This window comes from Homalodisca vitripennis, chromosome 1, assembly GCF_021130785.1.
Source record: "Homalodisca vitripennis isolate AUS2020 chromosome 1, UT_GWSS_2.1, whole genome shotgun sequence".
NCBI lineage: Eukaryota > Metazoa > Arthropoda > Insecta > Hemiptera > Cicadellidae > Homalodisca > Homalodisca vitripennis.
The window spans coordinates 221,379,575-221,523,753 of NC_060207.1; the positions used below are offsets into that span (position 1 = coordinate 221,379,575).

At 34.8% G+C, this 144,179-nt stretch overlaps 1 protein-coding gene across 1 annotated transcript; it reads right to left on the reverse strand.

Annotated features, from left to right (window-relative positions):
- Positions 1–29,828: 29,828 nt before the first annotated feature.
- On the reverse strand, positions 29,829–103,907 carry LOC124353080 (homeobox protein six1a-like). Its single transcript, XM_046802893.1, has 3 exons — positions 102,908–103,907; positions 34,813–34,966; positions 29,829–31,301 (listed from the first exon to the last, which is right to left on the reverse strand). The coding sequence occupies exons 1-3, from the start codon at positions 103,576–103,578 to the stop codon at positions 31,095–31,097; spliced, it is 1,032 nt and encodes a 343-aa protein (XP_046658849.1). The 5' UTR covers positions 103,579–103,907; the 3' UTR covers positions 29,829–31,094.
- Positions 103,908–144,179: the final 40,272 nt, after the last annotated feature.

The window sequence follows — 144,179 nt, forward strand, 5'->3', positions numbered from 1 at the left end:
GATAGTCATAAAATCTGAATATTCACTTGTTCTTCAAATGAAACCAACCAAGTGTTGTAATATTTTGACCTAGCCTTTACTTGGCCTATTAATTTTTGTCAGGAGTTTAATTTTGAAAGAGATAGTCGGATATGGGATTGTTCCCAAGTTTCTTTTAGTGGTCACTAACTTCTACTCGAGCATCATCAATCAGTCAGATGATTAGCCATACTGTATTGGATGAAGTAGACTTGTTCTTCTGTACTTGAAGATGATATTAGATTGTAAGACATATTAGAACGATATTGACGAAATAAACTAAGAAGCTGCAAACTGATTTGCTCAAACTAAGGTACAGGCTACAAAAACACAACATTGGTGGTCATTTTGATTGACACCTCATGTATTTTTCGTCCTTATTTGCAGTCGTAGAATTATGGGATGTGTCTCATGTATTTTTAACTTCCAAAGGTAAAGTTAAAATTTACAGATAATAATTACAGCAACATAACATAATTAACAATACATTAGTATCCATGCAGCAGATTTAATGTAGTTCATGTAGAAAGAGAGTTCAATAAAGAAGAAGAATAGGTATCAAACAAATACTCAACAGCTCAATAGTTATTCGGTACTAATATGTAATAACAATAAACAGAATAATCTCATTAATAAACCAATTAAACAGATATATAACAATTATGCATGTATCAACAATAGCATAACAATAACTTGACAAGGAAGAATAACAAGTTATTAATCTTACATTATAATAAAAGAAGAAGACTCAAAAATCATAATCAATAAATGATGACAAATGTATATTTTTTATGTTAAAAGAGGTATACCACAACGTTTCGAGGCTTGGAATCTATCCCCTTCATCAGGTGGAAGGGTATTAAAATATACAAAAATTAAGAACAGACTGATGAAAATTCTTCTGTTTACGTTCTGTTCTTTATTTTTGTATATATTTATAATTTTCCCACCTGACGAAGAGGATAGATCCTACTCTCCGAAACGTTGTTAGCCTATATCTTTCGTAAATATAATGATGAAAAATGTCCGAAATTGTGTTATACTTTCAGCCTTCCATCGTCAATAACAAACTTTAAACAAATATGCTTCCATCTAAAATATATAATTAAAAAGCACCCAAACACGGTTTATAGTTATATATATATATATATATATATATATATATAAATAACTTTATATATATATAGTTATATATATATAAATAACTTAATATATATATATATATATATTTATATTTATATTTATAATTCATTCTAAAATAATCTCAAACCTTTTTTACATCTCCCATAATGCTACGATAAAAAATAAGATCGTAAAAGTGCATGAGGTTTAACATTGTCTTATGGGGATAAAACAGGTAATTTTTGTTAAATCTTCTCTTAAGGAGACGACAGGTTCTTCTACAAATCTTATCATTGTCTATGCGATAACTCAAGATAAGAAGTTCCTGGAGACTTGAAATTAGGTCGACCGAGATATTCCTCTATATCCAAGGAAGACCTCAGTTGATTTTGGGGTTTAAAAGGTGAAAGGTCAGCTAAGCCACAATCCGAGAAGGTCATTAGTGTCGGTACGTAATGTTGGGTTCTTTCATATTGCGTTGAATCGGTTTATTTTACCTTCAACTATATCAAATTTGCTCATAACGAGTCTAACGACAAACTGTATCAAATTATACCATTACTCACTACACTTTCACTACAAGTCTAGAATTAGAACCTAAAACCACAGCCGGTTGAAAGAGGCTGTTAACCGCTTTAAAAATATGAACGCTGCCATATGTTTGTTAAATACTCCCCGGGGAGATAAATCTTGTGATGAGTTATAGGGCGCTATCTATGGGCGCACCTGGACCCTCAGTGGATGGTGTGGCCGAGAGGGGGTAGGGTGGGTTGGGGCACTCCCCCCCCCCCAACTGTGAGGGGGTAAGTGACAAAACGTCCCTATCCGGTTTCACTTTACGGGCCTCCAGCTAAGCTACCTCTAATAGTGCTAAATAAGTTGTCGGGTGATTTGCCTCCAAACATATCCGGTTTCGATAAATCTGCCTTTATATGGAGTCTAGTCTACTCAATCATTAAAATGTTATTGTCGATAAAATCATAATTGGAACAGGGGTTTTAGTAGACTAAGGCGATTTTGAATGAACAGAATTACTACTAGTGCGGTCGTTTTAAAACATGAAGTATTAATGCACCATTGGAAATTGTTTGTACTTTGTATCTTATGTTTTGTGCATGGTCAACAGAAAGGAATGTGATGGCTCCAAATAGAAATTTGTTCTGATGAGCAATACTTCTTCAAAAACCCATCCTCTAGGTCAAAATTTTGTTACATGTAAATGTCCACCCGTACCTAAACTGATGCGCGGTTTTAAATTTAATACTAACTAAATGTCCTTTTGTTAAAACGTTGTAGACATTATGAAACACTGATTTTTTTAAAATCATAAACCATTAATGGAAAATTTGTTGAAATTATAAATATTATTGCAATTGACAGCAATATAATTAATTTATATAATTGATAATACTTTTAAACTAGTTTATTACAAAACAGTATACGGCGAATATTAAAATTGACGGAGCGATTGCATTTATATGTGTTTTAGTACGTAGAAATAAATACGAGACTAGTGTTGGCAAACATTACTTTGAAAAGAACATAAACAAAGTATTTTATATTATTTTATTATGTCATTGCAAAAAATGCTAGTAAGATTAGTGTCAAATTCAAGTGGTACACAAACAATAGTATAATTAGTATAGAAAAAGCCTAAAAAGTCTATTGCGGGGCTTCGTAACATTTTCAACGATCGGCTTCGCCTCGTTCGTAAATTCAATCCTACTCCGCAATAAGTAACTTTCAAGACTAGTGATGAAATGTACTATTTCATTCTGGGAAGAGGAGGGGGGGGGGTGATTGTAAGCTCTTCCCCTGTTGTAATATTTACAAAGAGTACGCCACACCGCGTGTTGCATAACAAGCCCCGACTGTAAAAATCCTTATAATTTTACTCCGTTTGTTAACAAATTTATTTACTCAGATTTTTTCGTTGCCATTACGGTTACCCAATTTAAAAACAGTTAGTGACTTTCAGCCAAATCCCATGGGAGTGAAGTGGACCTCATTAGATGTTGCTTACATAGAAATGAAGATCAATACCAAATTGTAAGCCTATATGTTAGTTCGTTCTCGAGAAATCGTGTGGGGAGACACACATGGGAAAACAAAAATTATATTTTTCCCATCCCTCGAGTAAAAGGCTTCGCTAACGCTTAGCCAATAAAATAAGCATTTAGTAAAAGGCTTCACTGACGCTCAGCCAATAAAATAAGCGTTTAGAAAAGGCTTCGCTCACGCTCAGCAAATAAAATAAGCATTTTTTGCCGATTCAACTACAGAACACGCTATCGATTCTTGGTGCCTAAATTTCCCCAAAAATATCCAAGACCTTTCAGTCCCTTCTGAAGGTCTCTCTCAAGGTCCAGATCTTATCCGGTCTACCGGCTGTGTGCTAATGTGCGCAAAACACAACAAAAACATTTTCGTTGCTAATTATCTTGTTTGTAGGCCGAGTCCGGCACGGGCCCGTCTGTTCTGGTCGAGCGGGCCCCAATACGGGCGGTAGCGGCACGGCGTCGCCCTCATGTCCGTTTACTTAGGGCACATCTCCCCTCATTGTCCCCCGGCCCCTATCTCTCGCAAACATGGCGCAGAGCTGCCACAGTAGGGCCGGCCGGCGCTCTCTCGGTCTGGGCCGGGCCCGTCAAGTGTCTCTCGAGATCCAGAAGCTCTCCGAGTCAATAATCGACTCTAACTCGGAAATAGAAACTGAGATTCTCTCAATGACCAACTTGGTAGCAGCTTGCAAGATTTGAGAAATAACATAGTATGGTGTTACACTTTCTCAATGGCCAACTTGGTGTCCTCTTAAAAGACTTGAATAAAACATAGTATGGTGTTACATTCTTTCAATGACCAACTTGGAGGCCGCTTCCACAATTTGATCGATAACATAGTATGATGTTACATTTTCTCAATGACACTAACTTGGAGGCTGATTGCACGATATGAAAGATAACATAGTATGGTGTTACGTTGTCTCAATGACACCAACTTGGAGGCCTGATTGCACGATATGATCGATAACATAGTATGGTGTTACGTTGTCTCAATGACATTAACTTGGAGGCTGCTTGCACGATATGAACGATAACATAGTATGGTGTTACATTTGTCTCAATGACACAACTTGGAGGCTGATTGCAAGATTTGAACGATAACATAGTATGGTGTTACGTTGTCTCAATGACACGAACTTGGAGGCTGATTGCACGATTTGAACGATAACATAGTATGGTGTTACGTTGTCTCAATGACACGAACTTGGAGGCTGCTTGCACGATTTGAACGATAACATAGTATGGTGTTACGTTGTCTCAATGACACTAACTTGGAGGCTGATTGCACGATATGAACGATAACATAGTATGGTGTTACGTTGTCTCAATGACACGAACTTGGAGGCTGATTGCACGATATGAACGATAACATAGTATGGTGTTACGTTGTCTCAATGACACGAACTTGGAGGCTGATTGCACGATATGAACGATAACATAGTATGGTGTTACGTTGTCTCAATGACACTAACTTGGAGGCTGATTGCACGATATGAACGATAACATAGTATGGTGTTACGTTGTCTCAATGACACTAACTTGGAGGCTGCTTGCACGATATGAACGATAACATAGTATGGTGTTACGTTGTCTCAATGACACTAACTTGGAGGCTGATTGCACGATATGAACGATAACATAGTATGGTGTTACGTTGTCTCAATGACACTAACTTGGAGGCTGATTGCACGATATGAACGATAACATAGTATGGTGTTACGTTGTCTCAATGACACTAACTTGGAGGCTGATTGCACGATATGAACGATAACATAGTATGGTGTTACGTTGTCTCAATGACACTAACTTGGAGGCTGCTTGCACGATATGAACGATAACATAGTATGGTGTTACGTTGTCTCAATGACACTAACTTGGAGGCTGATTGCACGATATGAACGATAACATAGTATGGTGTTACGTTGTCTCAATGACACTAACTTGGAGGCTGATTGCACGATATGAACGATAAACATAGTATGGTGTTACATTGTCTCAATGACACGAACTTGGAGGCTGATTGCACGATATGAACGATAACATAGTATGAAGTTACATTGATAAGTAGGCTACAGCCTGCCGTTCATAGGATGATCAGATCTGGGGAAATTGGATTGTGAGAGTTGGCTAAGGACCTCATTCGGACCTCAGACTATGGGAAAAGGCATTTCACTGTCAATTAGCCAATGGAAGACTAATTGCCAAGTGGTATGGTATTAATTTAAAACTGTGCCCCTTAATTATCCTTAATTAACCACTGGACTCGAGTCTTCAAATTAGTCTTTAAAATAATTTGTTGTCACCTTAAATTAATGTTGTTAGCTTTGGCGGAAGTTGACAAGATGATTATATTCATATATAAGTGCAAAAGAATCAAAACTACCATTTTCCATTTTTTGTCTTTACTATTAAAAACAAAACACTCGATTTGTTTTATTTGTGTTCTATAAAACGTTTATTATTATAATCATAATGATGATAATAGAACGTATTAGATAACATAACATAATATAATATGGTTAGAACATAATTAAAACCATAAGTGTTGTTTTACATAGATTACAAACAGTTCTAGAGGGTTAATTAAAATCCCACTCCTGTGGGGAATAATCTACCTCAGATACAGACAACACTACACAGGACGCTCTATCTAACTCATTCAATCTTGAGGAAATTGGGGGAATTTCATTCTGAAAATTCTAAATCCTGTATTGCACCCTGGGGTTTTATTTTTTGTTTGTAAAAGGCATTTACAACAAAACTGGGGAGAAATATGGTGTCTAGGAAATCATACTTCGCTCTAAAACCAATGGTTGTGTACACTCAGAGCATAATTTTCATCTTTCTTCATTTCCAGCCGACATTTGCGTCCCTGATTTTTTGTGACAGTGCGAAGCTGGAACGGAGGTTTTTGAACCTACTGTGAGACACAGTACTATGATATAAAACAGTATGTCCCAGTTAAAAATTATAGAACTACTGTTATTACACAGTCATTGTTCATCTATAAAGATACGATTAAAAAGCCCTTCTGGAACATTTTAAAATAAAGGAAAACGAATAAAAATTATTCACGGCACAAAAGTTGTAATTGGAAATTATCTCTTTGCACTAAAACAAATTAAAAAGAAAAATTACTGTCGGTTGTATTAGTTTCTACAATTTGATCAGTATCATTTTCCAGCAATCTTGTATTTCCGAAACAATTACCTACTTCATTTTTATTGTCATTATATTCTAAAAATAAAATTATGGGTTACGATAACTGAAATAAGAAATGAAAATTCTTGAATAAAACCTTGCTAAATATCTTATAAACTCAGTATATTGTTGTTCCATATCTCTTTTTACTCATGTTTTTATAATTTGACATTGTTAAATTTAATAAGTCAATTAATGGTTTTGATGTTTTTGATGAAAAGTTTGTATTAAAAACTACGTTTATGTAATTTATTTTTTAAGTGAATATAAGGTAAGTCCCAATGTAATTGAGTAAAGGTTATAATTAAAATCAACATAAAAATGTTTAACCTCAGTTTAGAAGGAATCTATAGATAGATGGATTAGATGAACTAATGCCAACACTGCTGTGCTGACCGTATATTCCTTGACCTTTTCTTGTAAGCTAGACGTATACAGTGATTAGCTATAAATGGCAATAAGAAGTCGGCCTGTACCAATCCATTTGATATTTCTATAAACGGTAGCAGCGGTACATTCAAGCTATTTCAGCACTGGACGATACAAGCGATTCCCCGGCATCTCCTGATCTTAATAAAAGCCAGCATAAACAAGGTGTAACCTGTTGGAAGTATTTATTAAACCGAAGCATCTCACAGGTTGGCAAGCCTGGCTGTTGTCCGTGTAGTGGTAAACCTGCCAGGACAGGCTCATAAAGTGACCTGCCACAGCTGTAACTGCGTTAATTATTCTATTGCAGCGACACATTTTATTCGACTCCGGATAGCCGAGAGTTTCCTGGCGACCCTTCACTATTTGCGGCCGTATTGCCGGCTAAATTTAGCCTGTCTAGGCCTATTGTGACACCGCTCTAGCCGCGTTCCGGTCCGGGATATCTCCTAGGCGTCCGCGTCCGTTTACTTTACTCATGTTCTCCGAGCTCTTCATCATCACACTGTGGCCATTCGTTCCGCTCTTGGCAAAATATAGCAATTGCAATGTTTTAGCCATTTCTCTGTACCATTTATCTCAATTTTATATAATTATGTTATTCAAACTATGCAAGTTGTGATGTTACCGAGCGGTTTATTAAAAATGAGATTACGTAAATGTGAAGGATTATATAAATGTTTTTACAGCGTCCGTGAATTCCTGACTATCTTAAGAGTTCAAGTCGTTTTAGTTATTTTATTGACGATTTTAATCTGTTTTAAGAAGTTATCTGACATGACCAATGCATGTAATTGTGTTACTTTGGTTGAATAAACGAGTTATTGAGTTATTTATGGACTCCATTCTTTGTTTGAAGTTTGCGATGGAAGGATTGTGAAGGAAATAGGATTTTCCGGACAATTGCCATCGTTCAGTGGCACAAAAAATCAGTTACACTACGTATCGAGATCTGCAATCTGATCTCTTCTTCAGGTAAATAACTAACCTAACCCATAATTACAAACAGGTAAAAATAAAACAAATCATAGGCCTACCAGGGCGTAAATGATACCTGACTTATGCGTGTCACAACGCTCTGGTATGATTTGTTTATCTAGCTTTACCGAACCTGCAATTTGTGGAACTAGGGAATGTTGACTGAGAAAGGGGACGAAGGAACGATAAACAAGGAAGGAACACATATTTATTAAATATTTAGCTAGGTTGAGTATTTTTAGTTTTGTAAACACAGAGTTTGTTCTCGTGTTCGTTTTGATGGTTAACAAGTACGCTTTGTCCCCTCATAATTTTGCCATTAATTAATGAATCTTGGACTACACTTCAAACCGTATTAAGCATAATGCTATATTTTACTATGCTTTTTAATTAATTTTCTTAAATTAAAATTATCTACAATTATTTTCATTGATTTTATAGCTATTTAATGAAATTGTAGCGCCTCAAACGTAAAAAAGTTTTTACATTAAATTTTTGTTTTTAAATCAAGTTGGGTTATAAACTATGTTCTGGGACCTAGGTTACTCAATTCATCTTTGGAGTGGAAATCTGGACAAAATCTTTTGCTAGCCTTATCTAACGAGCATTTCCACATATGTTTGTATGAACATTTTGTCTTGTTTATAGGTCTACAATTACCCTTCCCCACTGCTCCCCTCCAAGGATATATACAGGGTGTTCACAAAATGGTGTCACAAACTTCTGTGGGGGATAGTATACATCATTTAAAGTAAACAAAGTTCTGTAAATATATGTTGAGAAATATGTCGTTTAGCCGCTAACCGCAATTTTGTATAAATCATTAATATCTCTAAAACTATATAAGGTAAGAAAACCAATGTTGGCACATAGGTTTGAATAGGTAAGAGAAAAATGTAAAATGATAATTGTGTTATTTTCATTAATATTAACAAAATGGCGTCTGTTGAAAATATTTAAAGTCAAATAACAAAAATACCCGTATAGGTATAAAAAATTGTACTAGAAACCAACTATTCTTCAATTTTTTAACAAATTCCAACGGTACTTGTTTCAAGGAAATCCGTCAGTACATAAGCGAACAAGGCCACTTCAAACGTACGCTTGCACAAGCCAGGATCAACAAACAACTGATACCTGTCAACTGTGACATGTTTGGCGCTCTCGGCTTTGGGAGTTATTTTGCAAAAAAATTGTTGGGATCAACAGGACGAAGCGGGTTCAAATTTTATCTGTAACTGCAACACATATTATCATTACGTACTGTACAGACTCTTTCCGTGTCAGTGTTATAAGAGGGTCTTACAGTCGAGGGGTTCATGGGGATGTGTAGAATAAGGCCCATTGTAAACCACTATTCAAAACCATTGTTCTCTGAATGTGCAATCGATGATTATCTCAGTGGCTGCAACTCCGAAAACCATTTTTGAATCATGAATGAACATGGTTAAATATTGACAACAAAAATGTGTACTTGTTGGTCGTTCAGAATTTTGGGATATATGAGGTAACTTGAGATACATAAGATGTACCTTTGTGCTTGTTTCATTAGAGGTACACAATATGATAGCCTGTGGAATGTTAAGCATGGATCTTAAGATAACTGTTGCATCTTGAGAATTTTTGAACAAATATTATGTGCTGATAGACTTTTGTAAAACTCTGATTCTAAATGGCGTGTGTTTGATGAGGAGGACAGCTTGGAAAAAGGTAAAACTAATAGTGTACGAAGGGATAACAGAAATTCGGACATTTGCCATCGTTGTAGGTTATAAAAGGTATAACACAACGTTTCTGTTTCGTACATTCTTGTTAGTATCCCACTGTAGCCTGTGCTAGTGTGATGTGTGATTGTGAACCTCTACTTGTGATTTGTGCTCGGGACTTGCATTCTCTGTAGTGACAACGCCTAGACTGGACTTCAAGCAGCTTTTGGGTATGTTTGAACTCTTTTCTTTCCCTTCTTTACTTCTGTCTGTTCTTTATTTTTGTATGTATTAACTCCTCCGTTACTGACGAAGAGGATAGATTCCAATCCTCGAAACGTTGTGGTATACCTTGTATAACCTATAACGATGGCAAATGTCCGATATCCTGTTATCCATTCAAACCTTCCATCGTCAATAACAAACTTTAAACAAAGAATTTATTCTCGGTACGGATCCCGAATCAGTTAACAAATTAGTATATCAAAACAGTGGGAAAGTTAATAACTGAGACTCTAAATTATGTGATAAACCTTGTGAAACTCCTTTATCCACCCGCTTAACTCATTAGTTGAAAATAATTTCTTAGAATAACTCATATAGAAGTACATTCACGTAAATGATTATCTAGTATTTGATAGGCCTCTCAGGATTTCTGATCATACCCTTTAGAATTGTACTCTGTCACGAGCCAAGCGCTTATCTCGACGGATGTATTTAATTCATTGTCTTCAATGCGAGCGCGGCCCTAAGGGAGCTTTAGTGTTAGACCATTCGTAACTAGATATACTTTAAAATCTTGCTCAAACAGCTATAAAGACAGTTTTCCTTGATTTGCATTACTATTAAGTGTTTAAGGTAACATAGAAAATGCTTAAGTTGCGCAGGTAACTAACGGAATGTACCCAAGGAATGTTTTAAACAATACAGTAAAAACAATAATATATTTTTGAAATTATTAAAATTTTGTATGTTTTATATTAAGGCTGTTTTAAATTAAATTTAGTATTGACGTATTGATGAGTGAGAGTAACTTATACCAATGCCGCATGCTTCTTCTTCTTATCTTGTTTTAAGATCCACGTATATAATTACAATCTGCTGGTATTTGCTAAATGCAGGTACAAAATTAACTGATTTACAAAATGAATTTAGGTTTTACACGTATAGATTTAATTTGTTATGTGTGTACGTGTTTCTTCAATCTTGAGCATTTATCACAATATATTGTTCTATAAAGCTGCTATCGTTCACTTGAGAGGACATGGAAGTAATCACAATAAGCTACTTACGGACGCTGGCTATAAGTTCAACCACTTGTCTAACTTTCAGCCGTTGGCGTTATTATCCATTTAAATGTAACATTTATGAGCAGTTAGACGAAATTGCTATCTGTATGTTAAATAACATTTGCGAAAGTGATATGGGCACATTGCGGGTGAGAAATATTTTAATCATGATCACTGAAGCGGCCACAAAGCGGGCCGCAGTCAAACTGGACTACTTAACCAGAGATTCGGTAATGGTCCACTTTGCAGGACAGGTCATCGTGGAACATGTTCATATCGATACCATTCTCTGAACTTGAATTCAGACAAAATTTTTATTTTTTTGTTATATATGTTTAAGATGGTCCAGTTTGTTGGTGGTCCACTTTGTCAAGATCCTTTAAAAATATGTTACAATCACAATTCTGCGAAGCTAAAGAAGACATAGCATACCGAGGATAGAAATCAAGAAACCAAGATAATATATTTCAACCATGATCACTGAACCGGCCATAAGGCGAGCTGCTGTCTAACTGGACCACTTAACCAGAAATTATTGTAATGGTTCACTGAAAGACAAGAAAACCGTGAAACTGGGAAGTATCGATATTAGACTAAAATGTTAGTCATTCTCTTAACTGAGATTCTGAAAAAAAAAATATTTTTTTCATGACATGTATGTTTAAGGTGGACCAGTTTGTTGGTGGTCCACTTTGCCAAGATCCATTTACCATGTGTTTCAGTCGCACTTCTTCAGAGCCAAATAAGGCATCAGTATACCAAGGATAGAAACCAAAGTAATGATTTGTTAGCTAACAAAATTGTGGAATCGTAAAAGAGAACAATTATACTTCGGCATTCCCGGCGTCTGTTCCTTCTAACAGCTGCTGAACATCAAAAAGATGAACGACTACCAGCCTGTGTCGTTAAATGAAGTCCCTAACAACGAGCGGGAATCGTTGAGCGTCCCTCGGGACCAATGAATACCGGAGGGCTGCTACACGGGTGTTGCCTGTGAGCCCACCATTATTAGATTGATAGTCACTAAGAAGCACCCAATAGGGGTCGGATTAGAACACAATTAAAGATCGCTAGTTATGAGCTATTTCATACATGTAATAGAATATGTAATTGTATATTACATAAAATAGAATAGATACAGGAAAGGATATTACAAATGAGAGAACAAGAGATGGACCGTAAAGTTCAAAAGATCATGGAAAGATTTTGGATAGCTTAATTCAAGAGTTTGGATAAGATGAACATAACCACGTTTGAAATGCCACTAGCTTACTTCTTGAGTTAAACCAAGGATGGTAAATTTTGTAGGTGGCACACTTTTTTTTTTTACAATAAATATCGAAAGAAAAGAATTTAAAAAATGTGGATTGTTTAGCTTGGATTGAAATCGAACCTTGAGAGCAGTGTGAACTGGATATCCATCTTGGTTTTAGACGTTTTTGTGCTTTCTTTATATTTTACAAAATGTATAACACAAATTTTGTAACATATAACGATGGAGAATGTCCAAAGTCCTATTCTCCTTTCAAACCTTCCAACGTCAATAACAAACTTTAAACAAAGAAGCTTTTATTCTGTTAATTTTAATCTTAGGATTATGATGAATGTGTGGTTTTAATGATAAGATTGTATCCAAATGCTTTTTATATATTTTAAATGGTTATTAAGAAAATAATCAAAACTTTTGTACTTAACCTATAAATATTCAAATGTATACACATTTCAAGGAAATCTAAGAAGTTTTAATGCTACTAACTAATCATACCTTTAAAATAGAATATCTCCCAACATTTCTACTATAAAAGTTAAAGGCATAACGTGTTTGAAGTGAAGTTTTACCCCATATTTTTTATGGTACACCCCAAGGTTGTTTCATTACAGTTGGCTTCTAGTGGAGGTAGTATATACTAAAACTATAAATCTTTCGTTAGTAATTTGAATACTTTTAGTACTTATTAATTCTGTATTATTTTTCGTATAGTATAATGTCGATTTTATTTGTCGAAGTCAGTGGTTTCAAATTTAATTTTTGCTTCTTTTAACAAAACTGACCAACTCAATAAAATCATTATGCCGCCAAGCTGGACAAGGTCAACAAGTTGGTTCTGGTGGAGGATAAGTCATTCAGCAAGATTCTGTCTCGTTTTCCATTCATTCATTGCACTTCACGTGATTGATGATCTTAGTGAATCTGTTATATTACTCTGTTACGGTATTACAGTTCGTGTAACACGGACTCTAGGATGTCCATTCCTCAGATTCCCGCTACCGGTTACTACAGATCCGAACAGCCGGTGGACTCAGCTCGGGAAATCGCCGTCATCTCGTATTACTTGAGGATGGGCCGGATAAAAAAACAGGTGATTGTTTAGTTTTACCCGAATGATGAACTATTAGAGACACCTGATCCAGATCCGGAGTGGCGGATGGCGCAGGGCAAGGCAGGGTCGGCCAGAAGAACGAGATAAGGAAGGCGTACTCAAGAGACAAAGGCAGACCCGTTCACGGGCCAGAGAGTCTCAATGCCCGGCCGCCACCGTCACCTTAATCCGATCTGAAACCTAAAAACTGGCAACGTTTTTTGCCGTCAGCTCGAGTTTGGTAGCGAGCGCAGCGAGCCCACAGCACGCGGCGCACAATGGCCCTTTGTGGCTTAATGGAGGGCCCTTGACCCCAGAGTCTGCTACAGATTTATGGCTCTCAGGGAATCTCAGCCCTTTACCGATTTTGGCACAGTCAAGCGTCTTGAGCCCTTTTGGAATCTATTGAAGGTTAACCTTTATAAGGCCTACTTGTGTGAAGATTTGGTTCCTGAATTTGTTTTCGAAAGGTTGCTCGTAATTGTAATCACGATAAAAATTATGTTATTATTTATTTATCGTATTTCCAAATTCATAAGTTATCCACAATGATCTGAGATCACGCTTGATAATTACGGTTGGCTAGTTGTAATCAAATAAAACAAACTACTGCATTTTAGCCTTTATTTATATCCACTGTGATATTTTACAATTCTTTCACATTTTTGTTTCAAGTGTTGCAATAATTATCAATACATCAGTTAATTAATATATGGAGTTCCTAGCATGGAGACAAACACCCTGCACTTATTAATTAACTCGTGCTCACTGATTAAAAACATAGCAAAAATCAAACAAATTTTATAGTCGTTAATCCATAATTTGTCAACGCATTTTGCATTTAAACCCTATCAAATACCGAACAAATTGTAAAATTATTATTCCATGGTTTGACTAAGCGTTTTGGATTAAAAACGTAGCGAACACCAAACCAATTTTATAATCATTAATCCATAGTTTGACTAAGCATTTTGGATTTAAAACATACCAAACACCGAGCAAGTTGATCAAATGTTATAATAATTAATGCTTAGTTTGACCGAGCAATGTGGATTTAAAACGTAGCAAACACCAAACAAATTTTATAATCATTAATCCATAGTTTGACTAAGCATTTTGGATTTAAAACATACCAAACACCGAGCAAGTTGATCAGTAATCCATAGTTTGTCTGAGCGTTTTGGATTTAAAACATAGCAAACTCCAAACAAAATTTATAATCATTAATCCACAGTTTGACTAAGCTTCATGAGTTTAAAACATAGCAAACATCAATTAAATGTTATAATAATTAATGCTTAGTTTGACCGAGCAATGTGGATTTAAAACGTAGCAAACACCAAACAAATTTTATAATCATTAATCCATAGTTTGACTAAGCATGTTGGATTTAAAACATACGAAACGCCAAGCAAGTTAATCATTAATCCATAGTTTTGTCTGAGCGTTTTGGATTTAAAACATAGCAAACTCCAAACTAAATTTATAATTATTAATCCACAGTTTGACTAAGCGTTATGGGTTTAAAACATAGCAAACACTAAGCAAATTTAATAATCATTAGTGCATAGTTTGTCTGAGCATTTTGGAGTTAAAACGTAGCAAACACCAAACAAATTTTATAATCATTAATCCATAGTTCGACTAAGGATTTTGGATTTAAAACATACCAAACACCAAGCAAGTTAATTATTAACCCATGGTTTGTCTGAGCATTTTGGATTTAAAATGTAGCAAACACCTAACAAATTTTATAATAATTATTAATCCATAGTTTGACTAAGCGTTTTGGGTTTAAAACATAGCAAACACCAAACAAAATGTTATAATCATTAATCCATAGTTTGTCTGAGCGTTTTGGATTTAAAACATAGCAAACTCCAAACTAAATTTATAATTATTAATCCATAGTTTGACTAAGCGTATTGGATTTAAAACGTTGCAAACCACCAAACAAATTTTACAATCATTAATCCATAGTTTTGTCTGAGCGTTTTGTAGATTTAAAACGTAGCAACCACCAAACTGAGACAATCATTAATCCATAGTTTGACTAAGCATTTTGGCGGGTGGCGGGGCAAACTCCAGAAAATGTGTAATCATCAATTTCTTGGAATATTTTGTTAGTAAGTTTTAGTTAGATAAACCTTGTTTTGTATTATTCATGTTGTTTTTTGTTGAAGTGGTTAAATGTAAGAAAGGACCACATGGTCCTAATTTTGCCTCAATAAAGAAGTATTTCTATTCTATTCTATTCTATTTACTTTTAGTTGTCAAACATTGTGGTGATATAACGCCGCGCCGTTAAGAATTTGGCATATTTTAATGATAGTTTAGGATAATGTAGTTTAATAATGATACATTAGGATAAGTTAAATTTGATTGATACCTTAAAACGATACCTTACTTGTTTTAACTAGTAGAAAATTAAAAGATTTTTTCTAGTTTAGTATTTTATTGATATTAAAGTAAGATAATTTAGTTTCCCTTGCTTATAAAGTGGACCTTAAACAGTTTTACCCTAAAGAAAGATTGCTAAACTCTAGTTCCCAAATACAACACTCATATGAATACGACAACGTTTAAACTATGCAACCTTTGTAAAAACATTTTCAAATGATACATTTTGTTCAGCAGTTTTAATGGGGAGCTTCTGATAACGTCAATAATGTTTTAAATAAAAATTTAGAAACGGTATTTCAGAGGTTGGTGTCACATTTTACATGCCTTCAGGGTACTTCATTATTATATTTATTTTGATTACCTTTCATTTGCTTTCTTTTTATACATTTTAATCATTATTGACTGTTATCTTTAGTATAATTCCACTTTCATAGATATGTTTTTGTTAACCAAAGAGTAAATAATTGATGTGAAAAATTTCAGTTGACTTTTCAAAAGAAATCAAACCATAGACGTCGAGTTAAACTCAGTACTACCCAAGTTGAAGACAAATAGTTCATGACTGGAATATATCAGTCAACCCTTGTCAACAATATTCTCCAGATCTGGACTATTGCTAGAATGTTGCAACGTAAAATTTAATCTGCAATCGGTGCCCAAGAAATTCTGCAAGGGTCTACAACAGCAGAAAACGCTCGCTAAGGTTGTAAGCAAAGTTTAGAACCCATGGCTGATCATTAGGCTACATGTACTATTATGTCATATAATAAAAAATGTGATTCTACTCAGTTTGTTCACTTGTTTATTCTGTTTTTTGTTTCTTTCTTTGTTTTTTGTGTGTTTTTTTGCCATTATGGTTTCTCATAATACCATTGTAATCAGAGTCACTTTTTTGACAGAGTGGAACTCCCAATTTTCAATATTGACGTAAAGTTATTTTCACACCAAATTTTAAAACCCTCTAGGTCAACTCGTTCGGCAGTTATCGTGGGTGCAAGTTGAACTTCGTTCGTCAGTAATTAACGGTAGAAGCTTTGCTAAACGCCCAGCCAATAATTAGTAATACTTAGTGTAAAAATTATTGGTAAACAATTTGCCGATCATATATTGCCGCGTATAGACACGCTGAAGTGAACGAACTTACACACAGAAAATATGCAGTTTTATTCAAGTATTCATTTAAAACATAATATTTCCTAACTATGTTTGGGTGTATACAATTTTTCGATTGAAATATGTAATAAAATAAATGTTACAGTACAATCAGCTACTACTACAACTATTGGCAATAATTATAAACGAAAGGATTAGCATAAAAAAGTAAGTATTTTGAAGAATATTAAGATCAAGTAAACTGTTCAATGATATGGCCGACAAGCGATCATTGCCATTACAAGCTTGAAGCGCGGGAACAGTGGCAGTGTTTACCAACCCTCTACAGCTTGCAAAAAAATCTACTTATCGTGAAAAGTTAGTGCACATTTTCAGTTTAAAATAAGTATAAATAAAACGTAAATAAAGTTACAACCCTCAAACCCTAACCTCTCCCCAGGATACGCCTAAGCTCTTAATGACTTATAACTAAACAAAACAAATTTAAATCTATTCCGCGTTGAACAGAGTGTGCCAACGTAAGAAGATTGGTGTGCCATGTAAACGATAACATGACTTGTTTATCACCGATATCCAGGAGATAAGAGAAGTGCCTGCAGCTGAAGTGCTCACGCTCTTACTTTTCGACTCAGATATCTAGCTTATGGTTTAAGAATGGTATCTGCAAAACAGCAATGTTTGGCGAGCGTCGTCTTTTTATCGCAAGCTATCACTTGCAAAGCTCTATCAAAATTACAAATCTTTACCGTATGACAATTTTTAAATATCATAACATAATCTACTACAAATATACGATTTGTATACATATTGTTTGAAGAAATACAACATACTTCTACAATATTTTACACGTCCCCAATTTTACACTTTTATCAATTTAATACTTTTATTAAACCAGAAATTGTAAAGAACACGTCAGTGCACATGATTCGGTACTTATGTTGCATAAACAAATATAATTTTGTCTTGTAATTAAAAATAATTCTTTTATATACTTCAATCAAAAACACGTTTAGAAATGATTTTTTTTTAAATTGGCGCTCAGTGATTTTTGTCATTACTCAAAACTGAAGAAATGCGTGATAATTTACAAAGTGATAAAGTAACTACTTACCGTACTTCAGTAAGTAGACAGTCCGGACCCACTTGATAGGAGCTTGTTGCGTTGTCAAACTGCCGAAACACTAAGGAAGAACGCACTGAAGTAGTTGTCATGCTGCAGAATTGGCTAAAGTTTGTTCTGGGTGAAAAGTCCAATATCTGGTCAGTAACATCATCATAACTTAGCGTTACGGAGCGAGATCTGCTCCACCCATGGTAGCAATTCTTGGAAATATCACCACGGCTAGCACTTTCCGAGACAGCTATATGGATGAACTTTATTAGGCGGAACAAGATGACTTAGAATTACCGCAGGCAATTCGTGACTTGATAATCGTAGTTCATCCACCTACATGTGTGGCTGTTCCATTCCTGTCTCTTATGTGTATGTTACCATCGTTTTAATTCATGCCATTGGCAATGTGTAAATAGTAGTTTATGTAGCTGTCACTTGATAATGGTGTTAACCCGCAAGGATGGTGTAAATAACTCATTAAAGCGAGCGCCGTAAAGTTTAACGAGCCATTTTATGACGTATCGTATGGCTATGTACAGTACTCAACTATATCCACAACTTGACTATAAAGGAGAGTATTTTATAAACCATATTTATAAAAATATCAATGGGCCTTATAATTTCAATTATTTTACAAATACTATTGCTATTGGATAAATACAGAAGGCAGTTTATTCAGTTGTTCTTTTGTGTGGATGGATATCACTCTAGTCCAGAATATTTTGTCACGTTATTTCTAGATTGGCTCAGATGATTATTTGTTAGCGTGCAAAAATGCCACTCATAAACCGGGATTCGAACCCGGATCCCTAGGATAAGAAGTTCAGACGCTAACCACGTAGCCACCAGCGACGGCTTTTAGTTTAATAGCCCATTACAAATTATCTGTACAAAGGTACAATCGATAGGAATATATCCTATCCTATCCAACTATTAATGATCATGAAATTGATTTGAAAACAAATCAGTCTAAATCTAACATCAAAAATGTCTGTCTTCGTTAGCATGATCGTTCCATGCGACCGGCTGTGTTTGTGGATGGTGTCTGTAGGAGAACGATCCTGGAGAGGAGGTTTTCCTGGAATGAGAATATTGATATGGTTTGTGCTAAAGTCACCTCAGTCTCTATCCCCTGCGGAATTTAGCAATGTTCTGTTCTCCCAGGAGTTTAAAAAAATGGTCTATTATGGCTTAATCCATTGCGTAAATTGAGTAAGAATTTGGGGAGTCTGTGCTAAAAACAAAATGGGGCCAGTCTTCAGACTCCAATAAAGGCTGTTAGAATACTTGGCAAAATGAATTATAGACAGTCGTGTAGGGAAGCTTTCGGAGAGTTGGGGTTGATGACTTTGCCTTACATATATATTCTTGAGGTAATCGTGTACTGCAGATTGTTATGAGCTGTAATCGTGGCGATAACGTTCATCAATATGAAAACAGAGCCAAGGACAACTTTAGAACTCACTATCATAATCTAACGTTATCTTAAAACCTACCGTAACAAAGTTGGTTTCTGACTAATCAATAAATTCTCTGAAAGCTTAAAACATCTGATAAAAGTCAATTTAAAACTCGTCTTAAACATCTTTTGGTATGACGATTTTTACTCTGTTGATGAATTTATGAATAGCCGCTGGAATAATTGAATGAAGTCAGTGCGATTGTTTGAATGAATGTGTGTACAATGGTAAGTCTGAATGAGCGTGAATGTCTCGATGAGGAACTACCTATTGATTTGACATATTTGTTGACGATTGCAATACAATTTATAACATAAATAAACAACAAAGGATTATTATTATTATGATAACCACCCTGAAGCATCATGTACTGTACTTTTAGTTCTGGAAGCGAGAGCCAATGTATCTTGTAGAAGCACACAGCTTGTTTTTTCTCTTTAAATCGATAGAGAAATCCACTTTAACGGGAGACCGTACTTTTTCACTTTCCAATGTTAATAAAATGGGAAAACGTGTCTTACTGTAGGTACCATTATCTCAAAACCTATTGGGCCTAGGTAGCTGATTTTTTGTGTGGATATTCACTATGACCTGCACTTACTTTTCTTATCTTATGAAAATATTAAAAACACTTTTATAAATTAGAACACATTTTTAAGTTAATTAATTAATCTCTTGTGTTTATTTGTATATAAATATATTATGTATAATAAAAAACCTCATAACTTAAAAATAGCTGGCGTGCGGGGTTGGTACTAATGTAATGGAGCGGTGTATACAACCTTAAGTCCCTACCTATCATAGTTTCTTAAATATATGTTCCTAAAGATGAAAAAAATTAACACGGGACAGACGATTAAAGTTTGCGCAAAATTTCACTGCTAAAGCCCACCAGGTAAGTAACCTTCACCTTCACTATCTCTTCTGTTCCTTTTCAGTAACCTCTTTTTTCTCTCAGAGTAAAGAAGGTTTCTATTCCTTATTTTTGTACGGATCTAAATAATAATCGTCTATAATTCTGCTAATCTTCCGGATTTCTTCGAAAAAGTAAATAGTGTATTTAAAATGACAATGTAATAAGTAAATATAGGAGTTTGGCATGATAAATGTAAAAATTAGTACACAAACTGATTGAATCTTAAAGACTATACAAATTTAACGATAAATGAAGTGTTCATAGCATTTGTTATACAGTAACAATAATAACAACATCCTACTGCTAAAGTATTTAAAACCCCCTTTCAAATATAGAATAGTACTTTTATCTTCATAGCCACACAATTCATGTTTATTTAGGGGTATAAAGTTTGTAAAGTACGTAGTGACTACATTATCAACTTGAACAAATGTGTAAGGTATGATATTTAGGTTTAGTAAACTAAAGCAGTTCATCCGATAAACTCATTGCCTTAAATTGCAAGATAATACGTATATGTTCCTGTATAGGATACGTAAAAACGTTAAGCATCTGAAAAAAGTATTTAAAAGTAAAGAAAGAGCATAGTTTGATATAAATTCAGATTTTATTTGGTTGATGATTTCTTAGTTTTATTAGCTACTTATGGTATTACTGATTCAAAACAAACGTGAAATTCTATAACACGTGACTCATGTTTCGTCTGTGAGTATTTGATTTCAACTTTAAGACACACGACTCACGCTTCGCTCAGATAACAGAATTGAAATTGTACATATTTCTTTTTCAAAACTAATATTCAGCTAAAAATAAAAACATATCCCTACAAATTTTTATACAGCACGTATTTTAACACTGTCTAAATACCAACAATAATAATTGAGAAACAATGAACATATCAAATAAATAAAAATGCGTAAGATGATTAAATAAGTAAACTATTACTGTAAAAACAAACGTAAACTCTATTCAGATACACTATAAATATGGTTGCACAAGACCTGTAAAAATAGACGTATACAGTCAATTTCATCACAGATTAAGATACCAATAGTTTTTTGTTGTTCTGTAAATTTTCATAAAATTTGCAAACTTTATTAAACTGCCTCCATTTTGAAATAAATAGAAATATATATTGTTAATGCAGCGAAATTAATATTTTAGTAAGAGAATGGCCGTTCAAATATAAAATGCTTTAACACAAACAACGTGTCAATATATTATATAAACCATTCACAATATAAAAAAGAGAGTCTAATAAGTACTTCATGGTACCGGCCGAAACCACTGGTGGATCTTTCTTTGAAAGATACCGTATAGGAAAAGGAAACTTGGTGAATATTTCTTGTGCAATGAGACTTAAATTTTTCTATAATTGGAAATGTAAGAGGATATTCTCCGAAACATGGGCGAGAATATTTAAGTAGGATTTAAGGGCCAGCACAAAAGATCCTAGCTTGCCTATTCAAAACTCAGATCACGCGACTGCGCAGCGCTTTGCGCTGCTTGCTCTTTTAGAAAAAAATTAACTCGAGCTTGCAAAGTCCAAGCCCATATCAACTCACGACTACTTATCAGACAGAACTAACGCAGGTTTCATTACAGGCAAAAGATAAGCGGCGCGCGTTTATCACTGATAAGATAAGACGTTAGAAGTAGTATATCTGTTGTTAACTGTCAGTCTAAGGTGCTTTTTTTTGCAACCGGGATAAACAATTTTTGCGCAAACTAGGGTCTTATATCGTTTGTTAATGACTATGAATTCTTTGTTTACCAGTCACTTTGATTTGCACATCGGTTTGTATTTTTAATCTCTTGTTTACAATTTGCATTTCATTTCGTCCATAAAGTGCTGTATATATATATATATATATATATATATATTGTATGCGAATGAGTGTTTATGCCAAGTGTAGCATTTTCGACATATCAGATCGACTCTTTCGAAAAAGAAAATCACTCATTAATGACTCACACACAAACAACGGTGCTTGAACTTTCATTTTTGTGCTATGTAGTGAAACTAGGGAATCTCGGAGCACGGGGTGCCTCGTAAATTTGAGTCAACATTATATTATGAGAATCACGAGTACGATTTCTGATGCAGCCATATAACCTACAGAAGGTGGAAAAGGTTATTTACAGAACTTGAGGTACCGCGCGGACAGGCTACCAATGAACCTGTCTTTAAGTGTGGCAGCAGGATGATGAAATAGGGGTAAACATGATTAATGGGGGATCTACACTTATTCTTTGTTTTAACAATCCACATTCCAAGTTTATATAGATAAACTTGTCTATATAAACTTTTGTCACTTTTGCTGCTGGAAACGTTAAACATGGGTTCCGAACCGCTTAGTTATCGATCTGATTATACTGACAGTACCAATTAAATGTTCACATTGTTACATTTCATATTCATTACTTTTTCCAAGGGTTCTTTCTATGCCAACAGTATTTTATCCTATTGTATTAAACTTTTTGAAGAGAAAGCAGTCCAAACTCATGTGTAAAATTTTCTTGACCTCCCCGGGAATCGAACCCGTGATCTCTCGAGAGCAGCAGCGTTCTTCTTCTTCTATGGGACGGCCTATTGCCATTCACTTAAGCCTCAAGGACCTTTTGCGCACCCCGGAAGCACACCATTAAGGCCTACCAGTCTATGATTTCAGCAGATCCACAAACCGCAGAAAACAATCTATCAGGTCCTCCTAGGGAAATTCACCACCCTTGTCCAAACTACTAAAGATGGCATACCGCTCACTTGCTATTGTAGAACAATCAAAGAGCAGGTGTTCAACAGTTTCCTCGTACTCATCACACATTCTACAGAGCGGATCCTCCCGAAGGATGGCTGTAATCAACCGTTCTGAGGTTTTTTTAATAAACAGGAGAAACCGATCCTCTTCTATACCCTGCTCGTCTTCATGAGTCACTGGCCTGTGCGAGGATCTTATCAAACAGAATAAGGGGGAGAGTCGATACAGTACAAGGTAGATAGATGGTACTGATAAAAAGTGCAAGGGTCACAGACAGGATACAGGATATCTCTGCACTATCTCTAACTCAGACTCAAAGTCCAACGTCTTAAACGGCTCGGCCATCGGCACCCCCATAAGGTATTTCAAGGTGTGAATCCTTTGGGGCTGTCTCTAAATGGGTTCGCGCTGAACATGAGAGAAGGTGGAGGTTGAGAATGAACAGAATGGTACTACAGTCGCCTTCCTCTAGGGTGGCATCTGACCTCTCACCACCTTACCACTAAGCTACGACGAAAGTCTTCGGTGGTAATTTTCACACTGATTAAGAATGGTACCAGTGGGTACACGACTTGTGAGTAACAGAATCTTGAACCTCGTTGCTTAAAATTCACTGTTGGGCAATTATTGGTCCCCTAACTTCGCTTTTCCCTTTCTCACTGACTGGTGGTACCGCTCCACTTGTACCGGAGGCCGGTGGTATGTCCGGTGAAGGGAGTTAAGGAGGACAGTACACGGGTGAAGTAAGGTGAGGGGGAGGGGGTGACCGCATATCTAGCCTACAGTACAGTAACTGGATATCGAGGTATCGATGTCTGACGTCTGTGTGTGACTGCGGTCAGACTTCACAACACACCTTACCTTGGCTAATCCGCATCACCTCACACCTAGGACTGCTGTGGTCCAGGAGGCGATTCGGAGGATAAATTAGAGGGAAGAAACCTCCCCACCCTCTTGTGGTCCAGGGAGGCAATTCGGAGGATATAGTAGGGGTCAAAAACATCCTTACCCTTTCAAATTGCATTCGGGACAAGTTAGATTCCTTTACTTTTAAACTGCTTCGAAGTGCTAAATTTTCTGCATTTTCCTTGTTGTGGTCCAAATTTGGTGAGTTTCTCACGTACTTTCAATCTAGACTCCCAGACACCGCTCCTATCAGTGGCAAGCAATTAAAATGTTACAACGTCCCCCTGACGTACCTAAACGAGATAATTTGACGAAACAAAAAGTATTTTGAAGGTAATGTATGTACCAAGTGAATCCAGTAATCAAAATTTAGATTTTTAAATTACGTAATTATGAAAAGAAATTAATTAAAACACAATGACAATATTTCATAAATTTTCAGTGTTGCTTTTTTGGAAATAATCACTGGATCTCCTAGACAGTGTTTTAACGAGTAAAATTATACAAAATTCGTACGAATCCGATTAAAAATAAGGTCAGGATGACGTTTTGAAGTTAACATTGGACATATGGGACTAAACTTAGGATCGCCAAGGGGCTCTGCGCCCTCTTAATATAGTTTTCAAGCAAATAAAAATTGCCACTGAAGGGCCAGGTGTCTTCTCGCACACACGCACCCCCACACTCACGAACACAAATGGTTGGGGCCAGCCTGCCGTTTTCCGTCCCGGGTCATTCAATAAGGTCTTAGACTCATGAGTTAGCAATATTCTGTGAAATTTAAATGTTTTAATTGTTTTTGGTATCATTTTTCTTGTTATGAGTTTTATAATCTCTGAAAATCCGCAAGTTCCACAAAATCTCTTTACATACTTATTTTTAAATTTAACTGCACTTATTTTCCCAGTTTAAATACTAATTAATTACACACACGCGCGCGCGCGCGCGTGGAGAATACTTTTACGAATTACTTTAAAAATGGTTTATTAATAAACTTCAAATTAAATCGGAATTCAGGAAAATACCTTTTCATAATTTAAATATTTTGATTTAATACCCAAATGCTTACACGACCACATGTCTTGCAAAGGTTTCCTCAGGAAAGGTTTTCTTGTTTTTAATAAAATAAATTTATTTTAATTTAATTTAATTTTTTGTTTCAAAACTAAAATGAAATGAAAAAATTTACCTTTCTTATCAATTTCAAATAAAATAAAAATTTGTAATTTAATTAAACATTAAATGTATTTTTCTTTATTATGAGCGAAGCTAAATAGGGCTGAACTAAAAACTCATTGAGAAATTCTTCGTACCACATATGTCACTCACTACCTGTTATTGTTGGTACAGATTCAAAGTTAATACTGTAACAAACACTGGCAACTGTAACAACAGCTGTACAATCAATCAGTACCACCAACACAACTGATTGTACTGGTAACTGTTTGTACATAGTTCAAACTGACAATTAAATGAGTTCTGTAATGGATTGTGTGTATATATTAATCACGTTAGTATAAAATTACAAATAATATACATCTAGGTTTGATTGGGGAGATGCACTAGGGAACTATTATGGTGGAAATGTGGCCAGTTCCAATCCTTGAGTCCATGTGTTTATTGGTGTAAAAGTATATGTGAACCAACTGCAGTCACTATTTGATAATACTATAGCCACCAAAATATTACAGTCAATTGGAAAGTTTAGTCAAAAGCTGGTTTAGCATACAACTATTGAATAATACTTCATTGGTGCATCTTCTTCCGTGAGATATGCATTTCCAAATGTATTTCTAATCTTTTAGTTCAATTTTTTGGAGGGGTAGAATTTGAATTGTTAAATTTCACGGTGTCGTGTACTGATATCAGATGCTGATGCTATTTTCTAGACTGTCCTTTCAAGGAAAGGGGGGATACATAGGGGACTATGTAGAAGTCTTAGGTTAAGGACCATTCAATGGAAAATCCAGAAAAAATGTGATCACCACTAGAGATTTTTGGAAACACATTTTTGTCTCAAATCCAAATTCAATGGCATTGATTATTTAGATAGGTGAATTTGAAAGAACTTTTCAGAAAATAGCTGCCTCTGGGCGACGATCTTTACAGTTTATCTACAGAATTCAGTTCTGACTAATGTAGGAATAAGTATTCAGATAGACTTCAGAATGTACGGGTTACTCCCACTTTCGAAAAATTGAATAAAATATATAAAACTACCAATAGCTTGCGAGTAAGATTTTTTGCCGGATCTTATACTTTTCTATAACTTTGTCATATAGTCAGCTGGTGTTTAAAAATTACAAATGTGAAAATGCAATAATTTTAGTTTGAGATAAAAAAAGCCTGATTGTAAACTTTAAAAACTTGGAAACTTGGTAAGATAATTTCATCTTTAGAACATCTCTGGACGAACAATAATTCAGAATAAGACCTAAAAACTAAAAATTTAATTGGAAAAGTAGTAATGATAATAATAATACACAAATGAAGAACATAAAACAAATTTTCCATGGGTGTCATGTACAATATTTTAAAATTTGACAGAGACATAAAATTGAAGATTATAAATTATCTTCTGGCAACCGTCTGGTTGTCTATAATTTAATTATATTTGGACTAGATTGATCTTGACTCGAAATGATAATATTAATTTTACGTAGAAGCAATTTGCAAAATGGTTTTAATAATTATGTTGAATTGCTAATGCAGATAACGTAAGGTTTAGGAATTTTAGTAAACAACTTACACCAGATAATTAATTAGTCATTTTCACTCTTAAAGGAGCTATCGTTTTGCCTATATAATGTAAGTTAATATATTAGATTTTGTTGCAAAGTTCAATGTTACCTTTAATAGGTATTCTTTTTCCGTTGTAATACCCTTAAAAGACCTATACTTTGTAACATATTAAACAAAAACGTTTAGGTAGCATTGAAAGCGCATGCTACATTTTATGTTATATACAGGCTTCCATTGTTCAATTTTGGCCTACAAAGGATGTATCGTATAATGGAAGGTTTCAAAAGATTACTTTAGGGAATGTAGGAAGTCAATTTCTAGTTTCAGTGCATAGTAATAAAAGACACATCTAAAGTTTTGTTGATTTTTTTGTAAGTCAAGGAAAATGTACAGTTATAAATTAAGGTTTATTAATATTGAAATTTTTATATGGTTTATTTTTTTTAATAAAAAGGAGAAGCCGATCTCCTTTTTGCCTTATTCTGCCCGTCCTCATGAGCCACTAGCCTGTGCGAGGATCTTATCAAACAGAATAAGGGGGAGAGTCGATACAGTACAAGGTCGATGGTACTGATAAAAAGTGCAACGGTCACAGACAGGATTCGAACCTGCGCTATCTCTAACTCAGACTCAAAGTCCAGCGTCTTAGACCACGCGGTCATCGGCACTTCCAATTAAATTAAAAAAGTATTTCTAGGATATCACGGTTCAAAATTGACATTAGTAAATTTATTTCTAGTTGTAAAAGTCAAATTGGTTAGTACAAAGAATTTTTGGCCATTTTTGGGTGGCAAATTGCGACATGCATATTTGTTTTCTATTTTAGATTGTTAATAACTACATTATTGTCGCATACAGTTGGTGATTCTATTGAGATCTTGCATGTAATTACAAATTACAAAATTATTAAGATTGAAGAAAAAGTCGTTAAGCTTCTCTACTTACTTCTCTGTACTTTAATAATTTTATTTGTTAAAGGTATTTTTTAAATAGGCATCATTTAAAGCTTGCCCTTCATAGGTTGCACATATTGAAAAATATTTTAAACCTGCTAGCAAAACAACTGGTTAAAAATACCAATTTGTAAATTAAACTAAGTAATAAACATATAAAGAGTTAAAGGGAATAAAATAGCAATGATTAGGTTTTCCGAAATATGCTTTAAATAATGAATCATTCTGTTAGTTCTTTGTAGAAACCTCATTGGTTACACGAGTTAGCTGACGTGGCAGTATAGATAACCTATATCGATAAAAGAAGTATTATAACTCCCTCCCCCTCCCAGCATGACAAGTTTAATTATGTCGCTTTGCGATTGTTTCAAAGGCGCGAGGGCATTTATATCATTCATACCGCTTTTAATAGTAAGCGAATGTATAGGGACGTATGTTTCTGCATTTTTAGAAACAAATTCTGATAATTTTATAATTATATAGCTGATAATTTTAACTGACTATTTGTGGTCATACATTTGTTTTTTATACTTCTATAATTTTAAGTATGAATGTAGACTGAGCTCATTACCTGATATTTATTCAGCTATATTATGTTTGGGCAATAAATAATTCATTAATTATTATTATGCAGATTAACAGTTTTAGAAGTTAAGTTTTTAACCTAAAAATTAAATTTTCATACTTAATTTAAAAGAAAATTACAAGGTTGCAATTAAAATCTGAAATAATGACCAAATGCCAAAACAGATTGTTGCCAATATACCAACAATCTGTATATTTTTTGGTATTTTTATGTCAGTAGGCCTATGTATGTTTTTTTACAGACATATGATTCAGTGTACAAGACTGGCCATACTCTTATCTTTTAACCCCTAATTAACTCCTTCGCTACAACTCTTATAGTCAGTTAGACTAACTTTACTACCGTCAATCCAATTCTGCCGTAAGGCGCTTGACGCAGTCAATGTGTTAAAATGTATCGCAACTAAAACATTTCATTCGATGTCTCTAGGAATCGAAATCTAGACCAAAATTTCGTTGCTACTCTCAGAAACATTGTAGGTACCTACTAATTTAATGATAAAGACTTTAAAAGGAAAATAATATATGAAAATATTATCTTTCGCCAACGTTTTACAATATCGACGAAGTCTCAAAAAAATTTATTTGTTTTTATACTTAATAGGTACAGGGTAAGTTAGTAAAACAAAATTGTAAATAGGAACATTTAAGAAAAAATATCATAAGTATTAACGTGAAATTCCTTTAAATTTACTAAATTTTAGAAATCCCATTAATACTGAAATTGGCCTCAAAAGCTAATAAATTTTAGTAAGTAAAACTGGATTTCAGTATTAAGACGAGTTAATTTTCCATTAAAATCCTTTACAAAATGTAAAAGCTCTATTTAAAAAAATGTTTTGTTAGGATAAATTTTCCATAGAGGAAAATTAAATCAAATAATTAAAAATCCAAATACAGATGTAATGTATTATGACTTTACATTTAAAATATGTTGAGATGTATACTAAATAGGTACAAGGTAAGTAAGTAAAACAAAATAATAAATAGGAATATTTAAGAAAAATATCACGAGAGATAACGTAAAATTCCTTTTAATTTACTATATTTTAGAAATTCCAATAATATTGAAATTGGTCTAAAAACCTAATAAATTGTATAGTAATTAAAACTGGATTTCAGTACTAAGACGGGTTATTTTGTCATTAAAGTCCTTGACAAAATATAAAAGCTCTATATTAAAAAATGTTTTGTTGGAAAAAATTTTAATTTTAAATAAAAATGCCAAAGAAAGAGAACTTAAATCAAATAATTAAAAGTCCAAATACAGATGTAATGTATTACGCATGTACATTTAAAACATGTTGATATGTATACTAAATAGGTACAGTGTAACTATACCAAACAAAATAGTAAATATGAACATTTAAGAGAAGAATATCATGATTATTGACGTGAAATTCCTTTAAATTTACTAAATTTTAGAAATTCCGTTAATATTGAAATTGGTCTCAAAAGGCAAGATTAATTAAAACTGGATTTCAGTATTAAAACGGGTTAATTTGTCATTAAAATCCTTTAAAAATGTAAAAGCTCTATATTTAAAAATGTGTTAAGAGAATAAAAATAAATAAATAAAAAATCAAATAGCCTACTGATGGTTCATTGCCTATGTTGGATGGTGCCACTACCAAATAGTTGTCCACATATGGTTTTTGAATAGTAAACCACATAGAATAGTACACAGTAAAGGTAAAATAAAACAAGGTGATCTAGTAATAATTTAAATAAATTTAATTAAGTACTAAGAGCCGTTAATATATTTTATCTATACATAACTACATACATCGTCCACCGGGAAAGCTCGCCCCAAGCGCCTATGTACAAAACTATAGGAAACACTAAACTATACAATACGGGATAGATCACTAGAAAAGAAATCACAACACAGCTGTCTTTGGTCACAAATTCACTTCCGATGACGTCATGCTAGGTTTGAGCGTGACGTCACTAGATTGTAGTCACTGTCTTGGTCACAAAGTCTTCGAAATTACTCGTGGAACATGTATCTACAGGAAAAATTGGTCTACAGTGTTTCGTACACGAATGGAATCTCAGAGGAGCTTTTAAATTCACATTAAATTAATCACACACAAAAATGAAATACTGGAATACGAAATTAATAATTAACCTCACTTCAGATAAGGAAATCGGAAATACACACTTGAAAACATAAATACAGAGAGTATAGAATAACAACACAATCTAAATATTTCTATCTCAATTCGGTAGTAATAAATCATTTTTTGGACAAAAGTTATATATACTTGAAATTGTGCAAAATGTTTATAAAAATATTAAAACTGTTATAAAATGCTTTATATCGGCGAAAAATAGCGTACAGTCAAAACTATGTATGTTAAAAACACATTTTTATAAAAAAAAACATTCATTCTTTATTATGCGTTAGTTGTATTTGTGTACAAGACTTTGCTAAACAATAATAGTAAAATTATTTATCAAAATTTGTGTTCTGTCCTAAAAATATTTTGTTGGCAACTCAAAAATGGAATACTTTGGCAGACTTTTATTGCTAAATTCTTACTCATTGATTGAAATGCATCATGTAGGATTTTGAACAGCAAAAGAACTCTAGCTTATATTAGATTTGCTTACAAGATTCAAAACAGACCGTCCAAAAGTCACCGGTTTTTCGTGGAAGCGTCATTTCTTTAACCTTTAGTCTACGAGGATAGGAAGTTTCCTCATCACCAATAGGTTAGCCGAGTCCATAATACTTCAAAATTTCTTTATAGTGTGTTCCTTTTATGCGTTTGAGTATTGAATAAATACGCCGGGAGATTCTTTCCAAAAAATCATCGGAGGAAAGAGTATCCACAAGCGCTGGCGAAATCCTCGAAATTCACTTCTCCACACAACTCCACTGATTCCTCACATACTGGAGTCCGTACTGCTTCACTCAGTCCATATCTACGCTGGTCTACTACTGGCCGTACCCGTAGCCAGCGACCCACTGTCACAAGGAGTGATAATCGTGCAGGAGGGCCCCCGTGTCGGAGTGGTGGGGCCCGAGGCCCGAGGGCTGCTGAGGGCCTAGGCCCATGCTCTGGTAGGCTACAGCTGCCGCCGCCGCGTTCGACATGACGGTGGCCTGAAGACTCGCTACGCTAGGCTTCAGCTCTGCTACGCCCCCGGCGAACAGATCATGGTGGCCGAGAGGGTCCTGGAACAAAAATAAATTATGAAAACTTGGCAGTGTTTTGTTCCCCAGAAGTTTTAATAACAGCCTACTATGGCCTAATCCGTCCTAATTTTGCATATGGAATTAGGCTTTTGGGAAGTTGTGCAAAAAACAAAATGGAGCGCGTCCCTAGGCTCCAAAAAAGGCTGTCAGAATCATTGAAAATTTGAATTACAGAGAGTCGTGTAGGGCATCGTTCGGGGAGTTGAGATTGCTGACTTTGCCTTGCCTCTATATTTTTGAGGTGATCATGTACTGCAGATCAAGGTGCGCTCGATTCGTGGCAGACACGTTCATCATTGTAAACTTGAGGCAGAGACAACTTTCGAACTCATCAACGCAGACTGACATCTACCAGCGCAACATCTACCAGTAAGACTTTGGTATCAAATTCTTCTGGCTCCCTGAAGAAATAAAAATTTCCGACAATCGAAATCAATTTACAACGTGTTCCACACTTCTTTTGGTGTCCAAGGCTTTCTACTCTGTTGATGAATTCATGATAAGCCGCTGGGATATTTAAGAGTGGTGGATCTGCCGTCAACGCGATCGTGTCTTGAATGATTGTATGAATTGTGGAGTATGAAGGTGTGTAAATGTGTAGATGAAACCGTGTAAATTGACTTAAACTATTAACGATTGCGATACGATGTAATAATTGTTAAAAGTATGCAATAAAGAGTTATTATTATTAGTGTGACATGTCGCTAGCTAGCCATTGCGGCAACTTAGGATGCCTCGATTGAAAGGTCTCCATAAAGGTCAACAACGCTAAATGTAGGCAAGATGGCATCAATTCATTCTTTTAGATCATTCTCAGATAGCATCCAATATAAAAGTTTCCCAAATTTCTGATTGGACACTTTAATAAATACAAACAAGATGAAAATGCCGTTAACATAGAACCGCGTACCCCTTATGGTGTAATTAAGAGATATTCCGCCACTCATTTGGTACTTCAAAATAGTACACATGAAATTCCAAGCTTCTACTGTTCTTTCCATTTGAAGGCCGCTGATTTAGCCAATCAGTTCATTATATCAACATCAGGAAGTAACTTGGCAGTAGAAAAAATCGTATAAAAGAAGGAATGAATTAAAAGATTCTAATAAGTAATAATATTAATATTTACAGATGAACATAATACTTTTGCATTCATGGTCGTTGATATTATAAATAATTACGAGAATAAAATTGAAAATCAGTTGCAGCTGTTAATATTGTTGTCTTTATCAGCTTCTAGGCAAACACACACAATTGGTCCCAACACTCAGCCTTGTGGACCTGAAGGATTAGTGGCATTATATACGTTTACTTTGATACTGGAAACGTGCACTTTTGTTTTCTATCTATTTAGAATGACTCAAGTAAACTAAAGGCATTTACTACAAAGTCCTTTAGTTTGAAGGGAAATATAATTATAATATCCCCAACGTCAAATCTTTTACTCAATTCAATGTATCTTGCTATTGTAGGCCCAACTTAAATCTAATGCTGAAATGATTCTTCTGGTATTAAATAGCGATTAATTAGTCTTTGCCATTTTTAAAATCTTCGTCTTAATGGAAAAAAACTTATAAAATGTGTAAATAATTGAAACTCAATACTGGTTACAAATGTTGTATAAAAAGTGTTCAATAAACAAATAGGTCTATAATTATTTATATATTATGTATCCATTGATTCATAGGTGTATACTAAACAAACAAGTTTTTAGGAAATACATTTAAAATATGGGTTATAAAAGGTACTAAAGATTGTGCTCGTAAATTACAACCAGTGTTTTGTCTTGTTTACATCTCTGATATAAAGTTTATCGTGTACAGATTAGATAACAGTCTGTCACAACCTGAAACTTAAGATTTGTGAACCTAAAATGGAATCGAGTAGTATTCTGGTCTAATTCTCTTTCAATTACGTTCTTTGAATATCTTAAAAAATCTGAATGACCCTTTGAACTAGAGGGGTAATAAAACAAATCTTGGATGGCTCAGATATTGAAGGAATCCAAAAAAATGTAACAGTTACAAAACAGAAACCAGTTATGAGAGTAAGATTGCGATGAGAACACTCTGTGATGAGAGACAATGACAATGCACTCTCTCGGCAACCTTGCAGCAAATGATTTGTAAAGTTTGAAAAGCTCCCGGTGTAGGAATTGCTTCATGGCGTGTTTGTGTACCTCAGTAGATGGGTGACGAGGGTGGAGGTAATTAATACCGAAACACGATCTGTTATACGGTTGTGGGGAAGCGCTGGCCAGAGGGAAGGAATTCTAAGGTTTCGCCACGTCCGTACCGCCCGCGCCCCCGCCTGCGACAGTGGGGACCTTACCTTGTCTTGGCCTCGGGATTCCAGGTCCGGGCAGTCCCCTCGATACCACACACACACTCTGGAGATCTCATTCTCTCTCTCTCTCTTTCTCCCTCAATCTCACCGGTTCAGCTGGTGTAATCCATTTTTGGCTTTAAGATCACTTCTATGACGACGAAAAATATTTCACGTATGTTCTTGTAACTCCAAAAGGATTATGGGCATTTACAGTAAAATTTTAACAATTCTGTAATCAAACTGAAAAAATAATGTGGATTTTTTTATTTTTACAGTACCTCATATATACGAGTTGTGACTTTGAGAAGTAACAAGTTTTTCAATAATTTATAACTTGAGGAAAGGTTATTGAGGAATTAAACTTGTAATAGATAACTGAATTTTATTAATAAACCTTCAGTAGATTTTTACGAATACAGTAAATATTTTTAAATATTAATCCTCTGTAATGCCTCTGAGAGCCTATTATAAGATGCGTCAAAATAATGTGATAATTTAAATCCTCTTCGTTAAACGGTCAAAACACTTTTAACTATTTACCACCAACACAGAAACTACTGATTTTGTGTGGCCTAATTTAGTGATGCATAGTGGTGTTACTTGAGTATTTTTTAGACGTTTTGTATAAGAAACAAAATCAGATTTCTATAAAGCAAAGGCGAAGGGTATATGGATAAAAAACCTTTTACATCAACTAAAACTAAGAACTAAATTAGCTGTGGATTCTATATTTTGTTTTCATTGCTACATTTTAAAGAGAATTTACTTAGTTTTATATAGAAGTCTTTAGCTAACACTAAATCATAAATAGTTTTATTTTAAAACTACTCTTTATAAAAATTAAATATATTTAGCTTTGATGTCTCGTTAAGTATTGCATTTGTATTGAAATTGTTCTATTTACAATTCATTAATCTTTAATTGTATAACATCACAATCCAGGACTATTAAAACAAAATAAAACAGAGGAAAAACATGTATGTAAATGGCTGTGACAATTTCCTTATTGATCCCAGTTATGTAGCCATATAAGGTGGTAAACTAATAGCCCAGAATCACCGCCTTGTGTTAATTAGTTTTTAACAAACTGTCAGACTTTTTGCAAACGACTTCAGCAGTCACACAAGGAATGCGCTACGATTGGAGGTGACAGCAGACGTACCTGAGGCAGCATGGGATGTGTCATGGAACTCTTGTGGGGCAGGTCAACCCCGTCCACACTCTCGGAGGATGAGGAGTCCAGAGCGGAGCTTGGGCCTGCAGCGATTCCCTTCTCTCCGCCTTCTCCCGCACCCGAGGGACTTCTTCCGGGAGTTCTGGAACATCAGGAACTCGTGTTATGGATAAACTGAAGAACTTAACTACAAATGTTTGCTGATCAATTTCATCTGGTGAAGATTTAGATGGTCGACCAGGTGAAATGTCGACCGCTTGAAATATGAAACGAGATTGGTTTTACAAGTACCATTAAAGTCTGAATAATAAAACCAAGAAAGAATACGGTGTTTATATTCTTTTTATATTAGAATAAAATCATATTACATTACAATTAAAATTGTATTGCTTGAGGAATTAAACTTTTAGTACATAACTGAACTGTATTTAGTAAACCTTAAGTCATTTTTATATGCAGTATATGTTAATACTCTGTAATTGTTCTGAGAGTGTGTTTGTAAGGTACGTCAAAATAATGTGTGTCATGAATTAACTGCAAACGTTCGTTGATCAATTTCCTCTGGTGAAGATGATCAACAGGTGAAATGTCGATCGATTGAAATAGGAATGAGATTGGATGTACAATTACCATTAAGATACGAATCCAAGAAGAGTAGGTTTTTTAGATTCTTTTTACATTAGATAAAAATCAGCAAAACTTATGTAACCCAAACTTAAATTGTTGTTGAATTGAATTGATATAATTCTTTAAGAATTTTGACTGACGAATTTGGGTGTTCTCATAACATTTTTTAATTAAAGCTACTAAAGCAATTTAATCTTAATTTTGTAAAGGTGTATTATTTTTTATCTAGGTATATTTATTCACCTTTTTTACTTTGAATTTCTCTTAGTTCTCAGGTATATGCGGTTTGCTTCATAAACATAAGGCTATGTAAACTGTCTTGGCCACATTGCGGTTAAATGTTCTTAGCACAATTCAATTCTTGCAACGTTTTTGACTCGATGTGGAGAACCATCATCAGTTGACCGATAACAACTGACTACAACAGATTATATAGATAATTCACTAGCCTAACTGACAGGAAAATGTCTACACCAATTAATTATTACAATCAGATACACTATTAACTATTGTCTTCAATGAGCTTGTTACAACAGGGCACTAGTCTACACACACTAATATCGTCAAAAAAGTGACCATATTATTACATAGTGTTATGAGGATGATAAAATCAATGTATTCACTATGAATGTAAAATGTATGTATACAGGGTGTAATAAAAAGGTTAGGCTGGCTATGAATTTTCAGATTTTATGTGTGATTCTAAACTAAAAATGAAGAATGCATAAGCGAGCACAACCACTTTAAAGATACGCTTGCACAAGCCAGAAGCAGTAATAATTTTGTCTTCTGATATGCATCAGCTGTATTACATCAGTTATAAAAAATTAAAAGGTACCAACTATTTGGATAATGTTATTAAAATTCCAACGGTACTTATTTCAATGAAATCCGTGAACGCATAAGCGGCTCGACCACTTTAAAGATTATCTTGTAGAAGTCAGGAGTAACAACAAGTGATAACTCTCAACGCTTCCCGGTTTGCGCAAGTGTATCTTTAATGGTCATGCTCGCTTATGCGTTGATGGATTTCGATTAAAAAAGTACCATCGGAATTGTTATAAAAATTTCAAAATAGTTGGTATATTTTTAAATTGTTATAACCTATGTAAAACAGCTAAAAGACCTATCAAAAGACAAAATGTTTGCTGCTCACAGCTTGTGCAAGCGTACCTTTAAAAAAAGTGGTCGTGCTTGCTTATGCCTTGACGGAATCCGTTGAAACAAGTACCGTTAAAAATTGTCAAAATAGTTGGTGTCAAGTACATTCTTTTATAACGTTTTTTTACGGTAATAAATGTCAACAGACGCCATTTTGTTAATATTAAACAAAACAACACAATTATTTTTTTCTCTTACCTATTCAAATATATGTGTAAAATTTGGTTTCTTTAGATTTTCTAATTTTAAGAGATAATGATTTAAATATTACTAAATGTTAATAAAAGCACTACTTTTTTCCAAATTGTTCATTTTTTGGACGAGGCCTTTCGAAACCAAAGGTTTCATCTTCAGGCAACTCAACAAAAAAAAAAATTAAAAGAATTTTCCAATTGCTCCAAGAGTCTACAAGATACTGTAATGATTTGTTAATAAAAAATAAAAAATAGCGGCTAAAGGAAGTAGAAATTGGAAAAAAATCTTTATTTTTAACTTAGAATCACACACAGAATTTGAAAATACATAGGCCTAATCAGTATTTTTTTACACCCTGTAGGCTATAATACAATTTTATTTTGAAATGCATGAAAACTGAATAACATTTTAGATATGCACGATAACACGAATATTGACAGTTTCCAACATTATAACACAACTAAGTCCACAACACCCTGTAAGCCACCATCTTTACACGCAACTTGATGATGATACCGGTACATAGCTGGTGACACCGTGTAGGCGTAGGCTGTACGTACACACGGCCGTGTGTCCATGTCCGTGTACGTGTACGTGTGTCGGTCACTACAAGTAAATGCCAGTGTTAGAGCGGACAGTCGCCAATAAAACTACCATTACCGGCTGGCATCGACAAATAAATCCCCGCGCCCGTTGGCAATAAAACAAAATGGCGCGGTCGCCACCCGCCGAGACACTCCTTTAATTTGCACTCTCTTATTTAACCTAATGAGCGGACACCGGCTAAATACCCCCAATTACAGACCTCTGTTTAGAAAACACGTCCGATTTATTAATGGGGTGCGGACGAAGGTGTAATTATCAATTTGAGAAGCGGGCTTGAATTGTAGCAATCTTCGTTAACGACCCTGTATTAAGGATGTGGCCGCAGCTTCTCCGCAAGTGTTGGTGTTTTAATGCAACGCGTGTTACACTTATTGCCTGATTGCTGCAATATTTCACTGGCCCCGTCGTTGCCATTTGTCACTAGGTAAATGGCTACAGAATAACTCTTACAAAGATTAGACTGTGCACACAGTTGTTTCTCTTAATGTTTGAACATGTCAGGATTACTCTAATTTTAATTTACTGAATAAGTAGAATTTACTTTAATAGATATCACTCTCAATAACTGTATATCTTAGTTAAGTGCAAGAGATAATACGAAAAGACAGCTGCGCGATATCCAGTGGCTACACCTTCCGATAAGATTATCTTATCTCTGGTATAAGGCTTTGAATCCGAATTAGAGATAGCACAGATTAAAGCCTGTCCTTGGCCGATGCACTATTATCTGCACTGCAATCTACCTTACATTATCTTAGAAAAGACTTCCGTAGAAGTCAATTTTGCACTTTTGAGCGTGCAAAATTGACAAAAATAACAAAAAAGGGAGAATGGACTCACAAAAATATAAGGAACATTTTGGATTTCTTTATTATCTTCAAGAACTAAAGCCAGGAACAAATTGTTGGCAGGGGACAAGACGACATATTTCCCCGTAGTGGACAGAAAGTAAGGCAAGTGCAGTTAACCGTTCATTCCCCATTTTGTTCCTTAAAAAGTTCTTGACCTGTTTCAACGTTGAGAACGATCTTTCAACAGTCCATGTCAGTAATACTGAATAACTGAAATAATACTATTCGTTTGCTAAAAGGTAATTGAACATTTGGTAAGGGTCCGGACCCCCTGGATCTCCTCGCTGGCTACGTCCTTGATTATCCTGTAACATAATTAATTGTGACCGTCAATGTCTACATGACCATCCATCCATCAATGGATGAAAGTCAATGTGGATTTAGAATTTGTATATGCCAACCTTCTTACTTGGCTTAAAACATTAAGCACAAAAACGCTTTTCCTTCTTGAGACGGCCAGCGTTATTTTTCGTAACAAATGTTTCGATAGTCATTCGGATTTTATATTGTAAGGACATTTTATGCATGAAACAGAATTTGCCCTCATTCAGAAATACAAAAATATCAGTACCACCTGTATCACTGAACGATGGTAAATGTCCGGAAAGTCCTGTTTCTTTCACAATCCTTCCATCGTCAAAAACAATCATCGAATAAAGAATTTTCTGCAAGTTTTCAATAAGAATCCGCATCAGCGCATAGATAGAGTCACGTCATAAAGACCGATAAACATTGTAGGCGACATTTTGTCCATGAAAATTTTACTTGAAACATAAGAGTCTTTCTGGAGTAATAGACTTTTGTCCAACCATATAAATATCGAGGATTACAAAAGTTTTTATCATAGGGTTAAAGCAAAACGTGTAGAATATTTTGTACCGAGACATACTTTAAGGTTTCCTTTCGAGAAACCCTTATTAGCAAGAGAAACAAAATGTTGAACATTTATACGAAACAAACTAATCCTACAAAACAGATGTGTTTGTAACTAACTAAAAAAAGTAACAGCCTACTTTTTAAACATAATTTTAGTTACTAATTTGTTAATTCTATGTTTTCTCAATACCAACATGGTTACCCATATATGTAATGTTTAAATTGTACGATTTCATAATTCAGTATTACTCAAAGTAAGAGTTTTCCAACGATAAAAATCCACGTCACTCTATTTTGAGATCCAATAATACTATACTTAAAGTTTAAACAAGATCCCACTGGATCCGTTATGCACTATAATATCGTGTTACTATATATATAATTAATTGTTGAAAAAAATGGAATGCATTTATTCTTATTCATACTTGTTTAATTTTAAATATACGTCTTAAATCTATTTCTATAATTTCTGAATATTTTACTTAAGTAATAAAACATTCTTTGTTATAGATAAATGTATTTCTGGATACTTTACTTAAGTAATAAAACATTCTTTGCTACAGATAAAAGTATTTCTGAATACTTTACTTAAATAGTAAATCATTCTTTGCAACGGAGAGAAATGTACTTCTGAATACTTTAATTAAATAATAAAACATTATTTGCTAAGGATAAAAGTATTTCTGAATACATTACTTAAGTAATAAAACATTCATTGCTACGGATAAAAGTATTTCTGAATATTTTACTTTTAAGTAATAAAACATTCTTTGCTACGGATAAAAGTATTTTCTGAATATTTTACTTACATAATAAAACATTCTTATCTACGGATAAAAGTATTTCTGAATACTTTACTTAAGTAATAAAACATTCTTTGTTATGAATAAATTTATTTCTGAATACTTTACTTAAACAATAAAACATATTTTGCTACGGATAAATGTTCTTCTAAATACTTTACTTAAATAGTAAGACATTCTTTGCTATGGATAAAAGTATTTCGGAATACTGTACTTAGATAATAAAACATTCGTTGCTACGGACAAAAGTATTCTTTGCTACGGATAAAAGTTTTAAAAAACGCAATGCCATAACTAAATCAAGTTACCCTACAAGAAATAAACATTTTAGCATATAGTAAGACTCTTGTTTAATGGTAGTAACAAGGACTACCATTACCCAGATCAAACCCTTGTCTGCAATTTCTGAACACTGAAATTCGAATTTGCTCCGGGACCGAATTAGTTCGACTTAAGTACAATACGAGGGTCAGTTGTGGGGTTCCGGAAGAGGCGTTCATTCAGTAATTGGTGTCAACTTGACCAGATGTTTCTGAATGAACTGACCAGCTTAATGCAATTTGTTCTGATGAGATGACGCAATGGACATTACGTACCCGTTCATAGATCATGAGATGACAGTCGCACGATGGATGGTACACGGGAAACTGTGAGACAGTAACAAATCTCACTTAGTGAGCTAAGCGATGAGCGTAGTGCAGCCATTGCTAATTAATTGGCTGAGCGTTAGCGAAGCCTATTATTTTTGCGACTGGAAAACAAACTATAGACTTCTCATTTTGCATAAAGCTAAATTTGTACACGAGGAAAACTGAGTTCGATGATGGCGCATGTCACTCCATGGCATTTGGCTGAGCGTTAGCGAATATTTTTACATTGATCTTTTGGATAACCATGATGGTAATGAGAAACATCAGAATAAAAAAATGTGTAAACAAAACCAATAAGAGAGATTCAAACATGTGACATATTAAAAATGTAGCCTAACTATTCCAATACGTACATCATTTTATAGTGACAGTACGTAGATTTTTGTTGTCTAGACACTGATATGAATCTATTATCTGGCAAGATATGCTAGAAAGGTTTCGTATGATGACTTTAAATTTTGTATGACACTTTATTTAAACAAGATCTCTTTTTTGTGTGATTGTCTGTCTGTCTAACTGTTCGCAGGACATTCCAAGAATAAAAAGAGTAGAGAATAGAAATTTTGCATGCAATCTCTGTGAACGCTGTGCAATTTCTACCTTGTTGATAAGTAACACTATTTTGAAGTAGTGAAGGTCAATATTTCTCTTAGACTTTGAATTTTTTGTGTACCGATTATAATGCTCTACTTCTTTAGAACATTATCATAATTTATAATCCCTATTTTTTATGTCCCAGAAAAAATAACCTCATTTCTGGTATAAGTGTATAAGTATAAGTTGTGAAGTAAATCATTGTTTCGGCCATACGTATATACCTGGGAGCTTGTGCATAAGTATACATTTTGGCTTCACTGATGTAACGCAAGAAAACTGTTTATTAGTAGTAGTTGTCAAGGTAGAATAATGAATAAAATTGTTTTAGCGTTAAATAATCTTGTGTAAAAATTAAGATTTAGAATTTGACCGCTGATATCATTCAACTACTCGTACATCCTGTACTCCTTACGACAGATACTTATCAGATAGGGTTGCAATATTTGTATCATTTCTATTAGGGCAATAGTAGCTTACAAGTAATAAAGTATTAACTTATTGTTAATAATTTTCCAGTATTTTCATACTCACAATACGTTATTATTATTGTTGTGGGCGTTTGATAATAGGCTACCTGCTATATTAATTGTAACATTACCCTTGACTAAAATCCTATTCAATAAACACTTTGTGAATATTTAAATTTCATACCTAATACAAACCGTAGATATTGATTTGAGAGTGATAACTTTATATTAGCTACTTCCATCGAACCCCAAAAACCGGATAAAATTCCCGATCGGTGATTCTTTAAAAGCTATTTCAGCGTAGTTGAAATTGTTTAAGATTCACACATTTATTTACAAAATTACAACTCTCTTTTATAATAAACAGGTTTATGAATACGATAGAGATGTGTATAATTAAAATTAGATGTAGATTTATATATGTCTTTATCCGTTTTCCGCTTACAACCCGCATCAGTCAAGTTTTAGAAATTTATTACAGGAACCGGTATAAGAGCAGTGAAGGTAAATATGATGGTTAGTGCTCGTTATCTACCGCAGTGCTGTAGGATAAGGATTTAGTTTCATCCACTATGCTTGAAGTACTTATAATAATAGAAGAAATGTGTTTAGTAAAATCATCAATAAATGTTTTGTCCACATGTTATGAGAATCCTACATCTCTAAAATTTAATATTCAAACAAGATATGGGCTCGATGAAATCCATTACTATCCATGAAATATGAATTTAGGTGTTTCGCCCCCCCCCCCCCAAACTGGAATCCTGGCTACATCACTGGCTCATAGCGCCACTTAAGAAAGGACCAACTATTAGAATAGTATCTTACGATAATAAGAACATTAAATTTAAGATTTTCATTGTTGTGTTGTTTCATTCAGCAATCATCTGTAAGTGGACAATTAAATGAATGTGACAGTAGGGTTTTTTTTTAATTGCAGAATGGACCGTGTTAGATAAAAATTGTTAGAGCATAATAACATGTTTTTTTTTAATAAATAAGAATAATAAAACTTCATCACACAAGTTGGGTAATACCATGTCATAGAAACTTGAACATGTGCTATTCTGGTTCGATCATACCGACCAATCAGACCCAGTAGATTCAGTTTTAGGGCAGGTGAATCTCCACAAATCTCCACCCGAAATACCGGCCACGGATGGGTGAGAAGGAGGCCGAATACGGAATGGTCTACAAAGACGGCGCTGTGATCCATCCACCTCGGCTTGTGAGATGGAGATGATGTGGAGGAACTGCCCTGTTTGCTCAGTAGATGAGCCACGGAGGTCCCATCTGGGCGAAGTACTTGGCACAGATGCCGGAAACCAATGTTGCGATGACATCAGGTGCCAGATACTGCATTCAGTTCCCGAAATGGAAATAATGTGCCAAATCTCATTCTAGCTTGCCCTCAAATGCTCAAATTGACCGCGGACATTGACGAAATCCCTCCTTGGACTTTTTAAGCATTAAGCAAATAATCGTGTCTGAAGTATTTTATCTGTTGGTCGTAATGAACCAAAATCAACTGCAGTTTGATAAAACCATAACAGTTCCACGAAATCCCTCCTTGGACTTTTTAAACGGCATTAAGCAAATAATCGTGTCTGAAGTATTTTATCTGTTCGTCATAATGAACCAAAATCAACTGCAGTTTGATAAAACCATAACAGTTCCACGAAATCCCTCCTTGGACTTTTTAAGCATTAAGCAAATAATCGTACCTGAAGTATTTTATCTGTTGGTCGTAATGAACCAAAATCAACTGCAGTTTGATAAAACCATAACAGTTCCACGAAATGCCTCCTTGGACTTTTTAAGCATTAAACAAATAATCGTGTCTGAATTATTTTATCTGTTGGTCATAATGAACCAAAATCAACTGCAGTTTGATAAAACTATAACAGTTCCACGAAACCCCTCCTTGGACTTTTTAAGCATTAAACAAATAATCGTGTCTGAAGTATTTTATCTGTTCGTCATAATGAACCAAAATCAACTGCAGTTTGATAAAACTATAACAGTTCCACGAAACCCCTCCTTGGACTTTTTAAAGCATTAAACAAATAATCGTGTCTGAAGTATTTTATCTGTTCGTCATAATGAACCAAAATCAACTGCAGTTTGATAAAACCATAACAGTTCCACGAAATCCCTCCTTGGACTTTTTAAACGGCATTAAGCAAATAATCGTGTCTGAAGTATTTTATCTGTTGGTCATAATGAACCAAAATCAACTACAGTTTGATAAAACTATAACAGTTCCACGAAATCCCTCCTTGGACTTTTTAAGCATTAAGCAAATAATCGTGTCTGAAGTATTTTATCTGTTCGTCATAATGAACCAAAATCAACTGCAGTTTGATAAAACCATAACAGTTCCACGAAAACCTAGTTGGACTTTTTAAGCATTAAGCAAATAATCGTGTCTGAAGCATTTTATCTGTTGGTCGTAATGAACCAAAATCAACTGCAGTTTGATAAAACCATAACAGTTCCACGAAATCGCTCCTTGGACTTTTTAAGCATTAAGCAAATAATCGTGTCTGAAGCATTTTATCTGTTGGTCGTAATGAACCAAAATCAACTGCAGTTTGATAAAACCATAACAGTTCCACGAAATCCCTCCTTGGACTTTTTAAGCATTAAGCAAATAATCGTGCCTGAAGTATTTTATCTGTTGGCAATAATGAACCAAAATCAACTGCAGTTTGATAAAACTATAACAGTTCCACGAAATCCCTCCTTGGACTTTTTAAGCATTAAGCAAATAATCGTGTCTCATGCATTAAGCAAATAATCGTACCTGAAGAATGAACCAAAATCAACTGCAGTTTGCAGTTTGTAATGAACCAAAATCAACTGCAGTTTGATAAAACCATAACAGTTCCACGAAATCCCTCCTTGGACTTTTTAAGCATTAAGCAAATAATCGTGTCTGAAGTATTTTATCTGTTGGTCATAATGATCCAAAATCAACTGCAGTTTGATAAAACCATAACAGCGTTGCCCGAATGAAAATTTGATTTATACACAACCAGATCTAGAATTTTCTATTCACTGAATGTTACATTTTTAGTAGTTTTGTGAGACCGGTTTCTTCCGGTATCAACCTTACTGGGTTTTCTGAACATTTAATTTACGAAAACCACAAATAATACAAGAACAAGAATATAAAAGAAGACTTGGAAACAATTAAACACGCACACATTAGTAGAAATCTCAATATCTTATTGAAATCTCATATAAGTAGCAATTAAAATAGAGCCCACAAAATATCCCGAAGGAGTGTCAACGTGTAAGCTACATTTGTCGTCCGAACCCCAAACACAGTTTTAATCTGCTTCGTTCGAGGTTGGATGGTTGAGCTTCATTTAACAGCACAAAGTTTTTATTTTATTTATTTATGTCTTAAAGACTTTACATGTTTTGTGTTTATTTTGTATTTATATGACCAGTGATTTTGCATTTTTACATCAACCAACGATCCCAAAACGGATGATGGAAAGAAACAAAAGTTCTAGTTCCTATATGCTGCCATGGCTGAAGATGATATAATTTAAATCGATATCGGTCCCATAAAGAATAAAGAATCGGTCACAAGTAAAGATTTTTAGGGTGAGTAATTTCTTATTTATTAAAAAACAATCCAGAGACTTTCACTGTGAATTATTTAGTTCGAAATAAATACAGAAATGTAGGAATATTTTAAAATTTACTTAGGTGATAACGAATGCCAACTAAACACATTGTGGTATTTTCCTTAGGCCACAAACTAGAAGATACGAACTAGAGAAAATGCAAATTCGGTGAAAACGAAACAAAAAGAAAATGTGGATTTTTTACAAGATTAAGTTGGTTTGTCTTTAATAAGTTAAGGTATGAACAAATTGAAGCTATTATATAGATATTCTTTTAACTATTTCGAAAATGACGTTTATTAATATGTCAAAAACCAACAAAACATCCCCTTAGACGTACAAAATAGTGTGATATTTGTTTGTTTAGAATCTGTATGAAAACAAACGATGAGAATCAATCCTTTCTATTTAAATATATAGATCACAATGAATGACGTCATACATTTAATTGTCAAGGGACAGTCGTTTTAATCGGTTCTAACACACCTGAAAACCAACCCTTGGTGTTTTAGTGGATGTTTCCATGCTTCTTGATGTATTATTGTTATTGAGTAGTATTCGTGATTTTATGCAACAATTTTAAAATTAATTGAATGTTTTTTAATTATACCAAACGTACATTCCTAAAAGGGGGATTTTTGAGAGTGAAAAGGGAGGACACGTTGAAGCAAAAAAGTACAATATTAAATATTCTTATAATCTTTGCGAACAAAATTTACTTATACATTTTTAACGCATATTATAAATTAATACTGTATTGCTTGTAATGCAAATAAAATAAAATTTAAATTGAATGTTTTGTCATGTACATCGGAAAAATAAAAGTAATTCTTATTATTAAAGTGTATAATGATGAGTACAAGTATTATTTGAGGCTATTAATTTTTATGTGACATAAGATTGAATTAATTATTGTTAGAATTTTTATCTCTGGACTAATTTGAACCCAAATTTAAAAATAAATAATTATATTAAAAATAAAATGTGTAAATAATTGGAGTTAATTCAATACATTGATTCATTAAATTATTAGTAAGTTCAGACATACATAAGAGGTTACCATTATACCAGAAAATAGCATTCATAATACACAAACAGAAAATCAAGGGGTAGTAGCGCCAGTGTAGCTCAGTAAAGCGGATAGAAACAACAGTGAGTCAGTGACACTATAGACAACACTCAACATACGAGTACAACTGAATCTAACAGCAGTTGACATGCCATGGCATTACGTGTGCGCTGCAACAACTTTTCATGGTCTATCTTCGGGACTTCGGAAATCGGAAGAAATTTTTAACGTGATGTTACTGTTTTCGAATATTTAAGCGTTTGCCAAAATGCTGGACATTCTATATAATTTCCAAAAGCCGGGAGGACAGGAGAAGAAACATTAAAAAGGAGGCCATGTCCTCCTAAAACCTCACAAAGCTACCCTGATTGCGTGTTATCCTTCTGTTCTGCTTATATACAATTTAAGTGGTAAAACTGAGAAAATTGTGGTTAACCTCATACAGTATATAAAAAGGTCTACATGGGTCGGAAGAACGATATCAATTCAACCCAGACTAACAAGCTTCTTAAAATCAGACGTCCAAATAATTGTTGGATATTACCTTACTGGCAACAAGTTGTGACGCAATAAAGTTGAAGGCAGTTTTACATAAACTCTTTTACAGCATTAATTTTAGAGTGATTCCAGCCAGAAGAAGCGTATCTGACAGTAGGTCTGAAGACACTTCCTAGTGTTTGTACAGCGGGGGAAGCAGGGTGACGGGGTGTGGGGGGAAGGGGAGGGAGGCCAGGGCCCGCATCAACAAAACAAACACAAGTGGTATAGATCAGCCCTTGCCACTTTATGTGGCCGTGCCACTCTCTGTACGGCTTCTTCCATCCAATTTATCTAAGCCTGTTTGGCCGAGTCAAACAATAATTTGGACAGACATTGCCCCCCCCCGTCCCCCCGACCACCACGACTCCAATAGTAACTCATCACGCCGATCTACATACCGAACACCCTCCCCGGATCGGGTTACCTCATCACGGTGGCGGAGTCACTAATAAAATAAACGGGCGACGAGGCGTGGAGTTAGACGTGACTGCCTCGGGCAGTGTCTGCCTCATTGTCGTTGAGTGTTAACTCCTTGTTGTGTGTTGTTATTGAGGATGGAGGCCATAAGAACGGGTGGTGGCTGAGGGTGTACTCCATGAGCATGGTGGTTGAGGAAAATTTAAACTTTAGAATTAAAGTTTTTTATATTTTTGATGGAGATGCCGAACCCCTTTTATTCTGTCCTCAGACCCAAAAACTATTTTCATGTAGATACAAATGTATAAGAATTTTGTTTTACTATCAGCAATCTGTTTATCATATTAATATCGTTAATCAACTATTCACTTAAAGGGAAGGATCTGTCATCCTTACGGAGACCTTCCATAGCTAAGGTGAGCGAGCGAAGGAAGGGAAGGGATATAAAATATAATGAGATCTAACTTTGATGCGTTAGTCAGAATCCAAATGTACATGTTAATTGCTAAAGTTATACACAGGTATATATATTCTTGGATCTTGACATTACTAGAATTTTGATTTTTTTATAACAGGAACAAAATTTCCATTTAACTTTTTTTAAAGGGATCTATCCTTTTTAAGCCTTGTCCTGCCCGTCCACATGGGACCCGTCTGTGCGAGGATCTTATCAAGCAGAATAAGGAGGAGAGATGATACAGGACAAGGTTCATGGTACACCCAGGATTTGATCCTGCGCTATCTCTAACTCGGATCCAAAGTCCAACGTCTTGGACCGATCGGATAACGGCTCTCATCAAAAAGTTGAATTAATTTTGCCATGCCTTTTCACCTTGTAAACCATTTTGTTTTGTACGGTGTGTCTATATGTACGTCGGACAAGAGGCCGAAACACACACGTATCGCGGAGACAACCACGAACTGGGAGGCAAAGAGCGATGGTTTATGAACATTTGCCATTCAATAAACAATTCCTAACACCCAAAGTGTTAAATCAGGTTTGGAACACTTTTTAGTGTAAAGTAAGATTATAGCGAGTTTCTGACATACCGTACGGCTGGGGGATTTTCTGCCCATTACTAAGACCGACTTGGTCGCTTGTAATGAAAGAGTTAAAAGTTAAAATTAATGAAGAATTTGTATTTTTATAATGTTATAAAGACGTGTTGACTATTGTTAACTCTTTTGATTAGATGTAGTGATTTGCATATTTTCGTACGGCCATACTTCAGTAGAATAAGTCCTTTTTAGTAGGTGAAGTAGTGAAATGTCCTGAACGACAAGGATTTTACTAGAGATATCTTAGCGAGAAGTTGGTGAGTCTTTTATAAAAAGATAAAAAATAAAAAATGGGTATTTTATTTACAAACAATTAATTATTGAGGTGAAGTACTTTAAGCAGATGGTAAAGATAAATTACGTAACTGACTGTCTTAATGTTATTTATACAAAATTAAAAATTATCAAAGAACATGTTCATATTTTAAACAAGTTGAAGAACACTCCTTCAACTAAAAAAGTCCTTACATTTGTGCTAGTAAGAAATTGACGACAAAGGTTCCAGTACGATCTTACACTAATTTGTTTTTATTGGTCCATTTTGAGAATTATCACATGTTTCAGTTGTTTCTTTATCACTATTTTCTTCAGTATTTTGGGGTTAAATTTGGCAGAGAAGTTAAATTGAGTCCACAAAGTCGATTCTGCATGTACAGTTCGTAGTAAACGGAAATTTGAATTCTTGATTAACTACCAGACACGTTTCATTCTGTTGGAGAAAATAAAGAAATTGTTTATTTTATTCAAATGAAGATTATAGTCTACGTCTACTCTCAAAAACGTTTCCTGTAGTTGCCGGATATTGTTACCTAATTTGAAAAAGGTTATTATTTTAGAATCTGTGACTATCACGAAATACTAAGGTTAACGAGCAGAAATAAACTACTAAATTATGTAGGCTACTACAAATTGATTATTTGTTCGGGTCAGTGCCAGAGAATGTTATTCGGTGTGCATAATTCCAATACTCCTATAATGTCAGACCTCGTAATAGATGTGGGGATTAAAATGCGAAGTAAATATCACAACTGTTTCTCCACCGTAACACAATATTGGCGAGTCCCCAAACGGCGGTTTTGGCACATTGCAGTAATTTCTAGCTCGGAGCGGTGTAACCTCTGAGTCCGGGGAATGTAAATTATGACTAATCTAGCGAACAGATTACAACAAATCATATGTAAGTGTAGCAGACAATGACACGGTTTTCTGCCAAACATTTATTCATGGACAAGAATTGTGAATACTGTTGATTTTATCAAAAGAAGACAACCATAATTATTGTTACGCTGTGAAAATTTGAATAATGAAACATTTCTAAGTTGAGAAATGTTACTATTTTATCCATGATTACTTTAATAAGAAAACCTGTAAATAGTAATCTTACGGAGCATTCCTGAATATTTTCCTTTTACTTGTGCGAAGCACGTTTAATTAATATAAATCCAATAGTTGTCATCTCCAGGATTTTTGTTAATGGGGTCACACGAGTTGTAAACAAAAATACGCCAATATTTCAGCAATAAATATGGGCTACATATTCATAATAATCGTTAAAAACAATGAAGAGAAACAGGACTCGATGGATGAGCGGTTTTCGACTTCGGACTTTGGATTTAAGTCAGGGTTAACTCAGGTTTCAAATCCTGTCTGTGACTAGCGCTTTTTTATCAGTACCATCGATCTTGTACTGTATCGACTCTCCCATTTATTCTGTTTGATAAGATCCTCGCACAGACCAGTGGCCCACGAGGACGGGCTGAATAAAGCTTAAAAGGGAATAGACCTGACCTACAAAAATAAAAAAAGGATACATAAATCTGTAACTTAAGCACTAATTTAAATTTCCTAATATATACGACTTAACCTTTCCAGTTTGGAACTAACAACTTTCATTAAATTATGTGCTAGACAAAGAACGACGTAAAAACTCACAAGGTGTAATAAAACTCTTTCTCTATCGGTACAAAAATTACATTGCTCCAGGCCGCTTTATGTGAGACTGGTTTACTAATGCCTTTCTTAATGTGTTTTTAATGTTTCAATGTCCACTAAACTGGATGTATAATCGTTCCTTTTAATGATATCAGCAAATTAAACACATGAAGCTCGGTTATGTTTACGACATATCCGTTTGATATTCTAGATTTTCAATCAAATAAGTATTAATTTTGAATGTAAGGTTCTTAAATGTTGATTCATTCCGGCAGTCCATCGAGTAAAAGTTATAAAACATTGGAAAATTCATTAATGATACTAATAAAGCAGTACCTTTAATTAAAACGTAACCTAAATACTCTGAAGTGTCACTAAGCTAAACGCAAATTTTTATTTTTATCATTCAATTATTATGAAACTATTTTTAATTACTATTTGTTTACTCTTATTTAATCAGTAAACATGATTGTTTATAAAGGTTTGTTCTAAAAATGAGTAAATAAGATGTTAGGTGTCAATAATATTCTTCTGTAAAAATGGTGAGATTATCCAAGTAAGTTATACAGGAATAGAATAATTTCCTTTCGTATTTTGAGTTATTACAATTACAAAAATAACATTTAATCAAGATAGCAGAGGTATCTAATAAAGGTGAGATTCTCCAAACTTTTGACCGCGATTCCCGGTAAATTATAGAACGAATATAATTATTTACTTCCGTATTTAGAGTTGATGGAAATAAAATAACGACATTTAAGAAAGATAACACTAAATGCTGGCTGGAATTTTTACAAAATATAGAACAGAAAGAAGATATACACTTTTCCAACATCAAGGAGTTGTTTCAAACCATTTAAAATGAATAAAACAGTGACGTTTGTTATGTAATATTTTTAATTTGGGAACAGACGCTACTTTTTTAACCCCCTAAAAATCCCAGAACAATGAGTGCGGTTGACTATTAAGGCGTATTCACAAAATCTATGTGGGAACAGCGTACTAACTAATTAACTATTTTTAATGGATGTTTTAATTCTCTAACGTGAATTTACGTAGGAAATATTATTATATAATATCAGTTTTAGAAAAGTACCTATTTGAAAAACACAAAACATTTTTATGTCTGAACGATACGCTATACTTAATTTTCTCATTAAGGTTGAGTTATCTATGCATTATCTTGCCGAATAAATAATCTCTAGAGTCATAATCGCTATAATCAAAATTTTGCGATAACGATCACGTTTATAGCCCAGTAGCTGATAGCTAATCTGCATTGGTGAAATCGATGGATAAATTTTCTCAAGATTGATATGATAATAATCGATAAGATCATTATCAGCGGACTTTCGATTACGGTCAGAATGGGATGGTGTTGAAATATTTAAAAATATTAAACGATAAATTAGGTCCTATAACTTAATTCAATGCTTAAAACATTTAAAATCCACCGTCAAACACATAAGTAAATTTTAAATCTGCCAGCTAAACATATAATGACTTTCTATTCGGATGAAAATAGCGACTTTCAGGGTCTTTATGGCTGATAGTGATACAACTGTTATTTACGAGTGCCAAGCTAAAATACTCTTTTCCATTTCGAACCCTACGAAAACGTGTGCGGCTGACAGTTATACAACTATTATTACCTGTCTGACGGTTATTTGTAAGTGTGCCAAGCTAAAATACGTTTTTCCATTTCAAACCCAACCAAAACTTGTGCGGCTGACAGTTATACAACTATTATTAACGTGTCTGACGATTGTGTTTAAGTGTGCCAAGTTAAAATACGTTTTTCCATTTCAAACCCAACCAAAACTTGTGCGGCTGACAGTGATACAACTATTATTAACGTGTGTGACGGTTATTTTTAAGTGTGCCAAGCTAAAATACGTTTTTCCATTTCAAACCCAACCAAAACTTGTGCGGCTGACAGTTATACAACTATTATTACCTGTCTGACGGTTATTTGTAAGTGTGCCAAGCTAAAATACGTTTTTCCATTTCAAACCCAACCAAAACTTGTGCGGCTGACAGTTATACAACTATTATTAACGTGTCTGACGATTGTGTTTAAGTGTGCCAAGTTAAAATACGTTTTTCCATTTCAAACCCAACCAAAACTTGTGCGGCTGACAGTGATACAAACTATTTAACGTGTCTGACGGTTATTTTTAAGTGTGCCAAGGTAAAATACGTTTTTCCATTTCAAACCCAACTAAAACTTGTGCGGCTGACAGTTATACAAATATTATTAACGTGGCTGACATTTTTAAGTGTGCCAAGGTAAAATACGTTTTTCCACAAACCCAACCAAAACTTGTGCGGCTAAAACTGTGCCAAGCTAAAATACGCGGCTGACAGTTATACAACTATTATTACCTGTCTGAAGGTTATTTTTAAGTGTGCCAAGCTAAAATACGTTTTTCCATTTCATTATTATACAAATATTATTAACGTGGCTGACGTGAACTTGTGCGGCTGACAGTAACGTGTCTGAAAACGTTGTTTGAAGGTTATTTTTATGTGCAAGCTAAAATACGTTTTTTCCATTTTCAAAACCCAACTAAAACTTGTGCGGCTGACAGTTATACAAATATTATTAACGTGGCTGACGGTAAGTGTGCCAAGGTAAAAACGTTTTTCCATTTCAAACCCAACCAAAACTTGTGCGGCTGACAGTTATACAACTATTATTAACGTGTCTGAAGGTTATTTTTAAGTGTGCCAAGCTAAAATACGTTTTTCCATTTCAAACCCAACTAAAACTTGTGTGGCTGACAGTTATACAACTATTATTACCTGTCTGACGGTTATTTGTAAGTGTGCCAAGCTAAAATACGTTTTTCCATTTCAAACCCAACCAAAACTTGTGCGGCTGACAGTTATACTACTATTATTAACGTGTGTGACGGTTGTTTTTAAGTGTGCCAAGCTAAAATAAGTTTTTCCATTTCAAACCCAACCAAAACTTGTGTGGCTGATAATCGATTTTCTTATTAGGAGTATTCCTATATAGATTTAACGACAAACTAAGTTGTGTGCTTTACAAAGCAAAATTGCTCTCGCCTCATGGACTACTGTAGAACTTTTGTCTTTGATCGCGATTCAGAATATTACTTTTGAAAGACAAGAAGTAAATACACAAGCGAAGTTCGCACCTCACCTGGCTGTAAGTACATTAATGATAACAGTTCCTATGGCAACAGCAGGGTGAGAGAGAGGGTAGGTGAGATGGTATCGACTGAGAACCCCGCACTACCCGGGTATCCGGTTACAACAAACACGGTCTCGTACTACCCGCTTGGAAAACATGCCCCAGTAATCATCTAAGCACAAGCACATTTTCGTGTCTTTATTCAAATTTTATTTAGAATGGGCGCTGCAGGCGTTAATAAATCAAATTCTTCTGAACCAATTGGGGTACATACAGTAATTGATGGATAACACATTTAAAATTAATATGAACTATTTTTTATCATTATTATTAAACTTTTTAGTCAATATTTCCGACATTGCGAGTATTAATTAAAATATATCTGGCTATATCAAAATCGTCAACAAAATGAATAGGTAAATTATAATTATAATAAGAAAGAATATAATAATTCTTAGTGGTTTTAAGAGTAGACCTCGACATTTAGTAGCTGATTACATAAAATGTTGATAGCTTAGCTACGATAGCTAGGAAACGAAAAATATTGCATATTGCGTACAATTAATTGTATTTGATTACATTTATACGCAATTTGTTGTTATCTCTTAATGAATACGCGGTCTGGGTAGGTTATTTCAGCATTTCAGTTATTCTATTGCATCTTGTTATATTAGCTAGATTACAATACCATTTACATTACATTTTTTAGAATCTGGCTTTTCAAATAATTAATATTTGCCTCTAATAAATCCATTTTATTTAACCTCGAAGTATAAAACGATATAGAAGAAAGGCGACCACAAAAAATCCTAATTTATTTTGAATATATGCGTCCGTTTTTAACATTACAAGTTAATTTGATAATTATACTTCACGAAGTGAAATTGACGTTATAATTCCGCTAGTATACAATTATATTAGTTAATTAGCCTCTTTACGAAAACGTAATGCTCTTTATTCTTTAATTGGTTACTAACCAAGCTACCAAAATCACAAGGCGTGCCCACAAAATCATATTTAATTATTAATATGAGTCTTTCAATAGGTTTGTGCCATCAACTGTATCTTTCAATTGTGCTATCAACTTGTAAATATGTATAGCATATACATACATGATTAAATATTCTTTCAGTTTTAATTCGTTATAATATCGAATATTATCTATACATACCAATGCACTTTTCTTTTAGCATAAACTTATAAATCTAAAACATCTTCGTGATTATAACGTGTAATTAAAAAGCGTAAGTTGATAGGTAACTTTTCAAAAATGTTTATAACGCCAAAATGTGATTACTATTTCCCTGTAGTTCTCATTCACATATTTATGTTATATGACTGCTTATTTTAAAATACATACGAGTATTTAAAATCGTGCATTAATTATGCATTACTAATATACTCAATTTAGGACGAAATCAGAATATCTTACTATATTTATTCATATCGAAAACAAACGGTAATGATGTAATATTACAATTATTACTTTCTGAATAAACAATACCTTCACCCTTTGTTAGACAATAAGATAAGCGGTGTAAACAATTAACAAAATTTAAAAAAAACTATGAGGAAAAAGTTATCTCTTGATGTGTTTAATTATATAATCCTTATGTACTACGGTACCTCGATTATTTGATGTTACAGTTTCTGGAGGCAATATTTCATTGAAATGTATTGTTTTGTTAATTAACGATATTTAAAATAGTTTATAAAAATAAATATATTACAGAAATATAATCTGAATGAATAGTTGAAACATAATAGAATCAAATGTTTTATGTACTTGCGTACCCATAAAAGTTACCTCGTAAGTCTTCTCTGCGGCCCGGACGAGGAAATACAAAATAGCTTAATTATGAAGGAAACAAGATTTTCCAGTTATACAAAAAATTAGTAACACCATTTATGTATCAAGGAACGATTGCAAATGTCCAGAAAAATCCTGTAACCTTCACAAACCTTCCATCGTCAAAAACAAACTTCAAACATTTGTAGTCCACAATAAGCATGAAATGTACGATGGCTTCAATAGTGTTACAATATGTTAAACAGCACATTTATCCATCCATTGACATTATAACGAAGATCAATAATTATCAAACATAGCCAAGTAATATTAAAAAAAAAACTCCAATCGTAATTTGCAGAGATGCTCCCAGAAGAAATGATTCAGTTAAATCAATTTTGTCAACCGATTATTTCAATAATTATCCACCTTCTGTTAAAAACCACCTAGAGAAACTGAAATTTTAAGACTCTTCTTACATAGAATCATTTGCAATAACAGGATTCTCTTGATTACCTAACGACACACTCAGTGTCAAGTGGACGTTATTCAGTTTGATGAAAGGTTACTAAATGGCTACTGTTTCTTGCCTTGATGGCGACGGACTCGATAGCATTCTGTAATAAGACACTTTACACCGGCCGCAGCAAAAATAAAACACGGAGGAGAAACAGGATTAGAGGGAAAAAACAAGGGGTGACCGGGCCTGCCACTTCCTCCACAGCAGACACAGCGTCTAGCCTCACGCTAGCCTATTTGGCTTACTGTGTCATGTTTAACTAAATCAACATTGGATACTAACAAGGTTCTCTATTTCAGTATTGGTTCTCAGTCCTGTTCTATTAGTAAAGACTTTCACACAATGTTTATACTGTATACAGAAAGAGTTTCAACTTATTGAAATCATTTTAGAATTACTAATGCTGCGTTGTTTAACAATCCAATTTACTATGTAACTATTAGAATAAATTCAAAATGTATATGTACACTTTGGAGTGCAGATAGCGTAGTTAAGACTTAGGACTTTCGGTCTAAGTTAGAGATAACGCAGGTTGAAATCCTGTCTGGGTCAGATTCCGTTATATGCCCCCAACACATAAACTTTTTTTTAATTACCTTAGAATGATGTAGTCGAGTAACAGAACTAACATTCCATCAATCAACAAGCATTTCCAGGTTTTGCGGTCGGTATTGTTGTCGCTGTTATCTTATCTTTCTCGAGAATCCCGATTAAGGCAGGCCGCGCGGCATCACATGATTATTTAAGTTTTGTACACGGTACATAATTGCCTTTCCATTACAATTCAAATTATATTTCTGACCAGCCCCTCTAGAATTTGATATTTTACTGATAGGTACTATCTCGAGGGATGTTTTTCTTTCGTTGACATCAGAGTGGGGCAGCACCGATTTTGGGTAGCGGAGTGTGATCAAGAATAGAAACAAGTTTTGTGTGTTTTTTTCAATAAAGAGTTTAGTTTTTGTTTGGTAATGTTTGTTTTTGTTGAATTTTTGTATTTGGAGAAATGTAGGGGTGTGGTCGATGTAATAAGTAAGTATCCATTTTTCTTAGCTAGTAACCAATTGTAATTCATTATAATCATCCATAAATGAAAAAATAGCGTTGGGGGAATAATGTTAGTTCTGTTACTCAACTACATCGTTTTATAACTTTTTAAGTTCATTGAAAAAAGTTTAAGCGTTGAGGGCATATAACGGAATCTGACCCCTGTCTGTGACCGTTGCACTTTTTATCAGTACCATCGACCTTGTACTGTATCGACTCTCCTCCTTTCTGTTTGGTTAAGATCCTCGCACAGGCCAGTGGCCCATGAGGACGGGAAGAATAAGGCTCAAAAGGGGATTGGCCTCTCCTTTTTGTTAAAAATATCAAAAAACTATAAAGTACGAGTACTAATTCCAAAAATGTGATTCAAAGTATCTTAAGGTATGGAGGTGTGAAACAAGATACAACAAATACAGTAAACTGTATTAAAACATTCTAAAAAAAAAAAAAAATCAAGAAAATCAACCGAAATATGATTTTATACATAATGAAAAAGGATTTTTCGAGTATTCTCAAGCTCAAATTACTCATAAATAAATATAGCTAGCTCATTTATTGGAATTGAGCTAAATGGTTTGTGCTCTCTATGGAGAACTGTATTCTAAGAGCACTTTTCTGAACCCCACATTTAAAAATCTTAATGATTCTCTGTGTTACGACTCGAATAATATACGTGTTACGACGGAATATATGATTAACACAACTTGCTACCTTGTTTAAATGACAGTGGGTTTCGTGGACAGTCTTACAATGATAAAAACATTTTAATTCCCTGGATTTTGCACGTAACAAAACACACGCCCAAATACACATAAACACTATTACACATATCTATAGCAATTGTACTATATTTATTTCTTCCTGAGAGTATGAATGATTAATACATCTTGGATTTCGTTTTCTGTTAATTTCTTTTATTCATAAAAAGTTGATTATTGATGTTTTAAATTTGTTTTAATGCCAAAACTGTTTATAGTTAAGCCGGTTATGAATATGAGTGTTATTTTAATTGTGAACATTATTTTTAAATATTTTTTTCTATTATACTTTACTGTCACAAAAATTTACATATTTTTAGTTTAATATATAAAATAGCTTTGTGCTGTTTATTAAAATAAATATATCACCTTCTTGGTTTTTTAATCAAGTATTATAAGCATTACTTGATAAAGAATTATTTTACTTTAAAATACCAAGACAAATTCTCTTTCTGGTTCTCTCTATATGTTTGGGTGTTTTATTTTGTTTCATACAAATAACATTGACTATTGACAAATACAGATAAATAAACAGTAATCATCGATTAAATGTAACATTTATCGTAACAGCACAACATGGTGATTGCGTCTGTCGTGAACAAAAAAACAGATAACATACTATTTAGTACAGATAAGATAAGATTCTAATGTTATCACCGCTTCAGGAGTGTTGTATTGCCAACTTGCGTATTACTTGTTGCTACCGACCTAGTAGCCAACAATATCCTCCTTTCTCCTTTGAATGATGTCAAACAACGGTGTCACTTCCATGTGGTGGAAATAATAAATAATTTTCTGGTTCTACAAATATAGAACCTTACTCTTTTAAAGTCAAAAACGACCCAACCGTAAATATATGATTTATATATCGTGCACATAAACGGTTGAACCAAAATGTGAATACTTCTGCACTTTAATCAGTTGCTGTTAATTTTACTGTATTTGGCGTGAAGTCTGGACTTCTCATAACACTGAATTCCTGGAAGTGGAAATTTACATTAAACTAAAAAAGTGTTTTCGTATACATCCATATACTATAACATTTTGTGTTTGCGTATAGTACTTATATCACCTAAAGCATTGATTTATTAAAGTACAATTTTATGGTAAATAAAGACTTTTTTCAATTCACAATCCTCTGTATTCATCTTTTGGTATACAATTATGTATGGATATTTAGAAAGGTTAAATTACTACCAATTTTTCTATATATTTCATATTGTAAACTCAAACAGTCGGTTTTAAAATTATAATACTTAAAATTGTTACAGTAAAACCATTTGTTTTAACAGGTTTTTTCTGACATATTGTTTTTAAATTTAAACTTTAAATTTAGAAATCTAGAGGAGTGTAGTATTTAATTGTTTTATATTGCTTTGACAAATATTTAGAACGGCTTGTCGGTTTGCCTGAGCATTTGTATTAGCATTGTTTGGACATTTCAACCTGATAACTATTCTAAGGGCAACAAAAACACTACTCTGTGACTTGGTTTAAGCTCAAATCCAAAGTCAAATTTAGGTAACAAAGTTTGGAAAGGGCCCAAAATGAGGAAGGCCTTGACAAATATTTAGAACAGTTTGTCGCTTTGCCTGAGCATTTGTATTAGCATTGTTTGGACATTTCAATGTGATGTCTATTCTAAGGGCCAGAAAAACACTACTCTGTGACTTGGTTTAAGCTCAAATCCAAAGTCAAATATAGGTAATAAAGTTTGGAAAGGGCTCAAAATACCATGTACACCCAAAATTCAAGAATTGGGCTAACTCTTAAACTTCACTAATAGTAATTACGCCAAACTATAAGATGCATATGAAGAAACAAAGTGAAATCCAACCAGGTACACAATTTGTGGACTCCTTCAAGAAGAGAATTACTTTGTTGAAGAAGAAACTTTCTAAAAGAATGAGCTACTGAGGGAATGTGAAAATCCAATTTTGTGGTGGGTGGGCTACAGCAGGTGAGTTATCTGGCGAGGGGACATCTAAATCCGAAGATATCATCTCAACGTACATCAGAGACCGGGACAGTGCAGCATCGGAGGAAGCGTGGGGCAGACACCTCGAGCCGGCCGAGCATTCCAGTCCCCAGCGGTGGTAAATATCACCATTAGTTACTGTGGATGTCCTAAGGACAGGTATGAGAATGATACATCCTTAACTAGTGAAAACTAAACTGTCGATGTTGGTTGGCCACATAGGAGGTGACAAACGTTATATGCAGCAGTTCTTCTGGTTTCAGCGAAACCTTGTTTGCAAGGTTCTATAACAGAAGCGGTGGCTTTCCCGTGCAAAATAATCCTTACAGGAATAAATTGAGAAAAGTTAAACAAACCGCTGTCCCTAAACCTAATAATACCTTATTCACACGAACATTCAATTTCTTAGCGCCTCGAATTTACAATAAACTGCCTGATTATCTCAAATGCAGAAAAAAATGTCCCATCAATAATCTTTAGGGTGTTTAAAAATTGGCTTTTACAAGTTGAAGATTTGGAACAATATGTTGCCATTGAGGCCTAAACTAATATTTACTATCTTTAGTTCAAGCAGAGTATCTCATTTTATATTTATTTTTTATTTATTTTTTTTTTGTTATGCACTTCACATTTTTAAATTAATTTTTATCATTTGATTAATCCTATTACATTATCATATAATGAATAACACCTTTTGTTTAGCTAGAAATGTTAAAGTGGTCTATTAATTATCAACTCTGTATAATAACTTCCATTTTGTGCGCTGATATCTTTTTAAACCTAACGTTCATATACTGGAACCCTCAAATAAGGCTTAGCCTTTGAGGCCCTAAATTTTCTCATCTAACTTTAAAAATATGTGAAATATAGTGATAATCTTTTAGTTTTATATCAAAAATCTTTTAGTTTTTATTATATGCTGTATTCTTCAATTTTAAAGAGATATATTTATGTTAATTTTTTTATAATTAGATGATTTTGGTCATTTAGTCTAGACATTGTTATAGTAATGTACAATGATCCGATGTTTGATATATTAAGACTCTTTATTTTTGTACTGTGTTGGAGTGAGACAATAATTTTCTTCCTTTCCTTTTCACAAAATGTACAACTTTATGTTTGGAAGTTGTGTTCTTCATATAAACCACTATTGTGAAATCCTTTTTGGGCACTGTTGGATGATTATTATAATTTGACTGTGCATATACAAATGCTTTGCTACTATTTACCTATTACTCAGACGTTATTTCCAAATTCCAAACTTCTGGTCTGATTATACATAATCTCACCATTTTACTCTTAGCACATCTAAATGTGATTTTCTTTGGGAGAGCTGGTATATAACGCGTAGGACTTTGAGTCTGCGTTAGAGATAGCGCTTGTTCAAATCCTGTTTGTGTCCGGAATACTCTTATCAGCATTGACCATCTCGTGCTGTACCGACTCTCTCCTTCTCTGTCTATACTGTTTGATAAGATCCTCACATGACCCTGTCTATGAGAATGGGCAGGATAAGGCTGGGAAGATGTTTGGGATTTCCTTAAAAATCTAATGTATAGTTAAAAGAAAGTTAACTAATTTATTGTACGGTTTCGATGCTTCCAAAAGATTACCGATAACGAAGACTGTTAAATAACAATACTAATCATTTATATTTAATTTATCATTTAGGTGAGAAATACCCAGCTATGGCTTAGTAGCTAAAAGTTCCAGTTCATAAAACTAATAGGTTTGCTTAGTTGCAGAATGAGGTCATGGTGATGGCTTTAGATTCGTCATTCTACGTAGCCTATTCATTATCGGGGTGCAAGAACCTTATCTAAACAGATAAGCTGTTGATATTCGTTTCGTCAATTGTCAGCTTGATAGCAACCACAGAGTTCTAAGTATCTTAGTACATCTTTATTCCAAATCCTTACCGTTTCTACTTACAGAATAAGACACTTATCTTCACTACCTTGCATAATAATTCCAGCTTTGGTTAATCCATCTCAACATTTCTTATGATCCAGTTCTACTTCTTTGACTGTCATGAGAAAACTCATAAGACTGATATGCCGATAGCCTCCCTTATCCTCTCGCATCCCTTATTTTCTAAGAACCGAGAATTCCCCTCTAATCATCCCCCCAACCTACTATTCTATCCAACCGGATCCTGGTAGGGGGATCTACTCTATTCGCCCTAACAACCGTTAAATATTATGAGTACTCGTACATGCATTTGCTTCTTCATTTGAACCATTCTTTCATTACTCACTCAATAAGTCATAGTCTTCATTTTTCCCTACTTCCACAGTCATAACATAGTGTAATATACAGAAATCAACACCTTCATCGTCAACTTCCTCTCTCTTGGACTTCTCAAATACATTCAAAAGACCATCTACTTTGTTCTCTTTTTAGAGGGGGAAAAAGAAGTACGTGGCTATAACTTCCAAATTCTTGAACCTTTCTCAAAACCAAAACCACCCCTCCTCACACTTTAACCCTGATGCTTACACTTAACCGATTTTTCTACCACTTCAACAATTAACGTTTCAATCCTAATCTAAACAAATCAAACCATCAATTAATCATTACAGCTACTAGACTTTGTATTGGATCATCCATTTTGGGTTGATCATCACTCTGTTTTTGAACAGTTAGATGAATTGTTTCCAGACAAACAAAAAACTGAAATTTTGTCAAGATTTTCCTACTTTTCAGATCAGTTCATGATTTTTCAACTTTTCGGTTTGGATTCTCGCACACACAATCTAAGAAGTCACCAAAGAAACGTTCTTAACCGAGCAGTGCTACTGTAATAGCGAGCTGTAGATTGACCGCAGGTAGGGATAAAGATCACTCGCTACCTGGATAGAGTTCCATATCCAGTTGCAGCTAACCCGATCGTCTCGATCGATCAGAAGGTTGGTGTAATCACAGTGTTTTTCCTGTTATCCATATTTCCTCTTAATCAAATCGGCTTTTAGCAGACGATTTAGTTTACACACAACGTAGGGCTAGTTAAATAATACAATGTTTTAACGGCAACCGGTTTGGTCTTATTCCTTGATTTCTTTGAGGTGATGAAGAGGCTAAGCCAGAGGGGGATGACGCTTTTTCACGTGTTGACTGACCCCGGTTGACGTCTTCGTTTCTCGTGTTGACTGACCTCGATTGACTACTTCGTTTCACGTGTTGAATTACCTCGGTTGACGACTTCGGCACACGTGCCAACCTGGGCAATGGTTTTACCGATACAATCCTAGGAATGATTTGTTGCAATGAGTACCACTGACAATTCAACTACAATATTTCTTGTACTGTTTCACCACAATAGATCTTTTATCAGATCTTCTTTCGCCACTCGGTAGATCTTCGCCAGGTCGGTAACCCACAACGCATTAAAGCGGCAGCGATTAAAACGTCTGACGATGTTCTTTGTTTGAAAATAAAACACTACTGTTTGTCTGGCAGTCAGCGGAGGGGCGATAATGTGACCGCAGGACAGAAGAGACGGAGCGGAATTGAACGCATTATAATTTGGCAGCGCCGCGACGCGCGTCGGTGTCGTGTAGCGTCGTGCTGTCGGCGCGGTGCGGCGTCGGGACGCTCCCTGCCTGCGGCTCAGCGGATCGGGTTACCGGTTATTTCGGGCTCAGCGTCAGCGCATGTGGCGGGATCCCGTCTACATCAATATCTACATCTAATACCCCGTATCGCGGCTGTGCGTGCGATGCTTTCATTCATCCACTATGGCACTATGACGTCATTCAGCATAAATTGTAGTCAAACTAATATCGAACCGGAAGTGAGAACATTTGCACTCTTCGGTTGAATACTTTCTAACGCAGCCCATTAACAGTCGTATAAAATTGATGCTTTACTTTCTATAAAATTTTGAACAAATCCTTCAAACAGCGATTGGTCGATAATCGCATATCTATTAATAATGTCCTCTAGGTTATTTGCATATAATATTCTTCGGTAGAGTACTTTCTAACTCAGCCCATTAATAGTCGTATAAAATTGATGCTTTGCTTTCTATACAATTTTGAAAATATCCTTCAAACAGCGATTGGTCGATAATCGCATATCTATTAATAATGTCCTTTAGTGTTCCAAATAGCATCGTCAAAGACAGAAAAAGGCAATGAATTTTTGTGACCATTTGATTTTGAAGTCTTTGTAATAACCATTTTTAGACAACATTATCTTCTAATGGACCCCATTTGTGAGTCCTTTGAGTGAAATCAGTGAAACTTCATTGAGGTTTCGCCGAAAGCATTCATTTCAAGAGGATGGTCTTGGACGGTCAATACCTCTAATTTGATGGAAGCTCCAATTAGATTTGGAGTACTTTATGCAAAAGTTGAAAAACTGGCCTTAAACAGCAATTGCTATTCGGAAATGTATGAAAGCATACCGTGAGAAAACCTCTTGCTCTTTAATTACACACTCTATACCTTGGACTTCAGTATCACTAGCAAGGATTCCCTCACCGGCCACCACTAGGCCTTCAGGAGTGAGACCAACGCTCCTTGCACCCATTAGGGGTGTTCACGGATAATGACAGAGAACAATGGCTTCTAGTTGCAGGGTCGGTGTAAGCAAACCCAGGCCACGGCCCAGAGGTGTTCCCAACCGTCACGGTGAGGGCCGCAGGACACGGTCTGTCGCCTCTGGGCCGCCATCTTGTTCCCATCGTCCTCACTACGCTGAATAGCGTCCGGCCTGAGGCGTAATTAGCCAATAAGGACCATTAGGATGAAAAATATTCATCTACCACTCACTCTTCAAGGACGTGGTCTGCAACTGAGAAAACGTTCCGGGAAGGAATCAAATACAAGGAATAGTCTCAGACGGAATTTCCAGGCAGAGGTTGCGGTTGAGTTAGGTAACTTGTCTGCACCATGACTCACGTGTTCCAGCCAGACGCGATGATGGCGACAGCTCAAGCAGATCTCATCTTTTCCATTACCCTAAACTAAATAGACAGCCGACACACACACACACACACCGCTGCACCTTATTTTATTGTTTGTTTAAACAATTTAAGGTTACATTAGATCGTGTTTAGACTTAAGTTTCGATTAATTTAAAATTCATCTCCATAAATAAATCATAGTTTTTACTAAAACAATAATGATCTGTTTCAATAGAAGGTTGTCAGAATGGAATTGACATTGTTTGTTCTCGGGACTATCCTTAGAAATGGCGAAAGAAGTGATACAGTACTTAACAATGCTTCGATGCGGTCATGTTTATGTATTTTGTATAACTTTCATAGACGGTGTCTCATTATGATGATTTGTAAAAAGGAATGGCTCACAATTCTTCAAATAATTACAATACTGTTCCTATTGAAGTTGCATTAATTTCAGGATGCTCTCTAAAATACGCACACTATAATAGCCGGCTGACCTTGAGTTTTTTCCCCATAAGAACAATGTTAAACCTCGTGACCTTTTACGCCCTTATTGTTGATCGTAGCCTTATGGGAGATGTCTCATTATAAAGATACAGTACGTGATATAAGTGTATACTTTTGTAATATTTTAACTATGAATTTCAACAACATTTGGTATTTTTCTGAATAACCGAATAAAAATGTGGGAAAAAATTAAAAAGCGTTAGGACGTTCTCTAAAATAAGATATGTCCTACAATTCAACAACTAAAAATGAGGACGTAAAACTGCTTGAGGTTATATACCGCTCTCAAGCTTTTTATTGCAGCCGGCTCTAGAAAATGATCACTGGATATAGTGTGTTGTGCCGCTTAATAATTGTATGAATAATTTCAAAATTGTAACTGTTTATGAAAGTTATACAAAATACATCAACATGACCACATCAAAGCATTGTTATGGATTGTATTTAACTTCTTTGCCATTTCTAAGTATAGTCCTAAGAACAAAGTCAATTCCATTTTAACAACCTACTATTGAAAAACATCATTATTGTTTCAGTAAGAACTATGATTTATTTATGAGATGCATTTTAAGTTACAAGTTGAAGTTAATGTTCTATATTTGTAGTCTATTAAACACTCAACACCCTCTTTGCACAATTCGTTTAAAAATTAAACTTCTTTTATGATGACCTAAATTTCTCATTAATTTCGGCACTTACATTAATGTGTTCAAACCTTAAAAAACGAACAAGCACAAAATCGTAATTGCAGTATTCTAAAGTTTGTAGTTGTCGAAAAGGTGTTAATTCAGAGATTGTATACACAATGGAAAGTATATGAAGTTTCAAATTTAGTATTAGTACTGATAATAAATAATAACAATACAAATAAATTATATTTAGCTAAGACGATGTTTAATTACAAAATACGCACCAGAAAATGAACTACTTGTAATATTCTTTTACAGTGACATGTCACACAATGAAACATTCATACTTCATATGTAAAATTAAAATAGTATACTTTTCATGCATTACTTTGATTAAATCTGTCATTTTAGTTTTTCACATTCATACTTTCTGTGTAAAATTAAAATAGTATCCTTTTCATGCATTACTTTGATATAATCTGTCATTTTAGTTTTTCATTAATAATTGACCGTTTTGGCTTAATTAATATTAAACGTACTGTCATATTGGGTTCCTTTCTTCAACATTCACAGACTGAATAAACATGTTTAATAAACTATGTGTCCTTTACTATAATATGTTTGATGAACTAATATTTAAAAGGTATTATTTTTATTTTGGCACTGACACTACTATTTTACAATTTTTCTTTTGTGTAATAGTTACTCTACAAATGTAGTGTCTTTACTTAAGACCAAAAATTACATACATATGGACTGATGACGATAGTCTTAAAATGGAACAGTGTTTATGTAATTAAATTATTACAAAATGAACAAAACAATTGTACCGCCATTAAAATTTGGACTATTATGTAATTAACATTTTACTTCCTAATTTTAAACAAGGTAAACAAAAATACAAGAAAATAACACCAGTCGAAACCTGTCAGCATAGAATTGATCCACAATCATATTGTCTTTATTCCAACCATTTTTTTCTGCAATTTCTTACGGTGGAAAAAGCAGTTCCCATAAACGGTTTTGTAGTTTAGTATTGTTTACTAGTAGAAACAGGCAAAATCAAGTATGGAACAAAATCATACTAAGAACACATAAATTACAATGGCTGTAACTATACACTTTTTAAAGTATTTCCTTGATTGTGGCAACAACGCAAACTCAAAATTGCCGTCAGAATATAATTCGCTCGAACCAGCAGAGGATATACGTGCAAAGCCTACTCTTTTTTTTTTTTTTTTTTTTTTTTTAAAAAAAAAGGAGAGACCGATCTCTCTCTGTGATCCCCTTTTAAGCCTTATTCTGTCCGTCCTCATGGGCCACTGGCCTGTGCGAGGATCTTATCAAACAGAATAAGGGGGAGAGTCGATACAGTACGAGGTTGATGGTACTGATAAAAAGTGCAAAGGTCACAGACAGGATTTGAACCTGCGCTATCTCTAACTCAGACCCAAAGTCCAACGACAGACCGCTCTGCCATCGGCACTCCAAAATTGCGTGCAAAGCATCGGGTAACTGATAGCAGTGCATACATAACAGACAATGTATTATAATGTTTACTTTACATTGAAAGACTGTTATGAAACCTAAATTAGTTCTCTTTTGACAAAAGTACGCTACTCAGGACATAGGCCTATTCTTATTTCATAATCCTTCCAGGCTACACCCCGCTGGTCTTTAAAGCGCCAAAAAATCCCATCTTTGTCTCTACAGTTTTGAAATGTGAATTTAAAGACCCAGTTAAAAGTATTCAACGGTTATGTGTAAACATTGTTTCATGTCATTACGACCATATGCTTAACTATTTTAACCAATACTTTCAATATTATATAGGGTGAAAGCACAACAAAAGTAACAACAATTATTATTTCAAAACCTTGGTAACAGGGTACCAATTTAACAAAATAATAGTAACCGATTTAATTATTCTTGGTCACAAAGTAATACACGAGACACTAAATGCAATTTTTATGACAGAAAATCTTCGAGGTGATATCACATTTATTTCCCACTGATAAGATATACGATACTGATTAGGTACACAAATACTGATATAATTCCTAGACTGGACCGAGGAAATAGTGTGAAATAGCAAATATGGATTGGGAAGCAAGAACTTTACTGTATTTCATATATCATTTTTGAATGTGGATGGATACTGTCTAAATGTAAATATTGAAGTTTGTTAGTATTATAGATGTTGATTTTAGTTTTTAATCTTCAATAACAATCTCTATATCCATACAATTTAGAAAACTATACTATTTTTAAAACAACCTAATTACAAAATAATATATGTCTATTAATATTGTTCCTCGGGCAAAATAAAAAACACAAATTTTGCGTGGGAAATATGATTAATTTGAACTAGAGGTGCGATACTTTAAATAAGAATTAGTAGCACTTTTGCTTAACTTCTGATCCTCTTAATCATGAACACTGTAAAATGGGTATCTGATACACGATGTATGACTAATTGCACTTAAAATTTAAAGGGGACAAGTGCTTTCACTGTGAAAACTATGAACTTCGACTTTGCTGTTCCTCTAAATTAATCCAAAACAGTTCAAGTAGTAATCAGAAATCGTGGGAGCTGTTCAAACAAATACACGGAATGTTGCATAGAAATTGCTGGCAAAGTCTCGGGTATGTGCTAGTTGAAATATAATTACTTAGCACTGAAGTTAAATTCAAGATAACAAAGTTAAAAAGCTACGTCTTTAATTTGGGGACACATTTAAAAATTCCTCCCCGGAGTCTTCCAATTTGAGAAGGAGATAAATCTAACTTTATCAACTGAAACACACTAGGTTGTATAAATGTACACCGAAGTTCAAGTCAATCTTGACTCACAATTATTAATGATGGAAATGACGTTGCGAGTACTCGATATAAATAAACACTAAAACTATAAGAACGACCTGTGGGATTAGCAGATGTAGGCTACTGTAATAAAAACAAATAGTTACAAATACACTCAGGAAACGGATGTAATAACTTTTCAAATTCGGCCGAGTGGTCAAACTTGTAAATCTATTTAGCTACGTAATGTTCAATAAACATTGAATCACAAAAAGTACTTGCTCAGCGGGGACTCGAACCTGGGCTCTCACTTGCCTGACGAGCAAGTTACCACAATGCCCTCACCCTTTACATTTTACGATTCAATTATTTTGTATTTGGCCGTTTCTGTCACACATGTGTTTGAATAAACAAACTAACATATGATCGGAAGGCCAACCTGTCAAACGACTTTTAACATTTATCCAATTTGTATGAAGTGACAGACCCGGGTTCGAGTCCCGGCGGAGCAAGTACTTTTTGTGAATTAACTGTCGCTTATACAAATTAGGTAAGTAATTACGTAAACTTGCATCTTATAACTGAATAATCCTGTTGCCTTTGAAAAGTATAAATATTAAATTATTTATTACTTCCAGGATTTATTTCTGTATAAGTTAAATGTAACAAGTGACTGGAAATTCATGACAAAAAGGTTCAGGAATAAGATTTTTATAATCTGTATGAAAAGATGCTTCTACTAGTAAAAAAAACTATGATTTAATTCTTGTCGCAATTCAGGATTTTCAGACCGGTTGTCCAGACTCATTCTGCTACAATCCCAATTGTGAGATACCTAGCACTAGTTTGTAAAAATAAAAACAGCTAACGGTTATTTAATACAGCACAATAGTTATACTAAACTTAAACTTTGAAACGTAATAGTACATTATTTATTACATAAGCTACAATAACTAATTTTTAATATTTCATTCTTGCTCGTTTCCGCTATTTTTTATTTTTTACTCTTTTTTATCCCCAACAAAAACAGGAACAGCCTCTTGGGATACCTAAATTTCCCTTATTGTGTAAATGTATTGGCCTAATTATTAGTATTAAAAAAAGAAAGAAAACCCTAATTTGACCTACGTTTATATTTTATTACTTTAAGTACTAAAATTGGAAATAAAATAATTAGAAAACATTTTTTTGTATTTGTTATTGCTGCTATTGTAAATAAGTTATGTCATAGTATTGTTTATTTTTAAGCACTGGCAATAACATTTGATTGTAATATTCAGTTTATTATTTTGGGAGAATAAATTATTTATTATTATTATTTATTGTTCTTCACTGTTAAGCACCACAGTCTAGGACGACAGTACAAATCTCGGGGCGCGCGCCCACCTCGGCCGCGGTGACAAATGCGGAGGTCCACGGATAAGGAAATTGTCCAGGACAAAGAGATAAAGCCGGGCGAGAGGCTAATGAATTGAGCTGAACAAATTAGAGCCCGCTCGAAACGCTGATGGAATCTCGCGACCATAAGGCGCGTTACAACCGATAGCATGTCAAGATAAGTGAATGGGACTGTCCCAAACCAGTTCTGATACTCTATGGCGAGACAAAAAGGCAAGAAAAGTCGGTTTTATAGACAAAAAATATTTAATAAATATTTTGAGCACGTGGTGAGTATACTGGTTTATCGCCTTGTCCGGCCTGGGCAGGATAAGATCTCAGTTTGGCAGCGGGTTCATACACGTCCGTGGACATTAGAGCCACCTCGGTGAGCGGGTGGGCGGGGGGGGGGTGGTCCGGCCGCGAACATCTAGCTCGTGCTCCTCGCGTGCTACAGCATCACCCGGTGTGGACTGAAAGTCAGCCTTCGGCTGGCACAATCGGTCCTTGTTAGATTTTCAATTTTAAAAATATTTGAAGATGCATTTTATCACTTCACAAGGAATTTAATTGTTTTGGATCCAGCTGGATGGAAGTACCAAACGTTATTTCTAAAGTGATATTAGGCCTATACACCTTGTATATTGGATGTACACGTCATAACCTGAATTTATGACCTGAGTATACGGTATGTAAAAATCATTATTATCTTTAGCAGCTGTTTTAGCCTGATTGCTCAAATTTCTTGCTATAATTGTATACAGGCCTACGGGCATAAATAAAATAGCCGTCGGGTGTCCCGTGGATAAAGGTATACCACGTTAGTTCTCGAGTCAAGACAAGCATAATATGTCCACCATATGGACATGGGTCTTCGATGCTTAGTTTCCCATCTGTCTGTCTGTATGTGTTTTTTTTATAAAAAGATTAATATCTTAAAAACTAATGAATTAAATTCGACCAAATTTGGCTCAAATGTTTATTTTAATCAATTTATTTTTGTTTTGTTTTATTTAATTTATTTGATAATAACAAGGCCAGTTACTGAAAATAATACGATGAAATTATATTTTGTATTATTTTAATATTTTAATATAATTTTGTATTTTTATGACTGCCATAGAAACGTTTAAACATTGAATATCTTAAAAACCAGCATTTTTTCTCAAGAATTGCAAGGATAACAGTTTTTAGAGGATTTTCATCACAAATCTAATTACACTACAATGAATTAAATTGCATAATAAATAACTGATTTAGAGCAAATTTACTGTAACAAGACATGGCCTACGTTGAGAGCTGCCGTTAATTCAGTTTTTGTATGTTGGCTATTCGCTGAGAACCTCAATGTGGACCATATTTTGTCACAGTAAATCTGCTCTAAATAAGTTATTTATAATTTGTTTTAAATAATTTTGGTGTCATTTGATTTGTGATAAAATTCTCTAAAACTGTTACTCTTTTAGTTCTTATAGAGAAAAAATTCTGGTTTTTAAGATATTCAAAGTTTTAAAGTTTTAATAACCGCAATTTTGGAAATACTAAAGATAATTTCATCAAATTCTTTTCAGTAACTGGCCTTGCTGTCATAAACATTTGAGCCAACTTTGGTATAATTTAATTAATTACTTTTTAAGATATTAAGTTTCATATAAAAACACATACAGACAGACAGATGGGAAAGTAAGCAACGAAACCAGAGAGTTACGGGACACCCTAAATATGTACAAATTAAAAATTGTTATAAATTAAAAAACATCAATAATGTGGTATTACACATCAACGAAAATATAAATAGTAAATCTATTTGAAAAGAAACGAAACTGCTCGTCAACGTAAAATACAATAAAAATTTCCTTTCGGTCCGAACATTCGTTAATTTATTTAAAAATATGATATTTTTACTCTTTGGCATTTCCGATGAAACATCAGCTATGGTTCAACATGGTTAATTTTCTTGTTTAAATTTTCTAGTTAATTTTATAATTCTATTTTTGTAAATATTTATACGACGTTACGTCTGAAAAAGTACGCTAAGACGTGAGAAAATGTTCAAAGAGATTACTAATATTTGATTTTTTAAATTTTTGAATACACACACTTCACTATATTAACAATAACAGAATATTTGCATTTGTCCAATATTCTTATATCAACTATTAGAGCACACAAAATAGATCGATAGACAAATGTGTTGGAACAATATGGAATATAGTTTTCAAAGCAGCAAAGTTGTACCAATTGACCTTCAAAACTACAATATGATAAAAAGGCATTCTAGTTTGATTCTTCCAGATGAGAACCACACCAAACAGTCTACTTTTCTTCAGTGTGCCGCGGCATGAGGTTTCACATTATCATTACAACGTATGCGCCTCATACGTCACGACAGCCAGCAGAGCCCGGCACTGTACCGGAGGCCGTGCTCGGGGACAGCGCCGGTATCAGCGGGAACTGGTTTGTCGGTGGCGGGCCCGGGGTGTCCAAGATCGCCGGCAATTAGTTCAACATAATGGCCCCAATAAATCAGACCTCACGGGTCCTGTGTTCTCGTAATAAAACACCTGTACGGCACTTATCAGCGGGTATCTTGTAGGTTAAGACCCGTAGCGAGAAGATGCCTTAGTTAATAAACTTCATGTTCCTCGAGCGTACTACCCTAGTATTCTATAAGCTGGCTAAACTAGTTATAGATTTACACAGGGCTGAATAAAGCTCTCATCGATTTGTTGGGTGTTCTTGAAATATTTGTTTAACTCTTTCTCTCTGGCTGACGCCGGATTTTCATTACTGAATAAATACGCCTCATCTTTTACATTTGTTACAAGCTAGTTATAGTATCGTTGTTTTATCCTTCTTTGGTAATATTACAGCAGAGGTGAACTAGGTACCATTGGAATATCAGACAGCTGGTTATAGTATCGTTGTTTTATCTTTCAATGGTAATATTACAGCAGAGGTGAACTAGATACCATTGGAATATCAGACAGCTGGTTATAGTATCGTTGTTTTATCCTTCTTTGGTAATATTACAGCAGAGGTGAACTAGGTATCATTTGAATAACAGGTATCGATGTTTTATTTTTATCCTTCTTTGGTAATATTTAGTTACCATTGGAATATCAGACAGCTGGTTGTAGTATCGTTTTATCCTTCTTTGGTAATATTGCAACAGAGGTTATTTAGTTACCATTGGAATATCAGACAGCCGGTTATAGTGACGTTGTTGTATCCTTCTTTGGAAATGATGGCCTTGAAGTCAGTTACTGATAAAAATCAGATGTCATGCAGATTTTTTTTCGAAATGCTCAACTTGTTTATTTAGCCAGCAAATAAAAGTGTACTGTAGTAATTCAATCATGCTTTGTTATTATGAAGATTATATGTTTTTGATTAGTTATATGATCTTTACACTGTGTATATACAGTGTAAATATTTCATATCATTGGCAACAACGGTTTTCCCAAAGTACTACCTTGAAGGCATACAATTCCTTGTATAATGACAACAGTTTCTATTTACACGTTTCCTGAGAAGGAAAAATTGATCCATTTGAAAATCGGCTGCTCCTGTTTGAACACAGGAGATTTTGGTCCTAAATTTGTAGTGGTCCGTGAAGCAGGCGAGAAGAGATCCAGCGGTCCTGAGGTTTTGGCGGGCTGGGGGGCCACCCGGGCGAGCGGCTACAACCGTGTTTTGGCTCCGTGGACGACAAGTCTCACAGCTGATGTCCATTATTTATTTAAAACTCAGCTGGCATCCGATGTCCCGACCGCACATCTGTTCTGTTTCATGTACTGGTTGCCGCGGCTGCCGTACCAGCATCGCTCTGGTGTTCTACATGAAGCATCGGTTTGATTTTTGGAGTTAATATTATTTTTAAATTCGTAGTCCCTTGCGGTGACTTCCTTGAAGATAAAAAAAATTGATTATCAATCTACTAGGAATTGAAAGCATTTAGCCATTTTTGTAACGAAGTCAAAATAAAAACGGCCGGGGAAAAATATTTTTTACATTGTTTAGGTATATAAGTTACAGTTCCTGGAAGGGACATGATTTTATTCATTTATGACTTAAGGAAACTACATTTTTTTATTAATTAGAATGTAATAAAACGAAGTGTTGGTACTTTTACTAAAAAAGTACATACAAATAATAAAAATCACCTCACAATGCCTACATTTTTTACTTTAAATTACTGTAGTTTTGCGTAGAAAGACCAAAAAAATGTTGTAGTTTGACCGAGGTCTTTGGACAGTAAAATTTAATCTCTGAATTGTACGTTATAAATATCGTACAATTCTGCAGTTTTCATTAACGACCTTTTATTATTACCGTTTAAAGGAGAAGTAATTGCATTTGCGGATGACATCGTATTTGTTTATTCAGCCGACAGTTGGAATGAAATACGGGCTTTTATAGATCATGATTTACTATTACTTAAATCATGGTGCGATTCAAATTCTATGTTAGTCAATGCAAATAAAACCAAATTACTAAATTTTGATTTAGTTGGATATACTTTTTATGATCAAATCAAGTATCACAACTGTCAAAATACTTTGAACTGTAATTGCGATTTAATTGAACAAGTTAACGAAATTAAATATTTAGGAATATTGTTAGAGAATAAAGTATCGTGGAAAGCTCAAGTCAATGCATTGAATACTGAATTGCGAAAGTCTATTCGATCATTTTATTTTTTAAGAAATGTATGTGACACGCATTTTTTAAGAACGATATATTTTGCACTAATACATTCACGGTTACAATACGGAATTGAATTCTGGGGATCCGCTTTGACAACTTATTGAACAAGTTAAATGTGACTCAAAAATATATTATTCGTATCATTTGCTTCAAACGCAGAAGAGATCATACGGATCAGCTTTTCAAACAACTAAATATTTTAACAATAAAAAATTTGTTCATATTCAAAGTTCTTCGGGCTTTTTATAAGAGGAGTGGCAACCGGGGGACAGAAAATTTATTCTATCAAACTAGAAATGTAGTAAATCGCCATTTTGTAAGACCGAGGGTGAATAAATCATTTTTTTTTCAAAAAACTTTTCTCTACTTAGGCCCAAAAAGTTTCAATCGTTTGCCACAGGAAATTAAAAGTTGTAATACTTTGGTTTCCTTTTCTAATAAACTAAAATATTGGCTATTTGATGCTACAAGTATTGATGTTCTGTTACGGTAAAAATACATTAGAATTAGGTTCATGAGTCCATTCCTATCAGTGTGAATTCCGTCCTTGTGATAAGAACCCTATTGTTATTCGTCACAGGAGCTGCCTGTTACAGTGTTTTGGTTTGAAGACTAGACAGTTAAGACACATCTTTATTTTGGTATTACTTTATTATTAGTTTTAATTTAGTCACCATGTACTGGATAAAGGTGACTGTAATTTTCCACAAATGTTTTGAATTACTATTGTAAATATTGGGAAATAAAATAAATATTATTATTATTATTGAAAAGCTCTGCTTTATTAAGGAATAAATATGATACATTACTTAATTTAAACTGTACCAATAATATAAAAAGTATATAAAAATGTCAGCTTAGACAATTAATTCTCAATTCTGTATGAAGCTTAAAGGATTGATTACATTTATGTGAGAATTATTCTATGTGAGTAATTGAAAACGTTTTTAGGTATAACCAACATTTTTTTAAATCACTTTCCACCATAATTCCAATACAATGTACTACGGCGCGTCCTCCACCGCAGTGAAAGTAATAATTATTGTTTATATTAATTCATTAATATATTAGATACAGTGATGTAACAGTACTGGTTATCACAATTAATTGTGAGCCTAATTCTGATTCTATCTTTCGAACATGATGTCATCATACAAATGTATAAATCACTCAATTTTATAAAGTTAATAAAAAATGACTACATGATTGTTTTGGAACTAACTTCGTCTGAAATTTATACAATATTCACTATAAATTTAAACGCATACCTCTGAGATTTCACCAGTTCCATTGGTATCATTGTCATCTTAGGTGTACAGTTTTAATAGATTAATTTAATATGGACATTAATAACCTTTGTAGTCTGGTATATTATGCTCTACAAAACCAAACAAATTATTTACTTATATATTTTAGCATTGAAAATGTTTTCAGGTTTAAAAAAATAGTTTATAAACTACAGACCTATCGCCAGAAAGACACGATTAGCCAAAAGAGGGTTGTAGAGAATGGCCCAATTATTGAGCCAGACCGCTACTGGTGGCCAGATCCAAGTAGGCTAAACCCGTTATGATCAATAATTAATTGAAAGAGTGGCGAAGGAGGATAGCGGCGGTAACAAGAAAGCCAGGAAAGCATGGGAAGAGTGGAGGAGATGGCGAGGGAGGTAGAAGTGGGGTGAACATACAAGGGCAGCTGCTTTCCGCAAACAGACAACCCAAACACCCGCCCGGTCTCGCTCCCACAACGGGCTTTGACCTCAGACTCCGTGGGATGGATTTTTGTAAAAACCAAAGTTGGGAGAAACACCAAATAGGTCTATTTTCTAGTAAAACTTCATTTGGTGCGAGACGACACTGTAGTTGTAATAACAATCGCGAGTTTGGATTCCTTGAGGTCAAATTTTGATATTACGATGAAAAACTAGTAATTATACTTTAAAGTTATTGTAGTTCAAGCACAATATATGTAGCTGAACCATTGCGAGAAACGTCAAGGATTTACACGTATGTCGAGTTCAGCTCTTTTGCCTACCAACGTTGTGTTTAGAATTTATCCAGGACTCAATACATGACTTTTTATCCTAAACTAGCTTGTTTAAAGTGTACGTTCTCCGAGTTAGAACCCTCGAAGTTTGAATAAATATTATATTTTACTACAGTTAGTTACTCTATTCGATTATACTACCCAGTTAGAAGGTTTTAAATCACTCCAAACTGGAGTTGTCTCAACGTAGACTAAAAAAAACTAAAAAAAATGTGTGAGGCAATTCCAGACCGGAGAGGTTCGTGAAGGCTTATACTTCCAGACTTGAATTAATCAGTAACAGTTAACAATCTAAAAAAGTTAATTATAGAAATCACAAAATTTACGTAATTTCTTTACATACCGTATAAATTAGTGTATATAGTTTTTTATTCATTGTCAGTTTTATCAAAATTACAGTTTTCCGTAAGTGCCAACATTTCACATCTATTACATCATTTTGAAACGCTGATAATTTTGTATGTTTTCTGTATGTTTTTTGTTTTTTGTCAATTACAGTTTTCCGTAAGTGCCAACATTTCACACCTATTACATAATTTTGAAACACCTTTTAATTTTTTTATGTTTTTATGTTTTTTGTCATATGTGAAAATGTAGATTTGAAGTATTTATGTAACTTTATCATTTGGAACCTCACTTTTTATACATATAAAATATTTTTACTGCAGAAGTGTGTGGTTTTGTGTTGCACAAATTTATTTCAGTTTTGTCTGGCTGCAATTAGAATGGCCTTAATCAATTTCAGACAGCTTATACGAATATCGATTTTTACAACTGTTGGTGTATACTAAAAACACAATCATTTGTAAAAATCAGTATATACATTGAGAAACCTTTACGAAAGGCTTCTTTTCAGCACGAACCACGGGGTTTACATTTTGGTTTTTATTGATAGTTATACAAATGTTACTTCACACAGATTTGTTTAACGTGGTGCACAAAAGTTTAGGCTCCCCTATGTGACAGTAAAAGGTCATTTAATAAAAAAAAATATTTGTCAATAACTTCAAATATTCTCGTTGTGTTGATATTCATTACGAAGGGAAGGAGGGCCATTATAGAAGTTTCTTGAGAATACCTGCAACACAGACACTTCCGACCTGTGTTCTACTTACACCCCTCGCGTCTCGAACTTGTACTCCTTGAAGCAATATCCCGTTCGTCAGACCACCTTGACTAGAATTTAAAACACCATTAGCTTCATGAATAGTTATTAAGCAGCAAACGCAAAACAAAAAGGAAGATTGACAGATCAGCTTCAATCAGCGATCGGGTCCGTCGGACAGGCGGCCGAGTCGGTAGCAGGCGCGAGTTAATCATCTGTTTAGCATCAAATATTTGTGAGCCGGAGAGTTGAGAGCGGCGACTGACGAATGATAGATGAAGACGAATCTCGGTCTGCAACAACAGGAAAGCGTCCTGTCGTGGTGGGGAGCGGTTTATTTATTTATAGACAGCCGTGAATGATCTTGCTGTGTTGTGGACGGGACTACTGCCACTGGTTCCTGCCGACCTGACGACAACCAGGGATTTGTCTCGTTCCACAAATGTTTGTGCGGTCAAGGTGATTATTCAATTTGGAACTGAGGGATAAATCCATCCACTTGGTTCAAAACTAGTAGAATCTCAGATTTGCTGAAGAGGACTGGCAAGGTCTACAACGTGGGCAGCATCACACAGGGTGCGGTCAAGATAATTATTCAATTCGGAACTGATTCAGTCTTGGGAAAAATTCATCCACTTAATTCAAAACTAGTAGAATCTAAGATGTAGCCTACTGAAGAGGACTGTTAAAGTCTACAACGTGGGCAGGCAGCATCACACAGGGTGCGGTCAAGAGGATTATTCAATTTGGAACTGAGGGATAAATCCATTCACTTGATTCAAAACTAGTAGAATCTCTGATGTGCTGAAGAGTATTGTCAACGTCTACAACTTGGGCAGTATCATACAAGTACAGAGCAGATGAGGAGAAATTAAATAATTTGGTAGAAAAAAGACCTTAATTAAAATATTTTGATGGAGAAGACTTCCAAATTCCAAGGTGTTGATATGGAATAGGGAATCAAAGTTTCGCTGCATAGCAGCCTCCAAACTTCTACTTACGATCCTCCATTCCACGATCTAAAGATTTTCGATGTTAAAAGACCTTTTGATTTTATTGCAGGTTTCAGTTCCTAGGAAGCAACCACACTCTAATAAGCTACATCGTAGAAACCACATTCGGATAAGATTTTACAGAGGTAAAAAAAAGAAATAAATTTTACAGCAGTAGATTTGTTACTTTTTCAAATTATATAGTAGATCCATAATCAGAAACCGGCCATCCAAGTATTGCTTCGAGCAGAATTGTTGCGAGAAACGAACTTAAAATATTTTTGCTCATAATATTGTTGTGTAACAAAAATCAGTTCTATAATACGAGTAAATACTATAGTTTCATGAAGAAGAGCTACTAAAATTAAGTTTCTAAAACTTCAGTGCATTTAAAAACATTTTCAGGATTTACGCTGCGTTCCATATAGCAGCATCTGCATGAAATCTTCCGCTACGATTAGTCTATAGTATATACAGGTGTACTAAACTAGTTTACAAAATAAAATTTTTAGTGCTCTAAAGAGCAAATGCATGAAACTATTATGATAATTATAAAGATAAGTTTAAAATTTCAGATCTCTTTTGTAATTTATGTTTATTATGTTATGGTGATTTGTGTGATCATCATAGTTTTTTCGGAAAACAAAATTTTCGCATCACCACTTTAAGATTTTAGGTTATTTATTGTTGGACGAGTTGTTTTTATTAGTTATTCTTTATTTATCTACAGAAAAATTAGGCCTCTTATATACAAAAATAAACAAACCACAAAATGAACGGATGCCAGAATCCTGAGGATGACAGATGCGATGAGTACCAGCACGTCAATTGCGTAATTGAGCTTCAGAATGGCGTCCGGTAAAACAAACCAGAGCTGTTTGGGCTAGACTTGCTGGTTTACAACGCGTCTGTTTACACCAACAGACTGTTCCACTCAATCCTATCTCCGAGTGGTGAAAAACACTTCCTTGCAGCTTTCGCTTTCTCGCGAGTTCTTCGCTAATTTTGGCAATTACTGCATCAGTACGGGGATGGCTAGGAAAACTAATCGCAGCTCGTTAATTTAATGAATGGTCAATTTTCAAAATATCCCACTCGATGATATCTCTGAGTGCTGTAACAACAACAGTTCCATGACTAGGGAAATGATTAGTAGCACGTTTATTGAGTAATTTAATACTCAGAGCATTCAACTCAGTATTAAATCTGTTTGGTGAAGAACCATTCCTTGCAGCTTTCACTCTGTGGTGAGTTCCTTGACAATTTCATTAACTACTGCAAACAACAGCAGTTCCATGACTAGGGAAATGATAACAGCATGTTCATTGAGTAATTTAATAGTCAGAGTAATTCAACTCAAGTATTAAATTTTATTTGAGAAGAACCATTTCTTGCAGCTTTCACTTTGTTGTAGGTTCCTTGATCACATTTCATTAACTACTTCAAACAACAGCAGGTCTATGACTAGGGAAATGATTAGTAGCACATTCATTGAGTAATTTAATACTCAGAGTAATCAACTCAGTATTAAATTTGAGTGGCGAAGAACCATTCCTTGCAGCTTTCACTCTGTTGTAGGTTCCTTGATAACTTTATTAACTACTACAAACAACAACAGTTTCATGACTAGGGAAATGATTATTATCACGTTTATTGAGTAATTTAATACTCAGAGTATTCAACTCAGTATTAAATCTGTTTGGTGAAGAACCATTCCTTGCAGCTTTCACTCTGTGGTGAGTTCCTTGACAATTTCATTAACTACTGCAAACAACAGCAGATCCATGTCTAGGGAAATGATTAGTAGCACGTTTATTGAATAATTTAATACTCAAGAGTATTCAAATCAGTATTAAATTTGAGTGGTGAAGAACCATTCCTTGCATCTTTCACTCTGTTGTGTCTTCCTTGATAATATCATTAACTACTGCAAGCAACAACAGATCCATGACTAGGGAAATTATTAGTAGCACATTCATTGATTAATGTAATACTCAGAATATTCAACTCAGTATTAAGTTTTATTTGAGAAGAACCATTCCTTGCAGCTTTCACTCTGTTATGTCTTCCTTGATAATTTCATTAACTACTGCAAACAACAGCAGGTCCTTGACTAGGGAAATTATTAGTAGCACATTCAATGAGTAATTTAATACTCAAGAGTGTTCAAGCTCAGTATAAAATTTGAGTGGTGAAGAACCATTCCTTGTAGCTTTCACTTTGTGTTGCGGTCCTTGATAATTTCATTAACTACAGCAAACAACAGAATGAGTAGGGAAATGATTAGGAGCACGTCAATTAATGGATTGATTCCGGGAATGGTGCTTGACAAACAAACCGGAACTGTTTGGGCTAGACGTGACTATTTACACCCAGACTGCGCTATTCAATCCTCTGACCTCATGGAGCGTCACTGTCTGTCAGCTCATCATCCATTTCATCCTTTGGGGATGATGAAGGAATGATAAATAATACTTCATTTGAGTTATTTAGCCTTGCAATCCCAACAGTGTTAAAGACAATTAAATTAAGATAATCTAACTTATTGTAGTTTAGTGATGTTTTATCCACAAATAATAAGTGTTTGGATTGTGTATTATCAACTTTAGGTCGCGTTTAAAATAAGTTTCTACTTTAAGAGCTATTATTGTATATTAGTCATTCAATATTACTAGGTTGTTGAGGGTTAAACGTGTAGTCATAATGAATATTGAATTTAGCCTCATCAACTGCCTGCTATTACAGTTATATACACGACATAATTTAATTAGAAATTTAAGGATCGCACTCGCCCAATATTGTAGCTCTCTAATTAGAAAATCCTCAGCTGATAAAAATGATAATGGTCGTTTAGGGTGGAAACTCAAGGGTCTGTGAGTGATAAAGAATAGAAAGTATTATTTTCACAACTGGTTTCATTGAAAAATGCCCACGACTTCTTGATCTCCTCAAGGACTTCATTTAGAACGTCCTTCTACGACTTGATATTTTCTCGAAGTACTCTTGAAATCACTTATTGCATGATGTGCAGAAATACCCACCAACCCAGCACATACTACTGCTTCTGTCAGAAACCCCTAGGCAGTGCTGCTGCTTCCAGTAGGGTCCTTCCTTGTAAACAGTGGTTGGTAGCCTTTTAACTATCTAGAGTCAGTACGCATCCGTTCTCAATGTTGCTTTCCATCCCGTTCTTCTTGGACTGTTTGCATTACTGTAGGGTTCGCTTTATCATCGGTTGAGCGGAGGTACCCAGTGGGTAGGGACTACAACGGAACATGTCTTGCTGCCGCTAGCAGAGCAGATTTTGACAACCTGACTCTTGATTTTTGGTCAAAATGCTATCTTAATTTGTAATGGTAATCATTTGACCATTTCGGCTGGACTTGGAAGGCTTCATTGTATTGAAAAAGAACTGGTTTCCTGGTGGAGAACACTTTTGCAAGGAATGTTGATGACGAGGGCACTTCCCTAATTCCCATTTCCCTCAGGTGGCACCGACGCCCACTGGAGATCGAATTTCCTATCCGGCGGTCTTACAAAGCCTACATTAAAGACAAGTTTATCAATTAATGTAGGGTCTATAATCCTCCAGAATCTACCATCTAACGATGCCGCAGAACGAAATTCACCTACTGCTTTACATCTGCCTTTCCAATTAGATAATTTACAAAGATATACTACAGGACCATCGTATTAAACATGGTACATCCCATAAAACATCTCAATTAGTGGAGAAAAAACCGCTCCAACATGTACAAAATTAGATCGCATAATCTGATCATTTACTTAAACGGATGCAACTAAATAGTGCTTGTAGAGCGGGTCATCATTCCGGTCGTAAAAGGGTCGTAAAATATTAAGCTGGTGTAAATGAAATGCACATAATGTTCATTAGGGCTATGAGAAATGTTTATGCGAGCCGGCGTGGAAATGAGTGCAAATTGCGGCATAATACCTGCCTTGTCACGCGATTTGACGGATTAATCACTCCTAGTAGCGGCCAACTGCGACCATATGACTTATTTATTGCGGGGCCCACACGCCCGTACCGACATGCAGCTTTTGTTTATGCTGCGTCCGGGACACCTTTCTTTTATGAGTTACTACGCGATTACGTTCCACTCATTATTATATAACCGAGTGTGGTAGTTTTTGTCTTGGTAGAATTTTGATGGTTTTCACACAATCTGCATTGCTCCTTCCGTGCTATTGTGATTACCAGGACGAAGATCCTGTTGCGGATCTGGCATGCTCTTTCTTTGCGTCAATCATCTTTGTCATAGAGTTTTAAAATTTTCATATTTTAACTTAACCTAAGAGTACCTGAAGATTAACTCCTAGAATTTGAAATGTACATTGTACAAAAATAAAAAAAAAAGATCAAACAGTGTTAAAAGGTTTATAATTGTATATATATATATATTTATCAAATGTTTTTCGAGGCTATATCTCTAAAACTGGAATTACAATATGCTCTTATATAATATTGAGACCAACAATAGATTATACTCCACAAATTAATATTTAAACTATTTTTGTAACAATTATTATTTAAATAACATATGGTGTAAATACGCAAATACCCTTAATTTTGGAAATATTTCACCCAATATAAAAAATTAGATATGACTACAGTTTAATTTTTGAATAAATTGAGAAGAAAGAAGACTGGAATTTTCAATAGGGCCCTCAGTAAATATTTATTTGTGGAATCGCCTGAAGATGAAACCTTTGGTTTCGAAAGGCCTCGTCCAAAAAAATAAACAATTTGGAAAAGTATTGTTTTTATTAACATTTAGTAATATTAAAAAAGTTTCCAATTGCTCTAAGAGTCATCAATATATTATGTTGCAGAATGACGATAAACTTACTTATAAAGCCAATGATGGTTTGTTTTTTAATGACTGTATAACGTCTGTCAGTTTAGTTTCTATATCACGAAGTTGTTTAAGGCAACTTCTTAAACGGCGACAAAAACCTACTCGACATTCATAACGCGTACATCCGTGTTCCTAATTTGGTGTGAGCGCTGGTGAAGTTCCACATATACTATTACATCCATCGGGTTTACGCCTGAAGTGGTTATGTTAATGTATCTTTCGTACACTGTAAAAGCGGAAAGTGGTAGTAGAGTCTGTCGCCAGTTTACAGTCTTGATCAGCAGTCTCAAAGGTTAAACAGCTTCGAATCAAATACCAGTAAACCTGTCTGGGACTAAGGAAAACATTTTCCATAGTTATATTGAAACCTTTGCTATTTTTGTAACATATAACAATGGCAAATATCCGAAATAATATAATCCATTGAAGCAAAGTAACCGTTATCTTATTATTTGAGCTGCACCAACAACGTACCCGTTGTCTTACAATTTGAGCTGCACTAACAACGTACCAGTCATCTTATTATTTGAGCTGCAGTAACAACGTATCCGCCGTCTTATTATTGAGCTGTACTGACAAAGTACCCGCCGTCTTATTATTTGAGCTGCAGTAACAACGTATCCGCCGTCTTATTATTGAGCTGCAACGACAAAGTACCCGCCGTCTTATTATTTGAGCTGCAGTAACAACGTACCCGTCGTCTTATTATTTGAGCTGTACTGACAAAGTACCAGTCATCTTATTATTTGAGCTGCAGTAACAACGTATCCGCCGTCTTATTATTGAGCTGTACTGACAAAGTACCCGCCGTCTTATTATTTGAGCTGCAGTAACAACGTATCCGCCGTCTTATTATTTGAGCTGCACTGACAAAGTACCAGTCATCTTATTATTTGAGCTGCACTAACAACGTATCCGCCGTCTTATTATTGAGCTGTACTGACAAAGTACCCGTCTTATTATTTGAGCTGCAGTAACAACGTATCCGCCGTCTTATTATTTTAGCTGCACTGACAAAGTACCCGTCGTCTTATTATTTGAGCTGCACTAACAACGTGCTCGTCGTCTTATTATTTCAGCTGCACCAACAACGTACCCGTATTATAGGAAAGGGATTTCTTTAGTCAAAACCTATCATTTGTTTTTACAAAAAAGTAGGTTAAGGAGGTACTCTCCCAGTTACCTCTTCTCCAAAAAATTACTACTTAGGAGGTACTTTAGCAGAGTGAAGCTAGTAACCCCATTTTTCGAAGCAAAGGTCTGTGAATATGTGAATTATATAAGATTGAAACTATACCCCTATCCTATACGTATATACGTTTTGTCAGACAGTAGTACATTAGCTGCATCACGATTGCCAAAATTCTAGTTTTGCAAGATCAATAGTGAGTTTTCTCAACTAATCATAAACTTTTTGTGCAAAATAATTAGACTTCAAATCACATAAACGGATTTAAAAGCAAATTCTTTAAAGAAACGTTCAAAACTGAATTTTTAGTACCATTTTATGCATTTTGTGGGTCTTAAAATTAAAAATGATCTATCTGCATACTTGGTATTTTACAGAAAATGTTTTTCTAGATTGAGACAAACTCATGGAAATGTAATGAATTCTATGTTTCATCTTGTGTGTTCCAGAGACATTAAAAAAACCTACCAGTCCAATAAAATCAACTTTACTAAAGCATTAACCTAGATGAGCTAAGCGAGCTGCCTCAAAATCACATACACAAATTTTATCAAAGTGCTTCATAAAAGCCAAAACTGAATATTCAGTAACATTTTATGCATTTCCTGGGTCTTAAAATGTCGTCACAACGTCAGATACGTCCTAGAAACATTTTCTAGAATATTATTGAGAGAAACTCTCGGAAAAGTAATGTATTCAAAGATTTGTCTCATGGGTTCCATGCAAATGGTCTAGCGTTGCTATAAAACTCCCACCTGCTGCATACCGTTACGCCGTTTGGGGGGAGGGGGGCGCAAAAGTTGCCGTTGGGAAGGAAAAGGGAGAATGAATTTTCATTAAAATAATCTTCCGATCTTACAAGAGCAAATACCGCCCTATCAGCATCCAATAGATCTTCCGTGGCTGACTCGCCTGGTAGCTCAGGACTCAGACGTGTGACCGCCAGGACTCTCTGACGAGCAAAGCTAATTACGTCGTGATTAACGTCTCAGATAGACAAACAACCTCATGAAAATAAATTAGGTACAGCTCGGCCGGTCCGGTCTGGAACCCACTTTGTAATTTAGATCCAATCTTCCGACACGTTTTCACATAACGCGAAACGCTGTTTCATGCAAAATGAAACTATTTGTCGATGTAAACTTGACAGGTTTTGTTGCACCCCCTACCCCCTCCCCCTCCCGCTCACCCCGGGCGTTGAGTTCCGCTCGGAGATATTAGAGCGAGTCCGAGATTGAGCAGGCTGGAGCGTTTAAGTTTAAGCGATCATATCAGAGGTATAACATGGAGAGAACAAATTTAAATAGGTGTCGGAATTCCGGACGCTTTTGGAATATTAAATACGCACAGATTAAAGAGGTTGCGTAATACACTGCGAGAGAACAGCCATTGGATGTATTCAATGATTAAATTTAATTAGAAATACATTTTTGCATGCTTTATTCCAAGGATAAAACTCCAAAATGGGCCATGATTTGTCATAATGCCATTTCCGCGCTCAAACAAATCTAAATTTAACACCGTGGTAGTCTTTCTGCACATGACTGAATATCTAAGTTTCTCGGTTCAAACCACGCCCAAGCATTGTTGGACACAATTAATTCGTCAAATATAACAGAGGATCCGAAACTGCCAGTAATACGCAACCGCCTATTTAGGGGCGGTGCTGTACCGTGATTGGCTGAAGCATATCGGTCCATGCAATTTCGAACAATCCAGTTCCCGGAAGCGTTGCTTACTGGATCTGTAGGAGTTGAATGTGGAAATTACCTCCAGTCCCTTTTGGTTTATATCAAACATTTCCGTATTCATGTGTTATTACTTGAGTACACAGTTACATAACATATGACTTTCCTTTACGTTACGGACATCAAAATTTCTCTCATTTATACAGCAATTGAACACTCGTAGTACAATAGCGTTTAGAACCAAACCATCCCTTACAGGTTCTATCATTTTTTTTAACGGCTTTTCATGGAATGACATTCTTAGTCTAAGAAACGTGAGGGTAAATCTAAAGCAGTGTGAGGCAGTTGGCTCTACATTTTATAGTGTGCTGCGTCGAGATCTTCAAATTTCTAAAAGATAAGCCAAGAAGACAGACGGACAGACAGGCAGGAATGTACGCCTCCGCTTAACACTTGGACATTCTAGGCGTTATGATCTCATTTTATCACGCGTCTAGCGCGTTGACCTTGAAAATCTGAAGGAATATTATGTGCATTCCAAATAGCCATTGCTGAAATTATATACTAACAGCAATTTGATAGTGAATTTAAATTTAATAATCACTTAATTGTGATCATCTACAAAAAAGCATAAGGACACAAATGATTGTCAAAATTTATATTTTATCAATTTTATGTATAAAACCTCAAAATGGTCGCTGGTGGCTAAATTAAGTTAAAACCCGTGGTGTACAAAAACTGTAAAATGTTTAAAAAACTTGTACCTTCAATAAAGAATTTTTATAAAACCCTCAGCGTTACTAATAAAAGTAGCCTACATAAAAAAGATTAAGCTCTTTATGAAAACACGAAAAAGAACCTTCTTGTTTTATCTTAAGAGAAATTAAATTAAAACCCGTGGTGCATTAAAACTGTAAAAATGTTTTAAAAATGTAAAATTTTGTACATTATGTAAAAGCTCCTTCTTCTCTGATCCACTCAACAAATACGGCTATGTTTGTCTTCACTAGATACCCATTACGATTCGTCTCTCCACACAAGATGCGCACGGTGATCTCTGATAGCGTAAGTCATTAATACCTGACAAGTATATAATTAACTGACTTCTCTCTCACTTCTCTCTTCTCTCTCACTCTCTGATTTACAACGTATCACTAGGATATCACTAGGAATGTCGCGCTCTACGGCTCGCCCACCCACGCCTATCATGCGTCTTTCTCTTCTTGTATTTGCAGAACTAGTGACGTCTCTAACACCCTGGAATCTCGCTCGCATGAATATTCATGAGGCTGAAACGTACGTTGCGGCAGAACACAAACACGCCGGTAATACTCTGTTGAACCTGCTTCTGCATTAGACTCTACCTCCAGTTAGTATACGTTGTATCCCTAGAATCCTTCCAGCTCAGTCGGTAGATGTAGGTAAGTAATAGGAGTGCCGATGGCCGAGCGGTCTAAAACGTTGGACTGTGAGGCAAAGTTAGAGATAGCGCAGGATCGAATCCTGTCTGTGACCGTTTTTTATGAGTACCATCGATCTTGTACTGTATCGACTGTTCCCCTTATTATGTTTGATAAGATCCTCACACAGGCCAGTGGCCAGTGAGGACGGGCAGAATAAGGCATAAAAGGGGATCGGCTTCTCCTTTTTGTAACAAAAATTTGTGAAATTGTAATAAATTTAAAGACTGCGGCACCAGAAATATCCAGACTGGAAATTCCAACGGCCGAAATTGAAGGCTTTTTGGTCGATATAGGCTTATTAGACCTACATGTATACACAAAATATATTATATGGGGCACTATGGCACAAAAAATACATAGACCGGAGCAAATTACAATGTCAAAGATATCCCCATGGTGTCTCTGATTTCCAATATGAAATCACGATCGAAGCCGCGGGTAACTGCTACTAACCCATAAAAATAAAAAAGGACATATTCTAAGATTCGTACTTGTATTATTCTTCTACTTGTTATTTAAAAAAGAAAAATTTATTTTTCCCCTGTGTTAGATGCAGCATTTATCAAAATATTACAATAAATTGTAGCAAAATCATGATCATTTTCATTTCCAGGCTCACCAACAAACCTAGAAATAGCTTAAAGTAACTAAATTACCACGTAATTACACAATTTGTCTTGTTTACGGTCCATACAATATCAGCTAATAAATAATTTTACGCTGATTCATTGCAACTCATAAAAGCGTACCAAAAGACCCAATTATGTAAATCGTTTATTATCCATCCGTAAAGTAGACAACTAATGGTGAAGCTCAGCAATAATAATATATTAATCCTCACAATAACATTTTTGCCCGCAGTATTCCAGCGGTGTTGCCATACCGCCGACACCATTGGGCGTGGCAACTGTCCAATCTCTTTATCAAGCTAATTGCATCGTATAACACGATGTTTTGACAAATTAACTGTGCCATCGTGCAGAAGTACAACGTGTACATGTTGCACGATTGATGTTGCAGCAGCTCAGCGTGTACCACGCTGTTCTCCCCTTGTGTTTTTACCCAAAATCTTTGAGCTCGGTTTAGTGATGGGAGAATCGAATACAGAATCGATTAGTATTCGAATACAGCCCGAGTGTTCACATGTTTGAATACCTCAAATGGAATTCGAATAGTTTTGATGAAATGAATACAATTTCTCGGAAAGAATCGAATTCAAACCTATAAGTTAATATTCATTCCTTTGGACTAATAGTATTCAAATAAAATATTCGATAGCTGTATTCGTTTTATAAATATATGTATCCGGACTATCAAAAGAATAATTAAAGGGAGATTCATAATTTGGAATAAGTATTTAAAAATCTTCAGTACAAATATTCAATTAATATATACTTGTTTAAACAATAAAGACAAGTACGAATGAAGAATCTTGGAGCATTGGAAAAAGTTTAAATGAACCACTGGTAAACGAATACAAATTTTCCAATATTAATGGTATTATTGTGTTTAATTTTACAATAGTAAAATTAATATTGGAAGATTTGTATTTGTATACACCCGACCCATTATGGTGCCGATAATAGAACGGCTTTAGAAGAAACAACATTAATTTTAATACATTAAATTTCGAAATTTTTGAAACAGGTCAATACAAAAAAATGAACAATAAAAATTTATTGATAAATGTTTTAGTAGATGATCTTTCCGTTAATAATGGCAACCTGTAAAACCAATAAGGTATACAGGTTGGATAAAATTATTATCATCTAATGCATGCCGTGATGGCTGAATGACTATTCGAATAGTCATTCGAATACTGAAGTATTCGAATACTTATATCGAGTACATATCCGAATCAAGGATGCTTTTGAATACACCGTACTAGATTCTTTTACGTATTCGATTCTCCATCATCACTAGTTCGGTTATTGTAGGTGCGCTTGTCACGCTTGTCAGTCGCCGCCCGTCAATCGAGGGCGGGCTACGGTAAACACGAAGGTGTGCGAACACCGGCCTGTCACAATATTTGTCGCTGTCCGCGAAGTTTCGCGACTCGCTGGTCCTCACAGTTTGACAAGCGGGATATTACAGTAATGTGTTGACGCTGGGACGGGAATAGCCACCTCCTGGCATGCCGAGAGCGTGCGACACTAATGGAAATGCCGCTACAGATTGTTCCCTGAATCGCTCCAACACTCCGCTCTCCTCATAAACACTTGGAAATGTCTTAAATACCTCGTGAATGTGTTGAAATATCATCTTTTTCAATTCCACACGTTACAGCAACTCCTATTTATACAACACGTTGGTGTTGGTTGACTAAGTATGATATGACTGCTCATTCATTGAGGTAATATTGTAATAATGAAAATATGACAATATAATAGTCAAGATGCAAGATATATTGTACAAGCAAGCAGCTTAGTTTATAGTGTTATCGATAGAAGAATCTTCCTTAAGATAGAAACCTAAAGACTGCCGCGTTAGTTTTGCGAGGGGTTGGAAATTGAAGGGCATTGAAGGATTTAGCAATATTAAATAATACTGTTTTCTCACAAATCACTTTTTTCATGGGTTGAGATAGAGAAAAGTTGCCACTTTAGGCAAAAAAAACGGTCTTTTGGTTGAAATGCTGATAAGTTTGACTTAGTGTAAGCTGCTTCTAGCTAAGAAAAAGTTATCTGAGGAAAAGTTAGAAACAAGTTTTGTACCCTTTTAATATAACCCAATTTCGACCCCTACAAAAAACGTTGTAACTGACGATCTATTTCCTACTTAGGAGAAATGTATTATATAGGCTACATAGGCTTTGTGTTAATACACCAAAAATTGGCTCTCGTCCCATGACCTATGACTTTTCTTGCTTACGGCTGTGACCGATTTATTGGAGTCACCATTTTAAAATTATGTTTCCTAAAATTCTTATTTAGACTCTGTAAAAATTCAGTACTACCAAATCGTCACCGGTTATGTTAATTTTTGGCTCAATTAAAAACCATTAATAGTTTATAACTCTAATCCATAAGGAGATATAGCTGGGAAATGAGAGAAACATGAATGGGGTGAATGGTAGGAAAGCAACTACACGTAACACGTTTAATATGCTCTGTAACAGACTGAATATAACTCACCGAGTCCCTACTTATACTTAAATGCAATTTTCCTCTTGTTGCACGAAATTTTTCTTTAAAAAAACTTGGCTCGAATGTAGACGACTCAATGTGATTCCTACTCGCGGGGCAGTGACATTTGGAATCTGACATAGTTTAAATGCATCTTTAGAATTGAGAAATGCTCTAAACCAACAGCGCCTTTTTTATAAGTACTTACAAAATGATTTTGGAATAATTCCTACAAACGCACTAAGAACGGAAAGCACTTTAATGGTAAGCTTTGTAACGTTTTTAATATCAAATCGAAGATGGTGAGAGTGGAAAAAGGAACATCTCGTCCTGGTAGCATGAAAAATGCCGGAAACACACTTCTTCCTCTTCCCAGAGGTGGCCACTGTCAGCACTGAAACCTCCGGGGACTTTTTGCGCTCCTCGGAAATGTACTATAAAGCCACCAATGTATAATTTCAGCAGTATCACAAAACGCTGAAAAAAATTGATGAGATCCCCACTTTGGAAATTCACCACCATCCAAAGAATCAGACCGCCAAAGATAACGCGAGCATTCAAATTGCAGGTTTTCACCACTTTCCTCTTGGGCACTGCATAATCTCAGAGCGCATCATCCCTAACAAATGCTGATCCTAAGGCTCAACCTTGGGGGACCACGGAAACCGAAGAAGTGAAGTACCGACAGAGAATCCAGCGATACAAATCTTCTTAGCGTTACTATATCAAGCAAACCATTGCTATGCAGACACTGTGACAAATTTCCAGGTACTACTTGAGTTACAGGTCTTAAACAGCCGGTGCTTGTACCTTGTGTAAGTTGACCGACATAAAACTGCCGTAAAGTGAGTAAAAGAAGCCAGACACTTGGGGACTCAGCAGGACTATTAACTGTGATTCAACAAGGCATAAATAGGTGGGCATTGATGTGTAATGGTTCTGTAGTAATAAAGTGAACAAACACAATGACGATATATCCGTGATGAATGCCTAATGCGCGGGTAGGTCGCGGGTAGTCAGGCCGGCTTCAATAGCCAATCTAAAGCCTGCATTGTGCTGCTGGATCGCGAGGGTTGTCACATAGGGAGAGGGCTCCCTGGTTACACGGGTAACAAACAGAAGCCCCGCCCCTTCCACATGGCGGTAATACTCGTTTATCTTCCAATCAAGCTTGTCTCCAGGGGTTGGACTTTATTTGCGTCATTTTTAATGTCTTTGTACACCAAAAGTTCGAATTTCAATATCACACGATTGACTTTAGAATACATGTAATCTGGGAAAGTGTGATATAAAATTCGTAACTACCTGTGATACTCTCCACTATGATAGTTTAACTTTGGATTTCGTTGTAACCTCAAATGTCCTATAGTAACTTTTTAGCTTCTTTAAGGGAACATGTCTCGCCTATGTTAAATTATCTATTTTTAGGTACACTTTTCTCAGAAAATAATGAATGAAACTTCATGATATATATAAATCCAATTTACTAAATACCCGAAAGACTATATTGGCTCTACAACAAATAATCTAAGCATAAGAATGACAGTTCACCGTTATGATTTCAAGCATACGATGAAACAAAACCATTCATGGTAAAACATACAAAGATTCTTTGAAAATTTATATGAAGTAAAACCAATACGAACAATGAATCAAATACGTTTTAACGTATCGTAATCGAATTACACAAAGTTTTTATGCAAAGACAAATTCCAACCAGTGTATTCAGTCAGAAAATTAATCTTTAACCTGAATATGAGTATAAAATTTTATTTGGTGTCAATGTACTCCGAAATAATTAAAGATTAACAATAATCAATGAAAAATATGAAAAACGTTCACCCTAAACGAATGAAATGTTGTTAAAAACCGATATTGGGTTATATTTGGAAACTGTCAACCTAACATGTTTAAATACTATTGGTTTAGTCGTGAATCTAAGAATGAATGTAATATCTTAAACTTTATTCTTCACGTTTCAGACATTTTTTATACTTCAAACTACAAATGGTCTAAAAGTCTTCAACTGTGCAATGATTTTACAATGAACAATGTAGCAAAACAAGTGAGGCGCAGTGAACGTGATTTTCCTTTACATTGGCAATGATTTTACAATGAACAATGTTGCAAAACAAGTGAGGCGCAGTGAACGTGATTTCCTTTACATTGGCAATGATTTTACAATGAACAATGTTGCAAAACAAGTGAGGCGCAGTGAACGTGATTTACTTTACATTGGCAATGATTTTACAATGAACAATGTTGCAAAACAAGTGAGGCGCAGTGAACGTGATTTCCTTTACATTGGCAATGGTTTTACAATGAACAATGTTGCAAAACAAGTGAGGCGCAGTGAACGTGATTTCCTTTACATTGGCAATGATTTTTCAATGAACGATGTTGGAAAAGAAATGATGCGCAGTGAGTCTTTAGATTGGCACGGACGTCTCCTGATAATGTTTTAAAATCTTAACGCAAAATATTAATTTAGTTAAGAATGTACTATTTGCAATATACGCTTTCAAACTATACAAACATGTTACGCCTTTTCCCTAGTGTATAAAAGTATTGAAACACGACGTGTCTATTACTGGTATCTTCTCTCTTTTTCAAGTTACATTAGGTTCTAAAAATGAGTGTAACTATGTAAAAATGTAAAAAGATCAAGAATCACTACGCTCAAATCACGCTACATTTAAAACCCGAATAACCACAAAAATCCGCACAGTACGGAAAATGAATCTACTTGTTTAAAGTTCTGTGCGGTGTTGGTTGTGTATCTGTTTCGAGTTTTGTTCTACTCATTGCTTAGTTATAAAAATGACAGATACCACTTCCAAGTAAAGCTTGTAAAGCTTGGCGTAACTGTGTTAAGCGTAATGTTTCTAGACGAATTACGTTACCTGAAGAAGACCAAAGACACTCGTTTTCGAAACTATACTTTATTTTTAATATTTTTGGTGCTTGCTCTAAACGATTATAAACGCCCAAAACCTTGCCGTTATCCTTTCAATTTACGGTAATAAACCCAAAAAATATGAATCTGTACTTAATGATAATGATAAGAAATTGCAATGTAATAAAAAGTGTGTCCTCAAATAAAACATTATTAACTCTTTACTTGGCATTATATAGTGGGGAAGAAACTTGAATAGGAGTAGACACAGTTATCGAACTTGATACATGCTATGTAAAGGATCAAGATAAATTATCAATAATAATACCTCTATACAAAATTATGCGCTATAAACTAGTAAAACTGATTAATTCAGACAAGAGCGACCGTAAGAACATCACCTTCCGGAAATGTTAAAGGGAAAATAAGAAATTGAAACTGCAGTTCTTAAAACTTCCAAGATATTCAAACTTCCAAGTGTCGATGGTCACGAACAGCTACCACTCAAAAGTTGAATTGTATCATTATGTACAAGAGTAAATTATGAATCTGTAAATTAATGAGTTACCTCATGTTTCAGAGATAATATTTTGGCTCAAATTTTAAATATAACCTGAATCTATTGTTTCCTTTGTTCATATACTGTTTTGAAGTAAAACTCTCGACTGAACAAGGGAAAACAAAATTTACATAAGCATTGTATTGTAGTTGCGTTTGAAGTTTTCTGGACTTCGCCAAGAGTCTTTTTAATTTGGCAAGGACGTTTGCTTGAAAAATAGATGTTCTTTTTACGTAATAAATCAAATGATAATTTGAAACAGACCCAAATTGCCTTTGCCAACGCAGGAACTTTTGAACTGCAAGGTCGACTTCTTTAAATAGCCTACCAATTCGTTCAAAAATCACCAGTAAAATTTAAGATTTCCTAGAAAGATACCAAACAAACAATTCAATGATTTCAGAGGCAAAAACATGAAGAATTTATTTACTCTTACAAGAAGGTCAAAGTTAAAAAAGACAGAAAAATCCGTGTTTATATTTCAATTTTCTTTCACCCTTTATCAGAAACACACTTATTAATTAAAGAAACAAACACTAGTCATACCAATAATTATAACATAACTATTAAAATGATTGTTACAAATAAATGCCATAAACAAAGTTTCCATTCAAAAAAATTTAAGACACGTTTTGTTCTACTACGCCAGAGTAAAACGTATACATTTATTAGTTGTTATTATATATTTTTTAGTTTTTAATAGATATTACTGGTAGTGACGTTAATATCAACAGTTTATGAATAATTTTCAATAATATAAATATTTCAGATGGAATGATTTCTTGTGAATTATTGAGGAGATACACAAAAAGCTCTCGTTTAGTCTATGGATTCAAATGTTACCAACGCCAAAATGCCTGGAGTAGATAACAAATATTTTTTTCAAATTATACATATATTTTGTTATGAACTTTATGCAGTTTCATAAAATAACAATGTTTGTATTTATCTCAATTCTGTCCTACAGTTAAAGAACGGAAAGTTAAAAAAGTAACTTTTCAAAATTTCATAGAAGCATAATATAATGTTTATAACCTCGTTTAAAAATTTACGAAAAGAAATCAAATCTAAAGATTATATAACCACCCCACTTGAATAACATTTGCATTTTGTCATCGAATTAAAACAATAAGTTAGAGAGAACCATTATATTCCACATTTTTAAATAAGCCCTACCATGATTTTGCAGTTTTTCTCAACTGCATAATTATATCAAAGGAAGAGCCGTATAATTTCAGTTGTGAATATTTGCGTATCTGGTTTCCGCAGTTTTATCTGTATTTTATCTATTAGAGTGAGAGAGAGCGTAATCAAGAGATAAGGCCGAGAGAGGTTTGTAAGAACATACTGCACTGTTTGTTACTGGATAAATATAAACATTGACTTTATTACGGATTTATACTCTTTACAAAACATTAATAATTGTAAAACTGAGCTAATTTTTGTTAGTGTTTGGGTGGTTATTCTTTTGAAATAGAAAAAATTCAAATACGTCATAATAGTACCTATGTGAAGTTCTTTTCATTAGTATAATTCACACAATCGAAGATTTTTCAACAAAGTATAGAAATCATCTGATCTATAACGCACCGAAGAAAACACATCTTGCAAGTGAAAACGCCTTAATGTTGTTGTCTATCACATATTTTGTTCTAAGATTCACAGGTAAGTTTTTAAAATCCTCTCGATTAGATATAATGCAATAAATATATGTTGTTTATATGTATTTTCGTACTTACCCAAACCAAATACAGAAGTTTAACCTTAAATTGTAGTGATAAAAAATATTTCCTCGTTATTTAAATGGCTGTAAGTGTTATAAAATTGAAATGTATTAGGAACTTTTATTAATGCAACAATACACCACGTTTATTTGAGCATTTATTTGTTTGGACTATTGAACTATTGGCTTCGGCTGTATTGTAACATTATAAAATATAAATAAATAAACAGTTGTATTAAGCTTGAGAAAAACACATTTAAAACATACACCTAAATACTCATAATAAATCTAGTTTATAGGAATAAAATAAATTTTTACTAAACATTTTATACTTCAATCATATTTTTTCTTGATTTTTATGTTTTATAGAATGAGGTCTTAACAGTTAAGTTTTATTTGTATATTCATAGTTTGGATTAAAACTCCCTTATATGAAATTAAGTTTAAAAAATTGTATCGAAAAACTCATGTTTAAATCCTAACTGAGCGACGCGACGGGGATTTCTCGTTCGTCGTCCAGTTGGGTTATTGTGTAATATTATTTAAATTTAGCCGTAATTGAGATTAGTATATTTTACAATTTGGTCCCCTCTCATTTTTATAGTAAAAAGATTAATAAGAGATGTCTGGAAGTAAAGTTATAAATTTAGCATAGCCATTTCTTCCTCAATTAAAACCATATTTGCATGGCTGAAGTTAGAAAATTTTACGTTTTATTTTTATTATAAATTAGCTATAACACCAATCGGAGATATTCCTAACCTCTCATATAAGACTAGGTAGAATAAATTATGATAGTTCAGTGTATGTAATATGTTGATCTAAGATGATGCAATTTTCTTTGGGTTTGGAAATATTTTTTCATAGCTCTTTAAGACAACTTCCTTAAATACAAAAAAATATATAAAAAATCTATTAATTTATGACTTAAAGTGAATGACATGTTTTTAAATATTTTTTCATAACGAAATTACAAATTTTACAAATTAAAAACATGTAGCTCATGTACATGCTGTAAAATTTTTACGTTTTTAACTTCAGCCGTTTTTATAATTTGGGCCTAATTAGAAAATGCCTTAATTTCCTACTGTAATTTCACGTTAAGTAATTAACATTTTTCCACTTTTACTGTCTTCAGGGGAGTTTTCTTAAACACCTAAGAATTTAACACGGAAATATTGTCCAAACCCAACCTCAATAGGACTAGAAGTGCCTGGAAACAAACATATTCTTAAAGTTCAGACACAATCCTTTTGGTGAATTTGAATATCCATTATAAAATTTAGATCTACCAAAGGTTAATTCTCAATTTTCATAACTTTACCCTGGTTCAAAAGATATAATTTTTTATAAAAAACACATACAGACAGATAGACGGAAAACTATAGGTTTCAGGACATACCTTCATGTAAACTTGTTGGCTCATTTTTATGTGTAGAACCAAATCCCAAAGTATTGGAACACTTTTACTGAACACCCTGTGTATTACAGAATTAGCTTGATTTTATTTTCATTAAAAAAGAGGCATATCTACTCCTTCTTGCATTGCAAAATATGAAATGGTAAGTTTGAGCTCCTTCCCTGAGCTTAAATCCTAAACAAGTCACTTTCATGTACGAGGATCTCATAGAACAGAGTCAGAGATTAAATCTGGAGAGTGAGATGGACATTTTTACAGAAATAAATAAAACATACTGAAACAACCGGTCTCAGCGCGCTACGATGGCCAGGCCCACTACTACTATTGACTGTACCCAAGTATGTTGATTATAGTATTCCAGAAGGCGTGATTTTTACCCGTAGTATCCAACATTCTCATGTAAGTCGAATATAATATATGTAAAGTAATAAATTACTGTTTCAGCCACCTTATTTTAGATACAATTTGTTTTGAGATTGTACCCATGGTAGCACTTAACTGCATAACTCAGATCCCAAAACCACTCCTGATCAAAAATTTATAAAATGCGGTTTGTGGAAACGATAAATGTCTCAAAAAAGCCCAAAAAGTTCAAACTTATTACAAAAGTCATACTAGTTTCTACGCTATTCGTTTCATTATAACGAAGGCCGTTCAAAAAAAAAAAAAAAAAAAAAAAAAAACTAAAAAAAAAAAAAAAATACAACATTCTCATGTAAGAAAAAGTGAGGTTAGGATCATATATAAACCTCAATAAAGATAACAAGGGTTCTCGAAAGCTTATAACAGTTCCTAAACATTGAAAATATTTTAGAACTGTTTTCGTGATATCTATTAGATTTAAATTCCAAATGGATTGTTCTATCACCAAGAACAAAATTTAATGTTATAAATATATTGACTGAATTCTTTGCCCATGTTGCTACGCCCGTATTGTTCCATTACGGCGGCTGTTTAAACTTTAAAAAATCAGAACTCGGTTATTTGAGAAAAAATATAAAGTGTTCTGGAATGCTTATAATAGTTTCCTAAACTTCTTGACATAAGCAAATTTTTGTTTTTAAAACAGTTTTCGATACGATAATTGAATGAAAATCCTACGAGAATAAATGAATAATACAAGTATTTCATTTGTCACACAATCTACCTCATTGACTGAGCCGGAAGGACTGTTAGAAGTATCTTTTCAACGCTCTTTTAAAAATTGGCCTGTACAGTACTTAATTTCTGATAGAACAATCGTTCCCTGCGTTCTCTTCTACAGAATTGTATTTGGATATTAACTGTACATTAACCTCCTTTACCTCTTCGTCTGAATTTTATTTGGCTATCAACTGTACATTCACCTGTGTTCTCTTCTACAGAATTGTATTTGGATATTAATTGTACATTAACCTCCTTTACCTCTTCGTCTGAATTTTATTTGGCTATCAACTGTACATTCCCCTGAGTGCTCTTCATCAGAATTGTATTTGGATATTAACTGTACATTAACCTCCTTTACCTCTTCGTCTGAATTTTATTTGGCTATCAACTGTACATTCACCTGTGTTCTCTTCTACAGAATTGTATTTGGATATTAACTGTACATTAACCTCCTTTACCTCTTCGTCTGAATTTTATTTGGCTATCAACTGTACATTCCCCTGTGTTCTCTTCATCAGAATTGTATTTGGCTATCAACCGCACGTTCCCCGGCTTTCTCTTAGTCAGAATTCTATTTGGCTATCAACTGTACGTTCCCCAGCGTGCTCTTAGTCAGAATTCTATTGGCTATAAACTATTCCTTTCTCTTCGTCAGAAGTTTGATTGGCTGTTAACTGTACGTCCCCCTGCGTTCTCTTCGCCAGAATTCTATTTGGCTACCAACCGCACGTTCCCCTGCGTTCTCTTAGTCAGAATTCTATTTGGCTATCAACTGTACGTTCCCCAGCGTGCTCTTAGTCAGAATTATATTTGGCTATCAACTGTACGTTCCCCAGCTTTCTCTTAGTCAGAATTCTATTTGGCTATCAACTTCACGTTCCCCGGCTTTCTCTTAGTCAGAATTCTATTTGGATATCAACTGTACGTTCCCCAGCGTGCTCTTAGTCAGAATTTTATTGGCTATCAACTATTCCTTTCTCTTCGTCAGAAGTTTGATTGGCTGTTAACTGTACGTGCCCTTGCTTTCTCTTCGCCGTAATTCTGTTTGGCTATCAACTGCACGTTGCTGTTTTGCATCCCAGCTGAACCACATGTTCGTTATCCGAGTCTGCAGATAACACCGACGCAGCCTACTGCTGTTGTGATAACAAAGGCATGTGTTTCTTCTCAACGCGTTGCGTTGATTCTAATATCACCCTCAGTTTGCATTATGTGAATACAAGGAGGAAGAACTATTCATGATTTTAATATTATTAATTCATCCACGTTTATTTTCATACATGCCCTGTAAGACTGTTACTGCCACATCAAAAAATCTAATGAATAAGTTAAAATCTCTTTATTTACGAGGTGAAATTATGCCCTCTTGGTCCTTTTTTACACTTAACCTCATAAAGAGGAACCTGCCATTGTCGTTTTTTCTTGCGACAGCCAATAACTGACATTGTAAGAATACATGCAAGTCAACCAAAATATTATAATGGTAGGTCCTAGTAGATCGAACTTAGGGCATTAGAACTTAGTTGTAACAGATAATTAGAACTTAGTAAAGGATAATTAGCCGTATTATCAAGTATTAGGAAAGTGACCATAGGAAGTTTCACTGCAATGATATGGAATATTATGTATATAACAGTTAAAAATATTCAAGCCAAACAAACATATATCATGCATGTTATTATTTATGATTTTTAAGCAGAGTGGTGGAATTATCATGAACGTTTTAACTATTTGTTCAAATAAGCTGTCAATTCACCACATTACTGTAATGGATGCGTTATTTTTAACAGTAGGCGACTATAGTTTTGAGGGTATTGTAAACAAAAACATTTACATGCATAATTTAGTTGCTGACTTTTTATTATTGAAACCAACGTGACTTTCTAAATTGTTATTTTTTCCAAATATATTGTTTATGTAATAAGATAATACGGTTTTGCAGCTATAATTGGAAAAATAGAGTTGATGCAAATTTATAGGTACAAATAATAATAATAGTTGACTAACCTATCATCAATTACGTTTATGAAAATCAGATTATAGATTAGTTAACCGATATATTTGTTTAATAAAAATCTATTCAGTGCATGTAGGCTATCTGCCTGTAGATTAATTATAAAATGTACCGTAAATATAAAATAGTGTATGTAAATGTAATATGTTGATATAAAAACCATATACAAATCAGAGTATATGTGTATATTTGAAGAAACATTTATTATGTTCTTGTATAAAAGAAAACACTAATGCATATCACACACAATATACTCACAATAACATTCAAACAATATATTCGTTATGCTATTGTATTATATCTTTGACAGTTTTGGTATAAACTTAATGCTTTATTATATTTAATTATCATATATCAATGCGATAATTAATTTGTTGACTGATTAAATAAAATTAGCACCGTCTTTTAAGCAGTTTTGTTTTATTTCGAACTGGTAATAACAATTATTAATAAATTAAACATCAGTGTAATACAATCATAATTAAAAGAATTTTCAATATTGGAACAAGTGTGTCTGCCCTTTCAGTGAAATTACGTTTTAATGTTTACTAAGAGTCCTCATTGTTTTATTTAATTATTTAATCACTCTACTAATTGTTTAATTTATTTGTACTGCAATAGGCCTTCAGGGAGCTTAATTCTGAACAAATTTACCTTGCTAAGAATAAATCAAACGACAAAAAGAGAAAAATCAATATAATGTGGCAGATCAAATAAAGAACAAATGCTAAAATTGGGAAATGGTATTTGAAGACTGTCTTCTTGTTTGAAGCCCATACAGAGCACAAGTCAGAGTTTACATAGCTGTCAATCATGCACTGTTGGCACTATATATTCATTATTTCGACTACGAAACTAATATAATTAGTAAATCGTTTAAACAATAGCTAGACATTTAGATGTCCACGCAATCAAACTGTGTCTATAGTTGTATTAAAAATATTAGCTTGAAGTGTACACTACACCTTTATTATAAAAGCCGTTGTCAATTTTATCTTATGATAAATATATATTTACTACATTAAGCACAAAAAGTACCACGAATAAAATGGGAGATGTAATTGTAGTTTACATTCCTTATCACACAGAACTGCCAAAATAACATTCTATAAAAAATTAAAAACCTGAAAAAGGTAGTTTAATCTACCTTGTTAGCAGTTTATTTGACAGTTCTTGAATAAAAAGTAGGCCTATAAATCCTAAGGTTTTAAAGTTTATAAATCATTAACAAGTTGAGTATCGATCATACAAAAAGACATGTTTTTGTTGCAATAGATTGTATAACAAACTTTTAAAATGCTACAAAATACTTATATATTTATAATAATCGGTTTAATTTGTCTTTCTATCACGATTTTAGCTTTGTTGCTGTTTACATCATTAGGAACAATTAAGTATGGGTAAAACATGTATCTGTAACATAATTTTAAGGTTATATTGCACTCTTTATAGGTTATTTATTTTAATCACAAAGCCAAAGTTATTTTTAAAACGTTGAGGAGTTCACTCTGAATGATTGCAAATAGACGTAGGACACAAATTTAGTTTCTCGGAAATAATAACTGTTTGAAAGATAAGACTGTAAAGGCAGATAAAAGTTTCAATGTTAAAGACGTTGTTTACAGACTGAGTTACGTACTTTAATATCAAAATCCAGCGTATAAAGAAGTTATAATTGAAATAACTAAATTCGAATGTTTCATAAACAATACTTGTCTAACTTTAGAAAGTCCTCTGTTTACTAACCTAGCAGGTGAGGTTATTTTAACCACGATTACAACTGTACTCTAGATTACTGTACTCTAGTTTACTGTACTCTAATTTGCAGTTTTATACACACACCATCGTGTTCGTTATTTAATCGTTTTGTTATTTAGTAAAATAAATAGCATTTTACATAATGTTCTAAGTTATTAAAAGCGTATTGTATAACCTTAGTATTCACTGTAACTGAAAACTTTGATTTGATACTGGTTTTGTTATATTTGACACTCTTTGACACAACTATTCCATGAGTAGATGAATAACTCAGTATTGTGCGCCTCCTAATTCGAAGCAATTTCCAATGTACAAAGCAAACGGATACTGTTTCGTTTACTTGTGCGACTATACCAGAAGGACGTTATAATTATACAGTACAGTACAAAGCTCAGGACTCACCCATCCTTCTGCTCGGCGGCTCTGTCCCGTTGTCTCCTGTTCTTGAACCAGTTGGACACCTGGGTGGTGGTGAGGCCTGTGGCCTCCGCAAGCTCGCGCTTCTCCCGCGGACTCGGGTACGGGTTGTGGGAGTACCAGTCTCGCAGGACACTCCGCGACTTCTCCTTGAAACAGTAGCTGGTCTCCTCGCCGTCCCAGATGGTCCTGGGCAGGGGGAACTTGCGGCGCACCCTGTACTTGCCCACGGCGCCCAGCGGCCGCCCCCGGAGCTTCTCGGCCTCCACGTAATGGGCCTTCAGCCACAGCGCCTGCAGCTTGGGGTGGTTGTGCGGGGAGAACTGGTGGGACTCCAGTAACCTGTAGAGGTCCTTGAAGTTTCCTCTGTGGAACGCCACCATCGCCTTCGCCTTCAGTACACTCTCGTTCTTGTGCAGCTTCTCGCACGCGGGGAGCGACCACAGGAATCTGCCGAGCCTCTCTATGTTCCCGGACTGCTGCAGCACCTCGCAGACACACGCCACCTGTTCCTGGGTGAACCCGAAGCTGGGCAGCAGGGGCGACACGGGCTGGGGCCCCGGCGGGGGCGAATGTTGGGCCGCGGGGCTCTGCAGATGATGGGGGGGCCCGAGCATCTCTGCGCTGCCCACAAGACTGTTGAGGCCCGCCAACATCTCCGAGCTATTCTTGGCCGGCCGAGACCTGGGTGGTGCGCGCGCCTGCTTCTGGCACCATCACACGCTCCACGGCCCCACAGTCCACTTCACAATCACTCAACGGGTCCGTGTCAGGGAAATGTCCATATTCCGAAAGTCTAAAAATATACTCGGAAACTACCACAACACGAGATTACAAAAAAACACTATCAACCGGTTAAAAATTCGGATTCAAAAATATACGGAAACTCTGTTACTATAAAATCACTGTTTTGTAACAAAAAATAACGGCGTTGTGTGCGATGCGTTGTGGACCGGACGAGATCTGTAGGCACTGTGTCTGAGGACCCGACGTCTGCGGTGTGTGGGCCCTGCCCCCTCCTCCAGCCCGCCCATTGGTCCGGCCGGGGGGCGGGGCCCGGGGGCGGGACTACCTAGCCACCACCTGATTAAATTCAATCACCAGAACCTTGTTACCGCTATGGTTTATGGACTCACGACATCGCTGCTCCTAACAAGCCATCCCCGCTTATTTGGAATGTCACCGGTTATTTAGTGCTTTCAGGGGGTTAAAGATGAATTTCAAATATTTATTTATGTTACGATATTTTAAAGAGGGCTCTATAAATATTTACAAGAGGGATTAACAAATAAGAGGTAATGACCGCCTGGGGTTATGCGAAGTGGAAGATTTCCCACGTCTTCAACCACTCTAGCATAGCACATTTTTGTGGGAAATCGGCTAATTTATTTACTTCACTTTATTCTCATGTTCTGAGTCCATTTTATGGAGCGAAGTGATTTGCCAATAAGGGCGGGTTCCTGAGTTTGCTCGGTAAATTGGGTACTCAGTGAAGAATTTGTAGATTACCCGCCGCCAAAACGTGTATAATCGCACTCTATTTTAGTTTGACTGTCAGTAATTGTTGATAGTATTTACGTTACTTAATGTTAATTCTTTAAACAAACTCTTAAATATTCACAGCAAAATCGAGCATTCAGATGTCGAGTCTAATGAAAGAATCAATTATGTAAATAATCTGAATTATCTTTCACGGAAGAGATACAAATTTACTTGTATGCTGTTGCAGTGTTTTTAATTGTTTTCAAATTGATATCTAGAAATGCAAATGGACATTTAAATTTAAACTTAAAAGACAGTCGGGAATATGCAGCGTTTATATTTCCTTGAATTTCCTTGCACATCATCTAAAATGTTTTTAGGTAATAAAGAAATTTTTTTTATCTTGATTCAAATTTCCACTAAATACCTAAACAAAACACAATTACTATTTAAATTTTTATAAACCAACAAATGTGTATCTAATATATATCTTTGTGCTTACTACACATATTCAACGGTTAATAAACTAACTACATAGGTATACACGCGTGAAAAATAATTATAACTAAACAATGATATACCGCGTTTTAAAAAATCAGAAGATAAAAATGTGTGCTTACTATATATTTACAAAAATCAATAATTACTATGTTAATTCAAAAGCTTATAAATCTATAAGTTTTTACACAATAATAGGAAATATAAACTTAAAAGCTTTACAAATGTTACAAAATTTCATAAATTAACAAAATTACCGTAAATCTAAATGTTATGAATCATTATAAAGTTTCAATACAGCATTAGGAAATACAAACACTGAAAGTTTTACTGATAAAATCAGGAAAATTTATGATTTTTATAAATAACCTCTGCTTAAAACACAAGAAAACCAATATCAGAAAACAAGAGAGCTATCTATAAAGGCTATAAAGGCCGATGAGAATATTTTCATTTGTTGCTATTACAGAAAAGAATTGGCACCTTAACCAACAAAATTGGTTCCACATTTAACAGAATTATTTGTAAAGTTTCAATTTATCTTTAACAATTTCAAAAGTTTTATTCCTGGCCTCCCGAAAATTGTAATTATTCATACATATAATAACCATAAATTTAATCTTTCAAAACGTTTTATAAACTTTTTTCTTGTATATACGTAACAATGTCCATTTCAAGTTTCAGGTCATAAATTTGTCTCGTTTGAATTTAATTTCTTCAAAATGTTTTTCGTTCTGTAAACAACTCCATTAATAATAATGTATTAATATGTATTTTATAAGTGTTGTAGCGTTTCTACTTAGATTTTACATAACGATATATTAAAATGTTTATTAAAAACAATAATCATCTATTAGTAATTTTATCGATTCAATTAGGCCTTCTGTTAACAATAGTTGCACATTTGATGTCACATAAAAGGCTTAGGAGAGCTCCAGATAAATGCCAAAAACATATAATACAGAGAAGAAAAGAGTAAATTATATTTATGGCACATGTATACAGCAAGTAATTCATAGAAAAGTTAGCGTATTCCTGAAGTACAAAGATCAAAGTTATTTTACAACTTGACAAACCCAAATACGTAGAAGGTACACTAGTCCACAACTTGTTTTTTTTTAATTGTTTATGTATGGAAATAAAAATATTGTCTAAAGATTTTAGGAATAAGAAAGTCATAAGTCTAAAGGATAGAGTCAACGGTTGGCATAAAAATAGACATTCCGTCACAAAGCTAAGTCCAAAGGGAGAGGATATTTGCGTTCGGATAAAACAGTCTTTAAGACCCTGCTGTAGTGAAACGACAATCAATGGGCTTTCGTCCCTGAAGTACAATGGGGCCCCCCAATACTTGTTCTTATTGTGAGAGACCTTATTTTTTATAACATGGTATCATTTTAATAACATGATTAGACTAATACGTACCTAATACCTATCCAAACTCTTTTTATTTTTTGCGTAAATCGTGTTGTTTCAATATTCGAACAGAAGTATGATTTTTTTTTTCAGAGTAATCAATAACTTTATTAGTATGCAGGTTGCTTGGAATGCCTTCTAGAGGATCTTAGTTACACCTCAGAAACAGCATGTAACAATTCATTTTTTGCGCTTTCTTATGTAATCTTAAAACATGAAATGTCTTTTGTATTTCGTCTTTTTACGTGTTATTAGATCTTAAAATATTTACTGTTTTTCGTGGTTTGTGAAATTTGACACAATAATAGGAACCAAAGTGATAAGTTTGACATAATTTATCTTTATTCTTGAGGTGATGTCGATTGAAGACCTGGGAAGCTAAAAAGCTCTTACTGACCTTTTGCTGAGTTCTTAGATAGTGGTTCGGAGGTAATTTTTCAGCCATTGGTTGAATGTTGCTGAAATTTTGTTAGTCCTAACTTGGACCGGTAAAATAAAACTTTTAGTGGTTATCTTATCACCAACTTGCCAAATATTTTCAGAATTTCTTTCGACAAATTCTTCAACAACCTAACATGTTAACCTAAGTATTCCGTCACTCTTCTCTATAGACTCATAATGAAATGGTAAAAAATATTATTATCTCACTTACTTTAGAGTAATTTTGAAATCACTAAGGACTACGCACAACGCATAATTAATAATTGTATTGGCGATTCAAAATATATTATGGTGTTAAGGCTACTGGCACAACCAAAACCATTATTTGCTATTGCCTTTGGGATCACTCCTTGTAGTGATAGAACACTTCCCAGATAAATTTATGGAATACCGTACTAAATTTCTGCAGCAAAATACATTTCCTCGTGCAAAATAATTTCTAGATAAAATTAAAGCATGTTTCCAAAAATTGTATTTAGATCTCAACTATTTATAACCGAACCACTATGGATGTAATAGAAGAAATATGATTCTTAATGGCATATCGTCGTCTCAGGCATCTTCTACGAAAGCTATTGGTGGAGTACCTCAGGGTTTGGCACTGGGTCCCCGAACATTTTCCAGCTCATGTGAATGACCACTCCATAGTCAAAGGGTTCAGGACAACGAACATTGGCCATCTTTATTCGTCATAACAATCTAAAAGACATTTTTACTCTCTTCAATTATTAAAATTCATAAACGTAAAATTTAAGCATGCTTGAAAGAAGAGACACTACGCTGAACACGCCTAAGTCGAGCGTAATAATAGAAAAGTGAAACCCAACTCCAAAAAAAGATTAACTAAAAAAACACGAGATCCAAGAAACTAACATTACTTAGCACATAAAGACTAAAACCGTATATATTTTACTTGTCTTTCCAATCATACATCGTCAATGCTGAGTGATAACTGCATCGTCTTATATTAGCAACAATTCCTCTCTCACTATTAGGACAAAGAATTAAATAATTCAAAAACATTAACTGGAAAATATGATTAATTATCAGAAATGGGTTGGCCATACAAAACTAAAAACCAACCAATCAATTTAAGAAGCAATCAAACCAACTTTTCCGAACTCATTTAATATCCATCATCTGTGTCCTTGCTGTCATCTTCAAGTCAGAAGAACTGTCAATTCTTCCTTTTAGAAAAGCATACTTAAATTTAACAATTTTGCCGTTGTTTTCTGATTCTGATTGCTGATCATTATGAAGGGCTATTAATAATATTACATTTATTTAACACATATGAATCAAATTTGAACGAATCAATATAACCTTATTAAAGATAATATTCAAGTAAATAATTGATTTGAAGAAGTGCGGTAAAGTGAGCTAAGAATCAATTTGCAATATATATGCACACAACCTGTGGTTTCTTGAAATCGATAAAGCAATTTTCCGAAGAAAACAATAGATCGTCATCCACAATAGTTGTGGTAGTGGTCGAATAAAAAGGTACCAAAAGGGTTAAAAATGTTAAACAATATATTGTTTCTAAAATTATATTTTTCCTATGCCTTGATGACTTAAACCCGTCGTCCGATTCATAAATAATAGCTTTTTAACTATCATCCAACTAGTTAGAGGCTGAAAGTCACCAATTTTTGGGGATACATTATATGGTTGGCTGACGCTAATATAACAATTAGTAACGTTTCTGATGTTGGTATTACATGTCAAAAAAATATGATCTGAGAAAAAACATGGTTTCATATTATTAAACCTTTTGATACTTTTCCATTTCGACCTCTGCGGATGACTATCAATCTTTATCTTTATTCAGAGAAATTTATCTATCGATTACAAGAAAAACCGGGTTAGTGCTTATTCAATGCAAGTTAGCTCTCGGTTCGTGAACAATGAACTGTTTGACGCCTAACCGTTCTACTTGTTACTAGAGTATGTTTTAGTTTGTTGAAATCGTAACCCTAATAATATTTTTAATGCGAAAGTGCCTTTGTGCCTGAAATTTTACATAGACATTCGTACGGCTCTGGTATGAATATGTGTCTATTCTTATTTCGAAACTCCTTGCGGAATACGCCTCACTGGTCTTTAAAGTAGCGAAAAATTCTTTCTTGGTCTCTAAAGTTGAAAAATATTAATTGAAAGACCCTGTCAAATGTAACCAACTGTTAAGAGTAAACATTGATTTGTGACATCACAACCGTATGTTTAGTTAAATTAATCACTTTTTTTAGTTAACATTTATAGTGTGTAAATTCTTCAAGGAGTAACCATTAGTCTTGACGCCGTTTTTTAATTTCAGCAATTAGTTAAGTACTCATCTACCTTAAAAACTGTCCTAAAACATAAAATGGCCAGCTTTTGATTCGGAAGTTTCCCTTTGAAGCAGTTGGAAAAAACTATGCTAGATGAAAAATTCGCTGGATTGTGCCTTTTGAACTAATGTACCAATTCCTGCTCTAAATGGTCTAAAATATTAAAATATACTTTTCAGTTTATAAAGACACAAATTCGTAATAGTGTCATCGTTAATGTACTTTTAAGTGTAAATTTTGTAGCAAAATATTAAGTATTGGACATAAAAGAAAAAGTTACTATCTAACTTTTACTATAAATTTAAAAAGAGTTATAAAACCCGTCTTACTTGTCTTTTGAAAGAAGTAGACTTCTCTGATCTGTGCTATATATTTTTTTGATCTGGAAACAAAGTAAAATCACGATGGAACAAAAAATACTAATAAATGAGTAAATTACAATGACCATAAATATAGGTACACTTTTTAACATATTTTCTTGATCGTGGGAAAAAAGCAAACTCAACATTAGCGCCAGAAACATAATTCGCTCGAACTAGAAGGCTCATACAGATGCAAAATGTACTAAATCTAAGAAAACTTTAACACAAAAAATGAGTTGTTTAATAAAAATATCAATTATAAATACTGTATTGTTATAATATTATTACTTTATACTACTTTTCTGTAGTGGTTCTTAAGTGGTTCTTATATTATTCTGAATATTAAAATCTTATAATATTTAATTTTTTTATATGTTTACTTCTTCCCTGTTTATTGCGAAATTATTTCAGAATGGTTTATTGTTTAATAAAAGTTATTAATTCTAAATACTGTATTGTTATAATATTATTACGTTGTATTACTTTTCTGTGCATTGTTTAAATAGTTCTTATACTATTCTGAATATTAAAATCTTATATTTTATAATTTTTACATGTTTACTTCCTCCCAGTTTCTTCGGATATTATTTCGACGAGAAGGAGAAAATTAAAGACGTGTATTATACACGTTTTTATTTCTTCATTTACTATTTTTACGATATCTCATTTTTACTACAACATAGGTGGGTACTTACGGAAATAGTTTTATATTTGTATAACTTGTATGACATGAATATGAAATCTAAGGCTAAAGCATTCTTAGTGAACGCATTAAATTTATGGTGTAATATGTTGGGACCCTACAATTCTTTAATCATAAGTAGACATATTATGTACATATTATTTCAGTTTCCATGGTTGAGGGATTTAAAACGTAAAATACATTTTGATTGGTTCTAGTTTAGGTTTTGCTGTATGAATAAATATATACACATAAGTCTTATTTATTTATTTAACGGCATTGCCATTTTTACAGTGTTTACAAAGTGTGACGCACAATAATACTATATTGTATTACAATACTGTTTACATGTCTAAAACAATATCTTGAAAACCTAATTTGGTCAAAAATTATTAACTTCCGTCTGTTTAGATTGATTTTTTATCTAAGGCATTTCAAGTGGTTGAGTTTGACTTGTACGAGTACCCCGATCAATAAAATGTAAACCGACAAAAACCAACTTCGTTTAAAAAGCGTCTACTTTCGGCTCTTTGAAATTACATTCTGTCTAAGATTTTTCAAGTGCTATAATGATAGTTTACTTTTTGTTCCGATAAAGAAAATATATAACTCTTTTACGACTGAAAAGTTACTGCGGTCAGATACGACCAATTAAATTCACTTCCGCTCTAATTTATTTACGGCACCACAGTTGAGTTTGTTGTTGCACTGACCAAGAAAATGAACACACATTTAGTTTTAGGATCTAACACGATTTAAAAGCGTTTATTTGCGGTCTGCAATGTTTCTGGTGCTATATAGGTAATAATGATTTTTACCCCGATCAAGAAAGTATGTGCATACGTAAGCTTAAAAAGACTACTTTAGTCAAAATGCATCCTAATTCCGATACTTGTATTCTGCTTTCATATAAGGGGAAGAGCACGCCATCGCTTTGCGTTTCCTTTAACTACGGTAAAACTGTTAAGGGAGACAACCAGTTTCGATAACCTTATGTGTGAAACATTCACAGCTTTGTTCAACAAGATGGGTTTTAGAACGCCGTTTAAATATTATTTTCAATACATTAGATAGTCTAATTATATTTAAACACATAAACCAATATTTAAAACTTTTAAAAGTTTTAAATATTGGTTTATGTGCTTAAATGTAATTAAGTTAACAATAGCCAATGTAAGCCCCATCTTCAACATTAGATAGTACCCTAGTTTATTCGTCACTGGTGTAATTTAAATAAAAATTAGATAGTAACTTTGTCTTCGCAATTCGCATAACACTACTAACTGATCAAGCGCTTTATAATTATTAAATATTTGATAAAATTTAAATGTAAACAAATGTTTTTGCCACTTTTGTTAATTTCAGCTGAAAGTGCCAACAGCTGTTTGGGACCATTTAATTTTACATTACGTGTCGTAAATAGCCTATTACAATTATTTTCCAGAATTATTAATAATTCTGAGAAACTTTTCCAATGTTAACTTAACTTCTAAACCTTCTTTGGAATTTTACAAATATTTCAAAACCAAAATTAGCCGAATCGGTCCAGCCGTTCTCGACTTTCGTGATACTAACAAACGTTACTTCGTTTTTATAAACAGAAATGTCGAAACAAAAATACAAATATTTATGTTTGGTTAGTGAATACTGTGTCATTATCTATGTTATTGCGTAACAGTAGTATAGTACTGTCTGTTCTTTTTACATTTATCTGCTCCTTGTAATGTTTGCTGACAAATATTATTTCGTTGCCAATGTGGTCTTAAAGATACAATGAGGCAATTTAATAAACATTTTCTAGTAAATGCTAGTACCAGTTAATACTTTAGAACATTATAACAAAAATTATCGTTTTCTATGCAAATTGAAAACGGTTAATTAGCTGTTCAAATCTCAGCTTTCCGTAAAAGAAACACATCGATTAATTAGATGTGTCTAAAGTCGACACGTTTTAAAAAATATTAAGAAACATAAGAGAAATTGTGTTAGCATATTGGGTGATAAGGTTCAACGACGATGCTCACTCCCATCCTAATAATACTATTTAAAATGCGAAAATACCTGTGTTTGTTTGTTTTGCTTTCACGCGTAAATTATTCAACATATTGTATTGACATTTTATTCGGATATTCTTAGGGTCTTTGGGATGAATATAGGCCTACTCGAATTTCGAAAATTCCTCCGGGCTACGCCCCACTGGTCTATAGTGTAATGCGAATTCAAAGAGGCAGTTAAATATATTCTACTCTTATTTATACACATGTATTATGACAGGATGAACATATGTTAAATTATTTTAACTGCACATTTCTCTCTTTCTACGCTGTTATTTACTTTAGGCACTGTATCAATTGAATGCTGTTATATGTTTTATCAATGATCTAAATTGACTAGCTTTGATTACATATGTATTACCGTATTTGTTCTGAACATTGTAATGAGAATTACATTAAACTACAAGCAATACAAACAACTCCGTATGAATTGATAACATGATTTATAAAACAGAAGTAGAGCAAGTTTAAAATTCTAGAAAATTTAAAATGCATGTGTACAATATCTCGCGATTAACTCTGTCTGTTGGTACCTCCTAGTTTTTTATTCAAAAAACTGGTATACTGTACTAAAATACTTTATGTAATTGAATAATGAATCACAAAAATTACAATTTAACTCTGTTTTAGTTTATATCTAAATAATTATTAATTAAATAACCTAACCATTTCTAAATAAATTTTAGTAATTTAAGTGATAGCCTAAATGTTTTGCAACTAGTAGTAAGAAAAGTCTTGATTATGTACAAATAATATGACTAGATTACGTTGTAATGACCCTCAAAATCCACCGTTCCTTAAAATGCATATCTTACTCACTCACCGCTATAAAAAATTATTCTTTTTGATGATTTACGTCCATTACATCGCACCGAACACGTCCAAACGCCATGAACCAGATAAGTTTCAAAGTCCTCTTCCTCCAACTTACTTGGATTTTGGATGTGCATAGATCAAATTCTAACCATCGCATAATAAGTAAACTTCATACACTCCAAAATTGATATATAATGAGATGAAACTTGATTTGTACCACGGAACATACTTAATGAACCCTGACGTAACAGCATAAAGACTGCAATGGTGATCCAGCTTCATTTAGCCTTGCGAAGCTTCAGTTCAGGGATGCGTAAGCCTTCGACTAGAGAGGTCTGTAGGGCTAATTGTTACTGGATTCAACTGGTCTTCAAGAACTTCTGATCTATATCAAGTTCACATTACATTTATTTAAAGAACGAGCCATACTTGATAAGGTTGGTAATACTGAATTAAATGCTCCGCTTGCTTAGAAGATTTCAACATTTGACATCTCTAGTTCAGACCCAAAAGCTGGCCCTATAAGCTGTGCGTGCAGCTACCGGTACTCTCTCTTATTCTGATATTTAGAAGTGCATAAGAAACGAAGTCTCAGTGGAAGAAAGTGTATAGCAACATCCTACAGACAGACCTATAATTTACTACATAAAGTACTGAGTCTTCTAGGTCTCTATTGCTTTTGTTCAGCAGTTTTGTCAGATTGTTGTTCTAAACTCGTAAATTAAAAATACCGAATATCTAAAAATTATTGTCACTTAAATAATTCTTAAATACTAACTTACTTACATAAATTTTATTTTCTAATTACACGACGCTCCAATTCTGCGTGATACAGTTATTGGACTTGGATAATTTAGTAGAATCCACTATGACCTTATCATATTGGCTGTAAGAAAAAACGACTGTGGTTGTTCGGGGTGGTTACCATATGACTATTAATTTTAGTATGTGGGGGTGTGGTGCGGTTTTTTGATAACTAGGATAATTTATTTTAATTCACTATTATCTTATCATATTGCCTGGAAGAATTACTATATGACTTTAATTGTGTGGGAAAAAGCCTCCAGAGCTTTAGGAGCTGCACAGCGGTAATTAGTTGATCCAATCATCCCGCGTGAAGGTTTGGGATGATTCAATAGGCATTCGCCTGTAGGGCATCTCTAATTTTCCAATCCATCCTTTTCCTCCCTTTTACTATCCTAATTCCTCTACTTGTAGCTTCCAATATTTCCATTTGTCACACAAAAACATAAACAACTTTCATGTAATTAAATGAAGCACCACAATTATCACACCCTACTGCTGAAGATGATTCAGTCGCGAGGGGTTTATAAAGGTAGGCGTCAGGACGGTTGTGGGCGAGGGATGTTCTTGAAGTGAACATACAATTACCTGGAGTGGTCCAACAATTACAGTAATGCAGGAAGCCACAAATTACAGAGGAGCTTATCTACCCTCGACCGCCCCTCACAACCCCCCGCCCCACCCCGCCCCCCATGTGCTGGTGAATGGTCTATTATCTAATTGTGCCAACACCCTTCCATGTAGACGGATTATTTTGATGTAGAACGGCCTGCTTATTTTGATTTATAGCTTGGGCCTAGTAAATAACAAGATTTTATTAACTAAGAAACGATTGTAACAACCATTCGTCACACGAATATGATCTCATATTCTCTGAGAGTATGATCTCCTACCTTGATACGCGTACGATGTTGTATATTTGATGACGCGAGTATGGTCTCCTAAATGGATAATAGTTTGATATTATCATCTATTTGATGATGCAAGTATGATCTCCTACCTTGATAATCTTACGATATCGTATGCTTCATGACGCGAGTATGGTCTCCTAAATGGATAATAGTTTGATATCATATATTTCGTGATGCAAGCATGATATCCTACCTTGATAATCGTACGATATCGTATACTTAATGACGCGAGTATGGTCTCCTAAATGGATAATCGTTTGATGTCATATATTTCGTGATGCAAGCATGATATCCTACCTTGATAATCGTACGATATCGTATACTTAATGGCGCGAGTATGGTCTCCTAAATGGATAATCGTTTGATGTCATATATTTCGTGATGCAAGCATGATCTCCTACCTTGATAATCGTACGATATCGTATACTTAATGACGCGAGTATGGTCTCCTAAATGGATAATAGTTTGATATCATCTATTTGATGATGCAAGTATGATCTCCTACCTTGATAATCGTACGATATCGTATACTTAATGACGCGAGTATGGTCTCCTAAATGGATAATAGTTTGATATCATCTATTTGATGATGCAAGTATGATCTCCTACCTTGATAATCGTACGATATCGTATACTTAATGACGCGAGTATGGTCTCCTAAATGGATAATAGTTTGATATTATCATCTATTTGATGATGCAAGTATGATCTCCTACCTTGATAATCTTACGATATCGTATGCTTCATGACGCGAGTATGGTCTCCTAAATGGATAATAGTTTGATATCATATATTTCGTGATCTCATGATACCTTGATAATCTTACGATATCGTATGCTTCATGACGCGAGTATGGTCTCCTAAATGGATAATCGTTTGATGTCATATATTTCGTGATGCAAGCATGATATCCTACCTTGATAATCGTACGATATCGTATACTTAATGGCGCGAGTATGGTCTCCTAAATGGATAATCGTTTGATATCGTATGTTTGGTGATGCAAGTATGATATCGTACCTAGACGATCGTCACGAAAAATTGAAGAGTCTCGTTGTTATACCTTGTTGCTAATATGGCATATTGATGTGTGATAGATAACCCGCAATAAACGATGGTTGATTTACAATACGTACCCTACATGACAACCCATTTCGCCAGCCCCAAGATTTTAAATACAACCCCCCATCAACCAAAGTCATATAGCAACCACCACGGACAACCATAACCATGATTCCTCCTCCACCTAATATGATAAGAAAATAGTGAATTCCAATATTATCCTGGTTAGGCTACCCAAAAACTTGCACCACACCCCACATACTGTCATATGGTAACCACTCCCGGACAACCCCAGCCGTGATTTCTCTTCTAGCTAATATGATAAGGACATAGTGAATCCAATCCAACACCGACAACTCACCGTGGTATTGGGAAATATCGGTTAGGTCACAACTCCAGCTAGCGCACTTGTTTGGGAACATGGTACTGTACACGATTTCAACGGAAATTACATCTTGCTAGTTTCATAGATAAGGTTGGCGATACGCTTATTGCAGGTATCTCTGAATTGAGATCTTTTGTTATGAAACACCAATTCTAATTTCGTGTTGTATGCAGGTGGGGTTCGTTATGAACTGTATTGAAATATCATATTATGTATAATTTAACACTTACGAATAAATTAGAACTCCACTTACATATATTTTAAGTTTTAAAAATTCAATAAAACGAATAATGTACACTTCAGGGTCAATAGATTTGAACTGATTACATTTATCCAGAAATGGCTTAGCGGCTAGCAAAGTCGAATCTTGATACTTGAAGTGAAATGCAAATTTAGCTCGTACACTCAATACAATATATAATATCAAAGGGTAATATAATTGATAATACAGATAATTATAGATAAGATTAAACTAACGAATAAAAATAATAGGAAAAGAACATAATAACTGAATAAAATACCATAAACATAAACAACTTATTGAAGACACAACTTAAAATTAATATTGAACGTAAACTTAGTATTTGGAATAACACAAGAAAGGGTTAATCATAAATTAAAATCATCTTTTAACATACTGATGTATAATAAGTTTATAAATTAATAAAACATCCATTCAAATTATTCACACACTTAGCCCCAAAACGTGTCATCTGTCATCCAACATTTCCGTGACTCCCGCCCTGAAACGAGAGCGCATGGTAAGATTTTTTATATAATCGGTAAGTGCATTCCATAACTGGCAGAGAGTAACAGTGGACGATTTATTGAAGAAACTGGAACGATGGATAGGTATGGATAGAAGAGATGCTCCCCTTCAAGTAGATCGTTCACTGATGTTCGAAACGAAAATCAATCTTTCGAGCAGATAAATAGGTAATTAAGTAGTGATTATTGAATGAAGAAGAACAAAAATGTGATAAGTTTATTCACGGAGTTTATTTAGTTTCATTATGGGTAGCTGTTGAAAAAAAGAAATAACATGATTAAAATGAATGATTAAAATGATGATTAACGTCTTAAAATGAAAATAAATCTGTTGCAATAGTTTAGAGCTCTTTGTAGGTTGTTCGAAAGCTTGAGATTCTTATAATTGTAGGCCTACACAAAGTCACAGTAGTTAAAATGCGGTATAATCAGAGTCTTTACCATTACACTTTTTACACTAAGCGGTAAAAATAGATCAAATCGTTTGAGACTGAATACCAGCAGAGACCCTAGTACATGTCGTAAAGACCAAGGCAACCCATCCCAGTTGTTTTGTTTTAGCAGTTAGTCCAAGGTTATTTACTTTATCACATCAGTCAAGTTCTATGTTTAAAAAATATTCATGAGATTAAGTCTCGGTGTAATAATCAAGTCAGGTTTACTAAGGATTTTGAAGTAGCCAATAATTATAGCCTGAGTGTCACTTTCATCGAGTTTAGTACATGTCTAAAAGCCCATTTCGTAATTGCATCAATATCACTATGCGTTAAAGTTACATCGGTGTTTATGGTATTTGGTGGAAAGTTCGTGTAAATTGAAAGTCATCAGTGTATAACTCTACTCATCAGCATATTATTACAGTTGCCACATCGCCTATATACAATGAGCATAATAATGGACCAAGCACATAGCCTTGTGGAACTCCACTATAAGCAGTTTTCCATGTCGAGTACTTTTCCGTAGATTTCACACATTGCTGGCGTTCTGTATGGTAAGATTCGACTCATCTAGCAATCCACCATCAAAAAAGTTCCACTCATTTGTGTTTGATGAGGAGAAGGTGATGATGATAAACACAGTATAATTCCTTAGAGAAGTCAAAGAGAGTCCACAGTACAAGCTGTTTTCCGTCTGTTTCTAGATGAATTTAATCTGTAATTTTTAAAGTAATATCAAAGTAATTTGAACTTAGACATGTAAATTTAATAAATCGGTCAAAACGTTTCTCTTTACATTATACACACGTGAATTGTATTATCGTTACGAATTCAAAGGGTTTAACGTGATTGGCGTTTTAGTTGTATGAAGCTTAGTTTGAAGTAAGTTGTGCGTTTTATTGATAGAAGCCTACTTTTGTGGATTGTAAAACACAAAATTGCAGACTAACTCAATATTTTAAAACACGCATTTTCTCCATTCTTCAGTGTAACCATCCAATAATTTACTCCTCCGTTTAGGTATTTAGTATCCATAAAAAAAGACACTCCGATTTAATAAGAAATTACGGCTGTTTGTGAATGGGAGCGTGACCTGAGACGCTGCTGGTGCTGTTTCCGGCATAAACCCACCCAGTCGTCAAATTGATAACCATTCCAGCCCCGAACATTGCCGATCTCGCCCGAACTGCCGCCGAACATGCACCCCGCACCGCACCACTCCGCTTAACATAATTCCCCACCCCACCTTCACCATTTCCCTGCCCATTATATCTAGATTACCCTCGATTATCAGGTAATGCCTCGGCTGCGACCCGGGAACCCACAAATAAGTTATATTTCCCGATAACCGTGCACATTATGTAAATTGTGGTAATACCGTAACATTCTCATTTTCTGCTGTTTACCATATTTATTTAATGCCCCAGATATTTACATAGGGACTCATTTGGGTTGCGTGCCGCGAAGCTATGTCAGTGATGCCGCGTTTTCGAAAACGATCCCTTGGCGGTTTCCTCCGAAAAATAAGTAATTGTAATAAGCGCTCGTCCATAAAAATGCAAATTTTTCGGGTAGCCAAAATTATGCGCGCTCCATACAAGGGGTGCTTCATAATGGATTGTGGTATTATTACGTTAATGTTAGATTTATCTTTAAAGTCACGCTCCCTTCTTCTGCAATAAAACATCTGAAATTTACGGGTTGTCTTGAACTATCACAACTGAACTTAATGTGGTGCCATCTTTTCATGGTTCACATTCTTTCCAAAATTTTGAAGACTAGTTTACATTCATGACTGTGCTTAATTTAAATTTAAACCAAGATTTTTGTCAGATGCTGAAGAATTGAACCGAAATTGTTGTTAATAACAATGTTGTTAATTCTCAGTAACCCACTGATTGGAATAATGACTCAGTTCCCAGAAATGGATAAGAGAGTGTTTATCGTAAACATTCAGTTGTGACCGATTACTTTGCTGATAATATTTTTTATTTTAGAAAATTCTGATCTCATTTTTACTATTTTAAATTTCATTATTACTTATCCCAACATATCATGTAGATTATTATTCTTGCTGTAATACTTCACGCCATCCATGACCTCATATAAAATAAATCGAATTATAAGGCATCAAAAGATTGGTCAACATTATACGTTTCAATAGCATCTAGACGGAATCTAAGGGAAGAGGTCTGGTGAGAACAAAACAATTAATTTACTCTCCACACCCTGCAAAGTTTTATGAGGTTATTATTAGATCACGACCTGAATTGCGCTGAGTACAATGATCCTTGACCATTCACGACATCATTGGAACACATCAGGTGAACAAAGATGGAGTCCTATGATTAATATAATTAATTGGAAAATCGAAACAATAGAAACAATTCGTTTGCCGGTTATTTTACTAGTATCTTTAGCTCGACAGAACGTGACTGTTAATGACTTGCCAAAAATTCCAGTGTGAAGAAATTTATAAAAAACCGAGTACATTATGGTGAAATAAGACCTTAGGTTTAAAAATTGGACATTGACCTTGAAAACGTTACCTTGACCTTTAAAAGTGAGCCTAATAGAGTGAATCCTCAGTAAGTCGCCACATTTTGAATTTGATCCACGTGTACAACTACTCTAAAAGTGGTCTGTCATAAGAGCTACAGTCAGTATTTTCTTGTGCGATTTAGGCCGAAATCGACAGCAAGCGCCGTACATGCAAATGTAGATAAAACTAATGTACTATCACTTTCAGATATCTTGAAGAGTGTTAAGGAGCATTCAAACATTTTCAAGGCCTTCACAATTATCTTTGAAATCACTGTCATGTCATATTTAAGAACTTTTGGGTTCAGGGAACAAGAACCTCGTATACAAGGTATTGCAGGGGAATGGGTACAATACTGCACAGATTACTGAATAATGAAAACGAATTACAAAAGTTATGAGTGAAAATGTGCCAAATTTAGTTAAAAAAGGTGAAAAACGTCCAAAACTGGCTTGTCTTTCTTACATCCAGGGAATGAATTTTAAAGTAGGAAGGGCATTATGGAGACAGAATACCAGTTCAAGGATTGTCTCAGTACCGTGACGATTTCGATTCCACTGTGCACGCCGAGAGTCTACGAATTTCATGTAGATGTAGTTGTGACTCAGTTGAGAGAAAAGGAACAAAACTGTCAATATCTACACGAATCAGTCAACACGTTAGGGCCACTACACGCCAGGATACGGAAATTCAGCCATAAATAAGAGCAGTTTTTAAATCAGACATAAAATATAATTTGTTGAAAAAAGGAGTTGTGACAACTCCGTACTTTTGTCCAAGGACAACAAGAGAATCCTTAGAAATAATCCACAAAGAAAATTAATGAAGAAAAGACAGTTTCAAAATGGCGAACAGCTGGCATTCTATGGTAGAGAGGCCATACTATCTTATCACTGTTGGTCGTATCGCATTGGTAGTTAATTGATAAAGAATCAGCCATTAACGATAAAGCTCCGCCCATTACACGGATGCGTAGTATTGGCAATTACTTATTTACTTATAAAAATAGTTCTTTCCAGCGAAGTCAGTGTTTAAAGAATTTAACTGTTTAAGCATTGTTTTGACGCAGTTAATGTAAGCTACCTCGTTCATATTTAATTTTGGTTATGTTAAAACTTTTTTTACTTTATCAATTGCATGTACCATTTAGTTAATTCTATAGTTGTTTTTCGTAATTCTGAAGTAAAAGTAACTTCTCAGAGTTGCAGTGTACGATGTAATTCACCAGTAGTTTCTTTATTGTTTTCTGCAAAGAATAACAAACTCGCGGTCATTGACACTTCCGAGACGAGTCGCTACGGTCGCTACCCACCAGACAGCGACCCGAATAGCAGAGGCTCCACTCCAGTCAGTGCTGTGATAGCCCTGCTAACCCGGGAGTCGTCACCACGGTCGCTACCCACAAGACAGCGACCCGAATAGCAGAGGCCCCACTCGAGTCAGTGCTGTGATAGCCCTACTATCCCGGGAGTCGTCGCCACGGTCGCTACCCACAAGACAGCGACCCGAATAGCAGAGGCCCCACTCGAGTCAGTGCTGTGATAGCCCTACTATCCCGGGAGTCATCCCCACGGTCGCTACCCACAAGACAGCGACCCGAATAGCAGAGGCCCCACTCGAGTCAGTGCTGTGATAGCCCTACTATCCCGGGAGTCATCCCCACGGTCGCTACCCACAAGACAGCGACCCGAATAGCAGAGGCCCCACTCGAGTCAGTGCTGTGATAGCCCTACTATCCCGGGAGTCGTCGCCACGGTCGCTACCCACAAGACAGCGACCCGAATAGCAGAGGCCCCACTCGAGTCAGTGCTGTGATAGCCCTACTATCCCGGGAGTCATCCCCACGGTCGCTACCCACAAGACAGCGACCCGAATAGCAGAGGCCCCACTCGAGTCAGTGCTGTGATAGCCCTACTATCCCGGGAGTCGTCGCCACGGTCGCTACCCACAAGACAGCGATCCGAATAGCAGAGGCCCCACTCGAGTCAGTGCTGTGATAGCCCTACTGTCGCGCCCCTGTAGCTATTGTACCGCTATAGTGCAAGCAACAGTTAATGTCAAGTAGTACAATAGGGTGGGAATGAGCTGTTATGCGGAGGGAGGGGGACAGATGTCACGTGGGGAGGGGTGACAACAGCTACTGCTGACATTATTTATACAGTTTACCGCACAAAACAGAACTGTCCTCCCATCGTTAGCCGTTTCGCCCCGCCTGTTTGTGTACTTTTCATCTTCTTCCTCTGCAATATTTCAGTTGCCCAAAAAAGATGCTTTTATGATACCTGGCCAAGTATTTCAGCATCATTTATCTGGATTTTAAACGGACTCATTGTTCGTATTTGCAAATTTTGTCTCTTTGAAAAGCTGATAAAAATAAATCTATCTTTTAACTGTGTAATTTATAAGTAGGAGTACACCACAAAACGTTACACGTAACACGCTTCGATGAGGTCGCTTGCAAAATTTCAAGCCTATCTAGGTAGATAGACATGCATACTCATACAGAAAAGAGACTTTCACATCCCACGAGCAGAAAAAAGAGAAATTGTGATAGTCTACTGAGTGATAGATAAGCTTCAATAACACTTTTCTTTTCACAAAACAAAATGAACCATCGTAGAACTAATTCTCGAGTGTATAAAATTGAAGTTCTATGCAAAATAAAAATTTCAGTGATAAAAGCTTTCTCGAAATATTTTACCACTGGAAACATTCATATTTGAGTTTCGGGAGTGCCGATGGCCGAGTGGTCTGAGACGTTGGTCTTTGAGTCTGAGTTAGAGATAGCGCAGGTTCGAATCCTGTCTGTGACCGTTGCACTTTTTATCAGTACCATCGACCTTGTACTGTATCGACTCTCCCCCTTATTCTGTTTGATAAGATCCTCGCACAGGCCACTGGCCCATGAGGACGGACAGAATAAGGCTTAAAAGGGGATCGGTCTCTCCTTAAAAAAAAATAATAAAGAAATATATATTTGTGTTCCTTAAGTTAGGTTTCATATCAATGTTTCATTAATAAAAGTTTCAGGGTACTACAACTCAAGAGTGCGTTGAAATCGAATTATTGTCTTTCCACTCTACTATTTTTTTCTGAAACGTATGTGAGTAAAACTTTCACATGCTAAAACCTCATATATCTGTATTCAGTTAGTTTACAAAGTTATTTATTCAGCTATTTTCCCGTTACCTTAATGGTTACCCATAAGACCGATGTAAAAATGTTCACTAACGCTCAGCCAAACCCCATTAATTGACAAACACCATCATCGAACTCCGTGTTCGTCATATAAAAATAAATCTTCATGCAAGCTGTTTGAGATGTAAATCAATAATACCTTTTTCAATACATGCTAATTAACTTACTAATAGTAAGTTAATTAATAATTAATAAACTAAATAGTAGCTTAATTTAATGAAGACTATTAATGAAGCAAACATCTCATTAATGATTTTCTATTTATTTGTACATTACTTTAGTAGTTTATTTTCAAACCAGTAGAATATAAAAATGTAATCCATTTCTTAAACCACAGTAAAATTCAATTCACATTAATAGTTAAACTTAACATTATTTATTAAGTTTCTTGATGAGTTTTTGCCTATCAGTTGAGTTTTATATTCATATGTGTATATTAATATATCATATATATTTATACATATGGTTTCAGTTACTAATACTCATCTAAAATCAAAAACAAAATATACATAAATTATTCATAAACAAAAAGATCTCGACTCAGAGAACAAAAAACATAAACTAGGAGATTCTGTGGATTAATTTTGTATGTAGATGGATTGAAAGTATAGTCTGGAGCCGGGTTTCTCATCACTTTAGGATACAAATAATATTTCATTAATCAAATCATTATAACGATTACATAGAACCAATTTTAACGGTCATTGAACTAATCGAGCTAAACTATTTTTACTACTATTAAACTTGGTATAAAAATATATTACTATTAGGTTAAGTATAATTTCAGTCAATATTTCATACGTCTTATAATAATGTTTAATGTTATTATTTAATGACAATAAATCATTTAATTAGACTAATATTTATTAAAAGATGTATATGTATGAAAGTACTCAAGCCACAGAACGCAAATATTAAACTATCAGCATATTCATGGACTTTGGGAATGCTTTCGCTTTACGTAGATCATGTTAAATAATTCGGGTTTTAGTTAGTTCTCCAAGCAATATTCCATTAAACTGTAGGGTACGGTAGAATTCACCCTCAAGATCTATACTTTTGAACACTCAATATACAATAATAATAATAATAGTAAGTGATACACGAATTATCACTTTATACGCATGAATTAGCGCTAGCATAAAGGAATAATTGAAACTGTATTTTAGAAAATGAGATTAATTATTGTTTTCAAACCCTAAGACATTTTTCATACGAAGTAAATTTAACATATTTACAAATTTCGAAATACCTAATTATTATTATCTTAAAGTTATAAATTATAATTATCTTTTATTTTAACTTTAATCCAGTACAAATCCGAAATACAAATCACTAAATGTAAACTTGAAGTAAAAAAAAACTTTTGAAATTAAATATTTATGGTAATTTTACTTTAGATCCCCAAATTAATTTGTACTCTTTTACAGAGGCACGCATCACCTCCCGATGGGCAGTAGGTTGTCCTGGTTCAGTACAGGTGAACAGTACTGAGTACTGACACTGTCAGTACTGTACAGTACTGTGTTGAGAGTACCGATGGCCGAGCGGTCTAAGACGTTGGAGTTGAGTCTGAGTTAGAGATATCGCAGGTTCAAATCATGTCTGTGACCGTTGCTCTTTTTATCAGTACCATCAACCTTGTACTGTATCGAATCTCTCTCTTATTCTGTTTGATAGATCCTCGCACAGGTCAGTCAGTGGCCCATGAAGACGGGCAGAAGAAGGCTTAAAAGGAGATCGGCTTCTCCTTAAAACAAAACTGATAAGATTTGAGCGTATGCTATATTAAACTCAGGCCTACTTCAAATGCTTAACCTTGGAAGACCATGTTGTTATCGGAACCCTCAAGTTATTTTCTTAATTCTTAAGCTAACGAAGCCAGCACCATGATCATTATTTATGTTTTGTGGTTCACACCGCGCCTTAACATTTGCTGACATTTCAAACCTGGAAAAATTCGCCCCTTCGTAAAATTGATGTATGTGACAAAACTTTTATTTCCGAGACACCAGTATCATTTCGTGAGTGGTATTTGACATAGATAGATAAAATATACAATAAATATATTATAATGCTCTACAATTGAAAAAATATAACACTACCACTAATTTACTACACGTTCATTCTCATTTCTAAAAAATTGCTTATACTATTTAAACTGAATTGTCTAATGCTCTAGGTAAGCATACAAAGCGTAAAAATGTAATGATCTCTCTGGCTCCTTAAGACTTCAAAAAGATAACAAATTACACAACACCAGCAACTAAGATGTCAATAGGGAACTTGTATGTTGAACAGTAGAGATTTTTTAAATTATTTTGTAGGTTTTAGAACTTATATATATATATATATATATATATATATATATATATATATATATATATAATTAGGTATATAATTAGGCTATTGCCACTTATACAAATTTAATGAGTAAATAAAAGTCATTTGACAGGTATTTGGTCTTCCGATCATGTGTTAGGTTGGTTATTTAAACACATATGTGAAAGAAACGGCCAAATACAAAATAATTCAATCGTAAAAAGTGAAGGCTCTTTGGTGTAATGGTAGCACATTCACCCGGCAAGTGAGATATATATATATATATATTATTATTTCACAATTTTTATTTCTGTTTCTATATTTGACTTACCTTAACAGTTTTTAAATCACAGCGTTTTAACTGTAAGAATTTATTAAGCATGTACTATGAATTCAACGCAAGTTATTTTTAAAAACAGTTATGTACATAGGGTAATGTTACCAGTTTCAGATTTCTTAATGTTGGTCTGCACGACTCTCTCTGTAAGTCGGTTTTCGAGACATCGTACGAACGGACAGAAACGAATTTCTTCCAGCTCCTCGAATGATAGGCTTCGCTACCGCTCAGCCACAACCCCGAAATAGTTGGATCGTCACTAAAACTCAACCCCCTTTGATATGTGATTGCATTTTGATCTGAAAAACAGAGACGTCTCTATAATGTAGAGGCAGCACAATATGTCAACAGTTTCAGATTCCTGAATGCTGGTCTGCATGACTTTATTTATAAATCGGTTTTCGAGTAATCGTGGGGACAGACAAACAGAATTTAATTTTTTCCAGTCCCTCGAATAATAGGCTTCGCTAACGCTCAGCCCAAACAAACAGCCCAAACCCCCAAAATAGTCGGATCTTCCCTAAAACCGAATCGCCTTTGATTTCACACAGAAAATGGAGCGTTAAAATCCGGAGCAGACCCGATCTGTTTGGAGGGTCGCTTTGTCACAAATTGGCGAGTAAGTGAGCTCCGTGCCCGACAATGTCCTCTGATTGCTACCAGCTGCCGAGTCTCGGTCCATCGACTCCGCGATCGTCCTTCCCTCAGGCGGCATTATCTCCGACCGCAAGTCTCCCCAGGTGGTGCTGGCGTTGACAGTTCTCCGCTCTTCGACGCATCTGGAGAAATGACTTTTCTAAACGGTTGAAATAAAGTCGTCAAATTTTTATCGGACGTTAGGAAGCCCGTTACTAAAGTGGCGACAGAAATCGATTGGCCAAAATGTTGTAGCATTATTATAGACCTCACCTTATCACACAGGACACAACTAACATTACACTACGATCTCACTCCTTTCACCCTAGTATTTTATACAAATTTTGGTACACTTAATTAACACTATGAAAATATTGTACGCTAATTGTATAAAACAAGGCGTGCAGCTCACTATAGGTTTTAGGATCAGTGCCTGGTTCCAAGAAAAGAAAAGAAATGCGATTTGGATTTCATAAGTAAGAAAAGATTAAAACGACATATGTCATTATTGGAGACCAAGTAGTGATACAGATTGTTAAATTCAAATTTCTTGGAACTGTTCTGTTAAATATACACAGTTTAGGAATGAAATTACGTACTATATAGAAGGTTTGCAGTGTGAGATTGTGTAAGCTCGAAATTAAAGTAATTTTTAATCAAAAGAGATCGCCTTCTGAACCACGTTGTATACAGAAAGCTCTTTAACCCTTTTTATATGTAGTACTCTTTACAAGATCGCCAACAAAACTTTTTGTTAAGTTGGATAAAAAAGTAAGTTACAAACCAAATTTTTACCGTGTTTTTTATATAACCAATTTCAAGGGAGCTTGTATTGGTTCAAACACAACAATTCAGTACCATAGTTATCATTCATCAGAGTCGTAACCATCGATTTAATAATAATCGGTTTAATAAAGTTGGATGATGATTTTATAAATTTTTTTCCCAACAAAAGAAACTTACGTCTTTCAACTGTACAAAATTGCACATATTTTATTATTTTACTATTTTGCCGATGGCTTCAGTTTTTTGTTTTAGCGGCCCAGATTCAACCAATGTACTAAGGATTGCATATGTATTTACTTACTTATGTTACGTATTGACGTATGTATTTTCCCTCAAATGTTAAAAATGGACCTCACCGATAAGTTTTGGTTTGGTCTAGATTTTTTAAAACCATTTTTCGATCAAAAAATTAAATGAAATAAATCCAAGCTTGTTCCTAGATTTACAAAATAAATTTTATCACGACATCACACACTCATGAAATCTTTATGGGGCGAGTCTAAAATGAGAATTTTGAAAACTTAATGTGTATAACAGCAAATCAAAATTTTATTTAGCAATATACCTGTAGAACAACAACAACAAAAAACTAGAACTCTTGGTGGTTTATTATTTCACGACCTACCTACCTAAAGATTGAATTAAGTGCAATTCTTCTTGAAATATATTTATGCAGGGATCATCTTGACAAGCATAGGATCAAGACGCCTATCAGAACTAGAAGTGGAGAATGCTTAACGGTTATCTATTTATTGACGTTAAGAGAAATTTCAATGGTACACTTCGCATGCCATGTTGGCACTCATAGTGTATGGTGGTTGTAGTAACAAGATGCACCCCCTTGGAGACGACTGCTGTAGTTTATTTATCCCTGGAACACGCTCTGACAATCCCGTAACGGCAACTGGCCTCAGAGCTTGTGCTTGTACACTAATTGTACAATACCGCCGAGGCACCGGCTACTCGCAGGCTCGCCTGTTCATTTATTCCGGCCAAAGCTCTTGTCTTCTCCCCAAGAATGCGGAGCCACCTGGTCGCCCTTCTTTATGTCCGCCACTACCACTAACTCGCCGCTTTTCTTTTTAGCTAGCGTTCTTTTCACACCAGTCCGGGACCAGGAATGCTCGCTGATTATTGAAGATATCGATCACCACCCCTCGCTAAGTATGTTGTACCGCCGGAATTGATGGCGGAGATGCGGTCCGGAATTTTCGGAATCTCCGGAACGATGGGGTTTGATTAGTCGACACTGATAATTCACCGTGCTGGAGAATTTTTAACAACTGGAAATTTAAGGAATCCCGGGAAGATTTATGGGGGTGCCACAGAAGGTACGGACGAAAGTTTAACTCAGTTAGCTTTTCAATTGTTCATCGTTATGTGTGAAGGAAAGTAATGATGAACCCTGCTGTTAACGAGTATTTTACATTTTCATCTAGTAGGAATTTTGATATTTATGATAAACGGTCAGGAGGGAAGTTAGAGAATCTGAGACTGTGAAAAAATTAATCATGAGTCTTGTTATTTACGAGTATTAAGATGTTCATAAAGTAGGAATTTTGTTATTTGTGATAAACCGTATGAAGAGAAATTATAGAATATGAGTGTGTGAAGGAAAATAATGATGAATCCTGCTATTTACTAGTATTAGAGATTTACATCTAGTAGGAATTTTGATATTTGTGATAAACCGTCAGACGAGAAATTATAGAATCTGAGTGTGTGTGAAGGAAAATAATGATGAATCCTGCTATTTACTAGTATTAGAGATTTACATCTAGTAGGAATTTTGATATTTGTGATAAACCGTCAGAAGAGAAATTATAGAATCTGAGTGTGTGAAGGAAAATAATGATGAATCCTGCTATTTACTAGTATTAGAGATTTACATCTAGTAGGAATTTTGATATTTGTGATAAACCGTCAGAAGAGAAATTATAGAATCTGAGTGTGTGAAGGAAAATAACGATGAATCCTGTGTTTAACGAGTATTTAAGATTTTAATCAAGTAGGAATTTGCATATTTGTGATAAATCATAAGGAGAGAAGTTAAGGAATCTGAGCGTGTGAAGGAAAAGATGAATTTCTGCTGTTTACGAGTATTTGAGATTTTCATCAAGTAGGCATTTTCATATTTGTGAAAAACCATCAGGAGAGAAGTTAGAGAATCTGAAATTGTGAAGACAAATAATGACGAATCCTGCCATTTACGATTATATTACATTTCCATCAAGTAGGAATTTTGATATGTGTGATAAATCGTAAGGATAGAAGTTAAAGAATCCGGATGTGTTAAGCTGAAATAATGATGACTCCTGCTATTTACTACAATTTATTTGAGATTTTCATCAAGTAGCTATTTTGATATTTGTGATAAATCGTCAGCAGAGAAATTAGAAAATCTGATTGTACGAAGGAAAATAATGATGAATTCTGCTATTTACGAATATTAAAGATTTTGATATTTGTTATGGACCGTCACGAGAGAAGTCAGAGACCCTGAGCGTGCCAGTCCTGTTGTGCAAGAAGAAATGTCAGCAGCCAAGCAAGGCCAGCAGCAGCAGCAGCAACAATGCAGCGCGGCATTACTTTCAGCAGCCGCCGCCAGCAGTTAACAGCTGGTGGTGCGAATATCGGCAGCTATCTGATCACGATAAGGCACCCATATAAATAAGCTGATCAGTTAGCGTCATGTTCAATAAGGATATTACTTTATTTGGCGGCCGCCCTAAGAGCGAACTCATGTAATCAATAGAGCACTGATAGCAGACCTTGTCTCACACACCGCGCTGCGGTAGCTTATCACTGGCCTGACAAATGACTACAACGCCGCGGACCTTGTCCGCCTCATTATTTGTCATTAAGTTTTACTCGCTTTGCACCTTTTTTGGCGTCGACACAATTCAGTGGTCGACAGATGCGAATTTACGGCGGTGTTCTCCAATAACTGCGGACCGCCGACCGACACTTCGCTCTGCATCGACTCGAGCGACGGGATTCTCCGGGCACACACTCGTTGTCGACACATAACGGGAAACGAACTGACTCGTTTTCTCTGTAAAAACTTCCCATGAGTTTAGATGGATCAGTGAAGGCTTATGTACAACAGGTACAACATTTACCAGCCATGGTAATTGTTTGTTTGCGGGGGAAAGGATCTGAAAATTTATTCCAGCAATCTTTCTTTTTTTAAGGAGAAGCAGATCCCCTTCTAAGCCTTACTTTGCCGGTACTCATGGGCCACTGGCCTGTGCGAGGATCTTATCAAACAGAATAAGGGGGAGAGTAGATACAGTACAAGGTCGATGGTACTGATAAAAAGTACAACGGTCACACACAGGATGCGAACCTGCGCTATCTCTAACTCAGACTCAAAGTCCAACGTCTTAGACCGCTCGAAAATCGGCACTCCCAAGTGTAATCTGACTGCATTTTGTTAAAACAAGAAATAATACACTGTAACGGTTGCAGATTCTCTGCAAGTTTCTCCAAAATATATATGTTAAAATTATTGTTTATAAAATATAATTTTATTGATTTTGCTAATAAAACTTATATGCATAACAAAAGTAGCATGTGTATACTTAGTAGTAACCTCATTTATTTTATTTACTGACCACAGTATTTTATTTGTAAATAGGAGAGTGGCTTGTTATTCCGTACGAATAAGCAAGTTTAAAAAGGCTGGTTTCACAATTAAACTGTTAAATCACGATACGTACATTAAAAGTCAATCTGCTAATTTGGTATTTTATTTTTATTTAAAATATTTAACAACATAGTCATGACAGAACAATCCACTACTACAGCTGTGATCGGATTCATCACCTCTGTCCTGTCTTCACTTGATCGTAAATTAACTTATATTAATATCTTACTTGATTTCAGCAAAGTATTTGACTTGCTACCTTGCCAAAGATACTTAAAAAACTTTGGTGTGCTTGGTATGACATTCAATTTATTACATTTTTATATTTAAAATAGAGAGGAGAGTGTATTATTCAAATCCAATATAAACGCTCAGGTGTTCCTCAGGGTTCAGTTTTGGGCCCTATTTGATTCATTATCAATATTAATGATCCTTCTTCTAATATTAATCATACCCTTGTTGGTGTTTGCTGATGATTGTTCTCTTCTATTTTAAAAACCACTTCACTTCCATATTTCCACTACTTTATCTGCCGTTTTATGATTTCGACAAGCGTTTAGTTGGTTCTTAGAAAATGAGCTATCACTAATGATTATTCGTGCGTTGCAAAAGAGGAATGATACAAATTTTTGGGGGTGAACCTTTCTCGGAAGTTTCAAGTTGATCAAGTTTCCGTTCCACGTGCTTCGCCCACAGCCGCCTAATAATCAGTTTAAGCTAGTTTAAATTTGAAAAATGGTGTCAAAGTAATCACAAAAACTAAAAGTAAAGATTCTTGAAAACCACTATTTGTAATCTCAGGGAGATTCCAGGCCATAATGTCCTTAAAAGTATTTTAATTCTTTTATAGTTTAAATGTAGACAGTAATGTTGTTTAATTCTAAAGTTAAATTTATGTCTATTTGTTTAATTAGGCTATAAGACAAAATGATATATCCTTATATAGGTTAAGTACTGAATAGTATACGAGTTCACTAACGTGTTCTTTACTATTATTTCTTGTATAAGAACAAATGATATTTATTTTATGTATAATAGTCAAATTTAACACGTCCGACAGTTTTATTTTATTTGTGACTAGCTGTTACCCGCGGCTCCTCACGCAAATTTCAAAATCAAAGTTCTTAGTAAAAGCACAAATAATGTAATACGATGAGGTCCTATGACATTTTAAAAAGGTAAGTATGCATAAATTAGGTACGTATTATGTATGGTTAATAGTATCAAAATTTAACTTTCAAAAATAATTGGTTATAAGGGAACTTTAGTTTGGGAAAGAATGGATTTTTTGAGGCATGTAGTATTCATTTCTCTTAAAACAGTGTTAAATACTATATCACAATGTCAAGGAAGCCCACCAGTTTGGAGTACTGTATGAGAAAACATTGACAGCTTTGTTCTTTATGGTTGGTTTATTAACAGTGTTTAAGTTCTCGCAATATTTACAATGTATTAAATGTTTTAAATTTGTAATTGTACAGTTTGGAGTAAAAGTTAGATATTAACTTTGTATTTACTATCTGAGTTACACTACTGATCAAGCACTGTACAATTAAAATGTTATTAAATTTAAATGTAAACAGATGTTAGAGCCTATTTGTCGAGCTTCAGATGATAGTGTTAACAGCTGTTTAGATTCAATAAAATTTTGATTATGAAAAGTAAATACTGAAATTTTTAAGGATTGCAAAAAATTCCAGGTAGTTTTTCTAGTCTTTCTCTTCTTATGAACCTTCCTCAAATTTCAAACCTTCCTTTAAAACAAAATTAGTCGAATTAGTCCAGCCGTTCTCGATATTAGCGCTTAGCAACAAATTCAACAATTCATTTATAAAATATGAGAGTGCAATAAACATAATAATACTACATAAAATATACGTCAAATTAATTCAACTCATTGTTTACTAGAAAATAGCTAGGAGACAATTTCGGAGGGGGGGGGTCAAGACGACCATTATTTTCTCGTAGTGGACAGAAAGTAAGACAAGTGCAGTCAACCGCTCATTCCCCATTTTGTTCCTTAAAACGATCTTGACACGTTTCAATGTTGAGCACGATCTTTCAGCAGTACATGTCAGATATACTGAATTATTTAAATAACAATAATAGAATGCTAAAATAGGAATTAAGAAATTTAAAATTTTGAGGGCACGGACCTATTGGACCCCCTCACTAGCTACGCGCTTGCCTCCAGAAGATGTTATGTTGGGAAAGTTTGTCCACAAGATTAAACCAAATATCTCACTGAACCTTTATATTTTCAAACCTTCACACAAAGATCATTATTTAAACAATACTAATATTTTTCTTAAAAAAGTGATTAAAATTGGAAGGATCCGGACCCCTTGCATCCCTTTCCTGGCTACGTTCTTGAGTATATTCATAATACTGTTCAAAAGTTCAAATATTTATTTATAATTAACTTGCAAATCGCCTTTGGCAACGATGAGGCTCCACCAACGAATTATAATAATGGAACGCGCTCTGGGCCGGAGAAACCGAGCCGAAATCCTGGGCTGCGTTCCGAGTCTGCAGGCGTTGGAAATGGGCAAGAACTAACTCCGCCCATATGGCAGGCATTATAGTAATGATCTAACATCACTTTAAAACGCCTTCTATACTTAATACAATTGTTAGATACTACAATTTATTTATTATTACAAATGTTAGTAGCTGATTTTTAACGTGGATTTTTATTTTTAGTTAAAAAAAACGGATGTTTGTACAATATCAAAATAACTGAGATTTTGACTTTTATTTTTCTTACAAAGTCGGAAACAAAGATTACAGGCATTAAAATATTTCCCAGATGAAAAAAAAACAACTTTTTATTGACAGTATTTTATTTCAAAGTAAACTACATAAAATTTACAAACATGACACACTTCATGTACGTGTTAGAAAATAAAATTATTTTGACCAATTTTTGCCTTATTTCTAAGTCGGATTTTCTTATAATGTCAAACGTTTTCTGTTTTTTCGATGTGATGAGATATTAGTTTAAAAAATAGTTTAGTCACAGTATTAATTAAAAATAACTCGTGGCTTCCAGTGAATTCGTCAACTTAGAAGTGGTCGCAATTGTTTGAGATAACTAGAGCAAATAATAATATTTTACAATTTTCAATACCGTACATCATCACTTGATCTACTTAATTTACCCTTAGATTTAAAATCAATAAAAAGTTAATGTGTTCTAAGATCAGCATCATTGGCATGGAGTACAGAACTCGGTGAGTTCTTGCCCACTTTAAGCGCCTGCAAATCCATGGATACACCAGTAACGCACAGCTGTGTGCGACCGGAAAACACAACATGTGGCTTATGGGCAGTGCGCGTTCCAGTAGTATAGTTCGTTGGGCTCCACTAAAGTTCAAAGATAACTTTCAAAGTCATTTGTGAAGAATTTACTACTTCATTAGAAAGATGTAGACTAATAGGCCTACCCCTCTCCGGTGTGGGAGAGAGAACAAGTAAACAGACAGTGAGTAGTGTGATTGTACAGTCCACCCTTTGATTTTGGTGCCAGCTACCAGGGTCTCTGGTCAGCTCGCTCTTCCAAAGTTGAGACAATTAATGATTCAGAGTCACGCAGTCTCTGTCTCTGTTTCAGCGCATCTGATCGCTGACAGCGCCGCAAACTCTGGTCGGTGTACTCTATCTGTCTCTGCTAGACCTTTCTCGCTAATTGATTTACATCTTGCCAAACCCGTTCTGGACAATTTCCACCGCAATTTATCCAAACGCTGTAGTGATGCGTCATTGTGGACTTAATTAGAGGGGTTTTTATTTCAGTGGTCCAACTTGTTTTCCTCTAGGGAACGCCATTTATAATGTGACTACTGTAATTATAGCCTCTGGATTAAAGCGGTTTAATTTGAATTCCACGCTGTGAATTCGTAGTTTTGAAACGTAATTAGGTAATAATAATAATAAAATAAATTATTGAGTGAACTATATTTGGACTTTACACTTTACGAACACTTTTAAAACACAGTTCTTTTGTTTGTTTGATTATCCAAAGCACTCATATATTACTCATGATTACTCCTAAAATAGTGTTAAACTAGGTACGTAGGAGGACGTAGCCAGCGAGAAGGTCCACGGGGTCTGGACCTCCCCCCACCAAATTTTCAATTGTTTCAATTACTTTTTAGTAAACTATTATTATTATTTAAATAATTCAGTATTACTGACATGTACTGATGAAAGATCGTTCTCAACAAAGAAACGAGTCAGGAGTTTTTTTTTAGAAACAAAATGGGGCCTTACTCTCGTCCACTACAGAAAAATATTAGTTGTCTGAATCCCCCCCTCCCAAATGTTTTCCTGGCTATTTTCTTGGACTAGGTGGTATTATTTTTGTTCCTCTAATAGTTTTAAAGACTATTTTGGTCTCCACGCAAACAGAAGTAAGTAAATAATTGATTTCTTTTCCTCTTTCTTTACATTTACATTCAAAAGGGAGGGTAAAGAGATTTTTTATCTCCCTAAGCACTTAAATCAATTAATTAATTAATTGAATCAATATTCAGTTTATTGTAAAATTAATTTATGGTCTACAATAATTAAGATCGTTGTTAAAGTATATTTAATTTTTTATAAATCTTAAAACATATTATCATTAAGAAAATATATTTTCTAATTTAATAACCAGTGTTTGTACATAGAAAATAGTACTGGTTAGTGAAGGTTACGTTGCAATACATTACTACTCAAATTATGTATTCAGTTGTTTTCTTTTTCAAAACATAACCATACCAGTTTTTGAGTGTTGATTATAGCTACAGTTCCCTTTCCTTGTAGTCCAGCAGCTAAAATATGACGCTTTCACAGATTTGACTCCTGGAATCTGGAGTCATGTTCGTTTAAAGTCGGCGACGAAGAAGCTGAAACCGAAGTCTGCATCGTCTCTACATCAGAGACACCTAGACAACAAAATATAGTGTAAACTAGGTGAAGAGGTATTCCCATTGTCTCCTGATGTGCAATTTCGTCCTAAAATTATAAAAGGACTGTAAACCATGATTTAGGAAAAAGAAACATCTAGACTACAAAGTAGTGAATCAACCCTTCCCACCATAGCTACGTTATGTGCAGAAAAACTCGGTTGCTCCAACGTGCTTCGAGGTCGTGTCTATCACAGCGTAGTGCACTCAATTGTGTACCTGATGAGACAACGAAAATATCTTTTCTCCTACACTTCAACTATTTTGTAGTCTAGGTGTCTCTCATGTCAAAACGATGCAAAGTGTTCGTTTTAAACTCCTTCGTCGGCGATTTTTTTTTAAATATTTACAGACGAACTTAACTTCAGATTCCAGGAGTGAAGTCTGTGACAGTGTCATATGTCAGGCACTGCACTAAGAGGAAGGTGAACTGGAGCTAAACTCAGCATTCACATTGCATCAACCTTCCCACTTGATATCTACGTTATGTATACAAATTTGCTTTACTGAAATATTTTGTCCCTACTAGTTACAATAAAATAAATAGAAATAGTTAGTGATATTACTGTAATTACAGTAAGTGGGAGTAAATATTTTAAGGAGGGACGAGTTCCCTTAGAATTATTATATCTCTTCTTGCCAAAGGCTGAGCATCACTCGAGAGGAAAATGTTTCATTACTGAATGTATTTTTATCTGACCGTACAATTAAAGTTCGGTGATGGTGCATGTCACTGACTGACCGTTGGCGAACACTTTTACATTCGTCTTATAGGTAACCATTATGGAAACGAAAAACTTGCAGGATAAATAAATTTTTAAACAAGCTTAGTATATGCATATAGCATTATAACAAAGTAGCAAATGCAGTCTAATGAAATGAGCTGTAGATTTGAAATGTTGCGATTAATATCAGCAAGGCTTGTTACGTGACTCGTGGTGTTGCAAACTCCTATTGTTTACAAAACAGAAAAGGTGGAAAATAAGTATAGTACAAGTTTGGGAATAATAACACACTGTACTATGATGACAGAAAAGATTGGAACCTCCACTATCTCTCAATCAAATCAACATTCAAGATTAGAACCTGCACTATCGCTCAATCAAATCAACATTCAAGATTAGAACCTGCACTATCGCTCAATCAAATCAACATTCAAGATTAGAACCTGCACTATCGCTCAATCAGACCTAACATCCGAGTAAAAGCTAAGCTAAAAAGCCTTTATGTTCCTTTTAGGAATCAGGATAACTAAATATATTACTCTTTTTTCGTAATCTCCAGACATAAAAGGGACTTTTCAATTAAACTTCTTTAATTCTCAGAGTTAACTTTATGGACACTCTTGGACACTCTTATGTGCCTAACTCAAGGTTGAACTCAATTCCTAAACTAAATATTTGGTATTGTTACTTCCATTCCCATTGAAAAATGTGTACCTAATCAAAACAACTAAAAACGATCTATTTAAAAATATTAAACAGTTTTGCAAGGTTACACACTAAAATTAAATATTCTTGCATATGCCAGCAAATATAAGACGCAGATTTACTATGATGGTATAATTTTTTGATCGAAAGTCTCACTTAAGTGTTACAAAATTCACACTTAAAATTGTTGGTTGATAAAAATTTTAATTTTTTAAAAGTCGAATTTTAAACACTAGAGAGTCTAACTAAAAAGATTGATGTTTAAAACATATATTGTAAATCGGCATACCGACCCAACACGAATGCGCTAGCCTGCTAGCCTGCAGTGAGTTCCAGGCCATGGGCACAGGGAGAACACTAACCAGCTGTTGTAACCCGACCCGGGCCGGGGGCGTCTCCCATTGATTCGACCGCGGCTGTCCGTCCACCCGACTTACGCAACACATCTCCGCTCTGCTCTCGGTCAGCTGTCTGTCCGTCTGTCCGTCTGTGGTCATCCCAGTCTGCAACATTGTAGTCTGGCTCTGTGTGAGGAAAGTGTGACGGACAGGTAACTAGTGTGTATTGTCACACATACAGTCAGTTCCCGTGTAAAATTTGGATCGTGAGATTGGCCCAACATTAAAGTCTGGCTCTGTGTGAGGAAAGTGTGACGGATAGCTTAACTAGTGTGTACTGTCACACATACAGTCAGTTCCCGTGTAAAATTTGGATCGTGAGATTTGGCCCAACATTGTCGTCTGGCTCTGTGTGAGGAAAGTGTGACGGATAGCTTAACTAGTGTGTACTGTCACACATACAGTCAGTTCCCGAGTAAAATTTGGATCGTGAGATTGGCCCAACATTGTAGTCTGGCTCTGTGTGAGGAAAGTGTGACGGATAGCTTAGCTAGTGTGTACTTTCACACATACAGTCAGTGAGTCCCCGTGTAAAATTTGGATCGTGAGATTGGCCCAACATTGTAGTCTGGCTCTGTGTGAGGAAAGTGTGACGGATAGCTTAACTAGTGTGTACTGTCACACATACAGTCAGTTCCCGTGTAAAATTTGGATCGTGAGATTTGGCCCAACATTGTCGTCTGGCTCTGTGTGAGGAAAGTGTGACGGATAGCTTAGCTAGTGTGTACTGTCACACATACAGTCAGTTCCCGTGTAAAATTTGGATCGTGAGATTGGCCCAACATTGTAGTCTGGCTCTGTGTGAGGAAAGTGTGACGGATAGCTTAACTAGTGTGTACTGTCACACGTACAGTCAGTTCCCGTGTAAAATTTGGATCGTGAGATTTGGCCCAACATTGTAGTCTAGCTCTGTGGGAGGAAAGTGTGACGGATAGCTTAACTAGTGTGTACTGTCACACATACAGTCAGTTCCCGTGTAAAATTTGGATCGTGAGATTTGGCCCAACATTGTAGTCTGGCTCTGTGTGAGGAAAGTGTGACGGATAGCTTAAGTAGTGTGTACTGTCACACGTACAGTCAGTTCCCGAGTAAAAATTGGATCGTGAGATTTGGCCCAACATTAAAGTCTGGCTCTGTGTGAGGACAGTGTGACGGATAGCTTAAGTAGTGTGTACTGTCACACGTACAGTCAGTTCCCGAGTAAAAATTGGATCGTGAGATTTGGCCCAACATTGTAATCTCCCTATGTGTGAGGAAAGTGTGACGGATAGCTTAAGCTAGTGTGTACTGTCACACATACAGTCAGTTCCCGTGTAAAATTTGGATCGTGAGATTTGGCCCAACATTGTCGTCTGGCTCTGTGTGAGAAAGTGTGACGGATAGCTTAGCTAGTGTGTACTGTCACACGTACAGTCAGTTCCCGAGTAAAATTGGATCGTGAGATTTGGCCCAACATTGTAATCTCCCTATGTGTGAAGAAAGTGAGACGAACACCTCAGCTAATGTGCTGTCCTTCATATAATTAGTTCCCTTATCAAATTGAAATAGTGATATTAGTCCAACATTGTAATCTGATTATATCTGAAGAGAGTTTGACGGATATGTCACTATTCTGTTCTGTCCTTCATACAATCAGTTTCCTTATAAAATTTGGTTCGTGATTTTAGCCTAACATTATATTTTGGCTGTGTGTGCATATAGTATATTTCTGGATTAATATCATCATTGTTGATATTTTACTGGCATATCAATTTCAAGGACACTTCGACATGCTTAGGATATATGTCAAATGTTCTTGTTATGTGTTTTGTATCAAAATGACACCATATAGTCATGTTTTCTTCATTTTTATGTTTAAAAAGTATTTGTAAAAGTAACATCATTAATTTTTTTTAACTTATAATTATTTAACACTATTATTGAATATAAATACACCATTTATTTCGGAGTAGATACGTAATATTAATTTAAACGCTGTAATGTAATTATACGACTTAGTAAAATTAATGACAAGTATTTCTACTTAATTTAAGTGAGAAATGTTTTGTACCGAAGTGACTTTTTCTTATTACTAAAACTAATTGTGTGTTCTTTGTGTGAAGGTTTAGAAATATAAAAGGTCCAGTGAGATACGTTCGGTTTAATCTTGTGGAAAAAGTAAAAGTAACACACTTTTTCCATCATAACATCTTCTGGAGACAATGGCGTAGCTAGTGAGGGGTTCCAAGAGGTCCGGACCCATCAAATTTAAAATTTGTTAATTTTTTTAGCAACCGATAATTATTATTTAAATAATTCAGTATTACTGACACGTACAGCTGAACAATCGTTCCCAAAATTGAAACAGGCCAAGAACTCTGTAAGGAACAAAATCGGGAATGAGTGGTTGACTGCACTTGCCTTACTTTTTGTCCACTACGGGAAAATATCAGTTTCTCCAGAGCAAATACTAGATGCAATGGTTCAGAATTCAAGAAGAATTTTACTTTTGTAAAACCTCTTTTAGATATTATCATTTTTCAATTTGGATTTCTATACTATGTAGTGTGTTTTCAGGCAATAAAATAATCTTTTTTGTAATTACCTTACTACATAAATCTAATCAAATTCAATTATTAATCATACACAGCCTACTAAAGCAGTGCCTCCACAATTATGAATAGCAATCGTCAATACAACCTATTCAATATTTTGCTTCTTAAATTTGAATGTTTCCGGGCGAGGACCCCCAATTTCGTCTTTACCCCCCAAGTTCTTTTTCCTGGAAACGTCCTTGCCTGTAGAGACTTACGTAAACCTAAGAATACGTTTTTGATATAGATTATATTATTTTCTTAACCAATAAAGATATTCCTTTCAACACTATTGCCTCTCCATTTACAATCTTACGCTGTTACAAATTCTGAATTATATAAATGCCGTAATTCACTAGTTGATTCTGTATAAAACAACTACGTACTTGATTTCAGATTACATTATAATTAAGTCAGAACAGATTCTTCTTTCATATATTAACAGATTCTCAGAACCCATAAAACTGAAAACACCTCCTATATAAGTTGTTTTTGTGTGGCGGGTTGTGGGGGAGGGGGGGGCGTCTGCTAACAGAGATGCACCTGATGTGACGTCATAGATCGATGACGTCGTCAAGGCGACGGCAGACCGACCAATCGGATGTTACCTCCTCAACATCCCTTCCTCACCACCCTCTTCATGGATACATTACTTCGCCATGGAAATGTGGGCCCTAATTGATTTCTTTACTGATAGCACAGTCGGAATGTACATTACATTATAGGTACATTTAATAGTCAAATTTAATTACAATTTCTTGTGTAACCGGATTTTTGGAAATTAATGTTTTGCCCATTTGGAAAATTCGGATTTGGTGGAAACCACATGTATATTTAAGAATGACAGAAGAAATTACCACTATTAACATTGTCTATACTCGAAAAATTAGAACAACAAACTGTTATTAATTTGTGTGATAAAGTTCAATGAACTAATCTAAAATTGAACGGAGTAAAACTGATATTTGCTCACTATAGAACAATGCCAGATTCTATTTTTAATGAATTCAGAATTTGTTTTTTTATGGGTCCGTTTATTTTCATTTTCGGAAATTTACAGTCATATATAGAAAGCACACCAATATAGAAAAGCCTTACTCCTTTTCTCTTTCCTCTTCAGATCTAATCAGGAAGCTGTCGTGAGATGGATGCTGAATCTGCAATCTATACTCAACTGATGAGATCATAATATGTACGAAACAGCTAGAAACTCTGACCGTTACTCTCACATGTCTATGACGAGGTAGTAACCTTTGAATACTGTGCCAATGGCGCAGTGTAACGGGTACGTACCACACGATAACCGAATCAAGCAACGTCGAGCGTGGCTGCTGCTTGGATGGGTGACCACTGAGCGATCCTGTCCTTGCAAGCAGCCCGCCTGCCCGGCCGTTGGTGATGGTTCGGAAGTCACCTTTAGCCGTTGGTCCCCAGGTTAAGCGTTAGAGAGGGCTTCTTAGCCCTAACTTCACCTGGTAAAATAAGACATTCTTTGACTTTTTAATCCTTTACTGACCCAGGCTACTCAGCAAAACTTGCCGTGTAGAGCGCACCTCTTGGTTCTAGCGGTCACAAAGTAAACTCCTGATAACAGAAATTAACAATGGCGGAGAGCGATATCGTAGACGACATCTGGTAAACGGTCAACTCGATGAGTATGACCACATACTTCAAATGCTCTATTTAGTTGTATTCAACATGGCTTAGCACGCACTACAGAGGTTGTAAAATCCTACCATCTTACGACAGCTTCAAGATTTAAATTGAGCTCAAGAGGAAGGAGTAGAGTAGTAAGAATCTTCAGAACATTGATTCACTCTTCCACCAAAGAACAAATCTATCTCACTTCGTGAGATGCTATCTTGGCCCAGTACAGGATTTATCCAATCTCCAAGGCTATGGTCATTAACTGATTTTATTTTCCATGTTATGAACCTTCGATCTCGTTTGTTCACTTGCTCTTGTACAGTTTGTCTTCACTATACTGGACAAACTATTGACTGCTAAATGAATGCACGTCACTCCGTAATACTGTGACTTGTGTAATTACTGTAAAGAGTTTACTCTTGCATTTTCAGCCGTTTCCATTTGGGCCTGAATACAAAATTGCCAAAATGTCCTACCCTCAATGCCTGTAATTGCTTGTGGACTGATCAAAAAAAAGTCATTCACGTTTTCGGTCTTAGGGGATGTTGTTTTAAATAGCTATAAATTAAAATAACATATTTTCTCAACCAAAACTCGATTGCACCACCTTGTCCTGTCCATCGCATTTATTTTACTATCGGTAAAATCTACTACTCATTTGTATTCTCATAGTTGAGGTATGTTCATGAAAATTTGATACAATGGAATATTTTTTTCTTCAGGCGCAGTCTCTTCACTTTAGCTTATATCTGTGTATTTTTTTTAATTTCCTTTTTTATTTCCCACTATTACGTCATGATTTAAAAATTACATGGCTTAAATGTAACCACTTTTTATTTAGTCGATCGAGCTGAAATTTTTGCACATAAGTTTAAATGCCGTGACACGTTATTTTAAAAAAAGAGCAATTACATTATCCGGACTCCATACCACTGGCCTGTAGAGTTGAAGAAATCCACAGAAATGGATTGAAGAATAAATAGAATTTTAGTCAAATGTACAAAGTAAATTTTGCATCATTGTTGTGATTTTATTATTAAGCTGTTTTTAATACAAAAGCTGGTATGAACAAAAGCTGATATACTATTGTATTTTGAATTTGCTGTTCTTTTGAACTCTGAGTTTATCTCCTGTTCACTTTCCCTTATTGCAGCGTCTGGTATTCTGACGCTGTCCCAGACTTGACTCCTGGAGTCTTAGTCGTGTTCTTCTGAAGGGATTCAAAGAAAGCCGACGAAAAAGGAGCTCAAAACGAAACATTTACATCGTTTCGACATCAGAGACATTTATAAATACTTTTTTTACTCTATACTCAACAGTGGTTGGAGGAAAGCTTGAAATAAGAAGATTTGTTATTATCAAGCTTTCTATGATTTCAAGACCAAATGTAAAGAAATTGAAAATAGTGGTTAAAGAATTACACATAATATGATTGTGCTGCCATAAAACAATGTTTACACAGAACAGTTGACTAAAGTTAAAAGGTTCTTTCAATCTATACTATTATATAAAAATCTTGTCCTATTTACCTGATTTTTCCCGTGCACTTTTAAGATATTTTAATCATTGTTCTACTAGTCGGGGCGAAAACGTATCCAATAAAGCAAAGACCATTATAATAGTTACAGCTATTCTTAAGTTATAATTATTGTAACTAACCCAACTTTGTTATACGTACGTATATTAATTTTGTTTAATTCTTTCTGTAGTTTTCTTCTTCTGTAGTCTATTGAACAGTATTTAGCAGATATAGAGTATAGATCTCCAAACATCCGTTCAAGTGTTGTAGAATGAGTACGACGATCCCCTGTCAACCCCTCGTCAAAAGAAACCAGTAGGTCGGATAGTGTATCCTGATCTCTTCCTTAAGTGATAATTAACCTAACACATAAGTACAACCAAGGTTATATTAAACAAATCACACCAACACACATTAACGTTTCCCACGCGTACTATGGGAAATCATGCACAGTAAAGATGGATGACTAACAGACGTGCAATGACAAATCTCGCTATTGAAGATTTGTCCCCAGTAGTGCGTAAAACTGTTGAAAAAATGCGTTAGAATTTTAACTTAAGGGGAGCATGTACCTTTTTTGGCACCAAAATATCGATTTTTTGAAACATATCATAAAAAATTATATGTTTTATGCCCTTTTCAAAAATATATAAACACTCTATATCTGAGAGGTTTAGAAATATGTGTAAAATGTGTTTGAAGAAATGTATGCACGCTTTTTTCAGCTGACAACATGGCGCGCTATGGATTGTTAGTGTCAGAATGTATTATATACATATTACTTGCTCCAATTGTATGATTATTAAGTTTTTCCCCTTTAGGT

What these genes read in the sequence shown, in the direction of transcription:
- LOC124353080 (XM_046802893.1), bottom strand. Translation starts at nt 103,578, where the DNA reads ATGTTGGCGGGCCTCAACAGTCTTGTGGGCAGCGCAGAGATGCTCGGG. An exon ending in GCCGCCGAGCAGAAGGATGG is followed by an intron (nt 34,967 to 102,907) that starts GTGAGTCCTGAG and finishes CTGATGTTCCAG; the next exon opens with AACTCCCGGAAGAAGTCCCT. An exon ending in CACATCCCATGCTGCCTCAG is followed by an intron (nt 31,302 to 34,812) that starts GTACGTCTGCTG and finishes TTTTTGTTCCAG; the next exon opens with GACCCTCTCGGCCACCATGA.